The 143370-nt window shown below is 49.7% G+C and overlaps 5 protein-coding genes across 5 annotated transcripts; 1 reads left to right on the forward strand and 4 right to left on the reverse strand.

Moving 5' to 3' along the window:
• Window positions 1-8384: 8384 nt before the first annotated feature.
• LOC128272614 (elongation of very long chain fatty acids protein 7) lies at window positions 8385-29790 on the reverse strand. The gene is made up of 8 exons (XM_053010449.1): window positions 29605-29790; window positions 18779-18850; window positions 17740-17930; window positions 16395-16475; window positions 16159-16321; window positions 13930-14066; window positions 13357-13608; window positions 8385-11473 (listed from the first exon to the last, which is right to left on the reverse strand). The coding sequence occupies exons 2-8, from the start codon at window positions 18837-18839 to the stop codon at window positions 11285-11287; spliced, it is 1074 nt and encodes a 357-aa protein (XP_052866409.1). The 5' UTR covers window positions 18840-18850; window positions 29605-29790; the 3' UTR covers window positions 8385-11284.
• A 1008-nt stretch (window positions 29791-30798) lies between these two features.
• Window positions 30799-32497, reverse strand: LOC128273383 (carbohydrate sulfotransferase 11). Its single transcript, XM_053011329.1, has 4 exons — window positions 32396-32497; window positions 31805-32331; window positions 31476-31733; window positions 30799-31383 (listed from the first exon to the last, which is right to left on the reverse strand). The coding sequence occupies exons 2-4, from the start codon at window positions 32093-32095 to the stop codon at window positions 30946-30948; spliced, it is 987 nt and encodes a 328-aa protein (XP_052867289.1). The 5' UTR covers window positions 32096-32331; window positions 32396-32497; the 3' UTR covers window positions 30799-30945.
• A 497-nt stretch (window positions 32498-32994) lies between these two features.
• LOC128272597 (elongation of very long chain fatty acids protein 7) lies at window positions 32995-46693 on the reverse strand. Its single transcript, XM_053010433.1, has 8 exons — window positions 46105-46693; window positions 37457-37634; window positions 35905-36012; window positions 35718-35798; window positions 35457-35619; window positions 34542-34678; window positions 34276-34434; window positions 32995-34172 (listed from the first exon to the last, which is right to left on the reverse strand). Exons 2-8 carry the CDS (start codon window positions 37595-37597, stop codon window positions 33975-33977), a joined length of 987 nt encoding a protein of 328 aa, XP_052866393.1. The 5' UTR covers window positions 37598-37634; window positions 46105-46693; the 3' UTR covers window positions 32995-33974.
• A 6622-nt stretch (window positions 46694-53315) lies between these two features.
• Window positions 53316-56816, forward strand: LOC128270245 (integrator complex subunit 5). Its single transcript, XM_053007647.1, has 5 exons — window positions 53316-53525; window positions 53587-53633; window positions 53883-54448; window positions 54516-56347; window positions 56415-56816. Exons 1-5 carry the CDS (start codon window positions 53316-53318, stop codon window positions 56814-56816), a joined length of 3057 nt encoding a protein of 1018 aa, XP_052863607.1.
• Window positions 56817-59031: 2215 nt separating this feature from the next.
• Window positions 59032-61157, reverse strand: LOC128270246 (serine/threonine-protein kinase stk11). The gene is made up of 6 exons (XM_053007648.1): window positions 60633-61157; window positions 60205-60567; window positions 60001-60137; window positions 59746-59931; window positions 59490-59677; window positions 59032-59416 (listed from the first exon to the last, which is right to left on the reverse strand). The coding sequence occupies exons 1-6, from the start codon at window positions 61155-61157 to the stop codon at window positions 59100-59102; spliced, it is 1716 nt and encodes a 571-aa protein (XP_052863608.1). The 3' UTR covers window positions 59032-59099.
• Window positions 61158-143370: the final 82213 nt, after the last annotated feature.

Genomic DNA, 143370 nt, shown 5'->3' on the forward strand with positions numbered 1-143370 from the left:
ATAAAATAATAATTTTAAAATAAAGCTAGTCACAATGTTGCGCAGGACAATTGGTCTAATTATAGCCTGCAAGCAACATGAATTTATGATGTACAGACTTCGAACTTTCAATCACACCGAATAAGGCGAAGTATTCGGTAGTTCCTACTCTACGCAAAAAAGTCTTAGGAAACCGCTTTGTTTCGAATGAAACTTGAGAACCTGCATTCGATCATCAGCACAACAAACCAAAGACGAGCCCACAAACAAACTTAATTCAAGCGACACATTGCTCGTGGTGTTTTTCATCATGGCTTAAAATCGAACTAGAATGAAACCTGTTGCCGAAAAACAAGTCCCGGATTCATTAGACAAAAAACCAACAGTCGCACTAGGTAATCATAAAACGATTTACGATGCTCACAACGCAGGTAACACGTGTGTGTCCAACCGTCACGCAGCATGTCTAGAAACACGAACACAAAACAAAAAATTGAGGATGGCTTCTGGAAGGCGAGAAGATGTAAAACAATGTTGTCGCCGGTGTAGCTACTCGCAGCGCTTCTGATGCTACCGTTTGGTAAATGGAAACATCGGTTTCCCCTTCAATGGCTCGTAAAAAAGACCGCACCGAAAAGGGTACGCGTTCGTCACATTTTATGAACTCTTAACCGCACAGTAATTGCTTCTAAATCTTGCCCAAGTAGAACCTACTTTAAGTTTTACTAGCCATTTTTCGGTAATTAACGCACCGGAGCAAATTGCTCTATTGTTGCTGGTATCACGGTAGAAAAAATGTTGTGTTCCTTAGTTTTAAAATTACACAGCGATTGACAGCCAACAGGTGTTAAGTAAGAAAGATGTTAACATGAAACTAAACTATTATAAATTTTTCATTGTCTTAAAAAAATGTAGCTATTCCGATAGTGATACACTGCTTAATTTTATAAAATTGAGACTTGCAATCACTAACGCGGCGGTACCACCAGAAGCGCATTGAACCAAAATTCGCGTTAATCTAATTGAATGAGTTGCAAAATAACTTCCCGAAAACTTGCTTGCGTAAGTACTGCGCGCGCGGGCTTTCTCTTGACGCAGGTTTCAGCGCACGTGTACTGGACCCGGACAGGAAGCTGGAATATTTCTTGCAACTCGCGGACCGTACACGTATGATCGCATCACCGGCGAATCAATTTGTTCACTGTAATTGGTATTGGGTTTGTAGCCCGCAGCATCCCCTCGAACATCTGACGTCAAGCGCTGCGGGGTATCGTTGGTTCTGAGGGTGAAGCGTTGCCGTTGTCAAACATTCGGACACATTACTTCAAATAAACACTACATTGTAAGTGCTCACCAACGGCCACCTACTCGGCTATGGGCACCGGAACACTGGCAAAAAAGCGAAAAAAAACATCGCCATGACATCGTTTGGTCATACGTCATGGGTAGAAGATTCTGGAAGAGCACGGGGTGATGCATCTCACAAAAAGTCACAGTGGACAGAGTCCAATCAATTAACTTTGGACCACTCGAACCAGCGAGGATGTTTGCACGGAAACGAGTAGTTAGCAGCAGTAGTGGCCATTCCGCTTTTCTGGAAAGGGTTTTCACGCCACACTTTCGACGACGATGTGCACGGCGAGAAGAACTATCGAGTGGACGGTTCGAAAAGCACGGCAAGGCGTAAAGTAAATACAGGTTCCGATTTGCACAAATATTGGTATTGGTATGGCCCGCAGTAGCGGTAAACTTTGGACGCTTTTGAGACGGTGCCGTGCTCAACAAGCACCCCATCGGTAGCATGTTTGGATATACGGCTAATATTTAAATCATGTATTTCGGAAACCAGTCAAAACAGGGTTTTTTCCCCTCAACTGTGACGGTAGGAAGTAGGCAACCCTTGAGTTGTGACTTTGGTTATTACCTGCATTGAGTCGGACTTTGACTGCGGAAACTAGCATTTGAATTCTTAATCACCAGCCCGGTTTCAAATACACTGCGCAAATCAAATCAGAACTACATCGAGGATCATCGACGCTCTTTCCTTCCAGTTGTTTGTAGAACATCGAGACCATGCGCTCTTATGACGGAAACGTGAAGGAGTTGCTAGAGATGGAATATGTGAAGAATACCGCATGGCGTAGGAATATTCGTAACAAACGCACAAAAAAATACCCAAGTCCAGAGCGGCGTCGGTAACGTGTGAATGGGCAAGTTCTAATGTGCGGTTTTATTACCGATGGCCAGCAAAACCACAGAAAAAAAAAACAGGTTTCAAGGGCCAAAAAAGCGTGATCCGCTGGCCAGCAATTACATCCTAATTGTACACCGCGGGATTACCAACCGCACGGCCATCGGGGTGAAACTCATCGACGGGTCCCCCCGCGGTTCTCGATGGAGGTCTAAAGTGCGACCAAACAAATAGTCCTCATTCGCCACATGACCGAATCATTCGTGTCGTGACGTCAAACGGTCCAGCGGAGTTCGAATATAATTGGTGGACCCACTAGGAAGAAGGCACGTATTCTGCGGGTTGAAGTTGTTGTTTTTGCACTGTAAAGCGATTTCTTTTTTGCCGCGCACTACAATCGCATTTTCTTTCTTCACACGAAAAGCCCGTAATGACGAAAGCTTCAAAATAAATAGGATATGAGGCGCGGATTCTCCACACTTGGGTGAGGGCACCGAAATTTACGTCATTCGATGCCGTTTACGTAGGGAAATGTGGCGAAAGGTGAATGTATCTTCGAAGCCAAGTATGAAGCTACACACAACTTATCTTTGACCTGCACGATAACGACGAATAGGATACTCCGATTGTTGTACTGCGTATGTCTATTTTGTAGCTCCACAGCTTTCAGTTTGTGGGTTAGTGTGACGCTAATGCACCGCACAGGAACCAAAGAGAGACGAAATGCGCTATGCTATGAGGTGAAAGTAGTGTACTTATGAGCATTGACTTTCCTTTACACGTAAAACCAATTTTATCACCAAAGGGGCACTGTTCGCATTTCGGGCACAAACTAGGTTTTCGTCAAATTTAGGGCGCGACAGTTACCGATAAACTGAATAAACTTTATTGATTCCGCCTTGCTGTGTTAAGTTGAAGACAATAACAAAAACACAAATAAAAGCAAACTATTATTACACAAGTAGATTTTTATCAATAAGGTTAACAAAAAGGATGAAATTTAACTTAATGTTTAGAACATGCCCGCAACTGGTGTCAGGTCTGTAGCATTGTTTCTTTGTTTATTTGATTGAAGCGAACGGAGCCTTATTAAGCACCAACTTAAAATTTTGCAGCCAAGTTAATGGTTCAAATTTATAATTTCTAAATGGAAACCGATGACTCGGTGCAACACAGACCGCTGATCTACGGGCGATCCAGGTTGGGCGACTTCTACGCTATGAAACGTGAACAGATTATTCACAAAAATAAGATTCGAAAGAATAAAGAGTTAATATTGCAACCATTCTCTTTAGCCAATATTAAATGTGCATAGTGAAGTCCGGCTTCAGTCTACCGTTACAGACTGACGGATTCACAACAGGATACAAAAAATATGCATCTTACATGTGTGCATAACGAGTGGTTTGAAGGTAGAAAAAACTGATTTGAAATTTTAAATACATTGCATCAGTAAACACACGACCATCACTCTGTCCTGTATTATTGGAACTCCGGTGAACCAGATCAGTGGCTGCATGATTTTAGCATCCGGAAACGGCAATTTACCATGTGCCGCTCAAGCGATTTCCCATAAATGGCCATTTTGAGCCCAAACATCTGTGCTACCTGCACATCCATGCTGCTCATCAGCTGATTTGTAGCCCTACACTCAGCCCGCGATCTCTCAGCAGCCTCTAAGTCCGGCCGTGCACCGATGGTCACACATTTCAAACGACCGACGACCCGAAATCCCTCCCCGCTCGTGGTAATGTGCCGGCAAGCTTCTCCAAATCCGGCGCCAGAGGAAACATGTGTAGTGGATAATTACAGGCAATAAAGGTCATACGGCAATTGACCACCATCCGGCCTTAACATCGGCGCGCCGCTTGCCGCACCGTGCTCCGTGCTCCGGCGCACTTGACTCCGTAGCGGAAGTGACACGGAGCGGGACACTTGAACGTTGAATAACACCAAACTGTGCACCAAATTATTAGCCACTGACCTTTGCCGTGAATAACGGAGCAGCTCTACCGAAAGAAGGCCACTCGTGTGTTTACGTACGTCGCGCAGTGTCTGCCCAGCCGGATCATCTCCTTACGCGGAGGACTTCGCCCGCCAGACAGTTCCGGCGTTTGTTTTTTGTCTTCTTCGAGGCACGTTTCTTGCTTTGACGAAGGCACGGTTCGTGACGAACTTCAACGGTAGTGGTGTCGTTGACGGTTGGCCGGTGGTAATTCCATCGGAAGGAAAAAAATCCTTTAACAGGTCATAAAAAAAGACGCCTGAGGTGTGTTCCACCAAGCTTGTCTCCCCATAGGCGTCAATCCGTAAATCAGTGCTTGAGGTCGAGTGTCATTTAGAGTGAATGGTCGTAATTTATTGGCTTTCTGATTCAAAGACAATTTGTAAAAACAATGCACCTAGTGGCTCTTAATCTATTAACAGAGCTACGTGTAATTGCTTTGAAAATTGATGATAGTTGGAAAAGCGTCTCACATTATAAGCAAGAATCATAATTTCCTACTAAAGACAGACTATAATTCATGCTCTCTACACTTAAATCATTGCCAAACGCTGGATTTGCTATATATAAAACCAAATGTGCTTGTTTGCTAGTCACAGTTTCTTTATAAGTTCGGCGCACTCGCGTCCAGTTCGTAAAATCACTTAATTTTCGATTCCACAAAAGTGGATCAAGGATGATGCGTACGCTGACGGTCATCGAAAGACAGAGACAAAATGCACAACAAAAAACACCTTAATCGAAAAGTTTCCCGTGTCGTTCATTTGCATAACCACCATCGGCGGTATCATCAGCCTCTCTGCCTGGTTCGAAATGATGACCTACCACAGGCCGCCGCTATAATGGCTAGCATCAGCGTAAGGATTTATATCATGCAGTTTTGATTGCAAGGCTACCTGAAAGCTCTGAAAGTCCGCTTGGAGTGCAGCCAGCCAGCCAAAGCCTCCAAGTCCAAGTGGAGCCTCAAACGATATTTCGGACGACTGCTTCACGTTCCAATGGCGTTTGCATTTACTAACCTCTCGCGAATTAGTGACACTGCCAGTTTTTCCTCGAGGAAAATGAAACTCCATTTTATGGTACATTTGACATTGCGTGCTCATCGCGATCGCGACCATCTCGGTTCCCTTCGCTCGGCCAGGGTCAGCAAAGGTCCGGTAGCCCTTGACAGAGTCGGGCCCGTCGGCGATCGGAAAATGCCACACTTCACTTCCACGGCAATCGCCCCAAATTGGCGGCTACCAATGCTCGCGGCAGCCATGGCGTGTTGGCTTGAAGGATATCGTAATGTCCAGCGGGCCGAGGCGAGCCCGGGGGTATTTTGGGCGATGGTCGGCCAGATCCGTCCTGATGGCGTCCACATGTGGAGGTCATCCTAACCGCCATGATAGCTGCCACCATGACGAACGGGCTTGCAATTAACCTTCGCTTGCTTTAAATTTCGATGCAGTCTGAACTCCCGCTGATGGAATTGGGGCGGAAATTATGATACCGGCAAAGGCTGTAAACGGAATCGGTTTAGAAAGATTTTCCTCTCATGCGTAACACATCGGTCGAGGTCTGAAGTCTTCTAAAAGAGTTTTCCTTGACAAATCGCCCGAACACTGAATGGAACAGTTCGCCAAGCTAAATTTATGATACGTATAGGTAGATCAGTGTTTTATTAACATCCGTGTTGGTTGGCAAGGTTTTCTCAACCATTGTGCAACATACGGCACCAAGTGATAGATTTTCTAGGTCGATCGTCACTATTTTGATATCGTATCGATCGATCAGTTAGGTTATTGTCACGAAAAGTGGTAGTCTATTGATTTGCCATCATTGTTGCATGGTTCATTTGATGGCGAAAGTCGAACCCTTGTTAAATGAGCAAATCATGTACCTTGCCCATAGCCTAATAATTTTTAAATATTGATGAAAAAAGACTTTGCTTTGCTTTGCTATGAGGTTATTTTATTTCATAAATTCTGATTTGTATACAATAAACTAAAAAAAGGTATTGTTTGCAAGTTACACAAGTTATCTAGAAAAAGTAGACTTGCTCATATTTGCTTAGAACTTTCTGGAAGGAATAATAAAAATTACCTAAACGATTGTAAGTATTTTGTATACTTCGCGAAAACATTCAACGTTCTAGTCTTTCAACGTCGTCGTTCATATGAACGTTTCAAAAAGTAATCTCGTGTTATAGTTTTGAACACTTTTTGTCAGGAGTTTTTCGTTGTTGAGCCTTCGCTGCGCTTCCGATGGTTGGTTATTTCAACGCTTCGGCCGTTCCGATTCGATCCCAAGACAGTGCGTTTTTTACATCTTGCGTTGGCTTTTTGTATCACCGTTGTAGTTGGTTTTTTCCATTGTTGATGAAGTCGTTGACGGCGGTGGTTTGTGGCGGCAAGAAAGAAGACTTAAAATTAATTTAACGAGCAACGATCGACACTGCCCTCTAAACATCCTTCGCCCGTCTTGAACTTGCTGTGGCCTTTTTCCTAGTGAGTGAAAAGCAAGCAATCGGTTGAAAAGTCGAAGAGGCAAAAAACAAAAAAGAACGCCCGTTCGTTCAAGAGTGTATTTGCGACGCAATTCGCGACATGCTCATAAAAGGAAGGGACCGGCGGAAACGGCGCACATGTGCTCCGATTCTACGGCGAATTCATCAATCCAGCCGGCGTTAAAAGCATAGATTAATGGCCACGGGCGGGTTTTGTTTTGGGTTTTTTGGCACTGGTTTTTTGGTGAATAATCTTACCAAGCTTGATCACTTATCGTTTTACACGTATGGACTATGTTTTAGAGTCAAAGCGAATTTCATTTGATGTACAAAAGTTCGTGAATTTCATGGAACTTGGAGAATTTTTCATAGACAAAACTTCACATCGCATTTGTTTCGCCAGCAAAAATGGATGAAGTCGTTTTGTCTTTGATAGAATTAATGGATAGATAATGCATTTATAAGTGTTGTACTCAAGTTTTAGTGCACTGTTCCGGGTCCGGGTCCGGTTTTAGTGCACTGCACTGTTTCATAGATAAAATTTAATATCGCATTTTTTTTTAAATCTTAGAAGAACGGACTGGGCCGTATTTATTCCATATCGCATTTGTTTCGCCAGCAAAAATGGATGAAGTCGTTTTATCTTTAATGGAAATAATGTATGGATAGTGCATTTATAAGTGTTGTACTCAAGTTTTAGTACACTGCCCAGGGTCAAAGTGACGTGTTCCTCCTTACGCGTGTTGCTTAGCGATGTATCCAGCATTTTTTGGGCTATTTTGTGACAGTTACAAAATTATTTGCTCATATTATTTGTCGGGTTTTTTTACTATGTATACAGCTAATTTAAAACTAGCGTAAAACCCAAGACCCGAAACATGTTAACCGACAGTCACTGGGAAAGTTTGGGAATCGTTTTATCGCCTCTGTGACTCTCTGAGGTGGTTGCCCTCGGCGCTGGCCATTCAAGATCAATTCTGACTTATTTTCACCACAAAGTTCCCGCGGGAGAACGATGCCCCCCGATAACGATCACATTTCGCTGGCATGAGTATGTTTTGGGAATTTATTCACACGCAGGTGCGGGAAAACCGAAAAAAGCGGATTTGCCATAGAAGTTGCTGGGGCATGATTGTTGCTTAGTTGCATCTTCCTGTCACGAGAAAGTGATCGGTCGGTAACACCCGGTAATTTCCGTCGTAAATTCCCGTACCGATCGTCTTCTCGAAGCGATGTTAGCTGCTGGGGCTCAGGACGTGATCAAATTATCACTACCGGCAGCGGCTTCTAATTCGTGCAACCACAAAGCCCAGCATCAATCCTCCGGGCAGGGCAGTAGGTTCGAATACGCCCGGTACATTTTAATGAGCTCACTACGTACATGGATACGTCTCGAAGGCGGAAGAATCCGATCGGTCGACATCGCGCTGGGGAACAACGTGCACGTGAATTACCTCTATAAAACGTACTATTTTCATGCAGATCGTGTCTACGGTCCAGGGTTAAACCAGGCACAAATCTGCCGCGATCAATTCTGACAAGATTTATCCACTGTCAGAACATTTCAGCCGTCGTGAATCATCAACCACAGCAGTAGTAAGTGGAAAGCGTTTTATTGTTCCGTTACGCATGACGTAGGCAACTTCATTGAACGGAATACATCTCGCTTGAACGTATTGGGTGAGATGAGGATATAATAAAAATACAGTAAACAATTAAATTACGACTTTTCTTTATTTTTAAATCCATCCCGATGTGTGTTTTCTTCTTCAAGTACTACTACTACTTCTTTATATTTTCCATTTGTTTGTTTCCCTTTTTAGTTTCCATTTTCCTTCTTTACCTTAAACTCTGCTGTACTGTTTCTAGCGTGTACTCTCCTTTTGCTTGCTTCCAGTTCTGGTTCATATCAAAGTTCAGGTTTGTAATTTACAACAATGCACGCAACTACTCGTTACAACTAAAGTTTGTAAAGCTTCCAGCTTTCGAGAAAAAGGTTCAAAATCCATGCCTGTCCATGCATCCCGAGAGCGAAAAAACACGGAACGGAGATTGTCATATCTTGTGCAGTTTTGCTCCTATTTCATTCTTTTTATTCTGTCTCTCGTAGCAGAAACAATTAAGCAAAATAAAGCCAGGGAAGTATGCGCACGCGAAGAAACTGAACCATTCTACAAAAATGGTAGAAAACAAAAGAAACGCCATGGTACATGTTAAACGTTCTCTAAACGCTGTCAATGGACGATGAATGAAAACGAAGTTCTGAATCTTAACGCTGTAAAAGCGATCGCAAATCCGCGTTGTCTGAGAATGTGCACCGTGTGCCGGCGTAAACCGGATTCTATCGTTTATTGCAGTCCCTATTTGTTGGGTGATTCGTACACAGGTCTGTTTAGTTATTTTTGGTACGCATTGCGCCATCTCTAGTTTTCAAGAAGCACATGTACAGTACTCTTTCAAAAAAGCATGTTTCCTCTTTCTGTCCGCTGCGGAGGAACTATTACAGAAGATTCAATCTTGTCACAAATCTATCCCTCAGTCTCGCTTTGTTCCTTTCTTCGGTTAGACTATAAATGTTGGCCCTGTGCCGATCATTTGCCGCTTTTGGCAAATGCATCAAGCACTGCAGGCACGCATTCTATGCTGGCTATCACTGAAACGTGCACAACGCGGTGGTGGGAAGCAACGACATCTTTTAAAAGCTCGCTGTGTTCACTGTCGTCCTATCGTAGTGAAATAGTCAAACACGTCAAAAGGCACCAACTTTTGGGCCAAGAAGATTCAAAAGAAATGAGTGAAAAATGTCTTCTCACAGATCTTACTACTAACTCTAGCCGTGAAGTTACGTTTGCTTTTCGCTTCTTACTGATTTAAACCGCGATATGTCATAAAAACCATCACCGATGACATCTTCTTGTCACATCGTCGGGGACGTTGGCACCCACAGTTTCTTACTTAGGCCAAAGAAAGTGGAAAACATAATGGCTGTCACCCGGCTAATAAGGAGGAAGCTAACTTAAAGCACTATGAAATGTATGCACGCCCGGCCTGTGACGGTAAACCAGCTTCACATGGGTTTGATGTATGCGTTTCTTCGATTTTTGGTAGGCTTTACATAGTGCAGTACGGTTGAAATAATGTCTAAATTTGAGCAACAGATAGTGGAGGCTCCCTTTCGAGGGCATCGCACACTCTAGGGCTTGAAGCGGTGTGCGCGGCAGCATCAGCCGAACGAAACTGTTCCAAAAGTAACCACAGAAGCAGTGTTTTTGTTTGGTTTCTTGTCACTGTAAGCACATTTACACCCGGATTCGGTTCCGCTAGTGGGAGAAGCAATCTTCTTAGACACACACGCTTATTACGCTTTCGATCGTTCTGTGCTCCGCTCCGTACAAATGCTTTTCTTAAAAACGCTACCAATCTGCGAGTTCTGACTCTCGGCTCAGCCAAACCATCGCCGCTCACTTGTATATCGAAATTACAGCTGTACAAACGGTAAACTGTGGAAGGTTCCACAAACAATCACATTACATTGATAGGTTTGTTTTTGTCAGTTTCGTTTCGTGTTATAGTTCGACTTTGCAACTTTTATTACAGTATTACCTATGGTTTTTCGCTTTCAAACGTAAATAGAATTTTCCTGTTGTTCTAGTTCTAACATCTCGATTTTTGTCTTGTCGTCACCTTGATCCCTCTCGTCGCTACTACTATTTTATATCATCTTTTTTCCATTTTCAATAGCTTCACTCTACCTCATTATCTGCTCTTTGATTCACTGCCTACAAGATCTTGTTCGCTGTACAATTGTCTGCTAAAACAACATAAACAAAAGGGGGGAAAAATAAACTTAATCGAAAAACAAAAACCACACACCACATTAAGCCATCTGCTGTTCTCGCTGCCGCACTGAGCAGTAGACGGTCACATTTCAAGAACCTGCCAACGTGACGTCGTACCAACGCTGGGCGTGTGGGCAACGTGTTTCGCACCTCGGACGAACCGGAGCTTACTTCGAGCTACGTAAAAGAATGCAAAATAAAAGTAACCCATCTCAAAGCGTCCTGCACATCCGGACACGTGGACTGGGCGCGCCGATTCGTACATTCCCCCCTCAGTCCCCGACTGTGTTCCCCGCGCGTTCCGATCGCGTATACCGCCGGTACGTCAAAGCTTTCCATTGTCGCCGTCCGAAGTGGTGTCCATCTGCGGATAGGAGTGATGGCATCAACTCCACTTGTCGTCCTCGAATTACGCGCGCCGTGGCGATAAAAACTGGCACGCAGCAACAGGATGCGGCCATGCAGTCGTGGTTCGGACAGAAGAGCTTCTGCCGCATCCGGGCGGGCCGGGAAACTGAACTCATCTTTAGACAATATCGTACTAAAAATAAACAATTTCACCAACCCTGTCCACCGGAAGGCGGAAACGGTGCGTCTTGGAGCTTAAAGGTGGGGCGGCGAAGGCGGCAGCCGCGTGAGGTCCCGCGTGGCCGGTGTTGATGCTGGTGTCGATTGATCGATCACCGTTGAGTATATGATGAATGGGTGACGTTCTGGTGATGATGGTGATGATGCCGACGATGCTAACCACCATCGATGGCTGACCCCCACTGTCGCTAGGGTTATTGTATCTTCCGGACGCGCGCTCCACCGTTCTCGCCGATGCCACCGTTCGATTGCTGGATCGATTCGACAAAACCGTTCGAATTGCCATTGCTGTAGGAATTCGCCGTTTTGGCACCCCCGTTCAGATAGATTCCGTTGGCGGTCACCTTCCGCTGGTGAAGCTCGTCATCATCGTTAAAGACGGGCTGTACGGTGGGAGAGAGAGAAGGACACAAGAAATATTAGAAATGCACCACACATGTCCCGCAAAGCGCGCTCGGGATAGATTAATGGGGCTAGGAATTTAATTAATATTTAATCAATGCGACTAGTCTCTAAAGCTATCCTCTTGAACTTGTAGACCGATACTCGAATCCCTCTCTCAAGTACACACACCGCCGTGTGGTGGAATTGCAAATAAAATACTATCGCGCTCTATTGCGTCAGTCGACGCTGCATCTCAACTTTGTCGATCAAATCTGTTATTAATCTCCTGCCACTGTTTCGCGTTGGCAAGTCCGGCACCTGCCGGTACACTCATTACCCAGCCTGGTCATTATCAGCCCGGTGCGTTCGAGAATGCGAGCCAGCGAGAGAATGAGGCCAGTAGGTTCGTGGTGAAACTGGGCGCCCCCCTACGATACGCCTTCCATGGCTAGTGGCAGCCGCTAAGGTCAACAGATAAACTTGGGGAACATATAATTGGCGAACCACATCAATTATTTAGCATCATTAGTAGACGGTCTTGTGTTTGCGGTCACGTCAAACTTCGATACGCGCGATGCTCAAAATCGCAGGGACGAAACAATTGGGAGCTTGAAAAAGACCCAAAAAAAAAACCCAGTAGCGTAGTGCCGATCCCGAGAACGGATGTTGCGTAAACCCTTCCTCCGGAAAGTCGTTATTTCATCATCATCTTTCTTTGTTTGCTTGCTCGCTTCATTACCGATAATAGCTCTCTCGGGTAAGACCCAGCCCATTACACTCCACTGGCCATCGTCGCCTCTCGCCACACATCGCGTCGCGAAAAGATCGCGACAGGGTCGGGTGGTGCGAAAATTGGCACTTTTTCCTACGACACCAAAACGCTCTTCTCCCGAACGAATGTGGTAAAAACCAGTGAAACAGCCACTTCTCCAGCGGTCGTCGGTCAAGAGGAAGGATGCCGCGGGCCATGCGGTTCGCCGTGTTTTTGCCGGTCGCATGATACTTTGTAGTGTAAATATAAATTTCTTGGCCCAACAACGAGCGAATGTGCCCCCGGGAGGCCATCGGGAGAGTTCATCACTCACGGAAATGACCGATTGTTACAAAAAAAAAAAACCCTGGCACAGCAAGTTATACGAAAAATAAATATTCAAACAGAACAAACACAGATTTGTTTGCGACCGCTGTCGCTGGGTTTTTGCATATTTCTATCGTGCTGATTCTCTCCACTATTCTGTTTCTTTCCGCCACAACTTTGGTGGAGTAAGCCCCCAAACTCGCCACAGCAGGACAGCAGCATCATTAGATCCTTGCGGCCATTAGAGTGGACCTTTCAGGGGACGCATAAATGTGTTCTGCGTACTTCAGCTTCACTTCAACCGACCTTCAACAGTGACCCCTACGGGCGGCGGAAGACGTCAGAAAGTACCACTTCTGCCTACTCGCCGTGAGTGGAGTGGAGAGAAAAACGATCGATCGTAGCGATGTTCAATCGCTTCGGAAATCTCAAGATCAACCGGAAAAGCAGAACAACAAAAAACCCGACGTCTAAAAGCAAGTAATAACAAATTGCACTTGACGTGTGTCGAATGGCCGAGGAGCGGTCAGTGTTCAAATAATCGGGCAAACATAATCACCAGTCATTGTCGACAATTGTTCGACGCAATTTTGACGTCAATTTGTTTTGATAAATTGTGCGCATGGTACACGCCAGAAGCACGCCAGAGGAGCCGCCGAAGAGGATACGACGTCCGGGTGACCGTGTGACGCAAAAACCTCGGACGAAAAGTCGATTGGGAGCCGCCAGTTTTTCCTTCTTCGAGCGAGCTTTTTTTCGGGGGTCTGCTTGACTTTGGCCCTGCCCTGCCAGGCTAATACGTACCATGCAGGCACCCTGATTGTTGTTGGCCACATCGCCGTGGTGGAGCAGCTTGCCGTTGGCGTGTGCTTTCAATTCCGCTTCCCGCTTGGCGCGCCCGAGCGCCCGCTTGTTGTACGCCTGCTTGTAGAAATCGGAGAACAGGAACAGGAACATGATACCGTGGAGCCCGATCCACACCATGAAACCCTTCGGGTAGTCGCAGTCGGTGAACAGCAGCTGGAACTGGTGCGTAAAGATGGCGACGAACTGTGCCTGTTGGCGGGATGGAAGGACTCACATTACGATTCTGTCTCTGTGGCGGTGTACGATCGGAGCGATCCATGGCCATGCCGCCGGTGGGGCCGCGGTCTGTAACGCCGAGAGCGCGCGAGCCGGTTAACCTTCCGCGCGGCGCGATCGATACCGAAAGTGAATGGCGGAAGTAACGCTGTGGTCCGCCGTGTGGGCAAACAACAGGGGCACGCACGTGAGGGTGCATTATCCTGCGACGCCCTTCACTCGGAGGCGGTGGGTATCATCTCTCAATTAGGCCGACCATCACTCGGGCGCGACACACGGTCACCCGGTACTTACCATCTGGAATGCCGTGAGGTACTTCTTCCACCAGATGAACTTCTGGTACTTGGGGCCCAGGGCGGCCACCATGTAGTAGAAGTACATCACAATATGTACAAACGAGTTAAGCATAGCGAAGAACGTACTGTGCCCACCTGCAATGGACGAAAAACGGATCGCAATATTAGTTCGGACTTACGGATCGAGAGGGTTGATGCTAAGCTACAGGGGTTAGGATATCAAAGGAAGGGCGACCTTGAAAATGATGTAACTAAAACACATAAAATCGCAGACCCGGGGAAATCAAAGTCAAATCTCAACACCAGAGAACAATCAAAACAAAGGAAGGACAAATTGGCAGTTGGCGCACTAATCTCGCGATCCTCGAAGATCACGATCGCTTACTGGCGTGTGCGTAACAACTTGAAGCAGACACGTGTCTTTGCCAGCGTGATGCAATGCGTTCATAATTAAAGTGCTGTGGCTGTGCATCTGGAACACGCTCATTGTTTCCCACAAACAATTGTGCCAGGATGGTGGCAGCAGCTCAACACACACACACACTCTCTCTCTCTCTCTCAGTCTGCGCCACGGATGCGAATGGTGAAAGCAAACGCCCCACGACGTAGAACCCCGCGAAGTGGGTCCGATTTCGTAACGATGCGCGAACGATCGACAACCGGTAACCCGAATATCAGAGTTGCAGAGGCCCCGAAAAATCAGAGCAAAGAGATCCAAAAAGCCGCATTGCCGATCAGCGAGATGCAACCAAACCCATCCGGGGGCGCTCCTCGCCACGCCACGTGTATGCGGCGATAATACGTGGCCAAGTTTCACGCTTGCCACAGTAGTCGTCAGACCTCGATTCTGGAGGAGAAAAAACGGATAGCTATAATAATGAGGCAAATCTAGGACGAGCGTTCGCGCGCTCGCGCGTTCGCTCGCTGATCTCTTCATTCACCGAACGATCACGCGCGCGCGCGTGTGTGTGCACGTGTGCGCCACACACTCACGAAACCGGTGACCGCGGCCCACTGTGCCGTTAAGCAAGACATTAGAGTCACGATCATTCTGCGCCATATCGGCGCGATCACGCGGTGGGTAGCAATTTCTTAATTTTCCATCGAAGCATGATAGCAAAATAGCATTGGACTACGCGCATTAGAAACCAATTGGTTGAGGCAAAACTGTGGTCAAACGGGGTGGTCTTTCCTCGCCCTCACTGCGTTTATCGCGTTTGCATATCAAACAGGGTCGTCGTCGTCGTCGTCACGCAAGCAGGCAAGCAATTGCACGCATGAATTTCCATGTCCATGATTGATTCCAAAATGGCCAACGACGACGACGACGGGGCACGTACTCTCGGTGCGTCAACAGTTACAACATCTACATTCATTACCGATGGTGCCCCCCGATCAGACGATCATACAGACAGCATGGAAGTGGGAAAGTGTGTTAAGGGATGTGCATCGCACCGTGTGCACAACCTTTCTCCCGCGCGCTGGCCCATACTCTCTCAATTCGGCCGTGATTCGCACCACACGCACCACTTCGACCCCACATACACATAAGCAACCGCGCGTTGGGCGCACACAAAATAAGGGATCAATTCACGATCGCTAAACGGCACGAATCACCATACTAGGCGCGCGTGCGACATTTAGCAACACTTCCCTTTTTGCCATTCCCGGCGATCCCATTCGCTTCCGCCACCCAGAAAGGAAGCGGCAAAGGCAAAACGGAGCGGATTCACAATGTTACACAAACAAACACTCACGGACAACCCCACCAAACCCATTGATAGCGATAGCGGAATGTTGATCGTCCGGCGAGACGAGTGAAACCGGTTCAGAAATAGGACCTCCCCCGGGGGGTGGGCGAACGGAACGCGGTGCGGTGCGTTCGTCGCCAAGTACTCAAACATACGCCGTCGCCGCTCACTCCAGGGGCCTTTAGGGATGGCCACTGGCGACTGGGGATGGCTGTGCTGCTGATACGTAATGAGTGTAAATAATAACAAGCCATGAAAGTGAGACCCGTTTTGCGTCGGCAGCAATTGACTGTCTGCTCGTCGTCGGTGTTACACTTACAAGGACACCGGGGCAACCGGCCGGACCACCGATGGGCCGACTTTCGCTTCTCCGCAGCAGGATAACCTGGTGGCCGGTGGGTAAGCCATTTTGTTAAGATTTTTACATTCTGGGTTCGGTCTCGGTGGGTAGTGTTACGTGTGTCACAGGTACTTACCCGGTGCAAACTTCATGCCCATCCACACCGAGAACGGCATGCAGCCGTGGTGGATGACGTGCAGCGTGGAGACGTGCTGCGTTTTCTTCCGCAGGATGAAGAACAGCGTGTCGAAGAACTCGGTGAACTTCGAGATGTAGTACCACCAGCAGGTCCGGGCCATCTGCGGGCGAAAGGCGTGCGTCAGGACAGTCAGAACAGCGTCAAACAGTGGACACTGGACGCATTGTGCTTACCCGTAGCGCCATTGGGCTGTCCGAGTAGTCGACCGGTTGGCAGCGGAAGCTGTAGTGTCCTCCCCAGCCACTTTGCAAGTACTACGGAAAAAAGAGTAAATAGAAACCGAATGGAATTACCCCGAATATACTAGTGTGTTCAATAAGTTCGTATGGTCGGTAACAAAGGGGGCTGCTACAATCCTAATTTTTTTTGTCATATTGGTACACTCTTCATATGAACGTATGTGAAGTTTCATTTCAATCGGTATCGACATGTAACAGTATTTTTTACAATGGAAATAATCAAGTATCATGCAGTGATTTAATTGTTGTTTTTAAACGGTTTAAAAGCAAAGGAAAATTATGAACGAATGTTGAAAGTGTATAAGGACTCTTCGTCTTCAATTAGGGGGTTAAAAGGGGGGTTTCTGAGTTTAAACGCGGTCGTAGTAGCCTTCAAGGCGATCCATGTCAAAAACGTAAAAAAAACAGACACAACACCTGAAATTCGTAAACAAATACAGGATATCGTTGTGGAAAATCGTCGAATCACTGATCGAAATTAGGTAAAAGACCTAGCCAATTAATTGAGCAGTGTAGTCAAGATTTTGACTGAAGTGTTGGGTTTCAGAAAGCTGTGCTAAATGCTTCGAATGCTAAAAACGCATTCGAATTCATCTTTCTTGACAACATTTAAATCGTTTTCGATAGGACAAAGGGGATTTTGTGCATCGAATCATCACTATGGATGAGACTTGGGTCTATCACCATGATCTTGAATCAAAACAAGAGGCTAAGGAGTGGTCTGAACCTGGTTCTTTGGCTCCGAAACGAGTTCGTGTCCAGAAATCGCCTAAAAAGGTGTAAGCGTCAGTTTTGCGGGATGCGAATGGAATTTTGTTAGCGGATTACTTGCAAACTGGTAAATTTTGATTATTGTTGTATCCTTTTAAACCGACTGAAGGAGAAAATTTGTGAAAAAAGACCCGGTTTGAAGAAGAAAAACATCCTCTTTCATCAGGGCAATACACCGTATTACAAGAGCATTTTGAAAATGGCAAAAATCAATCAACTAAAGTTCGAATTGTTGGAGTTTCCACCGTATTCACCAGATTTGGCCCCTAGCGACTTCCATCTGTTTCCATTCCTTAAAAAAATCATGTACGGAAAGCGTTTTTCATCAAATGAATGGAATTTATAAATTGAAGTCTCCTTGAAACAAGTGCATTGATGTTCAGCGAGGCCATACTGAATAATAAAGTGAATTTCCATAAAATGTTCTAAACCATAAAAAAGTGTCCTTCTTATCGACCATACGAACTTATTGAACAGCCTAGTAGTACACAGCGGCCGTGAGACTCACCTCGTAGAATATCCAGGTGCTGAAGATGGTTTGGAAGAGATTGTAAATTACTAGCGTATTCCTAAGGTCCATTGGTTTCCGCTTCTCCATCAGCTTTGGTGCTAGCGATTTGCTAAAGTACGCATAAAATACGCAAAGGCCTAGAGTGGGAAAGGGCGAGGACATCATCGGCCAACCGGCGACCCGGGGATCTGGAAGCAAAACGAGGCGGCCAAAAGCCAAGTAAAGAAATTAGGAGAAAGTAACTACGCATCGCAGGGCGGAAACAGGGCGCACAGGCAGAAGCTCATAAATCACGACCCCATTACGAGGCGACCCGAATTCCGGTCGAGCGGGCGGGCGGACCACCGATGATCGATTTCCAAGGCCCTGCCTGCACCGGTTAATTATGCGCGAAAAGCGAAATCCGAACCCTCGGTCGCACCAATAACCTGACATCCATTTGGGCCGCCAAAGTGAAACGCATCACCATATTCCGCGCCGCCGCCGATGATGATGGGCCGATGACAATGGTGCACCGGGTGTGGTGTGGCACCGATCACCACCGAATGGAATGCATAATCATGAGCACCTCTGGGCGCACAGCTGGTCTATGCTAAAGGCGGCCACACCAGCCCCAGAAACGCAATGTGCTGCGGTGATCGTGTTGTGTGGAGGTGTGTGCGTGTCCGTATAATGCTCCGCCGCCGCCGGTCATCGTCGCGGAATGTGGTCGTCGGTAATTGATTCGATGACCAACCAATTGACACGCCGTCGGCCAGAGCCGGGTAGCCGTCCCGATGGGCCAGAGGCCACTCGCCACTACAAACCGTTCCGATTCCGAACCATTAGCGGCAGCGCACGGTGCGGAGTACACGTCTAGCAAATTCACTTCGAGCTAATTATCGTCTCCGTTGCCTTTGACCTGCGCGGCAACGCACTCTCGAAGGGACGCGCCCGGTGCCCCTCCGGACAGATAACAGGAAAGACGGCTGCAGGCCGGTACACCTCACAAGGGTCGCCGCCGTTGACCCTGACCTGGAAGGAAACCCCAACTTACCGCTCTGATTGTCCATCAGGTCTCTGTACCAGTCGTCTATGCTTGTTAAGATCTGTGCCATTTTGTGCGAATCTACAATGGAAAAGAAGAGAGAAAGAGCGCGTGATAAGAGCATCGAAAGCATAAAGCGTCGTCAGCGGATCGTCTAACGGGCGAGAAAAGCTAAAAGTCCACCATCACCGGCTGACCCAGTGCCGGGGGGCTACGTTGGGCGGAAGGGCACACCCCGCATGATGCAACACGACCGCGCCACGCCACGCCGCGGTGAGCGAAAGTGAAAATAAGGCCAAGATCGACGCCGTCAGATCGTCCGCCGCCGGACCGACGGGGGACGCGTGAGATGGAAAGCGAATCACGGCGGAAAACGAAACGGGATAATTTACATCGCTTCATGACACGATTTTCCACGACCGACTCCCGGCAACCGGCGCTTTGTGGGTCACCTGGCAGGTGCGTGGTGGCGCGGCGGTGGACACAGAATAGTCACCGACTAAATTATGCCCTCCGCCGCCGTCCCACCGATTCCTTTTCTCACGCGCGCCTCACGCAGTGTGGCAACCCTCCCCCCACCGGTGGTGGTAACTGCCGGCCACCGGACCAAGAAGGTGATTGGCCGGCGAACCTCTGGAGCGGAAGGGAGGGCACGCGGAAAGTACGGTGCGGTCGGTGAGATGGCGGCTCGTCGTCGATGTTACCGCAAGACGGGCGGTCGCGGTGTGGTGAATTGCCGTTGCGCGCGCGCGCTGCGCTGCTGCAAGACCGTCCGTCCCCAACCGGGTCCGTCTGGGGCAGGATTGCTGCAACTACTAGCGGCCAGGTAATTATGTAACGAAACGGTAAACGATAGTGAAAAAAGACCCCAAACACACGCACACACACAGACCGAGAGAGACACGCGTCCAGACGAGGCTTGGCCGCCGAGCCGGCCCGAGCAAAGAGAAGGCCACCCCCGGGGGAAGAATCGACGGGATCGATGGGTACCTCACTTTCGCCGTGCACCGGCCTCACACACACACACACGCACGCACGTGTGGAATGTGTGAGGGGCCCGCCAGAGTGAAGGCGGCAGGCAATCTTCAGGTGCGGACACGCGGCACGGTTTCTCCTCTCCGGTGGCCTTGAAGACGCGCCGCTGACGGTGGTGGTGGTGATCCTCTCGCCAGCCAGGTTTTGTGCCACTTATGGCACAACCCCCACCTGAACCCAGGGCACAGCGCGAATTGGCATGCCCTTTCGATGTTGGCCGGCGGTCACCGGGACACCCGGGTCTCGGGGGCTCGCGCTCTCTCGGTGCTGATCGCTTGCACTTTCCGCGGTGCATTTAGCGATCGTGTTGCACTTGCTGCTCGCGCCTAGCGCGGCTAAGCTCGACCCTCCCCCGTGGTCCCCAATTGGGTGATGGTGGCGAAATAATGGTGGCTCCGTCCACGGTGCACACACACCTTTGTTTCGAGATGCTTCGAAGCGGTCCGAAGTAAGTCCGCGCGCGCGCGCGCGGAAATCGACACCATTTTAAGGTCGCCGCGGACACCGCAAGTGACCAGCTGATGTGCGCCTGAGACAGCGTGTGCGATAAGGAGTGAAAGCTTGCAGTACCGAAAAGGGGTGGGTAATGGGGGAAAAAATGGCCAGGCTGGTGGACCCGAAAGATCGTGGGAGAACCGCGCGAACCTCGGGGCAAGTGTTTTTCTTTCACTTACTTTGGCAAGGCAGAATTCGCAAAACGGCAATCGATTGTTGGTCTGCGGGGCCAACGAGCCCACGGCGGGATCGAAACGAGTTCACCCAGTCCACCAGTAACCCAGCGACCGATCCGATTCAGCGTCGCTGCAAACCAATAGGTTATGTCATCATCGTCATCATCATCATCATCGTGACCGACAACACAACGCGGTCGTAGTGGTGGCCACAAATCGCACTAGGCCACCACCAATACAGCCCGAACTCGAGTGGCGGGTGACGATCACCACAACAAACGGCCCGGGCCACTTTTGGCCGGCCGAGGGGTGACCACCCAACGCTTGACTAATCATCCAACCCACCAGAGAAACAACCTCGGCTTCCTCTTATCGCGCGTCGGTACACACACGCACAAACAATTCTATTTTGATTCCGTGAGTCACGACACGTCGGTCGGAGTGCGTCCACCGTTTGATGGCCATCGCAAAAAACAGTGCTCAAGGATAATAGACACCGGAAAAGGGGCTCCTAAATCAATGCTCGCAGTAAATCAGGACAATCTGCGTGCAACATGGTTCGTCGTCGTCGTCGAACGAAAGCATTATTTATAGGGACCCCACCCGCACGCGATGCGGCGGCGGGGGGCGGCGTGGGTTCGAATTTATTGACACCGGCGTGGGGCTCCCCTCGGTGCGCAATTCCGACCCGGGGGGGGCTTGCGCCGCAATTACCACTGCGCGTTCGTTTCATGGCCGCGCGTTCAAGTCTTTCGTCAACCGGAGGCGACTTCGGCTTCGGCGTCGGCGGCAGCAGCAATTGGGCGCGCGTGAAAGTAATGTACGTGTGCACCCGTAATCGAGTATCGGCACCGGGGTACGGCGGCTATGGCGAAAGGTTAGCCAGAGCAGCACCAGAAAGCGACCAGATGTACCCTGTGCCGGGAGAATGTGTGTCACATCATTCCCTGTTGCCACTGCTTACCTGTGGAACCGAACAAGTTCTGGGCAGTATTTGGGATTCCAACATACACATTTACTCGTGCAACATTCCAAACGCAGTATTGGTGGGCTGGTTCGTCGTTCGCCATTCTCATGACATGACCTGCCCACCGGAGCCTGACGAGGCGTACGCGATTCTGCACGACAGTGAGGTCGTCGAATAGCTCGCTGTTGTAGCGGCTTCTCCATTATACCTCCACACGTACAGGGCCAAATCTTCCTCTAGGAAGCGGCTAACAGGGTTTCGGCAGGGTTGTGGACAGAGTCTATGTCTCAGATGGGTATGGGAGTGCTGGGATCACAATGGTTCAGTATAAGCCCAGCTTCGACACGAGATTCGAGCGAAATGTTAGGTGAGTGAATTAATTCGTCCGGTTTTAGAATAGATCGCATTACTCACTAAATGTCACATTTTTTTAAAAATGAAATATGTGTTTGACAGCTGCTATCATTACGCATCTAACGGGGAGTTCTGTTTCATCACTTCAATATGATGAAAACTGCTACCGAAAGTCATCAAATGGTAATGGAAGTTTATGGTAAGCTTGCTCTTACTGATAGAACGTGTCGGAAGTGGTTTGCACCGTTTAAACGTGGTGATTCTGGCTTGCAAGCTCAAGAGCTACCTGAACAGTCAAAAAAGGTTAATGATGAAGAATTGGCAGCAGTGCTTGATCAGGATGCATGTCAGATGCAAAAAGAGTTTGCAGAAATGTTCGGAGTTGACCACACGACAGTTTCCAAACGCCCGAGTGCCATGGATATGATTAGAACAATGTCTTATTGGGTTCCACATGAATTGAAAGAAGGAAAATGGCTTATTCCGAATCGTCACTGGTGATGAAAAGGGGAGTTATTACAAGAATCCTAAACCCAAAAAGGCCTGGATACAGCCTGGTGAACCAGGTCCATCGCAACCAAAGCGAAATAAAAAGTTTATGCCGCGCATATGGTGGGATATGAAAGGTGTGGTGCACTATGAGCTTTCAGAACCTAAAGAAATTATTGATGGACAATCTCATCGACAACCATTAATGCATTTGAAGCAAAGCTTTGGCCATAAAACGACGAGAATGAGATAAAAGACATGATAAGCTGATTACTCAAAATGTCGGAGTTCGGAGGAGTTCTATCGACACGAAATCGAGGAACTACCTAAAAGATGACAGAAAGCAGTAGCTAACGACGGATCATACTTTCATCAAGGTAGTCATACGTTTTGTTGTTGTAGTAAGGCCACAAATGTCGAACGAAAACCGCATAAATTAGTTTCAAAGTCCTAATAGTTTCCTCAGACTTTAGAATGATCTGTTGGCTGCTGGCTCCTTCGTGCGAATTTCCTCAGTTAAGTCATTGTTAGTGCTAACCTTTGGCCATAGACAGATGAATTTCGAACTGTCGGTCATCACTTGTAGGTCAGCGTAAATTTGCTATTGTTCTCGTCTATCTGCAGACCGAGATTGTTCGCAATCTCTATGTAAGCCTGAGCTAAATCGGAGAGCCTTCGATCTATAATGTCTATGGCATCAGCATTGGCCTGATCTGAACTTCAAGTAGCTAGCCCCTAAGATCTCCCTTCCAGAGTCCCGGATGTGTCAAAATCTATACAAAATAAACAGTTTAGACCAGATTATCTTCAAACAAACGCGTGTTTATGATCTTTCAATGCAACACAATCGAGAGCCATCGAGAGCCACCTTCCCAACATGCGCACTGCTAATGGAAACCCATTCGGCGGCAGATGCAATTAATTCGCAGCATCCTCGCGATAGTGCCACTTGACACGCCATCTCGTGCTAATTACATACTGGCCGTGTGCGCAGCAATACGTCGAGAGATCCGCTTACCCCGTTTTTATTATACGCAAAACAAATCGCTTTACAGCCCTCCAGCAGCCATCACAGATCGTACACCATTTGGCACCTCGTTTGCGACCCCCCGGTTAAAGCACATTAAGATTTCGGGGTGCGATATTGAGCGGTGATTAAATGGCCCCCAACGGGTTTTCGCACACTTCGCACCGCAAGAGGCGTCGAATTAATTTCCGTCAACCGCCAACGGTTGGCTGCCGATGTCCTTACTGCACACCGAAGGACGACTAAGTGCTGTGTGGCGTGCAAAACTGCGCAGAAGTTCTGTTCGATCAGGGGTTTTGGGTTAGGCGTACCGATCTGGCGCTCCCTCCGATCGGAAAGCGGGGGATTTTAGGCCGCACCCTGCGACACGTGTGTTTGCTAACGCCGGGTCTAGGGCACTGCACAGCTCGAAGTTTGCGATACCGACGGTAAACACCGGGACGTAGTTGTGATCACCGATCTTCTCGACTGTTAGTTAGTGACACATTAGCGAGGATCAGCCATCCGGTAGCTATCGAGATAATCGAGAGAACGGCACGGTCAAGAGCTCCGTTTTGCTCGAGAGCAATGTTTGATTATCACTTACTGTGTGCCGGGTGGCGACGGTGTGCGACTCTCCTTCCAATCCGCGCGCCCCTGAAGAACGCGCGCGGTTCAAGGTTCGGGGTTACACCCGATCGCGAGAAATGCCAACGACCGCGGGCCAATCCTGACTGTTTAGCATATAGGTAGGCCGCACGGGCATCACGCGGCGGGGGTCGAAAAGCCCTTAAGAATTTGGCCACCATCACCGCCTTGTGGGGCGGCCACGCAAGCAAAACGTGTTTCCGCGGTCCACGCCGGGCAGTGGCGGAACTGTTACCGACGGCCGACGGCCAGAATCCGGTTCTCCGTAAGGCCACCACCGCCGGAGCTGACGCGCGGCAGACTTTCAGTCGCGAACACCCGCGGGAAGATGGTTCACCGTGAGAACAGGCGAGAATTAGTTTATATCCGAACCTGGGGTGCTTGGGCTCGCGGGCGTTGCTCATTAATATTCAAACTTTCGCGTACGATTCGACGCACACAGGACATTCGATCGTCGATCGGTCTCACGTGGCGCGGTTCTTAGAACGATCACACACCGTGTGGTTGGTATGTTTAAAATTTTCCCCAAAAACCAGCCGCCACGCTGGGCCCTACGCCCAACCACACCGGTGGTTCTCCGTGAATCTCATCTGATCGTCGATCGTCGTCGATCGTCGTCGTCGTCGTCGCCGCGAAGGCTACAAATTAAATCAGTAAAACAGTTAATAAACTTCGAGCCAAACACGGATCTTGTTCGCCTGGGCGGGTCGTTCGCCACCTGCGGTGGGTTTCGGGGCGCGCACAAAAACTGCCAACCGCGCCGGGGCCACGGGTCGGGTGTTCAAATTTGACGCTCCAACCCAAAGCAAATTTGTTTGAAACAGCAAAAAACCTCGGCTCGGACAAGCACAGCACAAGCAACAAGCAGCGAGTGTGTTCTTGAAGAAGCCGATGACCAGCCCCGGACTACGACACCGACGTCAGCGGGTGCTCGGGGGGAAGGCCAAACGGTGGTGGACACTTGGGTGTGCTAGCTTCGGAGTTACTGCTTTCGATGGGCGGCCCTCTATCGATAGGAAAGTGGGACTTGAATCGGTGACGTTTTACTTTTTGCATTTTTTTCCGGGGCAACTTCGCCACTTGAGAACCGCGAATGACGCTCATTGCGCACGACGACCGACGATTAGTATTCACTCTGAAACGAATGAAAATACTCCAAAACTAAATTAATGATTCGCCGTGACGTGGACGTCGTGGACGGGAATTGGCGTTCCGTCGTCGAGTTCGCGACGCGGCAAAACTGGACGCGGTACATTTTTCCCGATTTCAGTGATCCACCAACACCGCCAACAGCACCGGGTCGTGGGCACGACAAAGTTGCAAGCCATCGCCATTGAATCGACCCACCGGCAAGCCAAGTGCGGCCACGAACGCCGTGATGTAAGTGTCATTTAGGATTCAATTATGTTGCCGACGACGTGACAAACTATGCTGGCCGGCGACAGGGCGGACTACCCAACCCAAAGCCACAGCACACCAACACACAGCCGACAAGCTGGTGTAGGCCACGGGGCGCTGTGAATGAATTTTTAATTGCATCAAATCGAAACACGGCGCCGCGCGCCTGAATTGGGCGCGCGTCAGAGCACATCAGAGGGAAAAGGCGGTGTGGAAAACCCGTGTCCGGGCGTCGTTCGATTTTCCCTCATCGTGCGGCTTTTAATTAGCCGTCGGGTCGGGGGCCACGACGGCTACCGACCTACCACAAAGGCACTCTACAACACACACACATACCCAGGATACGGGTCCCATATTCCGGTATTTCCCGGAGCGACTTTAGCGGCCTGCCGATTCTCGGGCGAGGTTTTCAAGACTTCCCAAAACGGTCTACGTCACGCGGACCTTTTGGTTCGAGGGGGTTTTCCACCGCCCATAGCACTCCGCGTTTGGCCGCCAATTTCGGTTGCGCTCATTCCGATTCCAAGGCTCCACCACACGCACCTTTTCCTTCATCGTAGTAGACGTAGTAGCTGGTTGGTTACCATCGTTACTTCCTTGTTCGTGGCCGGAAGCTTTGCTTTTCCTATGACACCGGTTCAGAACGGTCGCCGGAATTGGTCGCTGGAATTGGTCGCTGCTTGCGGAACAAAGAGATGGTGTGAGCGCGCCCGTCACGGAACATGTGTGTCGTGTCGCGGGCCCAGCCTTCTGCAGCTCCCCATAACCTCGCACCGTGCAATTAGAGGTCGTGGCACGCCACGGCAGTGGTGCGATGCCGCCGTCGCTAAACTCTGCACATGCACACGTCCTCTAGCGGGTTGGTAGTACGACGCTACTTACACGGCCGGTTGCCACTGGAAAAGCTCAACACTCCGAGAGTTCACCGCCACCACAGGTACACAACGTCAGCTCGATGGCTTGTGCATCGAGCAGGTATCTTGCAAGACTGCTGTAGCTCCGCTTGGCCGGCCGGTCGGTTGGTTGTTGATATTTCCTTCTTGTGACCGTTTTCTCGAATGTTCGCCTTGCCTCAGGAGGGGCGATGGTTACTGTCTTAAGCTACGCGCACGCTGGCGACGGTGGATTGCTTCGATCAAACGCACCTCGAGACCTTCCGTGTTCCTCTTCGGTGAAGATTATCAAACTTATCGGGGCCAGCAGCATCATTAGCACCACCACCACCACCACCACCGGGGGCCGTCCGAGGACTCTGCAGAGCGTTGGGTTTGGGTCGCGCGAATTGAAGGCCACCATGTTCGACGCGGTTTTGTGTGTTTTCGGTTTGGAAGCGTATGGTGACCGACCTGAAGGCCATCATCGGGCCGATGCGCACGCTGCCAACCGATGAAATCGAATCTCGTACCGGGGGCGGCGGCGCACACAGCTATCAAATTTATGCTCGACCGGCTCCAACCGAATATAATCCAATGCAACACCCGGCCGGATCAATCGAACAACCGATCGGTCAAGGTGATTGAGCCGCTACAAACCGCCGTTAAGATATCGGTCGCAGTGGGCCGATGCTTGCACCGACCGGAAGCAGTACGGACTCTCTCTCTCTCACACTCTGTGTCGTCAGGTACATCTAGATCGATTCTGGCTGATAAAAGCGCTATGACCTGATAAGTTAATTCCGAGCGCGGCACGCGCAGACAACCGCAGCGGATTACGGAGCATATCCGCCGTCGTTTGACAGTCTTCGACGGGCGATGCAGTAATCGGTGCAAATCGGTCCTCCCTCGTCATGGTAAGTCGTGTTTACGCGCAGAAACGTCCGCCCCGGCGGGTTCAAAGTCCACGGTGCGCTCCCCCTTGAGGACTTGAGGGGGGTGATGAGCAGCTCCCCAAGCCAGTTCGACGCAACAACATCCCGTCCGGGCGCTGGCGTGCGTGTGATGGCGCCACGGGTTGGTGGTAGTGCAGCGGGCCCTGTTGAATCACCCCGAATGCTCGGAGACGCTGGCCGGAGATCGGTCGGTTTGTTATCTTTTTCGCCAGCCAACGATCGGGGGGGGGACGATGCTTCACTTCTGCCAACAAACGGAGCGGCGTTCGGTCGGTTCGCGTGGTGCTCGCCGATTGTGCAACAAGTTTCCGTGGCGCTTCGATGGTGCTGGTGTCGCGTTGCACCCGCGCGATGTCCAGATGATCCCTCTGGCCATGACTAAGCAGTTCTGTGACACGTTCACCCGAATCTCATGCGAATTTTGCTCGTCAGTCTCGTCACGGGTGTGACTCCCTTTTTTCGCTTATCAGCTGAACGTGGGGCGACAATGTGGAGTGCGATTACTCACAATCGGTGTGTCCCATGGCGGAAAGATGGGTTGATAGCGCTAATCGATACGGATACCAGCGGGTACGGAAATGGCAGATATTTACCGGTATTAACCTCCTCGTGATTCATTCTTCACGCCTCAGCCGTGTTTTTCGTGAATCGTGTCACAGAATCGATTGTTCAAATCTTCGCTACTGCTTCGGGCGTCACGGCAACGCGACTCACGGCCGCCGTAGCTTGCTAAGACAATCACAAAACAGTGTGTGGAATGTGCGTTGACAATAAACCGTTTCGGATCGCCGGATGTGTGGGGAAAAGGATGTGGGTTAGTACACACGTTAGTTTACGAACCTCACTGGACCTCTTACTACTGCCGCTGACGGCTGACCACACCACAAACACACACACACACACACAGACACCAGGGACGTCGTGGCCGGTTATGCCGCTGCTATCAACACCGCGCTCGGATAAATGGCGTGCAATAAAGATGCGCTAATCGAAGGGCAATCGAACGATGACGCAGCGGACTCGGCGAAAGATAGGCGCGCCTCCTCATGCTTCGCAATGCGCCCCCCAAAAAAACAGTACTTCTATTCCCCGGTGCTTTGCGATGCTCGCCTCTACACACCGGCAGCGTGGCCGTCTTTCGGAGGGGGTCCGGGTCGATAGGGTGACCCCGAACAGCGTCGTGTGGCCCACTCTTGGGAATTGTTTGTTCGATTCGCCAGGCCGGAATGACGGGCCGCCACGTGACAATCACACGACGGGGACCATTTTCCCGTTTCCGGCAGTTTTTGGGGACCGATTTGCCCGATAATTACGAGGCCAGGCACCGAAAAGTGCATTTATGTTGTTCCCTCGCGCAACTGACAGCTCGCCCTGTTCGGTGTGTGTGTGTGTGTTGAATCATATGACAGCTTTCCCGAGGGCCGCTCCAATCGCCGTACTCGTCACGCACACCGGTCGTAAAGGCGGCACACGTGCTCTCTTTCTTTCTCTGTCTGCCTCTCCGTGTCACGCGTCGGACGACGTTGGCTCTGGCGCCGCTCTCCCAGCGGCAGAACGGTCCGGCACAGGTGAGTTTACGTGCCAGGCACAAACGATCGAACGACCGGGCGACAAAACCAGAAAATCCAGATTCACAGACCATCGCACGATAATGGAAAAGTGCCAAGCAAACGGTGAAGCAAGTACGCAACTCGTCCCTGTAAACCGATATCCGTACACACCCTTGCGGAACGCGCGCTTGGTGAGATAAACGCCAAAAACCGCGCTCCGTGCGTTCATCTCACTCTCACGTCTGGCACGCACCCGGGTTGCTCTCTCTCTCTGCTTCTCGCGGGACTCTCGAGTCCCACACAACTGGCTAAAATTAGCTTACGTGAAAACAAAAGGAACCAAAAAACAACACCACAAACTTGCAACCTACAAAATCCATAAACATCCAACCAACTTTCGTTCCGGGGCTGAGAATAGCGCCGGCCAAACCACCGAGCAGGGAAGGCAACTCCGGGGCAGCGAGCGAACGTCAAAACGATGGCCAACAGCAGGGCAACCGGTCGGAACCCTCCTTCTTGGAGGTTCTTGGCCAGCTGGAGGCTTTTGGCCCGGTTGCAAACGGAAAACCCAACTGACAAGGGGAGGACTACGGGACACGCATTCAACAGGATGTGTCAACACCCATAGGCCGGCCACCAGAGAGTTTTGCTGATCGACAACCCGCGATGGCACCCCAGAAAATGGGCATCCCGCCGATTAGCTTATCTTGGCAGCCGAAACACATTCCAGCGTTGCGAGCACACGGCACCACACTCTCCAGTTGGCCGAAAAGGCCACAATGAACACACATGCACGAACACTGCCAGCGGCCAGCCGGGAGCAGCGCAGATGGGCGATGAACAGGAGGAAGGCGTGGATTCGATAAACGGAAACAGTAAACTCACTCACATTCGTGTGCCTGTGGGAAACGAAACTTCTTGCGGAACAGCCTCCTCCTCAACAGCCGCAGCCGGACACCAATGCGGTTCACGGGGAAAAGGCACTGTAACTTTCGACGTCCCGGGATGCAAATTTCCCCCAACACTCTTTTCGGACTCGGACTCCGGTCACGGGAGAATTGCGAACACTGCACAACCAACCAACAAGCACGCGCACCGATAAACACGAAACGTCAAAATATTTTATGAATGTTGTTTTTATGAATCGATGAACCTAACTTTGGCACTGCGAAACTGACCAAGTGCCGAACCCTCCCGAAGTACCCACTATGGGAAGAAGGTGGTCAACGGTCATAAAACTAGTTTAAAAAGTGAGGCTTTTAGTTATATTTTCCTAAAATAGATAAGTTGTCTATGACCAATCCGGATATTTTGCCTTCCATGGGCTACCAACGCATACCAACAAACTACGATCCAGCAATAATGCCTGCCTTAATTTTGTCATTGTCTTAAAGGTGATAAGTTTGGCTTGGCTTTAAGTGGTTCCTCCATTACCTGAGGTGGATGGTTAATTTAGCGAAGTTTGCACTGGTCGACAAGATGATCTTAGCGGTTACAGACATCAGTAAAGCCGGATAATAATAACCAGAAAGACTCTTCGCATAGGTCATGGGGGGAGATCACATAGGAAAATGACTGTCAAAGTTGCTTATTTTTGTGTCGAACAAGGTCGTCCTTGTTCACTGCAGTTCTTGACATCGAAATACAAATGAATACTCCATCATTTGGAACAAAATTAAGCGATCGCGCCATAAAAAACAAGGAGCAGAATTCTAATAAGATTCTTGCACGGGTTTCGCTTCCATTAACAACTCGGTGTCAAAAATGTCGGTTGGGTTTGAAATGCTTGGTGAAATATTTCCACCGTCCACTGTTTCAAAATCACGTGGCTTGGAGTAAGCGCCTAAAATGTATGGATTTGGCCCATTTTCCCGCCGTCGGGAGAAAGAGATTTATTGTAAAAACAGCGTTCAAGGACATATTTTGGAGTTAGTTTCCTGTTCCCGGTCATTTTCGTTAGTATAAACAGCTGAAAACTTTCATTCCGATCCAGCCTTCGACGACAGGATTTAGAATTTATTGTATGAAAGAGAATTAGTTAAAACTTTTATTTTGCTATAACATATTGTTAACACTTGTCCACATTAGTAAAATAATATCACATAAATTGTCCAACAACCTGAGCACCGAATCGAGGGTGCTGTTCGCGCTATTCCTGTATCATTGCTTGTAAGTACTAGTATTGCTTAGAAAGCAGCGGACCTGTTCCGTCCCGTTAACCCCTTTATCGCTAGATAAGCTCAAAACCGAAAATTTCTTCTAAGCCGTAGTCGAAGTTTTTAAAATCACTTTCGTACAGTAAATACAAACGTTTCAACGTTTCTAAAGGAATGTCGTTAAAGTACTGTTTCAAGCGTTCTCTTGTACTGGAAGTCTTGTAGACTATTGGAAAGTTGAGTGCATTGGCCCCGGCCAAGTGGAGCGCCAGAGAAGAGTCGTCCGTCAAGGTTTCATATTTACCAATTATATTGTAGTGTACTAAGCAAGGGTGGCAAAGATTTGAAATTCCTTCCCAGTGCTCGTTGAAGGACATATTGCCACTTTTACTAAGCTCAGGCGTAAGTAAATACTGTATGAATTCATTAAAAGTAACGTCGTCCGCGTTGGTCAGCGATTCGTTTGTGGCGTGCATGCGAAAGGATTTGATTATTAGTCTTCCTATGCGTGACTGCAAACAAGAGGAATTGAGAAACAAAACGGTTTTAAATATCATTCCACACGCACACACAGCAATGTTGCATAAAACCAAGATTCACGTACCTGAAAATATTTTGCACTTCTCGAGTTTCCTTCCAGTTTGTTGCGGTAAGCAGACAATAATCGTTCCAGCGGGTGTCGCACCAAAATAAATCGATTGTACTCCGACAGCACCACAGCCTTTTCTTCGTCGTTCAGTGTTTGAAACGTTTCAAACATACCCGAAGAATGTGCCAAATCGGCGGGAATTTGCAGCGGATCCGTTCCATTCCACTTGCTTATCATTATCATCATTATACGCTTCCAGTTGGTACAGGCGACCTACGAGTGTGCAAAGCGAAAGGAAAAATCTCACTAAGGATGCAACAGGTTCCGGGTTTACTGGATCTCACCTTTGGTACGTAGCAGTAGAGAAACTTATGTTCGCGGTCTATCAACAGATGGTCGGTGGGTAACTCGTTCAGCTTCTCCACGCGCTCGGCAATATCTTCTTTGGCACCGTAAAAGCATGCTTTTTGGAGAATATCTTGGCGGTGCAGGTTATGTGCTTGAGTCAGTTCATACTCGTGCTGTTTGGTGTGTACACTTAACGCTACATTTTCATCGCCTATTTCCGCCCAATCCAGGGCTTCGAGGAATGATATTAACGTAAAGTACATAAATGCTTTCCACGTGATACACATTTCCGATCGCACTCTCGTGGCCGATGTTGTGTGAAGGCTTCAAACAGCAGCTAACGCTAAAAGCGATTGCTAGGCACGTTTTTTCAACATAGCAACGAATTCAGTGAACTAGAGAAACGATAATATTTTCACTTCTGTGCTGGAACACATGTTGTTGGCACGATTTTTTGTTTACGTTGCAGTCACAACCGCATTGTCATGATCCAAGCGACGATGACGCGAGCGATGAAGAGAGCCTGGAGAAAATCATAACAAACTAGCCAAATGATGGAAACCGAGCAGGAGATAAACAAAACATACCTGAATATGGTGGGAAGCAGAGCGATGCTGGGATAAAAAAGAAAAAAATCAGCAATGTGCTCTGTTTATGTGCTGGCCGAGTGCGACGATCTGGAACGAATCATGCTCTCGGAGAGACATTTTGACGTTTGTGCACTGGATCTGACAGCATTTAGACAGCATTTGCACCTAAACTTACAGCACAGCTCATGCGGTGAATTGAAACATAATTCGCTTCAGCAAGCTTAAAATTCACTAATAATCGGACGATCCACACACTGACCATGCTTTGCGCCCAATTTTATATAGTACACATAAGGAAAGATATTGCGCCTAAAAGTATATTGTGTATGCAGATTCAAGCATCTATTTTATTTTGAAATTAAAGGCTCCACAATTAACCGTTAACCGCTACTTTACAAAAAAGACTGTCGTCGCCGAGCAGGACCAAAATTAAGACTTGATCGGTATTTGGCGATGTAAGATACGCAGCATTAAAATGTGCGACATACAAAAATGACGTTAATAATGCGACATGGTGCTCCAATAACTCTTTAATCATTTGAATGCATGTAGCAGCAACGGCTCGAATGAGTGATACGATATTTTCATGTGCCAATAAAAGTTCTTATTATGAAATTTAAATTATTACATTTATTGCTTATTAAATTGTTACAAATTAACGCATGTAATGAAGATATGATAAATCAGCATTTTAAGCTACGCCTTCTGATCATTCATTCGCTTTTTCTACACTCATTTCGTTACTCTCATGTCTCACCTCGCATTGTTAAAAATAACGACAGTTTTCTCTTGGTTGATTCCGGATCGCTACTAAATTTGATATCGGATGCAGTAGCGTACGAAGCAGATGCTTATCGGAGATTGTGGATGGGTTTCAACTATTTATAAAAGTGACAGGCGAACTAATGTTTATCCGTTATGCATAACATTACATGAAATCTATTAATATCTATTCACCGTCGCGGTGCAAGTAAGTCACCGAACAATGCACCAATGGAGTGCAAACGCTTTTCAAGTGGTTGCCGTTATCCTTACGATGACATCGTACGTTTAATTTCACACCTCTTACGACTAGTTTAAGCTATCGTTCTATTTTCCAATGTAAAGTCTTAATAAAAATCTTAGTATTCCATATTTCCCTTTTTCACGTGGAGTATCTAACTAATATCGGTAGTGAAACGATGAAACCTCTGTCAGATGAAGGTCAAAAAGGTCAGCAAAAGTGTTAAAATGATGATGAACACAAAGCAATCGGCGTTGTTCCATCATTTGAAAGGCCTCAAATTGTTCGCTACTTCCTTCCGCAAGAAGCACGAGTCCTGCTATTCATTATCCGTATTCTCAGTACATCGACAAGCGGTCATTGGCAGCATAAGTTTGGGCGTTGGGCCAGAAGAGGGTTTGGAAGACGAAGGCGACGGAAGGGCGGAGTGATGTTGAGCAGAGTAACAGGCAACAATCACATCGGTCAGCAACCTGTTATGGGCGTATCGTCCATTCCTGCCATGATCACGCCGATCCGCAGTGTTGCCATACGTCTGGGAGGTTCCACTGTTAGGCACTGTTGCTCCGATGTCTAGTTACTACCGAAGCCAACGAACGCGCGATGTCGCGTGGATGAGTAGCTGTCTTCAACCGTCTTGTCGATGGTCTGGTAGAAGTCGGGCTTTCCGTTGCTGACGCCCGCGACCTGTCCGTTGCTGATGTTCTTGTTCGGGACGGATTCCAAGTTGCCGTTGGTCAGAGCCATCTGTTCCTCCTTTTCCTTCTTGACCTATGAAACAATACAAATGCAGAATAAAGCAACGATTGCAGGTATGTCGCGCCCTTGAAGTGAAGTCATTTGCGGTAATGAGACTGATGATTGCACTTCGTACCTGTTTCCGCACTGCGTACGCCTGTTTGTAGAAGTTAGCGAAAAGGAAGTAGAACATGAAGGCATGGGCACCAATGTAGTATGCGAAGGCGCTCGGATAGTTGCAGTCGTTCCAAATCAACAGCTGGAAAGCGTGTGCCATCACCAGAATGAACTGGACCTGCGTAAAAAGTAGAGAGCATGATTTATGACACGTAAATGTGGTCGTTTGTTCTCCGACAGGCAAAGCGATTTGCCGTGGAGTTAGGCAGCAAAAAGGGATCCTACCATCTGCAGCACGGTGAGGTACTTCTTCCACCACAGATACTTCTGTACTTTCGGTCCCATCGCCGCAAGCATGTAGTACGCATACATGATGATATGCACGAAGGTATTTAACAGACCGAAGAAAGAGCTGTGGCCACCTGGGGAAGTAAAAAAGTCATCCGACAAGAGTTTTTTTTAACTAGTATTCGCCATTAAAGCTTAAGTATTTGAAACACGGACCACTTAGTCAACGGATCAACGTCAATACTGGCAAACGACTGTTCTTAACTTCTCATCCTTGAGAGTCCAACAAGCAGTCCAACTTGAGGGCCCTCAAGTTGACACTCTGACATTGACGGGCTTAGAGTAAACTTTTGTTTTCAATGGAAATGTTTTTCCCACCACTGTTTCCACGCGATTCCACTGTCGAAAGCGTCTTTGGCATCAAATTGGCCTTGTCCCAGAAAAGATAGATAAAGCACCGACGCCATAAACGGTATACTTTGACGGATAGATAATTGGATTGAAAATTTTGGTACACTTTCGCAGAGCTGGGTGCACAAAAGACGTCACTGCCACGGTTGAAGTACTACCGGTGGGCACGTGTCGGTCGGGCACTTTCCCTGACCAATGATAGAAATTGGGGAAAAGTTATGGGCAAGCCAAATTTTTCTTCGTTTTCTCCGTGTCCAACCACTTTGGTCGGTCACGTGGATTAGATTGTATAACCTCGTTGGAGCATAAATGGATGATGGGCAGTAGCGTAAAATAAAAACCGTTGCTTAAGGCGCTGAAAATGAGAAGCATTTCCGTTGTTTTCGTCGTTTCGACCACATCGACGACGGTTTCTCGGAGAAAATTTATGCACTCCATCTGTCTAACAGTGTTCAAAGTCCGTGTCCGGTTAAATTGGGCAAGCTTCCTTCGCATACTAACCTGGCATAAATTTGACACCCCACCAGACCGACATGGGCATAATGCCGTGGTGAATGACATGCAGCGTTGACACCTGGTCGTACCGTTTTCGCATCACGAAGAAAAAGGTGTCGAAGAACTCGGTAAACTTGGAGAAGTAGTACCACCAGCACCCGGAAGCCATCTGTCGGAGCGAAGGTTGGAAAATGGAAGCAAAACAAGCAGATATGTCACTACACTGGCCGCCGGGGCAGCCGGGTTCAGTAGACAGTACACACTTACCCTCATGGCCATCGGCGACCGGGAATAGTCGACCGGTTGACAGCGTAGGCTGTAACCTGCGAGCCATCCGGCAGCGCACGCCTGCGGGAATCGAGATGATTTTGTTGGATGAAAAGTGAAAGGATTATGACCGGGGTCATTGCTTCACGGGAACCTTGTGACCACGCGGGAGACGGACTACACCTACCTCATAGAACAGCCACGTACTGAAGAGGACTTGTACGAAGTTGTACACAATGAGCACCTTCCGCAGCTCGAACGGTTTCCTGTTTTCCATCAATTTGGGACCTAAGATCTGCACGGGCCATGCGGTCGGTGCATGCAGCAAATCAATGGAGAATAGTGTTACGTTAGTAGCGATCCACTGATGCGTTCAAGGACGTGAACTTGGACAATCTGCCAGCTTGTTGCGGAAATAGTTTCGCAGCAGCTGGGCGACGACGCGACGTTTTATGAGTACCTTCAACTCAACCACCTCCACTTTTTGGTCATAACGGCTCATGTTTAGCAGTCCGCAGGGAATCGTAAACGCATTGTCATAAACAAGTCCGTGTAATGTTATTTCCCGTTTCCGTCGGTGTATCGTATGGGTTAGACTTGTATTACAACGGGCCACAGTCGCGATACAAGATACACGTCTTTGCTGAACTCACAGCTTTCGCTCTGTCTGCTCCGGGTTTGAGTACATTAAACACTCAATACAACAAATGGATGTTTCAACCATAAAGCCACCAGACAAAACCCAAAACAGACAATTGTTGGCCAATGGAGTAAGGGCAAACTGAATTTAATTGAAACAAAACGAGAAAACATTCATAACGGTTAACGAGGGTCTGTTTCAAGCCTCGGTTTATTCGCACCCAAAACACAGGGTACCCCTACTTTCACGCTTTTTCACGTGTCGTCGTTGTGAGAGGTGCTATTCCGCTGGGCTGCGCGGTCGCTGGCGGATCGGGCAGACCTTGAGTGCTATTTACCAACTCGCACTCAGGGGATAGATTGACAATGAACTTGCATGTGCCGTGAGGCGAGAAGGGACGCCCCGAGAAACTGTAGGTTAGTTATCACATTTGTCAAATATGTCATTGTCACCAGTGGACGGTCTCCGCCGTTGCGGGGAGCTCGGGAGTTCGTGATTTCTTTCACGAGTGACTTATCCCAGCGAGCGAGCACGGCGATAAGGTCATACCGAGCGGGTCCCCCTCAAGGTCGGAACCACCTCTGTAGATCGGACCAGAGCTGTCCCATTGCTGCGGCGGTGATTGGGCCGAGATTCGCTCTGCCCCACGGTGCGTTCACTTTTACCACGACACGATGCAATTGTTTCTGGCCTGTGCAAGGCCGCGGCATTGCAGCGCACCCGGAGCAATGCAATCGCTTTCTTCGTCTTGACTTTTAGTTTTCTGATCAGCCCCCGACCGGGTCCGGCTCTGACACCGGACCGGGTGGCTTACGGGCAAAAAAGTAAATGCCCGGTTGGCACTCGAGAGACGAATCCTGTTCAAGGTCTCGGACCCCTGGGCTACCACCGAGGCATGTGACGTCCTTTGTTGTAGCACGCCGCATAATTAATTTTTTCAGGGCTCGCGCTCGCAGAACTTGTGCAATTCTATGTCGAAACCCTCGGTACAAATGTCTAGAATGCCCCCGAAATTTATGCCCTTTTGTAGGTACTGACTAAAACAGCCTTTTGGTTTAGGCAGCCTCGTCTACAGCGAACCATTGGCAGCGCTACTCACCTTAACAATATACGCATAGGACAGGCTGATGGCGACGGTGGGAAATGGGGAACTCATCAGCGGCCAATCACTCGTCCGTGGATCCGACAGCTCATCCATCAGGTACCGCCAGCCACCATGTACGGTCGAGAGTAGCTCCATTTTGGCAAGTGTCCACCGATACCGCGGCGGGCCGTTTCTAAAGAGTTGCGGAAACCAAACCACGTTGTTGGCGCAGAGAAAGGAAACAAACAGAAAAGTATTAGCGAATGGAAAATCTAGAAAGATCCGCCCACTGATCGCTGCGGGAGGATTATAGGATTACGACGAGTGTTAACGAATATGCTTCGATAGCACTTCAGCCTATCGGTTCGCAGTGAGAGCTGTCCAACTGACGTCAAAGTAAACCACTCGATGCAGTTCATGCACACTTCCGGTTGGACTATTAGCTTCTCGAAGGGCGATGTGCACTCTCGGGCCACATGTCGCACTGTTTGAATGGATGAGGCTAGTTCGCGGTGTTCACTGTTTGTATTATAATTTACATTCTGAATCCAACTTGTGAAATCACTACACCGCCGACGGTGGGCCGCAGGGTCGCAAGGAAACCAAGACAGCGAAGGATTCTGGTCGGCTCGGTCTGTTTGGCAACATCGTTCCGATTACAAGATGTTTTCATTTTTTTTTAATAAACATTAGCTTCCGTCCTGTTGCTAATTTTTTCGATTCCGCTAACCGTTGTGTTCCGCTTCATCATTAGCTCGGAGCGTCTCGGGGTGTTTTATGAATGTGAAAATGACTGGCGGGCGCGGCGTCTTGCTCATCCTCCAAGGTGGCCGTATTCAGCGGCCGTAAACTCGTCTGGGCCATAAATCCGATCCGCAGAACTGGTTTTCGAAACTCCGCCGGCCGCGACTGCATCGATCGTGTCATCGGTATAAACAGGAAACGCGGAATAGATTTTTCGGTGCTTTCAGGGGAATTTCTTTGTCTACAAAAATCATCGCTCGGCATGTGTGTGAGACAAGTGTGATTTGCATTTACGAGACTCGCGCGACTGGACTGGGCGATTTTGGACGACGCACAAAGCAGCTGGAACGGAGAAAAAATCCTATTTGATCTACCGTTGATTTTGTGCACGGTGAAGAACGGATTGTCAATAACTTCGAAAATAAAGTTTTGCCGTTCGTTTCAAGTCACAAGGATACGGATTTAACTTCTTTCTAAAAGGTGTCCAAGCATTCGGGGGCCACCCCAATGCGTTAAGTGCGATCACAAATCTAGCACGGCACACATTAACAACCATTACTTTATTCGTGGCCCAGGTCGTGGCACTGTCCGCGGTAACCTCAACCTACTCTGGCGAACCGGGCACGGGCGAAAAAGGTCAGCAAATTAAACGTAAGAAGACGTTTTATCTAGCGTCGCACGCCCATTTGCCCAACACCACAGCGTCTGTGATTTCTTTCGAGTGGTTGAGACATCGCTAATGAGGTGCGCCATCGTAGTGCGTCGGCAGCCGGCGGATTGTGGCTGTTGTTTTAACCGTCCGCCAGTCTCCGTGACACGGCGACTAGTGGCCGCCGTTCAGCCGGCGACTGCGCCTCGCGGAGTGGGCCAAGTGTTTGGTCGTACTGCGGGCAGCGGATCAGAACGCGGTTGCGGCGGCCGTTGAGTTGGGTTGGGTCCGGTCGGTCGGGTCATCTCGGCCCGATTGTCATATTTTATCTTTTATCCCCGGGCCACCAGCTGCGCGATGATTTCGCGTAACGTAAAAGAAGGTCAAAGATGCAGGCACCGTCATTAGGCAGGGGCGTACCGTGGTCCGCGTGGTCGGCAGGTTCGTCGTCTGTTTGGCCGTTAGAATCTTTCGTCATGGCAGTCGCCGTCTCACCGTTACGGAACGCGCGGTACACTAACGGGTGAGTGTTTACTCGCCGTTTACCGCACGCATGCTGATCACGCTGGGTGTGGTGATTAATTTGTTTATACGACACGGTGCAGGTTGCGGCGGGCCCGGTGTCACGGTTGCGTGTCCGTGTTGGAAAATCGAATCCGTTCGGGCCGTGGCGCGGGACCAATCGTCGAAAGTCGGTGGCATCGGGCATGCAAACGAAGCATCGACGGGAGGTGGTTGCTTCGAGCATTCCTGCATGGTGGTCGCAGGAGCCGCGGGGCGCTGATGGTTATGAAAATTTTGCAATTTATATGCACCCCAGCGATCAGGGAAGTCACAAGGTCACCGCGATTAGATGCGCCTTGGCGTACGGCGCACGATCCGGCCGCAATCCACGCGACCACCGGCTGGGATTGTGGGGCCGTCCAACAGCTGGCGCCCGGGATCCTCGGGGCTGGGCAAATTGGAAAACGGAACCAAACGGAAGGCCCGGCCCGGTTTACACAATACAGTGGGAAGCAATTTTCCGCGGACGTTGCGATTGCGGTCGATTGATCGAGATGGTCGATCGACAGATATTGGACGAAGCGACCCTAAGCGGCCAAGCGCACGAAACACTGAATGTGAGGCCGCGGCGATCGGGTAAGCCACGAATCGAATTACAATCTCCCCAACACGATGCGGCCAGCGGCCTGATCGATCGAGGTGACCTTAGCGCCGTGGGCCGGCGGCAATAAAATAAGTTCCTCCCAAACGGCGCTACTTTGCGCGCTAGAATGGAGTTGTAAAACGGGCCGAAGGAAACTGCGAGTCAAGGGTTCTGCGGCAGGCCGTTGCGGTGGTTTCCTATCCACATGCCCCCCCGTACGGGTGGCCATTTTCGTGGCCAAGCAGCGAGTGGCGAGCGGTGTACGCTTCGGCGAGCTCATAAAGCCACTGCCGGTTACTGTTTTCGAGACCACGCGGTGGCAAGGGCGTAGGAAGTGACGTTGTTGAAATTGCTTCCCCTCGATGGTGCCGTGCCGTGTCTGCCTAATTTTTTGTATGATAATCCCGTGGCCAAAGGGCGTGCACGTGGACTTCTGTTGGAGACTTTTGGCAGCAAATGAAAGGGCTGGAAGGAGGTACGTTCAACGTTATGTCAGCACCACCGAAGCGTTCACTTTGAACCCCCGTTACGCCCCAGATCAACGGAGCGACCATCAATCAGTGGCCCTCATGAACCTGTCGTTTCATCGTGTGTTTGATAGCGTGGACTCACTTGAAAGTGATCACCCACAGCCCTCTGATTAATATTAATTATCATTTATTTTATTGTGACTTGACACCGGTCGGTGGATGGGCAGTCTAACGGGAAGCACTCGGTACGCCCCTGGCTGACGCACGCGCGCGCCTGCACCCTAAGTGCGGAGTGTTCTGGAAGTGGAGGAAACCCATCCATTAGTGATCGAATCGCGCCCGTGGCGCGTAGGCTTGCACCCCTGGTTTGTCAACACGTAATTAGTGGCGACCACCCGATCTCCGTTGCATAAGCCGCTCGAAAGGGCGACGGAAAATGGCGGCGGAACAACAAACCGCCCGGTGACAGATGACAGCTGATGGCAGCCGGCTTGTGCTGTGTTCCGATGACGTCCACGCCTCCGGTAAACAACAGCTCAATTACCGTTAGTAAACAAGATCAGTCCGTCGACCTACCCGAACCGGTAGCCGACGACGCAGACCTTCGCCAGAACCCGCTCTGAACTTCAACTTGATCTTGCAATCCTACGCGAACAGTGTGAGCCGCGTCCGTTAGAAGGAAAGCAGAACGCGGTGCCGCAACGAGTAAACAGTAAACAGGGAAAATTTCTATTCGAGCGTCTACTTGGAGCGTCCCTCACACGGGCTGCTACTGTGACGCACAGCGGAATGCATTATTTATTGGCTTGTCTGTGATGCATTTCATTTCCTTACAGCGGCCGTCGCAGCGACCTGGAGGCGCAGGGCTTGGGCTGTTTGTGAGAGCTTTCTGAATCGATTAACGGGCTGGCCCCAAGGTTGCCCGATGTCCAGCCGGTCGATTGGTTGTGGGCTTAGAAGCAACAACAAAACAAAACAAAACTTCCATTAAACGTAGAAACGTTCGTCTATGGCAGCCGCAGCCGAATGCTTGCAAATAGACCATCGGAAGAATATATCGGAACCGGCAAAAAGGGGGAAAACGCAAACATTGCACTGCGCGCCATCTGTCAATATTTGATGGGCAGTGCTAACACACACACACGCTGACCGGTGGCCGTCAGAAAATGTAAGGTGCGCCGCGGCGGATGTTTGGCAGCGCTACGATTGATCTGCGCATCGTTTGACCCGAATTTTGGCTTTGGACCGCCAACGGCCAACGGCCAGCGGACTCTGGCGATCGGCAAACAGAGAGGCCCGAGAGTTCCACGCCCGTGCGAACATTGGCATTCGCGCCCGCCGAACATCAAAAGGCACTTTAAGCTCACGGGCACGTACCCCAGCGAGCGAGCATGCCGGCTGCTCACCTGCTCGCCAGAGGCCGGAGCGCGCCCGCGACACACACGGGCTCAACCGTCACAACCGGTTCATCGACGGCCGCAGGTCCGGGACCGGACCGATCTCCGGGAGCGATCCAATAAGCTGCGGCACTTTGTATGCTTCGCACAGATACGGAGCCGCGATAGCGCGGGCGATTTTCGGGTGCCGCCCCACGGACCGGTATGCCGGCCGGGCACAGCACTCACTGCCACTGGGTGCCGTTGGTGCGCCCTTGCCCGTGGGGGATCAATCCAAAAGTAGCATCTTTCGGGCACCGTCTTCAAGGCTACACGGCCACCCAAAAATTGCCTCGGGATTGCGGCACCGCGGAGGTCCCTTTTTGCGCGTGCGGGTCGCTTCCTTATCGCCGCCCCTGGGTGGGCACCACACATAAACCGGCTGCTGCTGCTGTGGGTGGTAAGCACAGAGGCACGTAGGCGCCCATACGCTACCAAGGTACGCAATGTTTGCCGCAGTGCGACCTTGGCACCGAGCCGACCGGGTGCGCCGCAACCGAAACACGTGCAAACGGCCGGCGGATGCCCATTTCTCTGACGTCTTCGTACCGTGGTATGACGTACCCGTCACTTATGCGCTCGCTACTGTTTCGATCTGCGGCGTAGCACAGAGAGGATTGAGCCGTTAGTGCGTGCGCGTAACACTCAGGCTCAGCCCAATAGCTCCCTCCCCCCAGTGTTTGGGCCATCCTTGAAGGCCAGGACGTGGACATCATCGGCACGTTCCGGACCGGTTGCAGATCGGACCCCTGAAAAGGGGTCGCACACGAGGTTGCAGCATCCCGGCGTGGAGATCCGCGCTATTGAAGTTTGCGGGTAAGTTATGTGAAGATCCAAAATCAGCAACCGTGAGCCTGCCAGAGTCCGTGGCAAGCAAACCTGAAGACCACCACACTGGGGGCTGATCGAAGATACATAATTCATCACCGACCAACACCAAAGGCTTGGTGTCGTCCATTATGGCTACCTTCGCCCGTCATGCTGCTGGACCATCGTCATCAGCGGCAGGCATCCAAATCCGACGGACTGGCGGATTGAATGGAACCGAGTGTAGCGAGTGTGCAGCGAGCGAAGTGGCCCACTCGTAACAACCATACCGCGCGGGCCACACCGTACGCACCAGCCTTCACTTTCGGTTAGGTCATATCTGGGTAGGGCCTACGGATCGGAAACAAGCCGTGATAATGGACTGATTTCGGCTGAGATGCGAATGGAACGCCGGATGCGAATGGAACGCGCGGAGCAACCACTCGGGAGTTGATGGAAGGGACGACAGAGAGAGAGAGAGAGTTCACTATGGCCAGTCATATCGCGCCCGGCGAAGGTCCAATCACGTCGAACTCCTTCTCGGCTGGGCCCGCACTCGATTGGCCGCTCGATAGTCACGAAAAACGTTTCCGTGTGAAGTTTCTCCGATTAGTCCAATTTCTTTTGTTGGTTCCTCCAGCCGAAGGTACTAATCGCACGCACGCCCAAGGCCGAACGCCTCCGGGATCGTGGCGAAACGGAGAGCTCTCCGGTGGCGTCGAATCGAACACGTAAGAGCTGCGTTACGATGGCCGGCCGCATCTCATCGGATAGGTGGTGTGCCAGAAAACAAAAAAACACTAAAGCCTCACCGTCGCCGCATCGCTGCGGATGCTTTGTTTTTGCTCGGCTCGGGCAAACCGGCCTAAAATGCGATGTTTTGTGCGATGTCCCGCTCGCGTTATGGCGTAGCCAACGGGCGATCTGCGGGCCGGGCTTGACATTTGCGCACCAAAACCGCAAACCCGCCCGACGAGCGACGACGTTTAAAGCACCATCCGCTGGCATCCGAGGCTTGGAAAAGCTCTGGCGACGACCTGAAGTGCACGGCGCGTCTGTTTTGAAGCGGCAGAATCACTTAGATGTCACTAAATTACACGTTCTTTGCGGCTGTGGGACACCATTCTGGCGAACGCATGAGGAAGTGTTATTATACGCACCAGCCCTCGGGACAAGTGAGTACAAGCGGAATGGGCTCATTACAATTCTTTAGCTGGTGCCAAAGTTCCATTACAATTGCGTTCAGTTCATTTTTTCCGCCTCTTGACGTTACAAATTGCTCTCTTGAAGTCCGCATTAATCAGCGATTTTAGGGTTGGAGTGTGTGTTTGGAGAAGTTCCACACTTAGCCTGGAAGAGTTGACATGACCGGCAGTACATTACCGCCGGTTTTCAACAACGCATGTCTGGAGTCTGGATACTGTTGACGTTCTTTTGCTGTCGGCCCAACGTCGGCACTACGAGGCACACCTGACGGCTGGCTAATGGCACCTCGGATTTGCAAACGTACCGGACCAAAACAGATTGATAAAGGGTGGCTTCGGGTGCCTCAATTAACATTCATCAAGCGGTGCGAGACGATAAATTGCCGACGATTCTTCCGAGCTCCATGGACCGGATGCGCCATCATGAGCCTCGCTGGTGATACATTTGGTGCTCGTCTTGCGTTCACCCTTAGCAATCGTGGTCGTGGTTTTCCGCCCTGATCCTGATTCAGCCGGGCAATTATCTTTATAGCCGGGGCGTGACCTTGCCCAGTTTTTCATGGTTCGTTGTAATCGTACACCGTATCTATACCATTGCTTGTTTGTCCGCCAGAGTCTGCGTATGTCCATTTCTCTTTTGGCAGTGGCCGAGATGCAAGGTCGTCCCGCAATCGGCCGCCACCGGTGACGAGGCACTGTTTGCACTTTACTTTAGCGAGCGGAGCCACCGGAGCTATCGAACGGTCGCACTTGAACCCTCGCCGTGTGGACCGTGCCATTTTTGACCCAAGTCGCTTGGTGCAAATTGTTTTGCGAACCTGCGAACGAACCTGCGTTGGTGTTGGCGTACGAAACAGGCGCATCGGGCCGAAAGAAGTGCAACGATGGACTTTGAAGTTCCCATCGTGGGGAAGGAGAAAATCGCTCGCCCCGACATCGGCGGTATTTATCCTGACGAAGCACTTCCAGCGACGATAGTTGAAGTGGGGACCACCACGGCAGTTGAAGAAGCACAACGACGGACGGGGTGACAGTTTTTGACACTGTGGCTGACGCCACTGGAGACCTTCCAGTCGTCGTGCGAAGGTTTCGCCGTAGGTGCCGAAATCATGTAGGTCAACGGGGGGGCGCTGTGGCGATCTCTTACTCAGCGAGTCTCGGCCCCGAGGGAAGCACTCCCCCAGTACAGTGACCCGGAGGAGAATAGAAAACGGCACAGGGCTGATCGATGCTGGTGGTGATGCACGCCAACCATTTGGGATAAACCACGGGGTTAGTTTCAGGCACCGCTAGCGCCAAAATCGATGACCAATAAAGAAGTGGAAGGCGAAAAAACTTGATTGTGAAAATATGCGACTCATTATGCGACTCACGGTGCCCCGGTCTGGCTGTTAGCCTAGGCCCGCCCAGGCCTCCGGTACGACGGCCTCTGCCGGTGAGATGTAAATCCGTAATGTTCGTTCGGCCGAAGTCGGCCAAATTTGAGCACAGGTTACGTAAGGTGTCTGAAGACCGCGCGCGCCCGCGTTCGCTGCGAATGATCCGAAACGCACCACCCGTAGCTCTATGGCGGGCCCTCCAAGCACGGGGTCGCCAGACAGTTCGGCCTCCGTCGTCGTCGTCGTCGTCTGCGGCGGCGCCTGTTTTCACGGGGAGGAACCTCCTCCGGGGTTTAGAGTAGCGGCCTCGTTACTCTCTCTCTCTCTCTTTCTTAGGTTCGAGGTACCCGGATTTTTGGGAAGATAAAGTTTCGCGGTCCGGCCATCGCCGGTTATACACACACCCCCCGATTCCCGATACGCACACTCCCGTACCGGGCGATAGACCTTCTCTGTTGTATGTCCGTTTTTCTTATATCCAAGTCACGGTCTCTCGCCTCCCCGCGGTCCCTTTGTTTCCCGGATCACCCGCCGGGGGGGACGAGTGGACAATAACCGAGCACCACCACCATCGCCGTGCGATTGCGACATCGAGCCGATCGAGCGCACCTTGATGGCAATCTCCCAAGAGAGGCGTTGGTGCTCGATGGCGCGATCTTTTGGCGACTGGCCCGGATTGTGGCAACGGCGGCTTTAGACGCGGCTCGACCGCCAAGGCAACCGCCGAAAAACAAAACAAATCGAAACCGAAAATTGCAACGCCAAGACACTCGAGGACCAGCGCCAGCGCGAACGGCGTACGGCGTGGAAGGCAAGCGGGACTTACCTTTCCAACAATTTCTAGCGCCACTAATGGAGCCACACGGTCCCGTCGAGCTCGAGTCACTAGTGCATTCGACGACCGGGGTACGCGTGCCCGTCTCGTGTCACGTTTGACCCACGCGAGGTGGTAGTGTTGAAGCAGGTCCAGCTTCCAACACCTTTCTCAGAATTGTCCTGAGGTCACGTGCGCTCTTCAAGTCACTGGAATCGCAGCACTGGAAAGTGGACACCTTCACTCTCTACACCGGCCGAATGTGGCGGCACCGGGTATAGCAATCGCCAGTTTATTCACTACTCGAACTGACAACGCACCACAGGTGTGTCACAGGACCACAGGGGTTCCTGGAACCGTCACAGGTCGTTCGACCGAGTTGGGATTCCACTCGGGAGTGTCCCTCCAGGGCAGTTTGTTTGTCACTCAATTGATTCACGTTATGTCAGGGTTTCAGCTGCGTCAAACAAGGGGCCGACACAAGTCACACCGATGGCCTGCCAGGGAACTTGGCTTGGTTTCACTCCTCACCAGTAAGTAACTCCACTAAGGCGCAACGCGAACGTGGGCGCGACCGGAGCGTCGTGAAGTGCCGGGCGAACGATACGAGTGAAATAAGTTTTGGACGGAGGCGACACCGCGGTTTTATATGACGACCCCCCCTCCTCGGGGCACCACCGTAGACTTCGAGCGGCGCGATGCCCGGCTGAACGCGACGCGCGGCTGGACGCGGACCCCGATCGGGGGCCGGCGCGATCGCGTTTACGGTGGCTTCGGGCTCCGGGACCGAATTGGTCTCCGTTACCACCACCACCACCACCACTATCACTACTGGTAGTACTGGCGCGGCCCCTACCACTACTACCGAAGGCCGGCGAGGATGCTCCCAAGGCAGTGCCGGACCGGGATCGGGAAAAATGGCATCGCACGGCCGTGTGTCGTGATTATGTTTAGCTTTGAGAAGTCCGGAAATTCCGCGCCGTGTGGTGTGTTATTGTGTATCTTCCCACTCTAACAGCCGTTCAGCGGTACGGCCGTTTGTTTCCGTGAACCGCGGACCGAGCTCTCAGAACGTAGACATTCTATATTTGCCTCTGACATTCTGCGACCGGTTTGTGCGTCGCTGATAAAACGTCGGAACTGCACGAACTGATGAGTACGCTGGATGCTGGATGCAGTTCGCACGACGGCCATGTTACCTGCGGTGCATTGCGTAGAGTAGTAGTAATCAGTACAGTCCAGAGCAGCGAGTAATGGCGCTCCAGAGGGGTCAAGTACGTTGATGCGCGTTTCAATCGCCCGACCACAACCTGTTCGACCAGTTCGGCCCGGTGTGGTCCCGGTGGTCCGGCCGACTGCAGCGAATCCACCGATGCACCACCGACCGATGGCTATAGGGGCGAGGGCGAAAAACCTTGTGCCCGTCGTTGGGAAGGAACCTTGGCCGGCGTAAGAGTCCGTCGAAGAGGAGACGGCTGCCAACAGCCCACCATTATTCCCCACCACCGTTGGGCGCACGGTGCATTTACCTTGTTAAACTTGGCCCATTTTGCAAAACAGGATTTTTGCGCCTTTTGCACTGGCGGTCGTTGCAACCATCAGCCCGGCCGGGTCCAAGCCCCGGGTGTACCAAAAACTGCACACCGCAGCTAGATGCTAGACCTTTCAAGAAGTGCAATGGCACAATATCCGAACGTTCTGCGCGCTCTGCTGGAGGTAGCGGCGGAAAAGCTTCGACGCGATTGCTGACGATTGCGATTTGGAGCGGTGTTTGGGTTCGGACTAAGGAGGACTTCGGACTATTCCGTTGCTGGCTCGTGCCGTAGATCATTCGTCAGCGCGCTGCACAGTTGGCGGTGCATCAATTTGTGTGTTGAACTGTAGATTGATGCTTTTAAAATACAGCTCTGTCCGTTCTAACATGAAAAACCCCCATGTTTTCGCTCCGACACCACAAAGTAGTGCTTTTCGGACAACTGAATCCGAGCCCTCGTCGAAATGCCCGAACGGCATTTTTTTTTTGGTCCGTAAGGCTCTCCGTCGGTGGGTTCGGTGGGGGGTTCATTGGGTTCGGTGGCGAAGTTGCGAATGACTGTGCTGTTTTTAAATCGAATTTGTTGTGTTTGGAACAACGATTACCAATCGACGGATCACCGACCGCCATACGCCACCGGCGACCGAACGAAACTCTCACTGATTAGCGCCGATTTCGCACCACACGAAGACTAACGCCCCATCGCAACTCTTCCACGGACTAGGAAACTGGTTCTCCAGCCACAGTCGCTTGTTTCAGTCACCTGACGAAGTCGTCTCGGTCGCACTCCAAAACATCGGGGACCTAGAATGAACGGAAACAGCCGAGAAGCGACGAAATTAGCACCGGCCATCCCTTATTCTTCAAAACCGGCTGATCCGGGAAGAGATCTTTCCCACGTGCGGTCCCAGCCCTTGAAGTCAACGTACCCGTAGCGCGTGAGCCCATCCTGTCCTAAAATACTCGGAATCGAAATGAATAATTTATCGTCGAAGAGACAGTATTACGCAATCTCGTCCCGCCGAGCAACCATCTGCCGAGGGCCCAAAACTTAATGGCACCTCCACTGGACGGTTGGAATTCTCTTGTTGGCAGATAGGAGCGTTCCAGAGATTAGACCCGCACGGCACATTTCCTTTTTAGCAGATTGGCATAATTCGGGACATTCCAGCAGCGGCGATCGTTCAGAACGACACCTCGTGGCGGTTCGTTGGACTGGAGGTCCCGACTGGATTGGATTGCAATGGACGACTCTCAACTACATTTGGAAGTTCCGCGTCACAATTGCGCACCACGGAGAAAACCTGTTACGGGCAGCGGCTTATCAATGGCGGCCCGTGCCGTCCGACGAGAGAATTCTAACGTTTTGCGAGCGCCACCCAAATCGAACCGGTTTCCGCTTTCTCGGCCGGGTCATTATTGGAAACGTTTGGAAACTTGCGGTTGTTGTGTGTTGTTGTTGGGGGATTGTAAAACAAAAATGCCGCATGCTAATTGAAAGGAGAAAAACGGAACCCAAACGGTTCACTCGGTTTCCCTTCCCGTTACGGGGACACCTCCGACCGGGGTCGGACCAACCTCCGGAGGGTGGCCAACTGTGACAGTGCACAACCGAAGAGATTTCTCCGTGGAGGGCGCGCGGTCCGCGGTCCAGTGCCGATGTTGGCCTCCAGCGGTTTTGATGAGATTCTATGCGCCAGTCCGGTCCGACAAGGCCAATTGTACCGCGCGGACGACAGCGCGCTCACAATTGCAGACTGTAAACGTTCGCCGACAAGGGCAGGTGCCTCCGGATGATTTCTCCCTCTCTTTCTCTCTCTATTTCTTTCTCTATCTCAGTGGTGCGCTTGCAGTGTTTTGTAGGTCCCAGGAAACCGCCCCCAACTCAGCACCTTGGCGCGCAATCGGCAGCGAAGCGTAGGGGTTGGACTTCTCACGATTGCATCCGGCCGACCGGTGGAATTTTCACCGCACGTTTTTTTCCACCCGTGAATCATCGTGGGCTGTGGCGCCGAGGCGCAGCTGATCGTGATCAGGGTACGGTAATTGGGTCCAGCACGCTCCTCAGTCTGTGGGATCGCCGCCGTGATTCACGGACTGTGGGATGAATGAGGAAAATCCCGACCGCAAGATTCCTAGTCGCGGTGGTAGTCGGGTGAATTGATCTACACCCGTCCCAAGAGCAGCCGGGCGATAGCTCCGCTGGAAGGTCGTAACCCTGAACCTTGTTCTCACCGAGCACCGAGTTGGGTTGATGGTTTGGTTGCATCCTCGGAAGTTGCGAAGGTTCTGCGGTCGTCGTGGTTGTCGGTGTTTTTCGGCCAGAAGCTACTAATTGAAGTGAGCCATTTGTTTATGCTTGATGTTAGTGACAGCTAACAGTGATTAGCGCCCGCGTAAAGAAGTCGATGGACCGATCGCATCGATCTCCGATGGGCGGTCTGAAGTAGCGGTACCGCCAGGGTACCATTTGGCAACACCGTCGGTTTGTAGTGACCCTCACATTCGAAGGCACGATGTCCCAAAACAGACCAGTCCTTCGCGCGTGTTGCACATAACATTGTTTTATGGGTGCGGTTTATGAGAGCACCCGCCATGGACTTGAACGTGTGTTAAGGTTATGGTCTTAGGTCTGCCAGTCTTGGGACAAATTTCGAGCGCTTAGTTCCACCGTGTGATACTGCGTCACGTTTGCGCACCACGGAGAAAACCTGTTACGGGCAGCGCTGGTTGAGGCACCCATTCATCTACTAATCTTTGGTCACCGTTATGATGGGATTTCTTTATATTACAAGCGTTCCAGGATCCGTCCAAGTAACTCCGTTGCTAGGAGTAACACTGTTAATTGAGAATTTTTAGGGAAACGAAAACGTTTCTTGGTTTGCAAATATACGTTAGTTTAGTGTCCATTTTCAAAAAAATTGTGCATCAATAGCGGATCAATAGCATCAACAGCTGAGCTCAAAACCAGCATGGGCTCGCATGGGCATAACGATCGACAACGACAACTTTCACTACCACCCGGAAATCACACCGATCTAAACCAAAGTAGAAAGTGGAACTACATTTGAACGGACAAAAACTGGGTCCCGCTTTAAAATTACTATTTATATCACCTTAATTTACGTAAATTTGCTTGCTCACACTCGATAGACACACGCCAAACCAATCATCCATTTTGAGGAGTCATTTGCAACAATGACCCCGACGGAACACCTATACGTCCCGTAAACTACCCCCTACGCATCCCTATTGTCCATCAACAGCAGCACTGTGTATGTGTCTGTTGGCAAAGTTTGGCCATCGATTTCCTATTAGCATTGGTGAGTACTCAAAAATTTGACACGAATTACCATCAATCAACTAGTATTTATTATTCTTTCATCGGGCACCGATGAACCAAAATACGGTCCGAAATCTGCCGCGTCATTAGCCGGAATTGATGAGCTGGACGACCCGTCCCCAGATCGTTCTGCGGTGTGGCGAAAAAAACCTGTGTTCCACCTGAAGCGGTTGTGGTCGTGTGGTCAACCCCCTTACGGGCCATTCGAATTCAGTTCATCCTGTTTTATTAGGAACACGGCCATTCCCGGGAGGGATGGCTCTTCTGGAGCAAGTGGACGTAAAGGTGGCACGTAAAGGCGGCGTAAAAGCACTTCCCCGTTGCTGAGCAGGAATTGACCTCCCGGGTTTCGGGTTGAAATAAGTGGCACGGCCAGGCAAATTACTACTGTGATCCTTACAAGGTACAGACAATGTCTTACGTATGGCGTATCGGAATCGATCGTTACGCCGTAAGGCATTGGGATTAACACTTACAGTACACATAATTGTGACAATGGTACAAGCACAAGTGCATTGAGAGACGTAGAGTAGAAAGATAAGTCCGAGACCTCCTTTTTCTTGCTTACAAATGCCTAATAATAATGTTCAGTTAGTTGTGCATTAGTTGTGTTAGTATTCTTTGCGTCGGTACTTGAATTTAGATTCGAAACTTCCGATCGCGAGACAAATTCATAGACAAGACATTATGTTATTTGATCAACAATATAAAAGAAACTCGTTACAATTTGTAAAGGAAGATTAGTAAGAAAAGAGGATGAACTCGAGAGGATTGGATGATCATACACTTTCCACCTGCAGTACACACAAACAAAGTGACATTAAAGAGCGACCGAGCTGAAGGGCTGCGGTCGGCTCATCAAACCGCTCGAAAGGATTACGATTTACTGGACATCGAAGTACTTGTCTTGTCTTGCCGAATGATAAATTATGGCGTTTTTGTCGGTGCTCGAGTGGGAAGACCAGACGGACGAGTGCGGAATGGACTTTGCCTGACGATCGCTCGTCTACCAAAAATGTACCGCATCACGCTGTTTCTACGTCATCGAAATTCATCTGCGTCCATTGAGGCCATCGAACGTCTCCCTGCTGATGTCAACCGTGTCTTGAACTTTGCACCGACGGCACCGTACCACTGACGCCGAGACATCAAAATCGAGAGCGCAAACAACATGATCCACCATATCCAGAATATCTGGCCGGATGCAACCGGTATTTCTACATTGTGTGTGACCGGGAGATGGCCCGATATGGTCGATCACGGCTCGAGGCTATCAGATTAGAAAACAATCGGATTTCTTATGCAACGCACCACTCATACGGAAGCAGATGGTACTGGTGATTCAAATTCTCGATAGGAATAAATATTTGTTACCGTGAGCTAACTAGTACGCACTGTTGCGAAGATACTGACGAAGCGAATGTGAACCGGTTTCAGTCTTGTTGGCGGTGGCCGTCTGCTATAATCCATTTGAATGATGAACGCTGACAAAACGCACGGGGCAATTTTATAACGTACCGGGAGCAGCGATTACGGACTCCGGGCAAGGTGATATGATTTCGTAGAAGGTGCCATTTTGCTCTTGCCAACTGGTCTAGGCGACATTCCAGTGTCGATCCTATCCATCAGTGAGTTTAGTATGTTGCATCGTAATCGACGTTTAATTCAGATAGCTTTGGTTCTCTTGTAATTGTACCGCTTTAGGGACACTGCAAGACTAGCAAAATAAAAGGCGGGCGGCCCAACAGATTGACAGGGAATATGCATATATTACAATTTCACGTTCTAACTTTGGTATCTCTCAGTGACACTATTGAACAGAGTTTATTTTATAATCAGTTTCTTTTTAGTTCAAAATTCCTGTTTGTTATGTTTGTTAACATCTTAAACATTTAGAAAGTTGAATCGGTTTATTTATGTGTACACGCAATAGATAGCAATGCTCTCTTCCTTTGAATGGGCGCATGCACACAATGATCTACATTTTACATGTTCTATTTTGTTTTGAGATGGAGCTGTCTCGGTTTATTGCTTGAACAATTACAACAATCAAGAATCAAGAATCACATTCTGCACCACATCTGTTTACGTAACGGCCAGTTGTCATTCAAAACGTGGAGCACGCTCACAATGGACAGCTGGATGATGTAGGGGAAGCCGTTACCAAAGGGTCAAGGTAAACGATGAACTGTCATTTACGGCCAATCGGCGTTTCGCTCAACAACTGAACAATAAACTGACGACGGCAAAAGATAAACAACTGACCACCGATTCGCGGTAGTTTGCGAGAGTTTCATGCTACAAAAGCCCCTATGACTTTGTTAATCCGACGTCCCTCTTTTAGCCATGATCAAACAACCAGTACTGGCCGAGTTGCAGTATTTTGTCAATAGCGTTTCGCTGTTGTACAAGGGCGTACCGCCGAAAGACACGGGAGCGCTGGTTAAAAGTTCCCTACACCTGCTGGAGGATCTGCCATCGACGCGCGATGCGGTGTTCGAGTACTTTACTCTCGTATTCAATAATGCCGTAAAACATTACATGAATAATGTAGAGGTAAGTCTGGAACGTTTATTTGGTTGTTCAATACATAACCGGCCGCCGCTTTGCTTCGTAGAAAAACATCCACGACCCGTCGGCGGACGATGAAGCGGTGCAGGAGAGGTAAGTACTTTTCACTTCGGAATGACGACCTGATCCAAATTTCCTGCAGCATTCTTGCTTTTTTTAATGCACCGAAGAATGCGATTGAATCGTATCCTTCGGGAATCGGAACGATTCCGCTTCCGTTCGGAAATGACCGCTATGTCTGTTTCCAGCGGACCGCTATGTCTCTGCGACACTGATAAACCACCATTGTTTGGTGCTAAAGTTCGCTGCTGGTCTCGTTTGATGAGCGAAATCTCTCCAAAGTCTCGTTCCAGCCCTGGAGCGGTTAGTAGCGTGTGGACCACCGGCCTGGTCGCCGATGATATCGTCCTGGTGCCTGAAGCTGTTGGGTGAACTGTGCAAAAAGCACGGCCGTCGCCGGCCACCCGACATACGTTCGGCGTGTAATTTGTGGCTTGGATGCACCTCCATTCGCTACCTCGTGAGCCTTACGGCACTGTGCTTGGAGAAGCTGACGGATGCCGAGGTGGACGGGTGCATCGCCGAGTTGCTGACGATTTACGGATCGCACTCGCCGTCGTTCGATTGGGTGGTTGCCCGGCTGGGAGGATGTTTTCCGCTGAAGGCGATCTCTTGCATGGTGACCGCGGGATTGAAGCGCTTTGATGGTGATTACGATCAAGTGTCCGACTCGGAGGTGGAAATCCTTAGCTACCTTGGATTGGCGCACGACAATGACCTACGCTACGCCCTGAAGTCGTCGCTCGAGGCTGAATCGATGGCTGTTCTGACCGTTCCTTATTTGCTGCTGTTGGCGAAATCTTCCGACACCATTTCACAAGCTCTGGTGGCGGTGTTTTTAGACCTATGTGAGACTTCAATCGATCGACCCGACAAAACGAACCCGATCCTAATACTTTCTACCATTTCTTGTAGATAACGAAAAGCGGTTAGATTCGGTAAAAATCGCCCCGAAACAATGGCCACCAAGTTTCAATCTGTCGTTCGTGCTGCACATGGTGGCCGGATTGTTGCTGAAAATTAGAAAAAACTCCACATCTGTAACGCTGTTGCTAGCCAAATTGGCCACCAAACATGGCTGGTGCCAAGAGCTGCTGGAAGTACTGTTCGTGGATTTGGAAACGCTCGTGCTGGACAAACAAACTGCTCCGCTGTTGGAAGATATTTTCCACGAGGGCTCGCGAGAAGCCTTGTGGAAGAGCAGTATTTCGGACGCGCCCTACCAGCAGCAGGTGGCCGTGAGGTTAATTTTGCTCGCAAGCTTCAAGTCCAACTCAATCTTTCATCAGTCAATCGTGTACCTGTTGTCGGTGAACGACGGCGAAACGGCCAGTTTAACCGATAAACCGCACCTCAACTCACTGGCCCGACTACTCGGTGGGCCGCACGGAACATCGGAAGTGCCAAAGATACGACCCGCGTTTGAGACTGCGATCGAGAAAATACTGCTCGCTCCGAACGCACGCACGGTCGGCTGGAACATTCTGCACAACATGGTGGAGTTGCTCAAACTGGAACGTGCCGCTCCGGCGGGTAGCATGCTGAAAAAGAGCAACTGTGGCGGAACGTTGTTCGAACTGCTCGATAAGGTGCTGCAGGTGTGGGAAAAGTTTATGATCCTAGAAAGGCAAGAGCCCCGCACCGCAGAAGAGCAGGGCTCGAGGACACATGAACATGGCAGAACGGATGGGGCGAAGAGAATCAAACTGGAACCAGAGGCAGAACCGATGGAGATAGATGATCCGATGGAGGTTGGTGCGTTAATAAACGGTGCTGATGCCAGCAGTGGGACGGTCAGTGTGTCGGATTTAATCCACGAATCGGTGCGGCTGGTCGAATGTTTGGACATAGCAAGACCGACAGCGATCGGTACGGCCGAAGCGCTGAAGCTGTCACAGCTGTTGGTGAAATATTTCTTCTTCTGTCTGCAACTGTCCAACGCCGACGCCGGTGCCAGTGGTCACTGTGCCGAAACTTCCGAGGAACTGTTGCAGCGCGTGTATCTACTGCTTTCTAGACACTGTGGCAACCGGAAAGCGGCTCGTACTGCGGCACTGCGTGAGCTCCTCGAAGGTGCACTGTTTATGCACGGGGAACTGTTCGGATCGCAGTCGGAAGCGGAACCGTATAGCTTTGACAAATCGGGCGGTTTGCTGATAAAACTAAACCAAAAGCAAGGTATTGCATTGAACGCGTCGCGGGCTACGGTGCTACACGCGGGCATCATTGGACAGGGACCGAAGGTACCGAGCCAGGACGCGGCCGGGCCGGGGATGGCGATGCAAAACCGAATGCTGAATGCGATCGTAGCGTGTTGTCAGGATGTGAACGATCATCAGGCCACGATTGATGGCTTCAGCTACGTCTCGCTGCTGCTGGTCGAGCTCATATCACCGGACGTCATGTACAATGGATTACCGTGGCCGGAGGAAGAGTTCACCAAGGTGACGATGGAGCGCGATCTCCAGATACGGCGCACGTTTCGCCATTCACCAGTCCTGTGGTCGATCCTGGGGCTGATCGCGTGCTACCGGCCTTCGCTCTGCTACTGCTCGGTATTGCTGCGGGCTCTTTGCGCTTCTGCCCTGCACCAGTGGCGTTCGAAGTCGGCCGAAACACTCAACGGACAGAAGACGGATCTTATGCACGTGACGACGAAACTACTTGAACTGATGGCTCTCGCTCAACTATTGCCCCCGCCATTGAGCTACCTACACATTGTCCTCGAGTACTTCGATGGTCCAGAAGTAAGTGAGACCTGTCCCGCCGCATTGGTGATTTCCCATATTGATCGAAAAATGTTCTCGTCCATAGATCGCCTACGTGCTGAAAGAGTGCGTGTGGAACTACATGAAGGATCACGTTCCGTCGCCCGTGCTGTTTGTCTGTGATCCAACGGGCTTTCATTGGCGTGACCCGCTAACGTCGCGACCACCACTACAGTACACGAATCCGCTCCGTAACACAATGCAGAAAAAGCTCACCAAGGTTGGTCATCTTTACTATCAGATGTTTGTTGGTCCGGAGCTACGAAACCCTTCGCCCACCGTCAACCCGCCGTCACAACAAGGAGGCAGCGCTGCAACAAATGCACCTTCGAGCAGCAACGGCAGTGAACAGGGAGTTCATAAAGCAGCAGGCCCTCACCTGGGACCTGGACTTGCGCTATCGGCCGGCACTGTTCCACAGCCGGGAGCGATTATGTTGGTTGATTGAAGATTAGATATTTTATTGTAAGAAAATATTAAGAAACACACAAAACTCAGTACAACTACCAGTCACATGCGGTTAGTGTTTTATTAATTTCATGCACTGTCAATTTTACGGTTTTCCGTCATGTCACTGTCCAGTATCATCTGTAAAAGCGCAAGCGGTTTTTGATCATCATCGGGAAGATTCTTCATTTTGCTTAAATTGTGCTTCTCAGTTTCAAGATGTTGGGTCATCATTTGTAGCAACTGGTTTTGGGTGGTCCGTAGCGCGAGCAGTTTCGCTTCCAGAAACGCCACGCGTGTTTCGCGCGTGCCAAGTTCCTCGAGTAGTTTCGCCGAGCTTTGCTCCAACTGCTTGCTGTACTGCTTATAATACTCTACTTCAATCTGGGCATCGTTGGGTGTCTGCGGCAGGTCGGGTCCTTCGGCCGGGTATTTCTCAAGTTGGTTGCATTCCGTTCCTTTCAGGGCAGCATTGGGATCCTTCGTCTCGCACCACTTTTTTTGTGTCTTCAAATACTTCGGAATGCTCCCAGGTTTGTGCATCTTTGTAATTTTTTTATTTTCCGTTGGCTGCACTCGCTTGGAAATGCTGGCGACCGTCGTTGGTCGGGTTTGATTCGACTTTGCGGCGGACTTTGTACTTCTTGTGTTCTATACAGAGGCGAGAGATATAAGATTGTTTATCGGACATATTTTTTCAAACTTACCATTGTATAAGTCTTCGTTATGACACCAAGTTTGTTTCGCCGACAGCGGTAGTTGTTGATTGCTTTTGAAGGTGCATCGCTAAATCGAAGGTTACTTTGATTCACTAATCAACTGGTGGCTTTGTTTTTTAGATTCTTGCACACATTTGCTATCAGATGTAACGGAGAATTCGTATAATTTGGCCAATGTAATGGCCGGCTCATTTTTTGGTTTAAAAGTGAATTTAATTTTAACTGTACTGTGTTGATGTCTGTTTTTATAAACGAACGATTGATTTTATTATCGGCGTATTGTTTGGGTTTTTTTTATAAATTACAAAATTATATTTTTCTATGTATCTTATTCTTCTTCTCCAACTTGTTTAACTAACGAATCAATTGTCATTCACATTCGCAACTGACGCATTTGTTCATCATTATACTTCTCACGTCTTGTACATCGGTTCCTACATTGCCTGGTTACGGTATATCTTTCTTCACTTCTTTCCTAGTTTTACTGTGTTTGTCTTTTTATGTTCTGCAAGATGTGGGATTTTCAATAGCAATGGACTTTCATATACAATATTTTCTTAAAGCCTTTCACCTTTTTACATTTATCAGGTGATAAATCATTTCTGTTACTGTTTCCATATGGCAAGGAAGACTGATTGATGCAGTTTCACGGTTAGAAAAAAACGGGATGTAGCTATGACGGGGGCCTCTGGGTGCCATGGGAGCGAAACGGAGATTTTGCTTTTGCCTTTGTTTTTGTTCCATCTATGTTTAAGCGCAATAGTTCCAATTCAAACCAATGTTACCTTACTTGCTGACTAGTCTATGGCATCGTCATCCATACCGTTCCGTTCCGTTTCAGCATACCTAAAAACTCGCGGGATGCACACAAAACGCGAAATGTGTTCTACCAGACCGTGCAGAATACATGAAAACTGTTTAGTGGAATCTGACTGTATCGTTTTTACAGCTCTGTGTATATGGTTTAGTTTTTTGCGAAACAAAAAGAAATACGCGTACGAAATCTGTTGCTCCAACGCTTGATCCAGTGGCACTAACGCTCTCTGTTTCACGCATTGACAAAATAGGCGGGACATGCAGCTTGGGACCTTTCTGCAAGGCATCAAACGTTAACCTGTTAATATTTTATTTACTTTCGGCACTCCTGGCCAAGTACCGCTTTGGTTACGCTATCGAACTAGATTGAGTGGGATTTCTGCGATTGAGTTATTCATAATTTATTCTTGCTTCTGGCTTGAGATGGATAGAGCAAAAACTATAACAATCTTCTTCTGACAGCAAGGAGTCGTAAAAGTGGGGAGATTAATTGAGTCAGACGAAGGTTCGTAATATTTGTGTTTGTTGAATCAACAGTAAAAAACATTTTAAAAAAAAACAAAAAAAAAAAACATAAGTGTAGCCGAATTCGCAATCTCTCCCAAATCTCTAATCCCGAACGCGAAAAAAAACAAGCCGGAGCCGTCAGTAGGTTAGCATCAGCGGCCGTGTATTGCCGAATTTAGAAGCGCATACGAAACCTGAGTTCACAAAATGTTTGCCGACACGCGGAAAGTATTTAAAGCACTTCACGATTGCCGGCAGTGGGGCCACTTTCGCCACGATATACACGAAACCGTTTTACGCGACCGTCGTTTGCTGCTGCTCCCCGTCGTGGCGGGACAGCTGTTGACGGTGTGCCTCATGCTGGGTTTCGGCGACAGTGAGAAGCTTCGTGATGGCCTCTTTTCCGACGCACGACCAGTAATATATTGCTGCGGCTGGTAGCTATGGCCGTACCGCGAACCATCGTTATCCTCGGAGTGAAACGACAACGAGTCCATCGGGACGAGGTGGTTGGGATTGTGGAAAGCTTCTTGCTCTCCACGCTGGCGATCCATTTCTTCTGTGAATGAAGAGAGGAATATTGATACGTGTTCCCGTGGCAGTGTTGTCCGTTGTAAGCACTAATTCGTTACCGTGTATATCGTGTTCGGTGAAGTAAACGGCTGGCGTATCACGATCGCCTTCATAATGGTGAGCTATCAGGTAAGGCAACACAGTGGAACATCTAAGCCAATCAAGCTTGAACGGTTCAACGTTACCACGTTTCAACGGTGGTATCGGTACGACTGGGCTTGTAGCATCCGGTGCAAACTGGAACCATCTGTAGAAAAAATTCAGGACGTTTGGTCATCGCTTGTTGCATTTTCCCATCAATACGGAATCACATACTCATGGTGCCGTATTTCTTGGAGGGTGAAGCGCTCCATCGGATTAGCTCGAAGAATGTTAACCAGTAGATCGGCCAAACGGCGTTCCAAAAACTCGGGCGGTTTCCACTCACATTTTCCTATGTTTTCTAACAGTTTATAAATATTATCACCTTCAAACGGATACAATCCGGTAGTTATATTGTACCTGCGAAGAGCAGTGCAATTAATAAACTCGCCCCCTGGACTGGTGATTTACAGAATTTACAAAACTTACAGTGTAACGCCCGTGCTCCAGATATCAACTTTGAAGCCTGAGAATACCTCATGGCCGTTGGCGATTTCCGGTGGCTGAAAAGCAGGTGATCCTTGACCGGTCGTACATTCATCCGTAGGCGCAAAGATGTCCAGTGCCTAGCGCATCAATACAAAGAGTTAAAACCCGATCACTGTTAGGTCTTGTGCCACAATGCCTACTCACCTCTGCCACACCAAAGTCGGAAATTTTAAGCGTATGATCCAACGTCAACAGAAGGTTTCCCGGTTTGATGTCCTTGTGTATGATGCCACGGCCGTGCAGATATTCTAAGCCGTCCAGCAACTGCACGAAGTAGTCGTGCGCCTGGTGCATCGGCAGTTTCTTGTCCCGAACCGAGTCGAGCATCTCCTGCAGCCCTCCGACGCAGTACTCCATGATGAGGTACATTTTCTGTTTCTCCTCGTTGTACAGCACGTCGAGCAGTTTGATCACGTTGCCATGCTGCAGCTTGCGCAACAGCTTGATCTCTCTACGAACGTTTTGTTCGCCATTTGGAATGCGTCTTAGTTTGCGTTTGGTTAGAATCTACAATAAAACAAAACGTTCGCCTAAAATAAACGATGCCCACCGCTTGCCCACGGGTTCCGTACCTTCACGGCCAGTCGTCTAAGCGTTTCGGAATCCAGGACCTCCTTCACTTTGCCGTAGCTTCCTTCGCCAAGCACATCACCCATCACGTATTTGCCGACCAGTTTGCACTTCTTTTTCTTCTCCTGATAAATAATTTCCGAGCTGTCGACCCGGTTGAACACGGTGCTCGTGGGATCGAGCACCATCGGCAAGTCCAATCGCTCCAGCTCATCGTCGTCGTTGATCCACGCTACCACCGACTGACTATTGCACGTTTGGTAGACCTCCTCCACGTCGTCCTCCAGACTTTCGGATTCATTCGTCGGATTCGACGCTAGCGTGTCGCCGCTCGTCGGCTCATCGCTGGCGTACGCAAAGCGATCGTGCTGCTGCTGCTGGTGCTGCTCGTCGTGATCATTTCCCTGCTCGGGGATGCAGGATCCATTGTTGTTGTTCGCTGTGGTGGCCTTCGCGCGCGGGCTCGTGGTTCCTGTCGTGCTAACATCGTTTGAGTACGGTATCTCCGCCGATAGACTGGTGCTCATTGCTTCGCCCGTGGCCAGCAGCTAGGCACAAACCGATTAGCTACTAGATGGTGTGCAGATTGTTGGGATGGGCAGAGTGCGCCGTGAAAAACAGGCAGATCGGGTCGTGGTCGTGAAAGTAGTCACCACACCCAACCAAGCGGCACACCACCTTGAGAAGGGCGGTCGAGCAGCATAAAGCATAGAACGTGCGGACAGGTCATAGGGAACGGACACTACGGCGCACAGGGGACAGTACACTGAATCTATATTAGGAACCTTTGCCCCGTCGAGTGGTGTAACCCACCTTCGTGGGGAATGTCCTTCCGCTTTCGCCGTGCGGGTCACACGTCCTCTACACGCTCATGTTTGCACTTCGCCTCGGTTGCCTTGTGCAACGGACAGGGACACCTCCCGGAACAAGCACGTGGTGATGGGATGTTTGGAAAGGAACGGGAAAACAGGAAGATTACTAGCGCTACGGCGAACAGTTAAAACTTTCGAGCCTTAATCGTCTTTCGTTATTGTGTTTCTAAAAAATCACGATCTAATTGACATTTTCTTTTTTGTTGTGCTTTGGCCCTGCTTTGCTTGACGGTTTCGCAAACTCAAGCACTGACAGCACAAGCTGTCAGCGGTAGGCCGATCCCTTCGGGAACAGCACTGATACTGACAGCCAATTCAAAACCCAGTCCGACAAAATCCGAAAGGGGTCCGACAATATCTAAAGCAACGGTTACGAAATGGTATTGTTTGGTGTAACATGCGATTAAGGAAACTAAGAGTAAATGGAAGAAAAAGGAGCTACATATTTTACAAAACAAGGTAAACTGATTTTGGAACCGTTAATCGAAATAGTTAAAAAATAAAAAAAACTATCATGATTCAGTATTTCATTTCAAAGATAAGTGAAAACACGGTTTTGATGTTTCCAATATTGTGAACAATCCTTTGTACACCAAACACTAACATACTTCGTCATCGTCATTCTTTACCATCATTTTTTATACATACATTTACCTACATTAGTTACATACCTGATTGAACAACTCGGAATAGGGTTGATTGATTCAGAATCAGAGCAGTTTTTGAACAGTGAGCGGATTCATTCCGATGAGATGAGATGTACTACAAGCTGATCGCCGGCAAACGATTCCGGCAGATTCAAGATTCACAACGATGTGCAATCAATTTTCAGTGTGCATCAACTTTCCATTAAAAGTTAGGTCCTTCATCACCTGCATCACGAGCCAGCGAGAATACTTTACGTGTGCGGACGGTGTGGCCGTCTTAGACATCGCCAGTACACCGGAGCGATCGTAATTCCCTTGATAGATAATTTTAATTAAACCCTCTCGTGTAGAAGAGGTAATGGAATTATACTTGCACTGCAACTCTAGCGGAAGAGTACGATGTACTTTTTAACTGTATGCCTCTTCGCCTGTAGTGAGCTCGCCGTACGAAAATGATGATAATGAGCGAAAGATAAAGTAATTTTCTGTATTTTGATACTCCGTTTGCTGTGTTGTTGCTTTTCGACTATCATGTACGACGTTCCTTTAACATTTTTGATTCATTTTCGCGGTCTGCGGAGCGCCGAAATCTTATACGTTCTCGCGTATCTAGTTGTGGCTATCCGCTGATAGTTGTCGTTTAAAGAGCAAGTAAAGAAATATATTTAATTCATGGTTTACATACAAAAAATAGGACCGAACGTGCTCAAGCAGCGGCACAACTAATGGAGATGGAGTGCGGAGCAGAACAGAAAACACAATAAAATGGACGTCCGTGAGGGAAAGAAACTTTTCAGAGCTATTTATTTTCATTAACCATCAGCCTTCGTAGCCAGTCGAAACCTGTTAACGAACGCGAACTCGTTGCTCGTAGATTAACAGTTTTACCCCCAGTGTTGGCTGTCCGGGGCCATCATTAACGTTGGCAGCGTCCGAAAATGAATTTACTGCAATTTAAGTACTCATAACTTGACGTGAAAATTGAATTCCAGCCGTCCCTTCCTTCCTTCTGTTTCCGTTTGTCGCCCAAGTTTTTGTGTTTTGTGGTTTTTTTGTTGTTGCATTTTGCGTTCCCCGGCCCACAGGCCGGGGAGTAAATTAAATCAAATATTTTACAAACAAAATGGCTACCGTTAAGACAGGGCAGCGCGGGACCCGGATTGGGGCTAATGCACGGCAGTTGGTAAACGTTTGAAGAAGCTCGGTGGTGTGTGAAATTTTAATGGTTATTTGTTGTGCTAAAGGGATTGAAAGGCAACTTACCGACGCAACGCAGCGCACCCTGCGACATGCCGAATGTGGGTCCAGTACGCCAGCTGCGGCTCCACTTCCTCCACGTGGCCTGCGAGGCGAGCTGAAGTTTGTTTGCTGAACGTGCATTAAGGAACGTGTTTCGTTCGGCACACGTAACGCTGGTTTTCGCATGCATTAGTAATTAACATTGCGAGCATTTCGGGCTTTATGGGCTATCCGGGGCAACTGCCACTTGCAGTTTGCAGTTCGCGCACTGGCGGCCAGCTGGCTGCAACTTTTGGCGACCGGTGGAGATGGAGTAGTTTTGATTTGAATTTATTGCAGCGGTTACAATAGTTTAAGCGCCGACCGAACGGCAACCTCCAAGAACCGTCCCGCGTACGCTTCAAAGCATCAGCTGGACACCGGGGGAATGTGGACCCAGCCATTACAACGTTCCGTGGCACGTAACCGAGCCGTACAGGCAAATATTGCTCGGCAAAGTCGACAAATCTTGTCCTCTCGGAGTTGGGTGCGGTAATTTATAGTAATCGTGTCGCCGGGGTAGTTCGTGTAAAACGGTTATCGAATGGTACGCGCCACGATACGATGAGGGCGCCACGTTGTTTAAAATTTCATCGTCTTCTCTGTTGAAGGTGCTGCGTCGTTCAGCAAGTCCTCTTCGATGTGCCACTGAAGGAATCGCTCAAGAATAGAATGAAACATTCTCTACGGCCATCTTACGGGCTGTCGATCTGGTTTGAGTGGTGCCAATCTGCAAACTCATATGAAAATGAAAGGAATCGCACACCGAAGATGTAATAAATCCGGACTATGGCAGCCTAATTGCACCGCTACCACCTGCAGTTGCAATATTAGTTTGTTCAAGCCTTTGTGATACGTAATCCGACCGGATTCGGTATGCGTGCCGAGAGGGCGGCACGTTCCATAATGCCATCGTTATTATTGATGCGCACCGCGGGAGGGACCCTAACCACTGAGGACACTCACTGTGGACCACTGTAAACACACGCGGCGATTCAGACGGCGGCTGTCGCACGTGATTGTGATGGATTGATGAGGTCGGATTTGATGCGTTCCTGCAGCGGACATGAATGGGTATTTTGATTACAGTTCTGTGTAATGTAGAACTCCTGCGGGCGCTCGATAAACCTCAATATGTGGCAGAATATGGACAGTTTTTATTAATCCGCGCGCACGCAATAGTGGTTGCATGTGGCGCTGATAAGTGCTTTCCAAATGTCCACAAAAATGGGTTTGAAAATATAGATTTATTGCCAATCTTCTTTTTTCATACAAATTGGGGTGTCTACAGACTGATTAGACGCCAATGTCCTACTCTATAGCGCGTATTACAAGCATTATCCTGCAGAAACGCGTTTAACGCTGCATCTATAGCACATGGAACATCGGACCCCTTCCTCCGAACTTGTCGGACCCCTTCCTCCGTTGTCTCCTTGCCTTCAATAATTCCTACTGTTTCTTTGACTTTCACCTTCCTCTAAAGTCCTTTAGACGCGCCCTTTTACAATCCCTTTACCCCGTCTAGGTGTTTTTAATTCTGCCTCACATGGGTTCGCTCGACATTGTGGTCCGTTTTGCTCTCCCTTCCTCTCAACTCTTTCCTCTCTGCTCCTTAGTTTTTAAGCAATTCCTGTATAGCTTTAAGCAACCAGGATTAATAAATATTATTATTATTATTATTATTTTTATTATCCCATAAATGATCCTTACATTTCTAAAGATTGATTTCGGCACGTGCAAGCTTAGGTTTGTGCCAACAAACATGAAGAATACTAAGGCGACCGCGTGTACGAAATTGAAATTGGAAATTATAAACAGATAAATATCAATGCAGGCACTAGTCGATTAGGCACGATTCAGCACGAACACGCTCAATGGCAGATAGACGAGCTTACAGATAAATCTTCAACCGAAATGAATCGTTCAACTACCAACTGTAGAATGGAAGAAAGAGAACCCGGTAATCAATTTCACATAATACAAGCTTTAAGCTTCAAGAAAGGACCATGGAACTCTCGTCAGGGTCGATGCGGTTCGAGGTCTCGATGAGTTCATGGTCGATGGACTTACCACGTCTCATGTCTTAGCATGAAATCCTTGTCGAAATATTATCCCTGTGGTCTAAGATAACAGTTTGGCAGTAGTAGCGTGCATGCAATCACCGGCCACGTGTACCACTAGCACTGTAGGACTCCTCCCTGTAGGAGTGGAAACGGTGCCAAGCGAATAGCTACGCTTCGACAAGATATGAAAGACAAACATTCGACGCTTGAAATGTTCTGATTCCAATCGCTCAGATGGATTGGAATGTTCGAGAGCTCGGGCTGTTCGCCGTTCGGACCACAACCAAAGGTGGGCACCTGAACCCGGTTACGGACGCTGAGGTGGAAAACGAAAGCAAACTCGCTCACAGTGCCAGCCCCCCCAGTCGGGTCTGTGTTCGATTCAACCACGCAGTGTTCGAAGATGATGTTGATAATCTTTCTATCGAAAACGCCAAACAAGGAGCAGCCAGCTGTCGGGGCGGACTACAATTTGTTTACCACTACCGATGCTGTACAGTGGACACGGGGGTGAAAGGGTCAAAACGGTCGTGAAGTGAGGTACCGTAAGCGCACGTAACAAAGGATCAGTACGATGAATATTTTCTTCCTGAAATAGAAGGCAAAGGCATGAAATGGGGCAAAGGAATGGCGAGTTGTTGGAATAGTTTGCAAAAGGATGAATTTGGGAAAGTGGATGGAAATTCTGTTGGCTGCTTCAGTAGAAATCAGTAATCATAGTTGAACCTTGTTGCGGAATAAAAGTACAGCAACTGTAACTATAACAAAAGGTGCTATAATTGAAAGGGTATAAGATTTTTTACGTATTACTCTGCATAGGTACATGAAAAATACCTAATAGTTTGTATATTTCAAAATAATAACATTAAACTGTAGATAATTTTTCTCAATTACGGAGAACTTTGGAATATAACTTTCAAAATCCCTCTACAAATTTGCTTGTTACGACAATTGAATAATTTGATCGTTTGTCAAACTGTCGCGTGTACCTTCAGGTCGATGAAAGTGAACCATGGACTCGATGAAGTGAACCGCTGCCGAAATGTCAAATAATTTCACGATCGAACCGTTTCGGTCGTGCCAAGTGTTTATTTTTTCAGCGTCTCTGCTCGAATAACTTTCGGTGATAAGGCGACGCTATTCGCCCTGGTCAGAATTTATCGACATCCCAATAATGGTCCTCCAAAGGGCGCCACCGTTGCAGTGGACACCGGGGTCACGGCATCACGGTGCCGATGCGTTGGAAAATTAAATCCAAAACGGTTTAGTCCCCCCAGCCCCGGTGGGTTCAGGTTGAAATTAAATTATCGACAATCCTAAACCGCAAGCGGCCGGCTGTTTTGCGTTCCTGCTGCCCAGCGCCCATTTCACGGCCCGTCGACCAACGACCATCGTGCACTTTGGGAATCATTTTCCGGCCCACTGATAATACTCGCCCGGCACCGTACCGGTCGGTTCGGGGGGCTCGCCGCCCGAATCAGATTTGATTCATCGACCGTCGTCGGTGCCGTCGCCCGGATGTCCCTTTATTTCATCTGCATCCCCAAAGTGCGGTCGATTCCGGCTTACGCTGCGGTCGAAAAGGGCGCCACTGTTTCAGGGCCATGGAGTGAAAATAATATTTCGCTTCCTACGCGTGCGTATGCCCCGTCTGGAAAACGATTAAAGCCCTCGTGCGCCCGAAATCCGGTTCCGGGTGACCGTGTTACGGTCGAGCCAGGTCGGACGCCGGCTGTCGAAACCGGAAGCAAGAAAATCGTCGAAATTTAATTAAACCGTTAGCAAATGGGCGATCATCGGGCTTATATGAGGTGGGTTCGATTCTCGAATGGGGTCCCTTTACATGTGTATATAAAGATTTATTCGATTTCGCGCTCGCCATTCTAGTTTCAGTCATCGATCGAGCATGATCGGTGGCTTCTGCGTGTGTGACTGATTAATTTGAACGATCCGGATCCGAACCCGGTCAATAAAGAGCGGCAAACACGCAAACGGCCTTAACTGCTCAAAATGCTCTTCTACGTTGACTAAAAAAATAATCACGAGTGGTAATTGTGGTGGCGAGTGGCAAGATTCAGTCACTTCCTCGATGGAGGCGCCTGGTACTCGGTGAACGAGGCGGTCTAAATCATTGACCGTCGATAGGCTCTGGAAGTGTTTTCGATTTCTCAACGGCGTTGTTTTTCCTCTTTCGATCACACAAAAAAATGTATAAAAAAGCAAAGGTGCCACTAGGCATCGGGACGGAGTGTTGGGGATCGGGAACAAAACAAACCTAATTGGCACGCGGTGGCGGCAGGTGCCGGCGGACGGTAAAGCGCCCTCGAGACGATCATAAATTGTCAGCCCGGACCGGCCCGGAGTTCGCTGGGAGTGTTGGGAGCCTGATGAGCCCGAGTCCGTGGGCCCCAAAAGTAATTAAGTGAAGCGTTGCCGCTGCCATCGCTGATGGTGTTTTGATTTTGGCCACCATCCCGTATCCGGCTGGAAGCTGGTTACAACCGGATGCTGCGGCTGTCGGCCGGCCTGCGTACGGTATCGATTTCATAAAGCGTATGTGTGTGCGTGCGTGAGTGCGTTTAGTTTTTCCACCAGTTTCCGGCCGGTCGCCGGCATTCAATCAGGATAACACCATCACGATGTGGATGAGAAGCCGATTGGTCACCACCGACGGTGCCGCCGGTGTGATACACGCTGCATACGCTGCAGATGACACTCGTTACAACGCCCACCGGCCCACCGGCCCACCGGCCCACCGGCCCCCGGCCTAACTCCTTCTGCCGCAGGGGCCGAGCCGCGCACCATCCACCAGTGCCAGTGATTTATTATTATTGGTTTTCTTCTGGCTCTGGTACCGGCGTCGGCTGGCCGATCGATTCCAGCGGAAATGTAACCCCCCTCGACGGACACACACTTCCGCCGGGTCGGTAGAGCGTCGACATTCCATCTTATCGGGGCTCGATTTGTCAAAATCTTGCGTCAGCAGCATCGTTACATATTTCCTTCCGGCACAGCACACGCCTTCGCCTCACGGGGTTCATACTCGCACACACGAAGGACGAAGTTGCCCGATTCTTTTCGTCTCCCCCCACCCTCCCCACCACATTTTGGTTCGGTCGGCCATCTGTTTAGATAAAGATAATTTATCAGGTACGGATCAATAATAACGAAGCGCCTACCGCCGGTCGGCCGTCAAAAGGTCCTTACGGGGGCTCCCGGAGGTCTCCCTCGCTCATCAGGCGCTGCGCCGCTATAACAAGAGCCCATCTTCGGGTGGCCGTTACCTGACTCCGGTGGCCTCGGATCGATCATGGATTGGCGTGCAGGGCGACGTAAGAAATGGGACAAGACAGAAAACAGGAACACCAAAACAATCGCTAGATTCCCGCTTCGGATTCCTTCGCCGAACGTGACGCCGGCTGCGGACTGCGGTAGAACATCCAATAAAAGAGATAACACCCAACCCGCTTCCGTGAAGCAAAACAGGTGGGGATGGTGGCTGTCGCTCCGACGTGCCCTAACCTTCCGGAACTTGTCCCATTCCCTCGTAAGGTAGGTAAGTTGTTCTGTTTTCCGTTGGTTCAACACATTTTTCATCGCCAACCAATGGCGCGCCAACTTGTTGCCAACCCGTCCGTCCGTCCGTCCGTGTGTGTGCGTTGTGTATCACCCGGGTGGTTTGACATGATTTCATCGGGCTGTGTGGGGTCGGGAAAAAGTGAAAAATTAATTGCATCGATTGCGGAGACGTACATTAAACGGGGAGTGTGCTTTATTCACCTTGGACCCCGAATGTTTTCCGATTGATTTCCATCCATTGCCAGGGGGCTTCGGGGACTACGCCACGATTGATTCCTTTCAGCGCACAACAACCGGGGCGCGAGTTAATGCGAATGAAATGTTGGCAAATGGCCGCCCGGTGAGCATGTCATCGATTTGTGTGGCCCAGTTCGCTTTCCCAGAAATGGAACTGGGCGAGAAAAATAACATAAACTGGATCCATACGAAATTGGAACGGAAAATTTCGCAGACCTCGCCGAGCTGGGCTTTTGGTATTCAAAAAGGAAAATATTATTACCATACACACACACACACACGCGCACATCCGGTAAAGCCGGAAGCCAAACCGCGTATGGATATGTCGGGCGCGTTTAAAGCCGGTTGGGCCGATCGCTCGAGCGGGTGGGTTAATTTAAATAAACATTCATTATGATTTCATTTCTCATCGATTGGCTGCTTACGTTGGCCCCGCGGGGGGCACGGGCTGGGGAAACCCATAAGCCTCGCCATCGCTAGGGGGCCAATATTCATGCTGGGCATCAATTTATAAACACCGAGTCACCGGGGTTTTTTTTTATTTGCTGACGTTCGCCAAGGGAAATTCAACGCTCGGTGCCACTCGGTAATAACGTTGAATGTGCCGCTCCGAGTAATGAGACTGATTAGAGGAAGAGCCGGGCGCAATGCCTATATAACCGGCTTTTCATCCTATTTCCGGCTTTGAGCTTTAATGCACCCCAGTAACGGTGATTGGAATTTCCCGGAAAAGGAAATTAAAATGTTCGGCCATCCGACCGAAAAGTGAAGCGAGCGATGCGCTCCGTTTGACCGTGTGTGTGTTTCCGGGCCGCCATAGAATCAATTTCTCAAGATGGCTACCAAATCCCTACGGACCGGTCGGCTAGCGGCATGGCCGGCCCGCATTCTATCGTCAGTGATGAAGCACCAATTTTCCGGCACAATGAGCTGCTCGGGGAAAAGCGGAAAAATGAAAATAAAGCTCGGTGTAATTGATCATCTAGTGTGAGGCTAGACAGTGAGACTTTATTGCGTCGTAACGGGATCGCCCGGTAAGGACCTTGTTTTGGCGACCCTCGGTCTGGACGAACCGATGAGCCTGACGTGACGCGGCGAGGACACTCACTGATGGGTGATGGGTGCAGTAAAACTACCCTATGCACCTAATCGTTAAATGCTTTCATACTTCATGCACTAATTCCACGCCTCACGATGAACTTTCCCGGCCATATGTGCCGCCGCTGGGCCAATCCAATCCACTTTAACCAGCCTTTTCTTTGTTGCCAACTGGTTTTTCTTTGTTTCTTTCTCTTTTTGCGCCGCTTGCACGGGCGTGTGTTGGTAAAGTACGATAAACTTTTCGATGGCGCCCGCGCACGATGTACCGGTCGTTGTTTATTAAATTTTCATGCACAAAATTTGGAACCATCATTTGGCGAAACTTTTCACTTAGGCCGTAAAACGGAAACGGCGGGCTTTCGGTTGATGGGAGGGGTGCAGGGAGGGACCAAAAATGATGTCGGTGGCATAAGGCTTTGACCGGGGGTTCCTGAAGCCACCACCGGCCTCGTCGTCGTCGCTGTTGGTTTGATGAGACAAAAGCGTCGGGACGTCCGACGAGCGAGCGAAATCATTAGGAACGTGTAAAGTGCGCTGATGATCGTCATAAATCTCCATTTTATGCGACATGTTCCGCCGAAATCAACCGAATGACACCCTCCGAGGGCAGGGTTTGGCTCGAGGATCGTTAAAATTGTTGCTTGAAGCAGTGCACCCGTCGACAACGCAGGACTCGCAGCTGTCCGCAGCGCCCCAAAAGTTGAAGAATGTCAGCATGCTTAATGCTACCGCCGACGACGTGAATAATGTCGGTCGGTCTTCTAATGGATCATCGGCAGATCCCAGCGGGCGCTGGAGTCTGATTTCGATCAGCCACAGTCGGCAAATCCGCCGGCGTTGATGATGCCGGGGCTGCACTTTGCACTCCGTCCCCGCGGAAAATTACTATCCACTGGGAGGCGTCCGATTTGAGGCGTGCGTAAGGTCGGCAGGGCATGAAAGTAAACCCGCCCGGTTGCAACGGACACGTGAGCTTTTCGGATCATCGAGTCCACGCGCTGACAAGCTCGATTTTCCTCGTTTCGCACGAACGGAGCGCGAAATATGAACACAACGATGATCCATTAAATGGATATAAAATAAACGTTTTACGACCCCGTGGGCTTAAAGTGGACTCACTGGCGCCCGGGAAAGCACACACACAAGGCGCGCACACACACGACGAAGAAAGTCGGAAACGAGTGTGCCGAGTGCGGAAAAAAATCACCATTCATCGGAAAATTCGTGTAGACCAGCGGGTGGCTCTCGACGGCCGGTGATGGCACCGTATGGCGTTAACGCTGGCGAAGAATGTTGATCGGCTGCAGCTGACGTCGCTGGGAATGGAAATCAATGGAAAAACAGTACAGTTCGCGAGGTGAAAATCCGAACAGCGACCGGAGCGCCCCGTTTAATGGAGTTATTGAGGGCAAAAGGCTCGCGAAAGGGTCGATTTATGGCGCGCGACCAGTGACGCGACATTGTGACGCGATGTTTACCGTGGTTTATTGTGTAAAAAGTAGTGTAAAATCGTGCCGTGTTTCGCTGGCCGATAGCTGGGTCTGTGTTGTGGAACCATGCAACCGAGATACGATCGACAAGTGTCACCTCATTACGGGGCTTAAAAAGTGTATCCGGTAATGAGTTGTTTTTCGCGCGCGAAGCTTAATCCAATCATAATTTGTTTGCTCTGAGTGCGGTCCGGGATGGTCCCATCACGGCTTAATAGCCACCGGTGAGCCACCCGGAGTACCTTGGGTGGAATAATGAAAATAAATAAACGCCAACCGGTGCCACGTTATTGATTCAGGTGATGGGTCGGGTGATCGGGGATGGGGCATTTCGTAAGCCAAGTAATCCGTCAACATTGGGCCCGGTGTCCCCCACTTGCGTCCGCTTTTGGGGACATAAATAATCGCCATTGTTCGATCACCCTTCATGGAAGGTTTTGTGGAAAGGTCTCGCCTTTAATGGAATTTCAAATATTCGAATTTTGTATTCACATGTAAAAAAAAAAAAACACAGACTATGAAGAAGACGGGAGAAGAGTAAAGGTGCACAATCGAGATCGATAACAGCGAACATGGTTATGTGAAATGGGCATGTTAACGACGTGTAAAGAATCCGCAGAAATACCGCTCAGGTGCTTTACTCATTTAAGTAATAATTATGTTTCTTATCATGTTCCATTTAACATTTAAACCTTCCAGAAACCCTTTTAGAGGTACACATTGCAGCGCAAACTTGTTGCTCAGCGTTTACTAACATCTTCAACTTTTTAAAAGTGACCCTAAAAATGAGCTTTTGTGAAGATTGACTAATTGACAGATTGATTTGAAACTTGTCCTTTTTACATCTTAGAGTTTTACTCATTTGCTACCAACAAGAAATGTGACAAATGAGTTACGTGAATCATTTTAAATCTCTCAGCTGCCTGAAATTGAATTGACAAGGATAGAGTTCATACATACGATGGGCAGACTCTAGAGGTGGTCAATGGTTGCTGGTTTGTTTGCGTAACTATTACAACTATTAACATAACCGCCGAGGTGGAAATGAGCTTCAATGGAATGAGATTTTCATATGGCTCACCATTACCCTGTTGAAAACGGTGGTATATCTAGTGTTAAAAGAAGTACTGTGGGGTATGCGGTTTTAAGGTGGGTTAACCTTTTAAATACCATGAAGGTATGTATTTAAAAATTTATCAATGAGTGACTGATTCGCTAGTGGTGTTATCATTGGTTCAGGCGAGGCCGTAAGCTTGCGACCGCTGCATGCCGCATAAGCAATGAAAAAAGGAAAAAATAACTTTCAATTTGCTACCACTTTGTTCCTTTTTTTGACCATTTGAAGTGAGGCTACATTACATTGCCGCGTGTGTTTGTTATTGCTTCACTTCTAGTTCAACCAAAAGCAACGGTATCCGTTTTACAGCAAAGCACAGGGAGCACATTCAGCACAGTTAGGAGGAGTGCGTTTGCTGGGTTTGCATACTTGACTTCCGCTGGGTCGACCGCCCGGTCAACACGTCAAACAGTAAATTTTCGCCGACCGTTCGTCTTGCTGAACCGTCAGCCCTGGTTGATACGAAACCGAACGATGGGATCCGGCCAGGGTTGAGCCAATCGATCGTAAAGCCGCATGAGCCATCGACCCGCTTCGACCTGCATGTGGACGCAACCGATGTCGGCCCGTGGCGCAAAAATTACGCCACGCGACGAACAGCGCCATTCGAGCGTCGTGTCGACGGTGGCCGACGACACGGTGGCAACTTACGAACATACCGAGCAGACATCTGTGTCGCATTGCACTCCACATCGAACCCCCTGCTGCTACTGCCCCTGCCCGTCCGTCCGAACGCGACGCCTTCGCCTTTTCCTTAAGGCGCCCTGCTGGCAATTACCGGAGCTTTAAATTAATGGGCTAAGCCGTGGAAGACACACTGCTGTCGATGTCGTCGTGTTCCGTCGTCGTCCGGGTTTCCGGCCGTCGTCTTCGTCGGGTAGGGGAAAACATGGTTTGGGCGCGTCTGGCCGGGCCAGTTGTTTGTGCATTTGCGCTTGTAATTGCCCTCCACCGTGCGTCCGCGTTTGCCACCGGCGGAATCCCTCCAGGAATTAGAATCAATCATCTGTGAGCCTGTGCGGTGTGCTATCTGGAGCTCAGCCGGTACAACACCGGTTCATCAGGGCATCGGTGGTGTATTGCATGTTTCTGCTCCCGGTATCGGTAACCTCGGCCCTAGGACTCCGGATCCTCGTGCTTCACGGGCTTTGCATGTTGTGCACCCACCACCGGCCGAGTCAGTGCCCTTTACCCTCGACGTCCTGTCGGGCGCATCGATGGAAAATTAATTTCTTGTTTTGACAACTGAACCACCGTCCAGTGGTCCGCTGGAGAATGCCGTTTGCCGTCTTACTTTGCCTGGCCGTCCCGGCGAGCGGCGAACGAAAAAAGCACGCAATTTTATCGACGAAACGTGAGCGTCGGGTACAAAAGTTGGCTTTGTTGACACATGCACCGGCATTGTAAAACAACTTGGTTATCGTCGTGCCAGAAGCAAACGTTGGCCCGGTGCGGGCCACTGGATAAGGCGCACTCGGGATAGCGGCGGGTGCGCGGTGTCACGCGGTGAAAGGTGGAATTAATTATCATGAAAGAAAGTTTTACACCTCAAGCCGTGCCCGGAGTCGTTCGCTTTAGTGGGCTTTCGCATCCACTCACGGAAGGACACCACCGTACAGCACCGAACCGAGCGGGGAACGCACAAAATCAACAGAAGGTTTGCGTTGCGTTGGCTGGGTAAATAAAATAATTTCAATTCTAATTTCTGGTGTTTCGGAAAAATTATTTCACGCACCGCCGGGATCGGCTTCTGATTAGAGTAACGCTTTAGCGCACCACTTTACAGTAAAGCTTTTTTTCCATGAACCAAAAATTTAATAACCACTTAATAACAATGAAAGACAATGGAAGTAGTCTCTGCCTCGCATTCTGGTGGAGGCGCCTGGTACGTTGTAAAATAATGACTTATGCTACTCTTGCATGTTCCTTGGCTCTTCCGTCGTCGTTCAATCCATTTGGAGTAGGAGCTACATCTTGCATTGAGCAAGTTTGCGCACATGAAACAATGTCCCGGTAGGTTTGCTTTGGCTGAAAGTAATCACCTGAAAAGGTGCTGATGGGCGATTGAATTACCCCAAAAATATGAACTTTCTGGGCTGAAATTTTCACCCACATGAAACGTAGCTTGCGAGCGAAACGAGCCGTTCCGTCCAAGGATTTGCTTTCATACTTAATCCAGACGCACAGGGCAATACAGTTCTCGAGCATTGCAATAACGACCCCCAACGAGGTCCTTTCAAGCTCCAATGCACAGCACAGACCACACGGGCCCTGGGATGAAATTGAATTGGTCGCTTAAAATGAAGAAAGAAAAAACTTTGAAAAGAAGTTGAAACGACGAGAGGTGCAGCAACTTGGCTCGGGAATGATAAAAAAAATGTTGATGATGATGAATTCATCATAAGTTTCGTTTGCGATGCAGAAAGATAAAAGAGTCATGCCGAGAAATAAATTTGCGTCCATCCGGGGCCCAACACGGAGCCGTCGGAACGTACGCTGGGGTTGACCTTTGCGGGGCGACCGACGAACGGGGGGAGGGGGCGTCCAATATTATGCGCCGACATTCAAGTGTAGCATTATGAAGATGAGCTCCACGGGTTACAGTTGAGCCTATCTTTGCGGCCTACGATTGAGCACGGCGAGCGAAATAAGCCGGGCTGATGATTCTTGCAGGCTGTAACATTGTAACGAACTCGTTCGCAATATGGAAATGCCCCTTTTCCGAAGAAAGGTTCGCATTGCGTGGCGAGCTTTGGATTTGTTCTTAACAGGACGTCGAATTGTTGCAATGGAAGTCGATCGAGTAAGAGAACATTTTATGTAACGCCGTGTGAGAGGATGATCCTTGCGTAGGCAGCGTTGCGAAGCCACAGTGTTGCCAATTAAAAGCTAACCGCCAGATAATTTCGGCTCATTATAATTTATGCCTTGTTGCAGTTCACCTTGGCAGCAGCGATTGTCTGCGCTGAAGTACTGCTGCTGCTGCTGCTATCGGGGCCCCAGTGCGCGTCTCGACTCGGTTTAGTAAGTGAAAATGAAATTTCACTACGCTCAGCATTTTATTTTCGCTCTCTAGCCGCGCTGAGTGCGACTATGCAAACGGCGAATTCTGCATTTTTTCGTTCGCCTGGTGCGTCCAGTTTGTGCATCCTTCGTGCAGGCCCGTAAGGGCCGCCCTGGTGCCGCGACACCGCCCGTGAGATACCGCGCGTGCGATCCTTCGCGTACATTCGCAGCGATACTGTTTCTAGCGGCTCGGTCCCATCCTTTTTCGCACCATTAAAAGACCTAAAATCGGCCGGTAAACTGCAGGCTCGGCATGATTGTCGATAAAAATGCGAAACGCTTTTAACGGCGGCGCCCATTCGGGGCCGGTTGTCGGGACGGGACGGACAGTATAGTGGAGTCGGAGTCGAATCGGGTCGCGTTGGAAACCGGCTCCACTTGTTACAGTTGGCAGGGTCTAGGCTAGACCACAGAACGCGGCAAAACGCGTGACTACAAAGTACTTCGCCTTCGCGCGGGTTCCCGGTTCGGCAGCGTGCCAGACAGGACAGGACCTGGTTGACAGGACAAATTTGTAGCCCAGCAAATGGGTGCACCGCATGAGCCAGGCCAGGAAGCACGAAAGAAAAAGGGGACAAAAAAAGCCGACAGGACGAACTCGTGGTGAAATTGAGAGCGCGCAAAAAAAAACAAGAGCGGCTCGCCAGCGTTGTCCACATGCGCACGTAACGTGTAAGTGCAGTGAGTGAAATAAATTTTCATTGCGAGCATGATAAATAAGGAAAAAATTCTGTAAAGTATGCAGTTTTAATTGCAAATGCTTCTCCAGCACTTGTGCCGCCGGAGGACGGAGAAATGTGAGAAACACGATGGCACTTAGGCGCGATAAATTTGTCGCCACAATTGCTACGCCACGGTTCCCACGGGGAAACGGGTAAGTGATCTGTGGCCGGTACCGAGCACCGACGGCCCGACATTAAGACCGCTTGTTGTGTGGCCCCGTGAGGTATCTGCTGGTCGTGCAATTTCATCTCCACCGCCACTGGCAGTGCCCGTTCTCGTCCGGCCGATAGGACACGATTGAGCGGAAGGAATCAGACGGAGTGCAACCAAAAGAAAAGCGAGAAGCGTGCTACATAGTACTTGCTGCGAAACGGACGATATAGGTTCAACTACCTCGTGACATCGTCATCTACAAGTTCGTCTGTCAGGGGCTGGCTTTTAAAAAGGCACCTTCTTCTGTCGAGTGCCGGCTTGTAGTGCAGCCGGCTACGGCGAATGTCTTCGGTAGTGATTTTTCACCCAGATTACGTGCATTCCTGACCGAAGGCACCTTCAGCCTGGGCCAGAGAGTGTCGGCCGAGTGGTTGACTTCATGTTAAGCGCGCACCGTTCTTGGAAACATCATTCGGCTCATTAGTGGTCGGGTTGGGTCGGTCGGGATTGGCTTTGATTGTTGGAGCACTCCGGTAGTCGAAAGAGTTGTCTCAAGTGTGCTAATGCAAAACGAGTGCTATCTTTTGCAAACTCCATATTTTGTTAGTATGTGTTTCTGGTGAAACAGTGCCATGGGGCATTTCAGTAGTAAAAAGACATGAAAATTTTTCTATTTTATTCAATACCCTAGCTGGTGCGACCGTTGTTTCACTTCTTAACGTGTATTTTGTCTTTCAACTTCACTTGTTTTGCGGTCCTACAAGCAGTCATTAGCTACCTTTATTATTCAAGGAACTTTACATTTGAATATGGTTATGAGGGATCTGATTATTAGTAAATTGATACCGTTGATTTCAATGGCATTTACTGAAGTGTGGTTGAGTATATAATGATGATTTTTCAACTCTTAAGCAGTCCGCATTCAATTGACAATGGGAGAAGCAATCAATATTTAGGTTTAATCCATATGCTTAACCTAGTGGCCACATGGTGGCTTCAAGGATGTTGTTGGGCCACATAGTGGCTTCAAGGATGTTCAAGGATGTTTTTTAAATTTTTTTAATGTACGCCCAGTAGCATTACAAAGATTGAATGGATTGATGTTTTCTCAAAAGAATAATCATAGCTCCAACTTCAAAATATGTGGAGGCAGTCCTGGTAAATCGTCCTGGTAAAGCGAATTAACAAAATCTTTTAGACAATTTACTACTTCAAAGAGTGGAGTGGACAGACATACAAAAAACAGACATTTATTACAACACTTTGCTTCAAAATATCACACGATTGAGCGACACATTTAACATTTGAAGCCGCTTGGCTAAAGAAATCTCTTGATGGTGATCTACGTTATAGTACGCGTTTTAAAATCATTGCCTAGAGTTAAATATAAGGGTAAATGCAAAATGCAAAGCAGGTCGCTAAGAAGCTGCCGACTCTGCTTTAACCAGTTCAAGCGAACTGATAAATTTCCATTGGACACCATTAGTCCATTGAAGCCGACATGATGCGGTGCAAACATGTAATAGGAACTGGCAAGGCTCAAGCATTCCGCCATTCCGGCTTCGTGGTAAGGAAACCGCAGCAGCGATAGTATTGATTCATAATTTGCACTTCATTAGACCGAATAACTCCATTTCTCGCATGCAAATTTCATTGAACGATCATCCGGCGGCCGGGCTTCGGGATTGATTAGTGCCGTGGCCCGTCGCTCGCACCGGAAATCGAACGTCGAAACAGAAAATCAGTTCGTGCACAGATCAGCGGATAAGCCATAATTAGTTTTGCCACCATCGTGACCGACTGTCGGCATCCACCACCACCACCGGAGACACTGGTCCCGCGGCTCTAATCATCCCCGTAGACCCGTGGTTCCGTGGTGATCACTTCAACCCGCCGTAATTGAATGTCGAACACTTTACTCGACAGAGGCCGATCGCGCTGGAACGGATAACCACTAACCGGTCGGACCAATGCAACCAAGCGGTCCCACGGAAGCGAATGAACACAACCGGAAACTGGATTACGCGCGAAACCAACTAAAACTGCAGGACATTCCGAAGAGTGTCAAGTGAAGAGGATAATCGAATGTCATTTTTATTTATTCCTGGCGATTGATTCTTTATCGCCCCGTTCGTCCCGCTCGGCGCCTTGAGGTGATTACCGAGACGTAGCGTTGAGCAACGGTGAGCTACGGCCATTTACGGTTAAGCTTCCCCGGTGCTGGCGAATGGTGCCACGGTGCTTGACGCGCTTCGGATCCGGAGCGATGAGAAGAGGTTTGAGATTTGATCATTGTCGATGGGGATACCCTGGGGGATACCCGTTAGTGATAGTTTCAGACAGTAGGAAGGACTTTGCACAACTGAGCAGCCACGACGGCAGAACGACGACGGCATTTTGGCATTAGCTTAGCACATAATGTTGTTTGTTCTGGAGTTGTTGACTTGTTTTATCAATATTTTTGTTGCCATCTCTATTCGCTTCTGAGTTGGAGAGCAACTGTTCCCATCTTCTAGTAAAGTATTCTAATAGCATCACACATAAACCTTTATTTTTTCTAATAATATAACTCATGTACAGGACCCTTTCATGAGTATTTTAGATCTGAATCATTTCCAGCAACGTTTATAAATGTAAATATAAACAGTAATGATATTAATATTGGTTTCAAAGACCTATTCGCAGACACTGACAAAAAGGTAGTTGTTGGCTTAATGCATAGGCCGAAGGCCGAAAAACGAAGTTTTGGGCACGAAGGCTATACTTTACTTCGGCGGTGAAGCATAAACTTATTTTCCCACTTTCCCAGCCCAATGTCGTTTCGTTCTTGAACTCATATTCAGCTCATTCCACCGAGCGCTGAGGTGCTAGTTTTCCAATTCATCGAATTCGATTAAAAGAAAAACCTGCCACGGGTAGCCTAGGGATTAAAGAACAGCGCCCTATTTGCATTCGGAGAAAGAGGCAACGGACCTCGGCCGCCCGTTTATCGTCCGCTTCTGAGTGCTCGGGGCAGAGCATTAATTATGCCTTTCGAGAACTAGAGTATGTTTTCGCACCCAGGTTTTACGCTCTCCTTGGAGCACCCTATTCGTTTTAGCAAACCATCCCCCCCGGGTATGCTATTATGCGGATTTGAGTTTTTCCTTCTCTCTAATTTCATTCCGTTTCTTTATATGTTGCACTTTGGGGTAGGACTTTTATTCCGTTGTTTTTTCTTCGTTTGCATCCGTAATGCACCGTCAGCAGTTCCAAAGTGCTGTCGGTTCCAATAAGCTTGAGCTCAACCGAAACCGTACCGTGAAAGTTTAATGAGAATATGCTGCTGCTGCTGGCTATCGTTCATCGGCGGTTCTGGCTTTTCATTTCGTGAGTCACTTTACTCGAGTATTCGCGTATCGCCAATTATTGTGCATCTTTCATGGATGCCGATTTCTTGCATGGTAAGTATTTCTGTTTTAAGTTTCTCCAGTCGCTTCTCTTGATTTTCTGTTGTTGCGTAGAAGCTTGCCACTCGTTATAGTGGACATCCCAACATTTCTCTCTAAACCATCTCCCAACGATTCTTGAAATTTGATTTATTAACTACTTCATTAATTTACTCCCTCTCTAACGTTTCATTACGTTTTTGTAAGAGTAATTTGCAATTCGAAATGGTGCCAGAGCGGCCCCCGAAAAGTACGGCGTTGTAAGGAAATTGGAACAGTCAGTCTACCCTTATTACGCCCTGTTTAACTTTGCTGAACAAATTGCAGCGGTTCGTTAAAGAGTTGTCCTGCGCCGGGGAGTGTCGGCCACCGACAATGCCAATTGCAACGGCATGCAACCAGCAACTGTCGGCTGCCAGGCTGCAATCTAGTTTGTTAATTTCCGAAATCAGCGCCCGAGAAAGCGTGCCTTCGCTCTGTTTATCGTCGCATTAACCGAACAGCGAAACACGTCTGAAGAAAGTTTCAGGGCACATTCAAACATTACTATCACCGCCGTCAGCGGCGTCATCATCATTTGCATCGGCATGCCCGCGGCCGGTGTTTTCTGGCGAGGGTTTGGTAAGAAGGTTGATTTTCGGCCACAGTTCGGGGCACCATTTTTGCAGCCAAGCAACGCGGCCCATTTGCATACTAATTGAAATTTTTTACGACTCCGCCCGAGAGTGAAGAAATTATTTTCTGAGATGATCCTACTTCTCTCTTAACTTCTACTGCCTAATCTACTGTTTTTTATGCTTTTGGTTTTGTTTACGCACCCACCAAGGTCTTTAAGTGGCATCGTTTGGTTGAAAATTTGTGTTTAAAAAATCGATCCATCAACACGTCAAACGGCTACGCATCGTCAAGCGGAGCGATTACTTCCACTTTGGTTTCTGTCCTTTTTTGACAAACTGACGGAAACCGCAGTGATGAGTCAATTTTTCTGCCGCCTCCGCCGCCGCCAGCAAGATGCAAGGACAAGGCCGCCAACAATATTGGATCACATAAAGCTCGGTCATAAGTCTTAATAAAAGGTGCCAAACAGAATCACGGTGTCCTGGCGGGCGATATTGCTGACGCCGCCGGTCCGCTGTGGCCCGATTCCGCGGATCAGTCGTCTGCTTTGCAGATGCAGCTTTTATTTTTGCAGTTTTTTTCGGATTTTTTGTGACCTTGTTTTATCATCCGGAGCATTACAGATGAATCGAACCCCCCGGAACCAGCGCGGAGAGCAATATTCCTTGAATCGATTTTTTAAAGAATGTTTTTGGATGCGGAATGCGAGTTGCTCTTCTTGTCACGTATCAGTAAATCAATAAAGTTTTCTTTCTTCTAAGCTTTCGTTTTAAATAAAGAAAATCACGTATTTTCTCCTCTGCTTAATTTAGTAAATTTTTTTAGTAGGTTCATCAGTATTTCAAGTACGATTGTTGAAAAGTGGAACCAAGTGAAGCAAAGCGTATTCAAGAAAATTCCAATTAGCATATTCGATATTTGGAATGAAAGTTGTCGTGAGTGAATGTTTTCTTTATATTTCGCTTTCATGTTGTTTTCTGTTGCTTGTTTAGAAACTGCCTAAAGTTGATGGCGATTCAATAAAATGTTGCTTCCTTTTTTTTACTGGCAATAAATTTGGTTTGTACTTTAACTCAACATGTTTATTTAATTCAATTTTTATTGCATACTTCTAACTAATGAAAAGCTAATTAGCGGTGTGATCAATTGTCTGTAATAATAGCTAACAAAAACGATAAAAAACATACTAGTTCTAATGATGGTGCTATTTTATCCTACTTTTTTCATTTCTATTGTTTTTCATACTTAACCTGATTTTTTCCTATCAACAAAAATTTGCCCATTCCAGCAGATAAGCGTCAGAAAAATGGTATCCAGCTCCCTCTGATAACCAATTCATACTTCGTAAGATTCCATCATCTGCAATCCTCTTTTTACGCCCATGCCCCGCGGAAACTAAAAGTTAAAATACTTTCGTAAAAAGTTTACAATCAGATTGCACAAGCCTGCTCGCTCCTGCTGGTGGATTGCTTCATTTCCTTCCCCATGCAAACCAGTTTGCCTTCGCCCGACAAACCCCCAGTTGCCACTGAGCGTTAGCTCGTTAGCGCGCCAGCGAGATGAACACTGCTTCCGGTACCATGAACCCGGCACTAATGATTCAAGCGATTGGCTTTGGTGTTTCCTGTCCCGTGATGATGCTTATTTCCGCTCGGCTCTCATCATATTTGTACCACGGGCAGCATTAATGGACCAGCGTCAGTAAGTGGAAAGCGTCGGAGCTAATCGAACGAACGCAGCTCATGAAATTGAAATCGAATTCAATTTTACGCTGACCTCGTCCAGTACACGCCGGGAACCTGCGGACTGGGACAAACGTCACCATTCAGTGTCCGAGAATAAGCATAATTCGCCATTAAGCGACGCAACATCGTCTAAGGCTTTTCATGGCCGCCGACCGATGGCCGGTATTTGCATTGCAAAAATGTGCTGTTGTCAAAACGGTTCCGTAGCCACGCAGTGGATCTGCTAATGCCGGATTGACTAACGGGATCACCATTTTAATATTCCAGCCAGGCCGGGCGTTCCATTTGCCCACGACAACTCTAATCCCAAGAATAATCTGTTACAAAATTAACCGAAGAATAAACCCATTACGGAGTTGGAACTGCTACGGATCATTGGCTTTGCCGGAGTTGGCACGAGACAGACCGTTGAGCCTATAGGTCGAGCTTACAGATATGACGAAGTTCCGTACTACACGCTGGACCGTGAACTCCGTGGACTCTCGGAACAAGGCGGAGAAAAGGAAGCTTTCGGGCAGAAGAAGTAATTTTCCGACACAAAGATTTAACCTCGCCCGGCTGTAACCTACGGTGACATGTCTGGGAGCCTTGGGTCCGAAACCGGATATTTCCTTGTCCAGCGCTGCCCGGTCGAGATGAATGGATATGCGGTGCACGTTCAGTTATCATGAAACACGACATTTTACCGCCGGCTCGGACGGGGCCAGGGAAAGGTTCAGTCGAAAGGCACCGGTTTGTGGACTTTGCAGTTCGTATGATGGCGTACACATCACGACGGCACCACCGGAGCCCTGCTCCTACACATGGTGCTGCACATCGGAGAGCACATTTTCATAAAGCATACAAGCCGAAAAACCGCGCACAGCTGGTCCGCTTCGGGTCCGGGTCGGTGCGTTGTTGGGACACAGGGCGCAGCGCAGACTGTGCCGAGGAAAAACCCAACCTCCGAACATGTTTCTACGAACCGCTTGTAGTTGTAGGGGACCGGCAGAAGCCGTCGATGGCGAAGGGATATTGTCGAAGAAATTGGAACATTATTACATCGTTGTCCCGGCGCGGTCGTGAGCGGTGTCTGCGTACCGAGAAGCGCTCCGTCTCCGAGCATCGCACGGCCAGCATCTCGACTCGACTTCGAGGCCGTCCGACTTGCCACGTGTTCCGACACTGCTTCCTGCTGAGACTCCGTCTTGGACGTGTTGCTGCCAGTCCCTTCCGCTGGCAGACCGGGAGCTGAAGCCCAGCAGCGAAGCGATTGTTTGCATTACGGACAACATTGACAACATTATGGCTTGTTTTGGTTTCAGGCCACAGAGACCGACGGCGGGGGCCGGCCGACCAGTTGACCACTGGTTTGAGGGCATGTTCGAGTAGAGCTGTGGCCATGTACGCCACTCGGTTCACGGCGCATCGGGTAAGTAGAGCAGCAAACCCGGGTATTGATTTCGGTCCGGTCCACGGCTCTGTAAGACGTTGACCTACGGGCGATAAAATGCATCGCTAGTTTTCGTTCCAGAAATACGAGCGTCCCGCACCAGTTCGTCTTATCGGCAGACATATTTATCGCTTCATGCACCCGAACGATAGTAAGTGCTGTTGGTCGGAATGTGCCGCACAAACCAGTACCAGACCAAACGGCGTCCCTACATTAAAGGTCTTCAGAAGATTGTTTCTCAATTCAAATTTTCCGTGCAAAAGAGACGCTAGGCAGAACCTGCTGAGGATCTACACATTTCCCGGGACCGGTCTCTGAAAATAAATTCAACAAACCAGCATTGCAAAGAATCAGGTATTCAGCTGATATCGACAGCCACCGCCGAGGTCGTTAGAATTAAGATATCCATTCTGGATGCACTTAGAACTCATGTTTCTCACGCGACGTCCAATGTCCAACGGACTGGTCGAGCACCCTCTGTGCGGTCGTTAATACAATGTGATAGATGGACGTCTCAATTTAACATCATCGGCAGCAAACGGGCGCGTTCCTGACATCCATATTCGCACGCTCATCTCAACTTCTCCACCTTCGATCATCGATCGGTTCGTCTTAAAACAATCCTCCACAAGCGCTAGCGAGCGTTTAGGTGAACTGGCTTTGCATGCGGTGCATTGGCTGTGAGAGTTTAATGTTACACGGTCGCTCCGCTGTGACACGTCTGTCCAATCTGTCGCTGCTGAAGTGGTCTGATTGACAGCGGCCGCGAAGAAATCTTGGCACAGCACGTCTGGAGCGGGCAGCATGATTAATGGAATACGGAGACCTCCACGGTGCCACTGCGTGTATGGTGGAAGGACAGTAAATCAATCTGAGGCTCGAGGCCGACTGCTGTCAGGACGACAGGTGGCAGAGAATGAACTCATCGGAGGCCCTAGGATTTCTCGCTCCGCTCGCTAGCTTCCCTGAAGCCCCTGAACACCGTCCATTGAGCTGGTCTGGTGACCTACTTGTGCCGTGCGATAGTTTCATCGGAGCAGGGAAATCACCTGCGATGGGCACGTGTCGTGGCTCCGAAGTTTTTTTCCCCAGGAGTCGTTCGGTGGCGCTCGAAGCGTCACAAACGGCCGGAACCGGAAGTGGGCTTCGGAATGTTAAAGGCAGCAAATGAAAATAATTGGCACAATAAAAAAGTGCGTTTTGTGTCCGAGCTTGATTCTGGGATTTTAATGTTTTATCTGGTTTCTAGCTGCAACCTGTTGGATACTCTAGCTAGTGCCACTCGAAGCGTGCATCGAATCCATTCCCGGTGGACCTAGTTCGATATGTGCACCGTGGGAATAGTGTTTAATAATTTAAACAAAGTTCCCCTCTTTAAAGAGCTCAAAAAACACTTTGGTTCAGCGATCATGTGCTGATTCCATTGATGTTTTATGTTTGAAAAATACAAAACACAGAGAAAAGAAAGAAAAAAAACCTCCTTTCGCCTCGTTGTTTCATTGATAATTTTTAAAGGCACACTAAAGTCAATGATGCAAAGGACTGCACTGTGGTGCAACGATTGCACATGCATTATTATCGGTGGTCGTTTCATCTACACGGCTTTAAACTTGTTACACAACCGATTGAAACTCCCGGTTTGTTGAGGACCTGCTCCGAGCTCTAAATAAGAGCAAAGCGCAAAAGATTTGGGTCAAAGTTGGGCGTAGAAATCGAGTAGAATACTTTAATTTGCGACAGAAATTCGTTCACATAATGTTTCGACGAGCAATTTATTCGTATTGTTGCAAAGGACGTGATTGAAGAGTACTTGAAAAAGACCTAAAGTTTAAACGTGAACTGAATGCCCAAACATTGTTGTAGGTTACATAAAATCAATTTAAAATGTTCTTATACTTTTTACATTACTTTCTAAATATTATTTTAAACATGACTCCTTCAGCTTCAGACGGACAGGCTATTCCTGGCAGTTGATGCTTTTAGAGAAGATCAGCCATCTAAAAGCATTTCGTCGGGTGCTAACGGGTCAGTGGGTGCTACTGTTCCTACTGACTGATTTATTTACAGAAAAATCAGGCGTCACGCTCAACACCAACCTATCCTTGTCGCTATCCCTATCCTTCTTGCATATTCCTGGCCTTTCCTCTGGTTCGTACGAATCGCTTATGCGTCTAATGTTTATGACACTTTTCAGAGTGGTCGGTTCGTTGTACAATGTTGGTCCCAACATACTAAACATACCATACTAAACATACCATACCATACCATACCATACTAACATACTAAACATACCATATGGTACTCCGAACCATCATAATGTTGACACGATTTCACTGTGTTAGATCCTTGCCTGTGATATACTCTTATGACGCAACTTCGGCTCAAGTGGTTTCAAGAGAGGTTTAGGGTTGGTTTGTTTAGGATTTGTGGAACTATCGATCCTCGAGACGTTTCAATAGTTTTGGTTGTAGGTTGGAGTGCAGTCTGGTGAATTCTGAAAATAAGACTGTATTCTATTATTTACTCTTTACTCTTATTTTACTCTACAATGTTTCCTTACTCCTTGTTTCGTGCGATAACCTAAGGTTGCTTTCCATAACGGTAACCTATTGGTCGAGTTCTTAACAACACCAATGTTACGCAGTTAGCTCTCAAATCAATCCTATTTCATGGATACTAAACTTAATGTTTCACGCGTCATTTTAATTCACTACTCCTTATATGAATATGAACCAATGTTAGCTTAACTCTTCTTTATGCTTTTCCCGCGACCATTTACCTAATGGCAGCTGCAGAATACACGGCGGCGTCATCTTGTGGCCGGTGAAAAAGTTACAAATAATGCCACGGCGGGTTGATTTATTCGACACAATTCAAATTACACTCTCCATATGCTAACCTCAAAAACTCAATCTAACCCGTTGCTGCATCGTTGCGCATGGGTGGTGAGCGAAAAAAACCATGAAGCTAAACCAAATCATAACTCAACTAGTGACACGCGTGCACAACATCAGAGGCCACCGCCGAAAGATGAATGCTAGCTCTGGGCAAAATTGCATTCCTGTTCCGAACCGACAACGGAGATGCGGAGCAGTAAACGGGGGTTAGCTTTGGGGTGCGCGCGGCAGGCGGACGATCATCAACCGAGCACACCACAAATAACGAAATAATCGACCAACTCCCGACGGCCTCCCGGTGGAGCGTCCTTCGAACCGGTCCGATCCGGTGCGGCTGCAACGTAACGCAAAGTGGTACTATGTTGGGGTATGTATTTTTTCTTCTCTTTCTTCATATTTTGGTCTATCGACTGACGTCTCGTCGGGAGCGAAACAGCGTACGAGCTGCACCGGGCACCGGGTGCCATAGTAAAAATGCCGTTCTATTGCTCCCCGTGCGGACGTTGTCTGGAGCCGCGGTGGGTTCAGTGGCCTGGTGATCCCAGCCCGCTCGGCTCGGCAGGATCAAAACCCTGGCCGGCCGTGTAGGTGTGAAGTAGTGAGAAATTTATTAGCCCTCCGGTGCCCGGTGATGGCTCCGTTTTCAGCCTTTAACGCTATCTCCGCACGAACCTTTGGCACGACGACGACGGCGACAATCTGCCAGCACCGGGCCAGCGCTGTTACTCGCTTTTTCCTCAAAATCAGCCGACCTGATGTTGGCTGATTTTTAACACCTCACTCAGGCCCGGGGCCCGGGAATCGGTGGCCTTAAACAACGTTGACCTTTCACTTCGGCCGGTCGTACGGGCCACACTCGGCACGTTCGTAGGCGCCGGTGTCCTCCGGATATCCATTCGGGTTGTTTCTTTTTACTAACGTGTCGAGAAATATGTTGCTCCTTGTCACTTCTGATCTGATCTCCACCGGCAGCATGTTCCCACGGGCGTGTATTATGCTTTTGTTATTTCTGTGCCACACACACGAAAGAAAAACCAACCAACCGACCGGAGTGCAGTGCGCAGAGTGTCGTGTGGCAGAACGAAGATCACAGTGCAGAGCCAGCCCGTAGAGCGGGCCAAATACACGTCGAGCGGTGAAACCACCACCGGGTTACACATAATTAGATCCCGCCGAGCTCGCGGTGGCTCGTACGGGGTGTTATCCGATTTCAGTGTCGACCACGGAGCCAAGGAGCCAATCTTGTGACCGACACTAGCGAAATCTAATCCTTTCGCCAGTTAGCGCGGCTTAGCCGCGGCCCACCATCTCTCGCCAACTTTAGCGCCCTGTCGGCACGTCGCTTCGACCGATCAAGAAGCCGGCCGGGGCACCGGGGACACCGTTTTGGCAGCCGACGCCGAATTGTTGACGTTAAATTTAATTACACCACATTCGGTGGGTATGTGGATTTATGTAGCAAGCGCTCGCCCACCCGGCCCGACGGAAGCTGTTGCGTCGGATTTTCCATGTGAGCAAACTTTCTCATTATGATTTGCTCCCGTTCCTATGTTTCTGCCTCTTGACCCTGGGGTTTGTCGGTTCTCGTGTCGAAGCTACTCAGATATGTCAGCGTGATAACACTGAGTTTAACATCAACACCACATCTCTGGCACCGGTTTGCCGGTCTTCTCTACACTCGGGCTAATTTTAATGCTTCTTCCAATTTTGGCCCTCTTTTATGTACGGCTGGGCACCATAAACCATAACCCTAACTGGAACGACACTGCCGTGCGGATCTCGGAGCAGTTAAAATGATAATTAATTTTGCTGCCCCACGAGAGCCCGGAGTCCGGCTTTCCGGCCGGGACACCGCCCAAAAAACTCTAATGTGCCCCTCGGTGGCCATTGTTACGGCATAATATTTTCACCTCAGATTACGCGTTTGCACAAACTTGCCAGGCCGATCGGACTGCAAACCATGCGGACGAGAGAAGCCAGCTTTATTAAAGATCGTCCACCGGGAATGTTGCTGCTGTGACCCGGGCCATCCCTGGTACATGGCCAACCCGAGCGTGAACCATGTCAGGAGCTACAGGTTCTGGTACGCAGTCAAATCGTAGGACTCCCTGGACTGGTCCACATGAAAGCTTTCTCACACGCACACACACACACGCGCTTTGGAAGTATGAGCGCCATCAGAGAACTTTTAATGGATTTGCGTTCACCCAAGGGTGCTATTCATTGTCGATTTCGTTGGCGCCCTGCAAGCCTGTGGGCAGGCCAGAGGATACCGGCAGCCGGCAGTTTAGATTTTAATCGATTCCACAAAACTATACCACGGCACACCCGTACGAGGCTTACGGGTGTCAGGGTGTCCTGATAAATTGATTCATCGGCTTTGAGCTGGAGCCGGAGCCGGCATCGGGAGCTTAAAGTCGTTAGCCGGTTCGATGAAGTGTCTCTTTGGTTTTGAAGAAGCAAGTTCGATTGACGTACAGGCCTGCACAGAGTGAGTATAGAGTCTTCAATGAGCTAGAAAATGATCGCTCTCTTCACTACTTTGAGCCCTTCGTATTGATTGATTATTGACCGAAAGGTGCTCGGAATGCAGCTTTTAAGTTTGCGACGAGCACTTTCTGTGCACATATGGCAGTAAATTATTTCAAAGGTTGCAATTCAATGTGTTGCATAATTTCCCATCATCCCAGGCAGCGAAGTGAACAACGAAACCTTCCGCTTCACTTCGGGGCCGGTGGCCGGCCAGCGGCTAATGGCTTTGCTACGTGTGCCAACCGGACCAACGAGTGCCAACAAGGAGAGTCCGGACGTCCACACACCACAATCCCAATAATCCTGCAAATGGTACCATTTCGGGTCTAAGTGAAACATATCCTTTTAGTCTGTGTTACAAAACGCTTATCGTGCGGTCATGTCGGCCCCTGTGTCGGTTGCGATGAACCTGGTAGCTGTAGTGGTCACTTTTAGGCGTTATGCTTCAATTAACAGCGATCAGCGCTAATTGGCTTTTGCGCACGGGCGATATGTGATGCACAATAGGAATCCGACGACTGACCGTTGTGGCATATTTGAGTAGAAACAGGCGATTGATTGTTGATCTGTTCAGTTGCCATTTGAAAGCTTCCGTTTTGCCGGAGGAACCGCGGGTCCGAGTCGCGGTTAATGGACGTCCTCGATTTCCGCGACGCAGGGCGACGAAACAAGTGATCATGAAATCGAGCATGCAACTCAATATGCAGTGGCCGCCTACCCTCGCCGTCCCTATCCGTCCCGTCAGTTTTCCGGAGGGAGCATAAAAAGTACACTTTCGTTCCGCGGCGCACACGCATGTCGGTGACATGATATGCATATCATTTGAATAAATAAGTCATTAGCAGCCTGGCCCTGGGTCCGGCGCTCGGTGGCGCGTTGGCCATTGCGTCCTTATTGTCTTTGTGTCCGAGTGCGAGCCGGGGGCCTCCGTGGGAACGGACTCCGTGTCGGAGTGGAGTGGCGTAGTTCGCCTTTGATGCCTCGCCCCTTAGCGTGGCGTGGTCCTGTTCTGGGCCCGGCAGATATATGACGCTACGTGTCGGTTGTTTATCGAGCGAGTGAAATGAGGCGACAGATATGAAGCGAGACGGTCAGAGTTTGTGTTTGGTTGCGTTGACCATAGACCCCGGCCAAACACACCACGCACACAGCTTGATGAGCTTACTTTGCGAGCTTTCGTAGGAATTTCTAGTTCGATTCTGAAAGAACCTGATTAGCGACCTCAGTATGCATCATATTCGAGCTTAGAGGGCAATTCAGACGGAAAGGTCTAGAGGGTTGCGTTGTGATGCAAAACCAGACAGATTCGCAGTGGCCGGAGGCAGTATCCGGGTCTCATACATTCCAGAGCGCGCGTGTTGATGATTCGCTTCGTTCCCGCTAAAGACTGGCAGCATTCCAAGAGAACTTCTGTATCGTTACTAGTGAAGGTCCATCGTTGACCGTTGCGTCCATTAGTTCCATTACGTATCCTTCACCTGCATGCCAAGTAATGGCAATTTGGAATCTCTGAAGAGGTAAGGGAACACCGCCGTGGAACAGGACCCGATAGCAGCTTGCAATTGACAGGTGTTCTTTAGGGGTTTATGAAATATCTAAGAGTGAAATGTATTTTAGCTGACAGACCGGAAGATGCTTAGCTTTATCGCAGGGATGGTTGGACACATTGTGGCTGGAGGCTGGAGCGTCACTAGATGTACCGTGGGCCCCGTAATTAGGACGCCCAGTTCGGAGCCATGCCAGGGAGCCTTCCCTGCTATTTATCATTTTAATGGCGCTCGTGTGGAGTCTCCATACCCATCTGTGCCACTCACGTGTCCCCGAACAGGTACGTGTGTGTATGTTTATATACTTTTTGGCGCCACCGCACGATCACCGGAGGGCTAAATGCACGCAGCGCACCGCGAAGCGTCCGCTCTAAGCCGCTTTCGTCGCACCGCACCCAAAACTCCCTGATGGCAACGCCGGATGGCACCACGTAATCCGGTCTAATCGTCGGCGGGTGGTCGATACGGCCGTTACGCGACAAACCGATCGGTGAGACTGTGCTTTGCATACCCTAGCCCTGGCCGGCCGCGTCAAAGCCGTGACCATAATGGAACCATCCCGGTGGCTTTATATCGGCCGAGCTTGGGCTTGGGAGGTGTTATGTCGCGAAAGGCCAGACGTTCCGGTGACATTACGGTAAATGATTTAATGAGTGGTATCATCACGATTACGCCGATCGCTCGGCGGTACTGACGACGTGGGGCCGTCGCATCCGTTTGTTAACGGCTTCGCACGTGGAACCACCATCAGGGGGTTTCAAGTCGAAGGCCGGGCGAGGGCCGGATTAGATGACGCAACCGGTAGGTGCGTGTTTGCACAATCACCTCACGTGACGATCCGTTCCGTGAGAAATGGTTTCGAATTTAATGACTTTCACAGATTTCCTATTCATACCGTTTGTTGTTGAAATTGTGCAACTTTAGAACTAAACTGAGGAACCTGCGTTAGGTCTTGTGACACGCCGTATTATGGAAAGAGCTGAACACGTTTGAGCGATTTCGGAAGCACCTTTTGCTGAACGACTCAGGTTTACCTATGCTGACGCATATGCTACAGAATAGCTTCACAACGGATATTTATTTGAATCCAGACTTCAAACAAGGGTTTAATTTAAAATGCACATGTATACCTGTAGCTGTCACAGGTAATGGGAAAAGACATCCAATTGTTGACAATCAAATGTTTATTACATTGAAACGAAAAATTCTATTTTATTGAAAGTATATGCCATCGCTAGATATACATTTCTCCATCTTTCTGCTAAATTGTGGATTGCACATCGAAAGAATTCTTCGTCTTTTGAAGCAAACCGAATCATCCAATTTCGACTTCCTCGTAGGAAACGAAGTGCTGCTCAGCCAATACGTGTCCCATCGATGAAAATGAATGATATTCGGAAAGAGCCAAGTCTGGTGAATACAGCGGAGGGGATAGCAGCTACCAGTCAAGTGATTTAATTGTATCCTCAACCAGTTTTGCTTTTGGGCCATGGAGACGCCAGGATTCAGTGTCATTGAGCCCCACCATGGCGCACCAGAAAACATGGCATTCTGGCCATTTTTCGATCAATGCATGGTTCAAATTGATCATTTGTTGTCAGTAGCGATCGGAATTAACGGTTTACCACGTTTTAGGAGCTTGTGTGAAAAAAATAGAATGTTGCAGAAAGCCTTCGGTAAACTAGTACAAAATGTTCAAAGAAGCGTTGAAAACGAGGCACTGCCAGCACGACCAAGATCAAGAATTGGTGCTTTGTCGATTGACAGTCCGAGATCTTACTGGACTTGTTGGAATATTCAAAGGAGGAGGGAGTTATAAGGAGTCCAAAAGATCATACAGACTTACAAAATAACCGTCGGTTGAGTTAACAACGTTCAACTAATGACGGTCAACTCCATTAACGAAAGTTTGTTTCACGAAAGCCATCATCTAAAGTCATCAGAAGAACCTTATTTCAGATCGCTTGGGGATTTAACGTTGAGAAATCTAAAAACAGATTTCCAAAAGTATCTAAAGAAACTTTGAATAACTCCTATGTACCACAACAAGAGTTAGATTTGAATAAAGGAAAGGACACAATTGAAAAAGAAATAGTCAAAAAAACCAAAACATTGTTTCCGAAATGTTTGGCCTTACTATTTGACGCCCGATGCCATTTGTGTGTCGATTTTTTACACTCTTTTCTTGCGTAAACCCTCTGCTAGACGTCTTTGATGTGCCGCTTTGAACTGTCCCGTGTGGTTCCTGGGCTCCCATAGGCCAACTCCTCTTTGCCCGGCAGCATACGCTTCGTTTAATTAAAGCATAAATTAATTTCCCACCTTACCCATCAACCCGTCCCGTGGCCAGTAAGCGGATGCCGGGTCCGTTTGCCGGCACGATTGGTAACCGTGCCGTGTAATTCGGTGCCTCGGAGCAGCACGAGTGATTGAATTGCTTCAAAGTGCTGGTGCTTTGCCAAGGCTACCATCTCCGGTTCTACCTGTGTGCTTCTGCGCGTGTGTGTGTGTTGGGGGACCTGTGGTATCGTGTGACAAAATTGGCTTTGTCTAACTACCACCACACACAAACACGCACGCACGCACGTGTACAGGGCCGGTCGAGGAGCGTTCGGTTTTGGTGTCTCCCCTTTATTACCGATCACCGTCAGAGGCAGCACAATCTGATCCTTCTGGGTGTCCCCGGGTCGTGTGGACGAACCACTTTGAAGTCGCACTCCTTGAACGTTGCAATCAGCAACCAGAGTCAGGTACCGCCAGCCAGGTCTCGCACCCACCAGGCCACAGGGGCCTATCGGGCACCCCAGAGCTCGGTACAAAAACACCTGCCAATGTTACTACCGGTGCCGGTGGCCAGCCAGAATCGACAAACGAGTTGGGTCGAGGTCGAGAACCCGGCAGCCACAGGGTTCGAGGACAGAGATCAACGCGGAGCGCGGTGGGCCTTGTGTTGGCCCGGGGGCCCCATACATTCGAAACCGCCTCGCACCAGCGTCACTCGATACGCTTCTATTTGTCAGGTCACGCCACGCGGCCAGCTTTGGGTTCCCCATCGTGGTGCCGCCCGCCCCACCGCACTGTGTCATCAGCACGTAATGGGACAATTTGCTACCGTATCATTGCTTATCAGGTAACAATTTGCACCTTCCGCCGCTGTGTTTCCGATCCCACGGATCCACGGAGCACCAGGCGCCTCCATTACGGGACACCAGGCGCCTCCATCGCTCCATTCTTTGCGTTGCTATTCTGCGCGCACCACGCTAGCGCCTGCGGTGTCCCGGGCCCCGGGCTGTGTCTTCCGGGCTTCCAATTGCGCTGGCCGTCATTTTCTTTTCTATGCTGCCCTTGCCAACCTTCCGGAACTCGTCTCGGCGAACCTATGACGCGTTGGCCTTATCTCACTCGGTTAACGTTTTATTTCATTAGGGCACAATAGAATAAACGAACGAATGCCACCACACAAACCACACCGAGCGGGCGCGCCTGTGTGCCGGGGCAAATGGAAAAATGATCAAATGGCGGACAATCGGAGAGAACAAACACCGCCGCCAACGGAACTGATAAAGAAAAACGTAACACGACAAACAAACAAGAGGAAAAAAAAACCACCGCTGTAACCGCCGCTCTGAGGCCACCGAATGGCGGTAAAAACCGTACGGTTTGATATATGGCCATACCGCGCGCCACCGGGTTGGCAGCATTTCTCCCTCCTCCCCCCACCGCCGGGCCCAACCAAAGTTGGTTTCATCTCAAACCATCCCGACCGTGCGACCGGAGGTAGGTGGCAAAAAGCGCGACCCGGCCTCTCTCCGGAACTTCATTCCCGGACGTGGTGCCGAAGAATCCAAACCATTTTATGAAGCTTTGGCGTGGCCACGTTTTGTGGCGTGTATGTTGCCGCCGCCCGTTGATGGAATGAAAGAATCACACTCATAAAAATTCAGCCCAAGCACACGCGCAACCCCCTAAACATCAGCAGCAACGCCAACAAGGCTGTGGGCCAAGAGGCAAAAGAAGGAAAAAAGCGCGACAAGAAAATCCGATGCTCCGAACGGCGCAATCGGTGGCGGTGGCCTGTCATGGTGGCCACTGTTTGGCTCCACTCACGTAGCGGCCGTCAGTCAGAGTGTCGTTCGGCCGTCGGATGTTGGTTTTTCTTGGTCCCGGTTTGGTCCTTGGATTTCTTGGGCCTTGGCCTCGGTCATATTTCGCGCGCCCGTTTCGGGGGGCTCGGTGCGTTGGCGCCACGCCGCCCATTCATCTTCGCATCCGCCAGAACCAATCATTTGGTTACTTTAGGAAGGCCGCGGCTTTCGGTTTGAAGTTCATTTTTATCAAAATACAACCGCCCGGAAGGAAGGACAAACCGAAAGAAAACAACAACACAACCCCACGAGCGTGAGGGGCCTGAGCAGCTTTATGGTTGCGAGGCACTTTTTCGGGTGGTTCCTCTGGAGGCTGCGCCTTCACCCCAGGGCCATTTATTTACCCATTGCGCCGACCGTACATAAATGGACTTTACAGTGGGCCACGGCACGGTGCGGTTAGGGCGTCGTCTGTCGTCGCCAGGCGCCAGGGCTTTTGAATTTTTATGGGCATGGACGGGTCCGGACCTGCATGATCCGGGCTTCGAACACACACACACACGCGGCCCAAGCCACGGACGCTGCGGGAAGTTTAATACACGTCCGGCCCGTCTGCCCGTCGTGGGGTTCGTGATGTCAGGAACAGCTTTTCATCATTTTGCGTTCCCACCATATGAAGGGGAATCAAATTAAACCCACTATTGGACGGTTGGAGACGGAGACGGCTGGCACCGGCGAAACCCGGCATCGAACGAGGTCAGCGCGAGAGAGAGCGTGATTCGAATTAATGCAAAAAACAATAAGTGAGTGTTTGTCCCATTTTGGTTTCTTCCACCCGAAAGACTTTAACGTTTTAATTTGAGATTTTTCCAAAAATACGAGCACACTGAAACAAGGACAGCCAAAAGAGGACCGTTGTGAGTCGCTGCAGTTTCCCAGCTTTACGCTGCAGGTCCGCTCAAGATCTCAAGTAATCAATTCCTAAAAATAGGTAACTGTAATTTTAATAAAATTCACATGATGTACTCACCCGCTTTTCTGAGTAAGGATCTCAAAGCGGGTAGCCAATTAACAGGCGCTTAAAAATCACACAACATGTTGCAGATTCACAAATGAGAACGTTTGGGGTTCATTGAGGCAGATGAAAAGCAATGTTTGTGTCAGAATGTGGCCTCGAGCCTATGGCTACCAGAAAGATCATCTTCAGGGTGATGTTAGAGCCTGGAGAAATTCGTCCAAAAGGCCCAACATCGACTGGCAAGAAAAATGCAAGAAGGAGAACCCATTAGTAGCGCTCATTAGAGAGCGTTACATGAAGCATTAAAGGATTTCCAAACATCCTTTTGGGCTTATTGACTCATGTGTTACCGGATGTGCTTCTAACGAATGTTGATAAAATCACAATTTACTAGCTCATTTTAAACATCAAACTGAAGAAGGGGTTCTTATGCGATAACCAACACCAAAAATGGTCGCTTGTTTATTGCACTCTTCAGTGTTAACTCTTTAGTCGCCCGCGTTTCGTGTTTGTCGAAATTTCATTCCGATTCATACTTACGAAAACGATGTTTCTATGCTTTTACGCCTCCTTGGCTCGTTTTTGGCTTTGGAACGATGTGTTTGTGGTTTTCGCTTTTTTTCGCCCTGTGTATCAAGCGCTCAATTCGGGCCCAAAGTGTCAGTTCGGGCCCGAAAACCCATGATGAGTTCGTGGTGCTTTTTTTCGCTTCATTCCTTTCTGGCTGCTCGTCGGTGTCGGCATTCGCCACTTTCCAAACCATTACGCTTTGTGGCGGGCCCCAAAAATGCCCTGCATTAGGGGTAGCATTTTGAGTGCCGAGTTTATGACTGTCGAGAATGGGACGTTCGCTCCACTCCACATCGTGGACCACCCACCACTCGGGTTTTTAAGCGATGCCGCCACCACCACGGTCCAATCTCGCCCATGGCCCCGCGCCCGATTAATGTGGCGAGAATTTACGATGATGTGTTAAATCACGGTTCAAGTTTTGTGTTTGCTACCACACGGTGGCTGCCTCGCAACCGAGGATTGCAGTCCAATGGGCTCGGTATGGGTAGCGTTAGATGCTTGTGTAGAACATTGCAAATATTCGGCAAATATGTGACGCGATGAAGTACCCATATGTGGCGGTTTTTCCAGGTCTCTTATCGCCACGGGCTCCCCGTTCCTTCATTAGTCAAATTCCATACACTTTTTGATGAAACATATTTATGATGATTTATGACGTGAAACGCACCGGTGAACGGTACGCCCAGCGGCTTCCGGCTGGCCACGTTTTCCCCGGAGTCAGGTTCAGGCAATTTTTACTGTCGAGATTAAAAACAGATTGAACCACTTTTCCGGTGGGAACTGCCAAAGCGTGCCGGAGACCAGCGGCAGCGTACGATGCAGCGTAGCTACTTCCCTATCGTAGACATACCGGAGCCAGGCGGAGCTCGGGCAAGGATCCAGCACCGTCCTGCAGATAATTAATCTTCCATCTATTTTCTTAATGAAACTTTGCTTCGGCGCTCCAGATCCGAAGAACTTTCCTGGCACTGCGGTCATCGTAGAGTCGGTTCGGGCCAAGAGTCAGCGATCGTCTTCACACACGTTCACACAGCGCAGCGCGATACAATGATAACTCCGGAGGAAACTCCAATGATGACCGATGGAAAACTTTCCGCCATATTATCGGGCGCCACATCCGTCGCATGCCGAGTGAGAGGTATTGTCGATGGCCACCGACCGGTTGGACTGGCTGAGGATGACTGACTTTGCTGTTCGTCGTCGGCGATTGGTCGTAAGAAACTCGTTCGGAAACGTCGCACGTCCCGTTGCCTAATGTTGGTACATTATCGCGTCATAAAAACCATTAATTGCTAAGCTGGCCAAATTTGAGCGTGTGAGACGCACATTATCAGGGCACCCCGGTCGCTTGCCAAGAAAGTTTAAGAACCGTTTCGAGCTGCTGCTTCTTCTGGTGAGTCAAATTTTTGTTCTCGCTGAGTATCTGTTTCGGCGCCGCCGTATAAAAGTACTGCAAAAATAACATCATTATTTAATGATGGTACTCTGAACATTCTATTGTCCGCAATAGTCTTTTGTGGAAGGCAGCGAGTATTCCAAATACATTAACATGGTTTCTCAGTCTTTACAATGATTCAATCTATCATATTCCATTTGCTATTTCTTCATTTTTATGCCCTATGCATGATAGAACTCTGAATTCTCTTTGCTTGATAGAAAAATGGCAGCTCGGTAACTGAGTGAGATTATTTCATAATTCAAAGCGCAAGTTTTCCGAAAACCTAAAATAACATCTTCTCGTTTTGTAATATTTTATATTTGTAGTCCACTTTCTCACCAATTTATCAATCCAATGTACCTATAAACTAATTATCATAAATCAATAAAATCCAAAAATAATACTGGATATGGAAGATCTCCAACGATGTCCTTGATAGTTATGGCATTATCTGCTACGATGCAAACCTATGTAAATGCCGTCAACGGGAAGTGCCTTCCTACGCACATAGACATTCGAGCGACAGATAACGCTACCCGAAACATAGAAGCAGTTTCATCTGGAGAGTCGGATCAGCTGATAAATTGGAGCTAGCGAGCCCGAATCTGGTTTGATTGCTCAATTATTCAACGGCACAAAAGCAAGAGCTTTTAATTCCCGTGCCAAACGAAAGTGATGCAATTATGCTTAATGGGACTTATGAATCGATTTCGAGCCTAATATCGGGTCTGCCTGGTCGTTTTGTAGCGGCGAACGGTAAACGGTGGCCAGTGTCTCTCGGGCCCTGATAGCCCGAAATACGGTAGTAGGAACATCAATAAATGGGACACACCGAAATGTGTGAGGACACATTTTCTTAGAATAGATAGGGGACCGTAATTTAGTACCATTTCCAATATTGAGTACACTGGAACCCATATCAGTAGTCGATTTGAGATCAATTCTCCAAATGACAGCTAGTGCTTGAATATTTAATGTTGCTCTCGAGACAACTTTTCAGCAGATGCTCCCAGGAAGCAAATGAATGCATCAAATCAGACTGCTCGCGATGCAGTATGAATATTAATCATATGTGCCAAGGACTGCGATTGCAACGATAGTTATGCTCCACCGCGTGTGGTTCGAATTCTTCCGAAATATTCAACCCTTCGGGGGAAATTGTCGTATGGAAACGAAAAGTTAAGCCATCTAAACTTTCACCATACAGCTGTGTACAGTTGTTAGCGATACGTTCAGTTAACGATATGCACCCCGAGAACAACCCCAAGCTAATGGGGTCTGGCCCAACCGATAATGGCCGTATCGATTGATGTCACAATAGCGTAGCATAAAAGCCATTTTCCAACAATGACGTCCATGGGAGAGTGGTCGACCGTGGCCTTTTCAGGACGGTTTCACGCTACATAAAATCCCGCCGGCTCCATATCGTTTCGAAAAGCCATAATCTTTGCCGACCTCGGATTTTCGGAACGTACCCGTCGCCTCGAAACCCGGCCAAGGAAAAAGCGAAGTAAAAATGATATGTTACCAGCAACAAAATGATAACATCGGTTGGTTCGGTTCAAAAACTAATATTAAATGACCCGGCCGGCCATCGGGCGCTGGAACGAAAATGATATGCCAGTGCAATGTTCTTAAATCGAAAAAGTATTATTTTATAAGCCAAGAATCTGGTTTTGGTTCCGTTTTCCCTGTACCCATTACAAAGTAATTTTAAGGTTCAATGGGGTAAAGAACAAAAAAAGGCTTCTCGAGAGCTCTCAACTTTGTAAACATTTCGATGAAGATGAATTCAAAAATTGAAAACCGGATGTTAAAATGTTTAATGAAATGCTTACTGTATTATTTTAAGGAGACCACATTAAATATTGGATTTTATCGATAATAATAGTTAAAAAATGTGACGTTCCCAATCTTACAAGGTTTACGTGTAATTTGAAGGTTGCAAATGAAGTCGGCGAAGCAAAACGCTTAAGCTTTGGTGACCTCTTTCATTATAATGCTCGCAATCCTTTTCGTTGACCGAAATCGGAACGGTTCAAGCAAATTTGGCGCTTACTTTCTATCTTCTCACCACCACAAAATCTTCCGATTGTCGCCATTCAAATTGGGCGATGAAATTGAAACTTATTACTGTAAATAAAATAGTCTCATTAATGGCAATTGATTTCTTTGTTTTACACGGCAGACGGTCAGACCCCGTTACCCTCTGTCGCGTCACATTTCAACCATGGGCCGAGAAGCCGCCGCATGAGACCGACGACACTTGAAGAGGACACCCCGACACCAGGGACCGTCGGGTTGGCTGGTTGGGTGCGAAACGAAACTAATTTTACTTTCCGCTCGTGTTTGTCGTTCGCCCGACCCGCCGGCCGGAGCGGTTCATTGGCACCTCGGGTCCTCGGGCAGTGGATTGTCCTGTGACCGATTGATAGATGGCGCCACTGCACGAAGAAGCGACACCCACGACGGACGGCATGGTCGACGGCCGGCCGATGGAGATGTATTTGTTTTAATTAATCGTCAAAGTTTAGTGGAACTAGAATTTATGTCCCTTCGGGTGTCACTCGGTGCTACCGACGCGAAAGTACCGATCGTAATTCGGTGAAAACGGATATGGGGCTGGAGTCCAGTGACCGGCCACGGTGGAGAAAATCACGAAACTTACGCACGCCGCCTGTTGGTAAATTGATTTTGCACTTAACCAAAGGCACGCTGGACATACTTCGGTTTGCGAACTACCATTCGTCCTGGCACTATGCTTTTTCACCTTTTAACGGGCCCAATTCCGCAGGTCGGTCCCACTTTGCTAGTTTGTCGTAATGAATTGTTTCGATTTTGGCCCATACGCGACATGGCGCCGGAACCAAGGAAGTGGACCACGCATCGTGCGCGTCATCGGTTCAATTAAAAGTTTGCAGCCCGCAAGTAATGTGAAGAGTTTTTCGTTTCCTTTTTTTGCCGCTACTTCATCGGGCTAGTTGTTTCGATTCTTCATCCGGTGACCGGACACGGTGCCACGGTGCCTTCAACTTGGGTTCCGTTCAAAATGAGCAACACGTTCATAAAGCTAATCAAGTATTTTATTGAACAACTTTCCCGTTCGCCTGCTTCAATCCATAATTTTCCAATCCTCCATCTCGGAAGGCGGCTTGGAGAGAAAACTTTGGCTTCTTCCGGTGTCTTCCGGGAAGGCGCAGCTCATCGGCCGCTTGGCCGATGATCGGTGCCCCGTACGATTACGATACGGCCGCCGAGAGCAACCGATCGCTTCGACGATAGCATCTGTGATAAGATTTGCTCGGCATAGTGTGCGATGCGTGTGGCTGCGTCTTATGCTGACGTGTAATGGCAGACTTTGTTTGTTTGCCGGCGTAACGGACTGCGTTGCATTGTAAAGCGCTTCCGAAGGCAAAGTTTCTCCAATGCTTCTCAGCCTTTGCGCGGTGCGTGGAACACATTGAGATAACAAAATGCGGAAAGTCAAACCAAAGTGGTGTTTCTAAAGCACAAATTTGCTCTGCTTATACTTTACTTTACTTACAAACCCCAAGTGCCGGTGATGCGAAAATGATAACAAAAATAATCGATGCGTTGGTGGCTCCGTGGCTCTTTGGGCGGTTAAGCTACTTTTCGTGGTTGCAACATATTATCATTATCCGTTATGCGGTGTTACAGCATTCGGCAGGCAGCGGCTGCTCTTGTGGGCGAGATGAGGTTGCGGTGTGTGGGATATTATTGTTTAGAAATTTGCTCAGAAAGTTGCCTCGGAAAAGCCGGCCGGTCGCCCGGCGTCCGGCAGACTTTTGGCTCAAAGTGAAGGTACGTGTTGTGCATGTTGTTTTCGGTAACACCTGTTGCATGTTCGGCACCGGCATTTTTGTTGGCGATCGTTTAGTTAATTTGGGCTTCAGTTCAAGTCACGATGATCGGTGCTTAGTGGACTCACAGCGCTTTTAAATTACTCTTAAATTGAATGCCAAATTTTGCTTTCATTCAGCACACAAAGGTGTTAGACGTAGTATTATAAATACGAAAGTTGTTCAATAAGGCCGTTAATTTTATTGCGTTACAATCGTTGCTTTCGAGAAGTTTTATGGCTCAAGAAAGTATTAAATGGCAAATAGTTTGAATGATTTAGTAAAAGATGCGAAGTAAGGTTTAATGCAAAATGGCACAAGCGATGGTGAAATGGTAAAACACTTAAAGGTCTTTATAAAAATAAGTAAAGTTTGTTACGTTATTAGAGAAGTCATAAGTTGATAAGATAACTTACAGGTAAAACCATTATTTGATGCTTTGAAAAATTATGTTTAAAACATAATAGAATCATTTTGGCGGTAGCAACCGAAACCTCTACAGTAAGTGAAGTGATTTAATCTTTATAATGTTTAAATTCTCAAACAATGGAACAGCTTACAATAACTAATATTCAAGTTTTCGCCGTGTGGTTATTGGTATTTGAAAAATATATTGGTGTGAAATGATTGCAAAATTCCCGACTGATCATTGCTTCTACACTCATAAACATGATTGGGAAGTGGTTGCAAGAAAATGGAATGAACTTCGACAATCGCAAAAAGAAAAGGGAAAAAGAACCGACGCCTAAAGGAAACTTGGGTCGGGCAACGAAATCAAGGATGTGGAAAAATATTTTCTCTCCACGAACCTCTTTATCATGCGGCGTGCCTCGGTAATTGAGCTTTTCATCTCCGGAAAATCGCTCTTACCATCACGTTATCTGCCCGTGGAGGTAGCGCAAAGCAGGGCCAGAGGCCAACCATGGCCACTCTGAATGCCGAAAAGGATAAAACAATTTTCTTTCCCTCTCTTTCACGCTCCCTCGCTTAGCGCAGTTCGTGAGCGAATGAACCGGGAAGCGGATATAAATTTCATTTCACTTCATTTAATTGACTATAAATGTCACATACCCCCAAAAAGTAATTCATCGCTACTCGAGCTCACCGTGGCAGCGTCGGTCGCCGGGGGCACTCTTAGCCGTGCGCGGATGAAACCCCCGGTTGGCTCTCCCGATTGGCGTGGCACCCGATTTCCTGCGACACTTCCGCCACATCCGGCGATCCGGGCACGGGCAGTCAGTTCCTCGTCAATGGCAAAACCATCGATGGTGGTGGGGCGACGTCGGGCCGTGCGACTTGCGGGTGTAATTATTTCTCAGCTTCTGCCCGTTCCAACTTTGATTAAAGGAAATTTTCTCCAGTTCCGCGCACTTCCCATTGTGTATAGTTTGGTCATTTCATAGCGAAGACAGATAATCGAAACATCGCCCATGGCGGCCTAGCCTCGCCGGTCGGCCACGTGATTGGAGTGGTAATCAAACAGTGGAATTAGCTTTCGGAATCGGGACGGTTCCAGGCACTGTTTGGATAGCCGGCTTTCGCTTTGCCTTCCGTTGACTCAACGCCGGTTCCATCGGATGATTAAAAACGGCCCCTGACTCAGTTTGCTCGGAATGCGCCAAGTGAAAATGTGTAATTATGTGTCACCAGTGGTTTCCGATGGCAGGATTTTTCTACTCTTTTCAATGCCTTATGCTTCCCATAGCATCACATCAAACGCAAAGCACAACGAAACGCGAAAACGGATACCTATTTTCAACATTGTCCACCATCGACTCGGTTGCGAAATGATTACAGGCCAACTGTGCGCATTTTCTTCTGTAAAAACTTCTTTGAAGAAATTACACAACCCAAAGCAAATCGCAACAGAAAGCTGTGGCTCCAGCATCTGGCGTCCAGATCAAGCACTATTCTGTCCAGTGCAAGGACTCGAAAAAGATGTCTTACAATCTAGGAAATAAGAGGCTGCAAGTGCGACATCAGCAGGATGGTCAACAATTCGTGTTGTCTTCGATCCGGATCCGGCTCGAAGGCCAGGATTACTTGGTTGTACATCGAATTCGCCGCGAAAACTGCCAGCGGCACGGATCGCTTCCGCGCCTGTCCAAAGCCGGTCATTTTCCTTCGTTACGGAGCTGGAAAATTCCTCAAACTAACGGACCGAGCCGGTGCTGAATGGGCCGTGCTGGACCTGGATCGTGAGCAGCATGCTGCCGTTGGCATGCTGCACTCCGAAGACGTATGTTTCGGTGTCTTTTTCTTGTTTCCTGCGAAACTATGCAAAATAATTAACGCTACCACCATCGTAAGGTGACACAGCGTGCGACGACGACGACGACGAAGATGTGCCCGGAATGGAATGCCGATTTAAGTTAAACCACGGAGAAACTGGTTGGAATGTATAATTTTGTATAATCAATGCAACACTTGTTCCGTCGTTTGACCAGAAGGCATTGCGGAGTTTCGAGCACGGGAAACTCGATTGCACCGGTTGTGGATTTATGTGCCAAAGCAAACGGATTAAAGGAGGTTGTTTTAAGCTAGCAACAGTACAGGCAAAGGAGTTTATCGTTTCAGTCAGCAGACTTTATTAAATAGTGTTTTAAAAAATATATTCCGTATTTTAAAGCCTGACAAAAGAGATACGAATATTTGACAATGATTCATATTGAATAAACTTTATTTACTGGTTTAAAAGTAGACATAACTCTTGAGTGCCTGAAACTCTCAATCGTATATAAGTAATAAATCTTTAATATAAATAATTCATATTCTGTGATGATTATCGCAACTGCTAAGTACCATAATTTATTGAATTTATTATTCTTTTGTTAGTTCCAGACACTCAACTGATTTTGGTGAAAAGTATAAAACAACTATATTCAAGAAATTAAAGCTTGACAGTTGTTTTTTAAGTCCACTAGAATATGGTGTAAGATAATTAGACACAGTTGTTAAAAACAAGATAAAACCGAAAAATGTAGTAATAACGTTCGAAAGTTACTAAAGTGCCTCACAAAGCCGTGTTCAGAAATTTGCAATAATGAACTCATATTCCAGTAAAATTACCGATGAGTAGCATTCGTTCTTTGCAACATTTTGCCAATGCGGTTATTTTGTATCCCAATTTTCTTGACCTTGAGCCTGTTCCAAGTTGTGTTCTTAATGAATTCATCGCAACTGCGACGAAGTGGTCCCTTTTTCATCTGCATCCGGCGGCCGAAAAAAAATGGCGCAACGGATACACTCTGGCCCGATCTGTCCTAATTTATTCGTGCACTTTTCAGGCACAGGGCAACTGTCAACTGCAGATTAAACGGTGGCCGATCCCAGCCCAATCGTGGCCAGCCGGCCGAGTAGCTACTCATCCAAAAAAGCTCGCTGGCCAGCGAAGGCACCGGAACACTGCAGTTGCACTTCCGCTGCAAAACACCGACCGACGGTCGTGTGGGCAGCGAACCGACCATTTCGTTGGCGCTTCACACGCGAATAATTTTCGTGGCACGGCATCTTCGCGGGCGCCGTTGGCAGTTTTGCTGCACAATTAATTTAATCCCCGTCGGACTGTTGCAACTGTTGCTGATGCTGCAGCCCGCGCCATTGTTGTTTGCGCTCATTCTTCGCGATTCACTGGAGATGTGCGCGCTAAACACGGTCCGGTCGCTGCAACTGAGTTAATCGAAACGGTCCTGCGAGGATGCTCCGCGCCGCTGCCACTGCTGCGGACGTGCACAGCATAGGACAGGCTGGTTGGCTTTAAGTCCTGGTTTGGAGCTGACCAAACAATTGCCGAAGCGCGGTTCTACTTTAGTGAGCCCGGGTGTAACGTACCCCAGCGGTCAACGTCCGTTAGTCGCGCGGTTCCGCTCGCTAGCTTGCATGTGTGCGTCCGTTTCCATTGTTTCATCGCAAGTTGTTTGCTTGTTTTAATTACTCCCTTTACGCTGCACGGGTTTTGGGTTGCAACTGGGTGAATAGTGATTGCAAAATGCGAACTCCCAACTTTGGCTCGCAAGAAAGACGAAGTACGAAGAAAGTAAATTAAAGTTGTGCCATTTTGGCACGCAACCCCGTGGGGCCCCGCCCGAGTGTGTGAAACGGGCGTATGTACTGTAGGGGGGCCTATGTGGCGAGTGCACTGCTTTATGTACTGCTTGGAAACCACTCACTCACCTTGGCCAGCGCAACGCAACGGCTCATTGAGGCCGTGCTCCGGAACCGGTTCAGGATGGCATTAACAGCTGTTTATCTGCATATGAGCAAAACGGACCCGAAGGGCAATTTATGCGATCAGAATGACTCAGTGCTGCCGCAGCTCGGTTCCGTCTTGGCGCACGCGTTCCGGTCAGGGCCCTATCGCCATGAGGTTGCGACTTCCGGTGGCGTACAGGTGAAAATGCTACGCACGAAGCGATATTCCAAATGACCCCGTCGCCACGGGAGGGCTTTCCCGAACCACCCAAGGCCATTTCCGTTAGGTTCAAAGCTTTATGCTTCCCAACAGAGGGTGTGCCATGTAGTAGTTGCACCCTGCGACTGTGCCACGCAACTGCAATGTCCGGGTGTAGTAATCGTGTTCGCAGGAATGATGCACCGTTATCGCTGACTTGTAAAGCTTGTGGCCTAAAGCTGATGATGAGGTGAGATTCTTAAGCCACTGTTAATCAGGACTGAAGGACTTATTGAAGTCTATATGTCTGCACTCTACAACGTAATTCCATTTCGAGCGAAATTGGAATTTCCAATTCCATTTCTGGACGTAAAGGCATCAGATAACCTGTGGCCCGTTCGACATTGAGTCCGTTTTCCACTAACTTATCAAAGCGCTACAACAATGCTATCACAAAGTTGCTTTATGAGCCAGCCACGGGGCATCTTGCTCCGTCCGCTGGGGTCTCTTGCAAAGAAGGTGCCACCCAGAAGTTCCGGACCACGGACAATCGGACACACTGAGTGTGGTGTGGTCAGTAATATTTCCGGAACATTTTGCACCGGACGTGACGGTGCAAAACACCACTCCCGCAAGTGTCCACGCTGATGAGGATCGGCCGGCTCACGGGCGGATTCACCGGGGGTCCAGCTATTTATGCGCTCCCAGCGGATCGTTATGCCCACCGCTGAACACTCATCGTTTAATCGCACCGACAAAGGGATCGCTTCCGATGTTGCGATGCGGATGGCGCGCTAAAGCGGACGTTCCCGAGCCGGGCCTCGGAATGGCCCGAGCGGGGAACACCGTTCTAAAGCGCACATTCCGAGCGCACATTGGAATGTAAAATGGCTACACCATCCATTCGAAGCTTCTACCGGTGCCGGGAGGGTGCCACGAGAGCACGAGAATGACCCGTCGGAATTATTGGCCTTTATCGATAAGGGATTACCCGGGCCCGGTTCCAGCTTGGTGTCCATGCGCTGGGTTCGCCGGACTGCGCGAATGTTGTATTTATTAATTGAATCACATGGTGGCACCCCCATCCACTCCGTCCGGGTGTCGTGGATTTCGCATTCGGTCGGTGTTCGGGGTCCCGGTTCCCGGTTCCGGTGCCAACGAGCATGATTAGCACCCTTAACTCATTCGTTCAGCACTTTCCAGACCGTTCCGGCGCCGGTATCGCAACGAAACGATCTCTAATCGAGAAACGGGAACTCCGGAACCGGAGTGCAGGACCGGAGAGTTCGTTTTTCCATCGGCTACGTGCTCAAAAACACTCTCCACCCCACGGTCGCATATCATGCGTCCAATTAAACCTGAACGCAGATACTTGGGAAAAAGGCAATTTCCAGTGGCAAATTTCGGTGCACGAAGCGTACGGTGTACACGAGATTATTTAATTTTTGTGATTGTTTTTTCTCACATTCTTCAAGCGGTAGCGGTACTGAAAAAAGGTAAAAATGTAGGCAATCACAAAAAAGACGAAAAAGGGCGCAATGTCGACCAGCTAAAAATATGTGTTAAGCTGCTTGGTTTACTAAATTAGTTGGGTTTCGAATTACTCTTTTTCGATGTGGGATTATATTAAAGTACTATAAGTCTTGATTTTGGATGTGTGCCTATTTTGGGAACCTTTCACCAACTTCACCACAATACTGCAACTGCAAACTGCGTGAATCGACTTACAGACAAATTTATATCGAACTTTCAACCCGCCGAAAAGCTTTCCGGATTTCCATTATCTAACCTACCGAACACTGAAAGCTGTGCTCTCCAATTAGGAGCAGTCATCGGGAGGACTTCCTTAACCAGTTGTCAGATCGCTCGTGTTTTTGTACGCAACGGTCGTCACTGTGCTAAATCAGCCAGAATCATCAACGGTTGTGTGGCGTTTGGTGCGTTCATAAGCTCAATTCAGCATTTTCGACTGCCGGTCCGGCCGTGTGTTCAGTTGTGCCATGTGCCAGAGGAGAAAAGCGTTTTTCTCTCGGAAGACAACAAGAAAAACAAATGAAACCACCCCCCGGGCGGCTGGCCGCTGATCATAAATCACAAAAAAAGGAGATACTCAGCAAAACACAACGCTCAACGCATATGAGCAGATGGCCGGATGGCCGAAGACTTACTGCATGTAAACAGCCGTGTTATGTGGCTGCTTGTACCGCCTTTAGCGCCGTGGCGATGCTGGCGGGCTAACAAAAGCATAATCAAACATGGCCAACGGCTTTTGCAATAGTAATTACAAGCTAACTTCTTGCACCGGTTTTGTGGCCTTATAACACTACCAACGACCATGTTCGCCTAGTTAACACCTTTGGCGTCACCGTGGGCGGGATTATGGGACGTGGGCAAATTGCCACCATTTCTTTGGGCACAGTTTGGGAAAGGCTTTACACTGTCTTGGAAAAAGGATAATCTTATTTAATTATGCTTTTTGGTAGGGAACATTTCAATTGTTTCAAATGTTTCGATAAGAACTCATCATATTTATTTCTTCATTTTTTTTTTATTATTTAAGGTTTTCAATAATAATTTATCATATTTATTTATTTATTAATTTATCAATTTTTTTATATATGTTTCTTTTTGTTCGACGTAGTTCGACTAGCCCCAAAGGCCACCGTGTTGCACGATTCCGTTGCACACCGCGAAGCTCGGATTGAATAAATATCCTGATGAGTAAGCATTGTTAGTGGCACTGACACGGGAAATATGGACGACAAAAAACAACCCACTGCTTCAAGCGGCATCAAAGTGACAGTACTTCCCGAGTGACTGTCAGCATACCGCCGGTGGTGGGTTTAGGAAGATGCACGCTCATTAGGACCGTGGCTTCCGGTGCCATCAGGAACAGTCGGCGTCGATTGTACTGAAAAAGGCGGCTCACGCATAGCTAAACGAGGGCGGCACTAATAATAAACTGGTGTCAGCTCTAGGTGTAGTATTTCGATCCTCATCCTGGGCATCGGTGGTTCGAACGACCACAAGCGGCTAAACGAGAGCCCGTTATGGGCAAAAAAAAAACATCCGACAAATGTTCGAAATGACGCCAAAACGGAGCTGCTTGCTAATATTTCAAACTGTTACAGTGGCTGGTGGCGGTTGGGGAAAGGCCATTGTGCAGTTGCAGTGACAGCACGACGATGACACTCATCGGTAGAGCGAAAGAGAGCGAGTTAGGCAGCACCCGCGAATGTCCTGGGGCGAGCGTAAAGAATGCAAACGGCGAGCTAATTATTTTCATGCCCGCCAACCGTAGGCCGTAATGTGGTAATTGGCCCAATCGCAATCGCAAAACCCGGAGAAATCAAATCTAAGCCAAGTTGCGTCTTGAGGACAATGTTCCCTCTGCCGGTTCCGGCCGCCCCCGTGCTGTGATTGCCCAGATATTTGCCGAGCTCGATGACAGGCTGGGCGGCCACGGAACACGGAACGAAAAACATGACGTTGCGGTGCCGTTGTTGTGCTGCTGCTTGACACATCCCTTCTGGCTTCTTTGTCTCTTATTTTGTTTCGCTTTCAGCTGTGAGTGAAATAACATCCGTCACACGGAATGGCGATCCGATTTTGATGGTCGTCGATGGTGACTCGGGATAAGCGGGCAAACAGTGCGTGGTGCGGCTAGCGGTGGTAAATCAACATTTGAGTGATCGATTGGCCACCGGTCGGAGGCTGACAGCGATGGTATGTTCCCCGAGCCGATCCCCGTGCATCCCAGTCCTTCTTCACCACGCCCCCGGTTCACCGGTGCTGCGGGACCGGGACCGATATTTATGTAGCCGCCAGTTATGGATAATTGATTCGATTTTGGGGACGACCCATGAACGCAACTTCGAAGGACCGCCACCGTTGACGAATTTGGTTATTTTTGGTTGTGTTTTTTTTCGCTTGGCAAGAGATCATTTTGCTCGAATTTGCATTGTGCCCGGAATTGCTGGAGACATTTTCATGTTGGGTGAGCCTTTTTTTCGTGTTCTACGATGTGTCGGTTTGGCTAACAATTATTAGGGTAAACCAAAAGATGTGTCTTCTTTGGCGTCGAACTACTGAAAATTGTGTACTGTTAAAAAAAAGGCTAAAGTTTTTTGATGAATATTACATGGTTCTGGTTCATGCGATCATAGCATGATTTGATGATTTGAGCATTAGCTTCGATTAAGAAAGCTTCCACATCAACGGAAAGCGGCAACAGCGATCAAAAACTCTCTGATTTGGTTGGTTTCTAATTTTATACTATTTTATACATAGAACCCAACTAGTGTCAATCAATCAAATTGTACATCGAATATTTAAAAAAGCCGACAGCCGCTGACATCCGCACCGTTTTCGCAGGTGAGCCCATCAACAGGTGGAGCACCAAGCGCCATCTGTTGAATAGAAACTAGCCTGAGTTTGGATGAAAAAATGTGTCTGTGGTGAATGTCTTCTGAACCCCACGAAAACGAGAAATAACTTACCTATTTACTAAATGCTGTTATAAAGTATTTAGCTATAGGACGCAGATCTTTTCTCATCGCCGAATGTAGAGCGAAAAAGGGAACAAAATCAGGAAAGGAAAAGTTTAGTTTTATAAATCTTCCCAAATAACCTCAGAACCTAATTTTCATGCACTGAATACAAGAAAGTTACACTGCTTTCGATTTAACCTAATACTGTACATTCCAAAAACATTTTCTGCTTCTCACTCTCCCTCTCCGTCTCTTTCTTCCTGAAACACATGCAAGTGACTCTAATAAACTTGTGCTCATTAAAAATTTCCACTGACAGCATCCGAGACCTACGTCATCGTGTTGATTTCCTTTTTTAGCTCCGTTGTTCTCAACCGGACCAACTGGCCAGGGACCGAAGACCGGATGTTGCGTATGGCTGGCGCCCAAGGGCACACCTACACGGGCCACGGAGATCAAAAGACGGACCTCGGAAGTGTGGCACTGCGAACCGGAATTGCGATAACTTCGATGACAGTTTGCTGGCGTGTGCCGTGTACCCAAATCAAACGTTTTAACAACCCGTGGCAGCCGCCGCGGTGGCGCGGATTACGGACCTTAAGGTGTGCCCCGAGGGGGGTGGGATTGCTTTTAAAATGGCGTCCGGTCGCCCGAGGGGAAGACTGAAAAAGCCAATCGCGTCATGGCTTTGCTAGTTTTATTGCTAGCCACCATGAGGCCAGCGTCGCAATAAAAAATAATATAAACGAGAAATAGTAAACTGTAAACTGTTGGTTGCAGTTTAACGGAACCGGCCACATTGCCACCGGATCCGGGGCGGACCAAGGACTGCTCCGGTCTGTTAATACACACACCCACACACACACTCGTATTGCATAAGCGTTTGCAAATATTCCCGGTGCAGGGCGTCGCTCGGTCTTGCGATCATCATCATACGCCGGCTCAAGAGCTTTTCCCGCTGGTGTTCGATAAAATTCAAATTCATAACACACCACCTGCCCGCCACCCAGTGCCCCGCCACCACCAACACCGCCACCGGCCACCACATCGATTGACGGCCAACGGCTGACGAACCCCGGGTCGGACGGACGGGTTGTTCTGATTTTGCATTCCGATCAGCATTATTCCATCAACGGAACGAGTCCCATTTTGCATTTACTTTTCCATGCCATGCCCGGCCACGCCAGGCTCCGGCTGAATCCTTCGCCCCGGCTCGATGGGGCTTTTTATTCTTCGCAATTTTTTTTCTTCTTCTCTCAGACAAGCACTTTGGGCCAGGTCGGTTTTACAAGTTGGAGTCATTCGCAAATGGCAGCCCCGAAGTACGTTTGCCATAAAGCATATGCGTCTAGCAGCCACCACGCAGCAGCACAGGTGGCCGACACGTTGGTTTCGGAACGGGGTTTTCGAACGTGATCGATTTATTGTGCTGCGGCTGGGTTGGCCAAAGGGAAAGAAAAACGCAAGGTGCGTGCTTCCGGCGACTTTTGGGTGGCCGTTTTGTGCGCGAGATTCCATTATGTTGCTGTTCCGCAACATGTGCGCAATCGACCGACAATCCGACAGCACAATCGGTGCAATCGCGACAGAACAGGGTTTCCAAATTTTGTCAAACATCAACCGTGGCTGTTAGTAATAATCAAACACCACGAACGTTCCGTATCTTGAAGTCCTTTATTATCGATCACGAAAGAAGCGACTCAAAATTAGTCCGTCTGGTCCGGCGTTTCGCTTATCACTGCTGGTTCTTTCGTCATGCATAATCCTTTCTCACTCGTAAGCGGGTCGTGGCATGGCATGCAAGTGGCGGCTAGTGGCGGCATGCAAGGCATGCAAGTGGCGGCTAGCTGGCTCTACCAATAGCCGCGGCTATTGGTAACACTCCCCCCCAGTACGACGACGCGGTTGTCGGTTGACGTCTTCGTACGATAGCCTGCTAGCGGCCGCCGCGCCTGACAGTTTGTTGTTTACCTGCATCTACGTTACGTTTTCAATCAACACATTCGCTATCAACTCTCTCCCTGCTAGTGCCTTTGGTGAGGCCTGATTATTACGTATTTCGCGATTTACTAGTACCTCTCTTCTAGGGTTTTGATGAAAGGGCACTTTCGTATGGCACTTTGTGGGCCGGAATGTTCAGCATCACGACGCAGAAAGCGGCCGTATCGGCCGTAGCGGTAGTCGGCACACCGCCGCGCCCGGTACTCTTTACGTCACGCGCTATTTCTTAACTGCAACCATCTATCGGCAACTGCTCGTTCCTGACGGTAGGCCCTTTTCCGACCCTACTCTATTCATTTATATTGTGCTTTTAGGTCCGCTTCTCCAGCCCGGTATCCATGCGGCCTCGCGTGCCTATGCCCTCGCCGGGCATCCCTACTTCTATGTTCGGCCCGGATGGCATCACGTCGAGAACAGCGAGTTTCGTGACGGGTCGTACATAAGTGTTTTTTGCCGTCCTGACGCTTGCTGATCTAACCTGTCCGTCCCGCTTGCTGACGAACACTCGGTCCACCACGCCCTTCGGCCAGTAGTTTCGGGGTAGCTTGGGATCGGCTATTACTACCACGTCCCCCGCCTTGACGGGCTCGGTGTGCTGGTGCCACTTGGTTCGCCGGGTGATCTCCGGCAAGTAATCCGTCAGCCACCGCTTCCAGAAGCTGTTGGCTAACACCTGCGACGTTCTCCAATTCTGTCGCAGGAGGCTGCCGTTGTCGTCCAGCTCACCCGGTTGTTTGGTGCCGTTCGATGATCCCAGCAGGAAGTGGTTGGGGGTTAGTGCAGGGGCGTCGTCGTCGTCTACCGGCACGTGTGTGAGGGGCCGCGCGTTCATGATACCTTCTATTTCGATCAGCAGGCTGCGTAGCACCTCGTCGTTCAGTCGCTTAGCCGAGCTCGCGGCGACGATGTTGTCTTTCACCGTTCGGATCAGGCGCTCCCAGCTGCCTCCCATGTGTGCGGCTTGCGGGGGGTTGAATTCCCACCGTATTCCACGCTGGCTACCCTCCCTGACCAACCCGTCACGTTCAACTTGCTCCGGGTGTCTAAGGAGTTCTCTCTGCGCCCCAACGAAGTTGGTTCCTCGGTCGCAGTATATCGTGTGCGGGGTTCCTCTCCGTGCGATAATGTTTCGCAGGCCCATGATGCATGAGCTGGTGGTTAATGAGTGCACCAGCTCAATGTGCACGGCTCGCACCGTGAGGCATGTTGCCAGCATACCCCAACGCTTTTCCACTCTCCTTCCGACTGCTACTTCGATGGGTCCGAACAGGTCCAGACCTATGTTTGTAAACGGCTGTACGTAGGCTGCGAGACGCGCGGGTGGTAGGTCGGCCATGATCGGAGCCTGAGGTGTGGCTGCTGCGTTCTTGCACCATTGGCAGTCCCTCCGCACTCTGGCGTAACAGGCACGAAGATGGGGGACGTGGTACAGCTGCCGTACTTCGTTGATGACGGTTTCGTGGTTCCGGTGGTGAAACCTCTCGTGGATATTCCTCACGATCAGGTCGGTGACTTTGTGTCGCCGGGGTAGTATGATCGGCCTTTTCGCGCTGTCCGTTGCGTAGTGACACGCCGCAATTCTCGTTCGCATACGCAGGATTCCCCTTTCGTCCAGGAACGGACTAAGCAGGTAGATGGTGCTTCGCTTGGGGATGACAGTCGTCCGTGCCTCGGGGGTCTCGGCGCTCTTCAGCAACTCGATCTCTTCCCGAAATGCTTCCTTTTGCGCCTGGCCTACCACCGTGCACTGGGCATCACCCATCTCCTCTGTGGTTATCGGGCCAGACACCATGTTCCCCCCTGAGCGGTGAGCTTTACAGTTGCGTATAAATCGCAACACTCTGCCGACCGTCCTAAGCAGCCTCGTCCAGTCTGAGAACTGTGCCGCGTCCACCACGGGCTGCTGGGGCGATGAGGCGTCGATGGAGTGGTGGGCAGCGAATGCCGGTCTCAACTCCGCCTCCGTCTCCGGCCTCTTCTCCGGCGGCGCCGGCCAATTGTCGATGGGTTCCCGGAGGAACTGGGGGCCCCGGAACCACCTGCTTGTTTCGGTGAGATCGGGTGCTTTCGCCCATTTGGTGGCGTCGTCTGCTGGGTTCAGTTTCGTGGGTACCCAGCGCCATTCCCGGCATTTCGATATGCCCAGGATCTCTCCGACGCGGTGTCCTACGTGCTGGCTGTATCGGCGACTGTCCGAGTTTAACCAGCCTAGCACGTTCCTGGAATCGGTCCAGAAAACTCTGTTTACTATCTCGGAGTCGCGGGTCGCTTTTGCTCCGCCGTCCTCGCATGTCAGTACCCCTCCACGGAGGGGTGAGGGGGCCTCTTCTGCTCCGCCGTTCTCGTATGTCGTTGCGCCCCTGCAGAGGGCGGTCTCCACCGATCGACAGAGCCTGGCTCCCAGGACTGCCGCCTCTAGCTCCATCCGCGGGATGGATGTAAACTTTAGAGGGGCAACCCTCGTTTTTGCCGCCACCAAGCGGCTCTGTACCACACCGTTCGTGGTGTGTCGGATGTAGCAGGCCGCGGCTGCCCCGTTTTCGCTGGCATCCACGAAGGTGTGCAGCTCTGTGTCGTCCCTCATTGTCGTGGCGGATGTGCCGTACCAACGTGGGACGCGTACCTTCTCTACTTCCGGGAGCATCTTCAGCCAGAGTCTCCAGCCGACGAGGGAGTCTTGGTCGATTTGCTCGTCCCATTTCACGCCGGAGCGCCATATCTTTTGGAGCAGAATCTTCAGGTACGCCAGGAAGTGGGCTAGCAGGCCTAACGGGTCGAACACCGACATAAGTATGCTCAGGACCTCTCGTTTCGTGGGGCACCGTTTTCCCGCCAGAAGGTCGGGGGAATATTTGGTTCGTCCGATCCGGTAGGTGAAGGTGTCGCACTTGGTATCCCACCACATGCCCAGCACCTTTTCTGTGTGGGCGGTGGGCGTACACTCTATACATTTCTCGCCCGATTTGCCGTGCAGGGCACCCAGCACCTGGGGTGAGTTGCTGATCCAGCCTCGGATCTCGAATCCTCCCTCTTGGTGTACGTGTGTGACGTCCCGGGCTAGCTGTATGGCGTCCTCCTCACAGTCGACGCTCGCTAGCATGTCGTCCACGTAGTGTGCGTGGATGATGGCCTTGGCCGCTGTGGGGTGCGTCTCGGCGAACCGCTGGGCGTTGAGGTTTTTGACGTATTGGGCTGTGCTGGGCGAGCAACGGGCGCCGAAAGTCATCACCTGCATCACGTAGGTCTCAACCTCACCGCGGTCGCTTTCCCATAGGAAACACTGGCTTGGCTGATCCTCGGGCCGTATCCGCACTTGGTGGAACATCTCGCGGATGTCCCCTGTTATCCCGATCCTCCCTTCTCGGAAGCGGATCAGAATTTCAAACAAACTAGCCAGTAAGTCTGGCCCCGTTAACAGCGTGGAGTTTAAAGAGGTTCCCCTTACTTCGGCGGCTGCGTCCCACACGAGCCGAACCTTCCCTGGTTTGTTCGGATTTGTCACCACAAATATAGGTAGGTACCACCTTGTCGGTTCAGCCTGTTGCTGCTCGTTAACGCTCAACTTCCTTATGTATCGTTTTTCTACGTACTCCTTTATTTTCCCTTTCAGGGTGCATGCTAGCTCCGGGCTCCGCCTCATTCTCCTCTGTAGTTGTCGAAGACGTTGTAACGCCATGGGGCGACTATCAGGCAAGGTTGCGTCGTCGTTACGCCAGAGTAGGCCCGTTTCGTACCGGTCACCCACCAGTCTGGTCCGAGCCGTCAGCAGCTCTAAACATCTAGCGTCTTCCGAGGTCATCACCGTTGTTGCCTTCGTCACTCCGAGGCTGTCGAGGGAGAAGTACAGGTTAAGGGCTTGGTGCATGTCTTCATCGATCCTGCTGCCATCGTCTCCACCCACCTGAACTGCTACTACGTTCTGCCTCTGGTTGGTGCCTCCACTGACGGTCCATCCTAGGCGGGACTTGACCGCTACCGGTGTGTTTGCGGCGCCCTCTCGACACTTCAGTACCAGCCCTACTTGAAGGTGCCCAATTCCGATGAGGAGTCTTGGGCGAGCCTTTGAGTACGAGACCAGTGGCAGGCCTCGCAGGTGGTGGTAATGGGCTTGTAGGGCTTTGCCGTCGAGCGACTGCTCCGGCAGGTCCAGTTTCCGCACCGTCTTCACTCCGGCCAGAGTATACTGGTGCCCCTGTAGCTTGCCCGAAACCGTCAGTGTCACGCTGCGCGATGCCTTCTCCACGCGAGTGACCCCACCCGTCCATTGTAGGTGTAGGGGCTGGCTGGGCCCCTCGAGGCCGAGCTCATCAGCGAGCCCGTTCTCCACCAGCGTGAAGGACGACCCTTCGTCCACGAAGGCCACTGCTGTAACCGGTCCACTCTTACCGTGTAGTGTGACGGAATGGTACCGAAACCAGGGGCTGGCATTGCTAGCCTCGCAATCCTCACCGGTTTGCACGCAGTGCGTTGCGGGCTCTCCTGCGGCTGACGACGGCTCGCTCGCGGTGGCCACCGTAGGCGTTCCCTCGCGGTGCAGTAGGGCGTGGTGTTGGCCCGTACACCCCTGGCTGCCACATGGCCGAGCTGTGCATGGGCCCTTATGCCGACGCAGGCAAACGAAGCACAGGCGACTCGCCCTAGCGACCTTCCAACGGTCCCCTACGCTCGTATTGATGAATCGGCCGCATCTGTCTATTGCTCGGCATTCCCCCCCGCAACCAGCACACGGCGGCGTGGGCGTGCGGTTTGGTGAGGCCGTTCTGGGCCCGCATCCCTGGCGTGCGGCCTGACTCTCCGACCTCATCTCCGGCGGTGAGTCCTTGCGTTGTGTCCAGGAGAGGGGGCTGAGGGTCTCTGCCGTCGTGTACAGCCATCGGCTGAATGTGATCAGGTTCGACGCCTCTCCAGCTGACTGCATCACCCACATTTGCTGCACCGAAATGGGCAGCTTCCCCAGCAACTGATGTAATAGGGTGCTGTTGTGGCAGTGCTCCTGTGCCCCGCAAATTCCGATATTTTCTACGCAGTTCTGCACCGCTACCGCGAAGTCGATGAGCTCCTCCCATTGTCCTTCCCGGACTGGCGGCAAACGGTTCATCTTTTCGGTGAGCAGGTGCACTATCCGCAGGGGGTGACCGAAGCGCATCTTCAGCGTGGCGATCACTCTTTCCACGTTGTCGGGGTGCAGTAGGAGGCATCTCATCGTCTCGAGCGCCTTCCCGCGCAAGCTCCTCTCCAACCGCATTAGATTTTCGTCTGCGGTGAAGCCACACCTCAGTGTGCTTCGGGTGAAGGAGGCGAGGAAGGTAGGCCACTGTTCCACGTCGCCGTCGAAATCGGGTAACTCCTTCGAGGCGGCACCTTGTCTCGCGGCCACCTGTGACCGCGACAGTTGGAATTCGCCCGCTGAGTCTCCCCAGTTGTCGTAAAATTCCGGGTCGGTGGCCATCCGGATCGCGGTTGAGCTGGCTGGCGGCCGACGGGCTGGCTCAGCCGGGCTCTCTCGGGGGCTCTCTCGGGGACTCGGGCAGTAACGCACTGGGTGCCGTGGTACGCTGGCCCGGTCGCTCGTGTTCGCTCGCGATGAGCCGGGTACGGATGATTTACCCTCTAACAGTGTACGTTGTCGCTCACGGAGCTCGTCCAGCCGTCTCTGGAACTCTCTCTGCTGCAGCTGGATTTCTCTTTCTAGGAGCTCCAGCTCCAGCAGCTTCCTTTCGTTGGCCTCGCGTTGCTGAGTGCTCGTCGAGCCTCCCACGCTCAGCGCGATCTTCGGCGTGGGTGCTCTCGCGCTCAACGCTGGCCGCTGTTTCGGGGTCAGCGCCCCGAGCTGACGCTGCTCTGGGAGGACACCATCTCGCGGCGGCGTCTTAGCCTTACCCGCTTTCCTGCGGGTTCCTCTTGGCTCCTTTGGCGCCTTTGCCGGAGGTGCTGGGGCCACTGCCGAGTGCGGTGTCGTCGCGCTCGCCTTCGCACTCGTTCCACTCGCCTTTGCACTTGTTCCGGCCTTCGCCGCACTGCCCGGGAGTTCATCGCTTCCCGCCATCGCTTCCAATTTTTAACTTCGCGCGCGAATCTCACTAAGCGTACGCACTATGGTTTTCCCTTACCGGGACTTGCTTGGTTTTCCCTTGCCGGGTTTAATTTGTTTTACCTTTGAGTGTTACTAACACTCTCGGAAATAATTTTGAGTGTTATTGCAATGTCAATATCACAATAATTTTGCAGTGTTAGCAAACACTCTCGGATTGGAGCATGAAGCCTCAACGCGGTGCAGCATCCAGTGGCAGGATGACGCCAACGCAAAACGGCACAACTCCAGGAGCGATGGCGGTAGAAGGCGTCCTGAGCGTCCCGGGAACATCGACCCCTACAGCAGGGTCAGCGAAGGTCGTCGGAGTCGCGCACCAGGTAGAGGAAACGGTGGGCCGAAAGGGGAAGGAGTCGAAGGCGACACCCCAAACGGATGGTCCCCACAAGCAAGTGGGCCGAAAGGGGAAGGCGTCGGTATCGGCACCCCAGACGGATGGTCCCCACAAGGAGCAGCAGCGGGCTGCAGCAACCCGCGGCAAAAGGGTGCCTACAAGAAGCGTCGCCAGTACGGGAGCGATGGCGACGCGATGCGTCCCCGGCTACCGGGAAGCAATGGCCCCTACGACAGGGTCAGCGGCCGCGAGAGCGGCGCGCGCCGAAGACGAGATAGCGCAATACGACCACCAGAGGACCTCGAAGGCAATGCCGAAACCGACAGCGACGGAAAGTGCGTCGGCCGCGGCCTCGAGTGAAACGTTGATGCGCACGATGATGATGGAGATGAAGGACGAGATGAGAAAAGAGTTATCCGAAGCAAGCCGATCGCACCGTTTGTACGATCGAGCGGAGCAGCGTAGCGACAGATACACCGACGCAAAAAGTTATCAGGACAAATGTGGCGGACGGTACCGAACCAACTACAGAGTGATAAGCGAAACGCCGGACCAGACGGACTAATTTTGAGTGTTAGTAATAATCAAACACCACGAACGTTCCGTATCTTGAAGTCCTTTATTATCGATCACGAAAGAAGCGACTCAAAATTAGTCCGTCTGGTCCGGCGTTTCGCTTATCACTGCTGGTTCTTTCGTCATGCATAATCCTTTCTCACTCGTAAGCGGGTCGTGGCATGGCATGCAAGTGGCGGCTAGTGGCGGCATGCAAGGCATGCAAGTGGCGGCTAGCTGGCTCTACCAATAGCCGCGGCTATTGGTAACAGTGGCCATCATGCGCTTTCGTCCTGCCTTCCATCGATCGGCTCGAAGACTCAAAATACGGGAAAGTTAAATGATGTTTAAATACCACCGTTTATGGGGCATTTATTGGACAGATATCGGAATTGGATTTTGATTGGAAATATTACTGAAATATTTGCATCATTCAAATAACGATGTTGCTTAATAATGCGTCATTATGCGCATTGCCACCGGTGGTATTTATTTGTGATTGTGGACCGCGACAAGCCTTTCATTTAAATATTGTTTGGAATTCTTTCATTATTATCTCCATAATGAGAATGCAAAGTGAAAAGTTTCAATCGAAAAAAAGCTGAGTATTCCAGCAAATGTTTACAGCACATTCCGCTTGAAACACTGGCTTTAAACACAAATTGAAGTTCATATAGGCGCATAGAAAATATCATAATTTATGATTAGACTTTGAAAAGGATCACACAAAAGCAGTAAAACATCGAAAATCCATGTTAGTTCCATGTCGGTAACTTTTCCACCGTAAAAACTGTCAGTCTTCGCCAAAACGGTAAGCCATCCTTGTCCTTCCTGCTTAAGCCCGTCTCTACCTTCCGGTGGCATCGTCAATTGTTTATCCATTTTCATCGATAACCAAGAAATCTTAGGAGTGTACGGAATTCAGATTACGTTTCGTGACACTGAACAATGCGGTGCTGAGAAGTCCGGTGCTGAGCTTGGTCTTGCCACTTCAGTTGGCTCGTGGAAAACCTGCTTCGCTCTAAGACAACGTGAAGTATGGATCCGCATCCTTGTTACTTGACAGGCACCGAATTGGAGAATTTCGGTAGGGCAATCAATTTCATGATTGATTTAAAACGTGGCACGCTGTCTCCGCTGACTTTCCGGAGGATTTTCCAGTTCCGCTGGCAAATGTTTCCCGGAAACCGTGCAACATAGACAACAATGGAAGAGAAAACAATGGACCGCCTTGAAAGGTATGTTTGGAATTGAGTATCTATTGTTCTGTCACTGGTGAAGAGCTTAGTAAAAATCATGCACTGTTTTGTCAATTTTATCTGTTCCATTATGGCCGTTTTTCTAAATGGCCGATGGTTTTCCTATAAAACTAATACAACTAAATTTATCAGGTCCTTTCACATAAAATTTACAATTGCGTGGAAGGTTTAAAAGTTCATTATATCCAACAGGTATTACATTATGTTCTCTAATGAAAAATAAAACCATTCTTACTGAGCGTTAAATCCAGAGACATTCCCAAGGATGTTAGTTTTCGTTTGCCTTCCTTCCGTGACATAAACAATGCTTGGCAGCCAACGGTGGGATTTACTACCCACTGCACACACTCTTCGAGTACCTTCTGTTTTATCCTTCTTTAATTACATCAGGTCTCGCGTCTCCGGGATGTGTCCTGGCAATCAGGCGTTGGTTCGTTTTCATGCGTCCCACGGCGACCATTCGCCACAGTATCGATGGACGATTTTAATTAATTGAAGAAGCTTTTATCCACATCCGTGATGAATTAAGGAACGGATGACGAATGCCAATGTCGGATCGTGTCACTTCTATTTTGGCTGAAGCGCACCGCTGGACTTCCTTTTTGCGTTGCAACGGAATTGTGATGGACAGAACCTGGGGTTCCTAGCCTACTTGATACCGGAAGCTAACGTCGCAAATGTAATGGCGAACGGCGAGGCGGATGCGCGGAGAAAAATCATTTACTCGACCCGATTTTTTCGCCTCTATTTCTATTCTTTCCACGAAATTCTTCACTTGAAACTAATTGTAAGGGGGTGTCCCTACGCTTGTTAGGAAATCACTCGGAAGCATTCGTCAAGGCTGATGACTTTCCGCCCGCTAGATGGTTGATACGGGCTTCAACATCCACTCCAAAATGTAATTTAAGTTTCCGTTTCCGATTCGTCGTTCAAAAACCACTCTCAACTGGGCGTTGCTTTTCATTCATTTGCCAAGAAAAGCATGGCTAAAATAACGGAAATTATCTCCTCTGCCTGATTCAATTGATCTTATCTAACAAAAGGGCACTCCGGCATCTGCACCGTGTGGGTTTCCAAAACTAGAAAATTTCTTTTATCCGACAAAAAGTTCTCATTTGTTCCAATATTTTTTGTATGCTCTTTTTGTAGAGGCTTCAACGAATTATTCAGAACGATTTGTTTTTTCTATTTTGACATTCGCCGCCAAATTATTGAAATGTTTTGTGTTCTGACGTAGGAGTTCCAGCGTATCCCTTTCTACCTCGGCATCAAAGTGGATGGAAACCCCATTATAAAATTTCCTGCGATTTTCTCCTTTCCTCTGATGACAGATTTCAGACTCGGAGCCACTGCTAATTTCGAGTGAACCTACGCTGTGCCGGAATGTGTGTGCTAACGGAGAAAAAAAAACAACCCATTGATGCTGATGAGTCCAAGTTATGTTCTCTCGCAACGGATATCACTTTATATCCGAAGGCGACATGACATGACTTCTGTTCCCCGAATGAGCCGTGGAATTCCGAAAGCGGTGTTACCGACCACCAACGTAATCCGGTACAACTCGAAGGAAAAACTCGTCGAGTTTACGTGTTATTTTTGTTTTGATTTGCACATTTTATTTTCCGCCGAATATCCTTCGTGTGTTTGCTCCTGGAAGTATGCAAAACACGGTACAGCGCGCTCGACCGCGGTCGACGAAGCGTTTCCGAGCGCGAAACGCTTCCGACACGATTAGGTTGAATCGGGTCGAGTTCGGCAGGGATCGGCACTTGGTCAGGTTTATTGGTAAGGTTCGAGGGTTCAACGTTGGGTTCCAATTGGTTGGGATTCTCAAAACACAAATAGCTACCCAAAATTCCCAACTTTTGTCCGATTCGGACGCGTTTTTGTGCGCGCGTGAGATCCGTCGAATTTTACGTGTTTTCGGATAAAGTATTCGGTTCGGTGTTTTCCGGTTCCGGTTGGAAAATAGGACGGTTTGCACATTCACGGAGTTCAAATATTCAAGCGGTTCGTCGTTCGTCGCGTGTGCAGAGAGAGAGAGCGAGAGAGTTGAATTAAAGCAACATAAAAAAAGAAACAGAGAAGAAAAAAAGAGTGTGTGAAGTTACGTGAGGTGCTAGCCATGTTTGCACGGATTCCTGCTTGTGTAATGATAATGTAAATATAGTTATACGATGTAAAAATAATGTAAATATGATGTAAATATAAACCAGTAGAAGCCTCCCTGGATCTCTGCGAGATTGTGCCGGGTTAGCTGCATGTGTGCGGCGAACGAATTTGGCGAATGTAAAGAAATCAAAGCACTCTGTGCTGTCAAAACGTGCCGCAGGCAAGTTCTTGAAAGCGTACCCTTCGTCCTGCGTGTGTGTGTGTGTGTGCACAGCATCCTCTCTATCTGGCCGGCGTTTAATCTTACGAGGCAAACGAGGCTCTACCGGAATGTCCTTCTGTTGTGTGCGCCTATTTTCGGTTACATCCCCGATTATTGCCCCGGAACGTAATGTAATGTGGCGCAGTGCGTAGGCTCCATCGCCTTTCCATTGCGGGGCCAAAAGTCCCGTTGTGGGTGCCAGAGTGTGTGTGTGTGTGTATGTTTTGAGCTGGGTTTGTTTTTCGGTGTGGTCAAAAACAGGCAGCAAGTAAAGCAGTGCGCGAAAGATGTAACGAAAACCTTGGCCAAGCGACCTGAACGGACGGACGGGTTTCGAGTGGTGTTGTGCTCTCCTCTCCTGGTGGTATCACCTTTTCTCGTTCTGCTCGCGAACCAGCGACCGAAGAATAAAAAACCCAGCTCCAACCGGCTCCAGCACCGTCGACAGAGTTCACCTTCCCGCGTGCGTGTCTGTGTGCCGCGTTTGTTTGTGCGATGGATGGCGGGGGGCTGGTGGTGACGGTGGCCGCGGTTTCTTGAGTTGTTCGCTTTGTTGTGCTGCGCGCTTCGCGCAACCTAAACGTCACGCGAAGAGCGAACGCGCGAAGGTACGCACGAAGCGGACGTGGAGAGAAAATTGGAGCAACTCACTCAAACACACACAAGCGCGCGATCAGAGGTCGAAAGCGAGCGCACACACACACGCTTGCTCACGCTTCCAGCTTCAAGCGGTTCTCCAGCGCGCGGAAGGTGAAACGAAGAGAAGGTGCGCGGTCCGCTCGGTTATCTTCGTGCCCTCCCGCTGCACTTCTTCTTCTTGCTGCCGGCTTCGTGGGTGCGCTTCTTGGCCCGCGGCGCTATCTGATCGCGCTGATGCTGCTGCGCCCTCTGCTGGAGCCGTTTGCGACCGCGCGTGTGTGCCTGTGTGTGTGGATGGATGTTTACGGTGCGGAGCAGAGGGCGCGAGAAGAACACACAAAGCGAGGACCGAAAACACAAGGCACAGCATCGGAGATCGATTTTGGCTCGACTCCGGGTTTGCCCATCTTCGGCGGCGACGTAAGTGCACACACACGCAAACAACGTGATCTCGCGGCAATCTTTCCCGTTTTAGAGCCCCCGCCCGCCGCCGCGTTTCGTCCGCGTTGGAACTGGGAAGTAAACAAATCCCGGAGACTCCGGAGAGACCTGCGTGTGCGTGTGTGCACTGCGCGTGATCCGCGTTCCAGTGTGTGGCGCGTGTGTGTTCGGAAAGTGATTTGACCGTGTGCATGTGCATGTGCAGCGGTCAATTTGCGCAGCGGCTCCGCTCTCTCCGTCGTATCGTGTTGCATAAATTTATTCGCATGACTGCTGCAGTGCGGTGATTCCGCCACCCATTTCTTATGCCGAAGGCTATGCTGCTTGCTGTTGTTGTTGTTGCCGCCAGTTGATCGGCGGGTTTTTTTGTCTGCCGAGCAGTTTCGGACCCGGGTGCATAAGCTGGAACCGTGGTCAATCGCTGTCGGAAGTTTGATCGGGCGGTCCCAGTTCAGTTCAGTCGGTTAATGTTGTCTATATTTTTAGGGAATTATCCTTGAGGAAGTGCGGTGCCGCGAATCCCAGTGACCGCGTACTTGGTGCTTGTAGGCAGTGACCATCACCGAAACGAAGTGGAACCGATCGCGGTCACCGAAGTGTGCTGTAGAGTGAGTCAGAGCGTTTTGTGATCGCATTAGAAGTGCTTCGAAGTGAAGGGATCGGAGATCATCAGTCGCCGGCTTCAGTGGCAATGGAATTGATTGATGATTAAAGTTGAAGAGAAGAAAAAAAGCTTGAAAACGCGAAACTTGATGCGGCACCAGCGGACTCGGATCGGATTGCCTTGTAAGGTGCGTTCTCGCGGTTCTGCTGCTGGAAGAAAGGCCTGAAATCGCGCTGCCAACGCCGCGGCGAATCATCGCGCGGCGTTTGTGTGCGTGGCCAGCGAGCTCCCGACGCCGATCAATAGGTTAGTAGTGACCAATACAGCTTGACTGCGCCTTATGCGGCACCTTCCGAGTGAATCATCGCTCGAAATGGTCTTCGGAACTCCGCTATGCTCGATGCGAATCTTTGACGAGGAAGCAACATGGATTCCGCGAGTTTAGCTTAATCACCCTCCCCCCCGGGGGCCGAATGTTTTCAGTTAGCTGTCTCTTTAGCGAGACAGCCCTACGACCATTGTTTGCCCTACACGTGCCCATTAAATCAGCGACCAAGCGGCGATATCGCTGACTCACAGCCCTTATCACTCTGACGCCACAGTCGGATTTCAATCGGATGTATGACACTCACGCCGCCGTCTGGTGAAGGTCAGACATCGGACACCGGGTCGGGCTCAGTTCGGGTTGACAGTGGCTCAGAATTAATTATTTATCACACTTGCAGCATTCGGTTGTTCGCCGGTGCGAAGTGCTTTACCTTGGATTTTCGAGGCAGAATGAGGCTGGGGATCACGTGCCGCCTCAACCAGCGTGGGGAGTGGGCAGTGAGGCGTGCAGTGGAGCCCACGAAGAGAGAAAAACAGGTTCTAGACGGGGGTTTATCGACTGCAGCCTCCACCGGTCGGCCAGCCAGCACACCAACCGTGGTGCTGCGCGGAGCGAGGGGTTGTTGTTGCTGTGTACGTGTGGCTTTGTCTTAGCGACGATCCACCGTGTACGTGGTCTGTTCCGAAACTTTCGCGATATTTTTATTTCCGCGGGCTCCGTTTCTTCAATTTCCGATTTTAATCAAGTAATCAGTCAATTTTGACAGCTGTTTAGCTTGGACGTGTTTTGGCTCATCGATGGTTTCTGTCTTCTTCCAAATTATTTGATCACGAAGTGGTAATTTGAGTTTTGGAAACAGCAAAAAGTCACAGAAGGCCAGATCTGGGGAATACGGTAGCTTTGTAGTGTGTTTTCTCCTAAATCCGGGCGCTTGTGGCCGCTGATTGCTTCGTGCTATTTGCGCACTACTTGGAGGTATAATATACCTTATGGACCCGTTCTACCCTGTAGCTACTACTCATGATACACCACGACCCTGCAATCTAAGAAAACTGCAAGCAAAACCTTTACATTCGACCGAACTTGGCTCTTGGTCGTTCACATCATCTCGGCCCTCTCAGAACATTTTGAGCCACCGATAAACGCTGCTTTTGGCCAAAATAGCTTCAACATAAGCCACACAGTCAACATTCGGAGTGCGTCCGAGCATTTAATTTTGTTTTTGACATAGAATTTGATAAAGATTCTTTGCCATCCATTTTTTCCATTGCTGGCCAATAAAATAGGTAAAAGTATTTGAGCTGCATTATTTGATCATTTTTCAAAACCCATTGCATTCACAGGTATTACAATGATAGCACAGGATGGTAGTAGTAAAACTAAGATAAAGATAGTCTAAGTGAAAAATTCTAGAAACTCGCTTATTACAATAGAAAGCAGCTAAAAGCACATGGCCAAACAAAAAAGGTAAATTTGTGTATAGGGCAAATTTTAATGAATTTACACGGTTTACCCTTTTGCTCATATCAAAAGTCAATATTTTATTTCAAAATTAGTCAGTATCCCGTGTATCCACCGTTGTTTTGGAGCACTGAATGCACTACGAATGGTCCAAAGCGAATCGACCAAATCCTGACAAGTTTTTGCTAGAATTGAATACCATTCTTGATGCACTTTTTGCCACAATCCATCTTTATTTGAAAAATATGGTCCAGCTAACTTTTGCTTCAAGGTATTCCACATGTTTTCAATAGGGCTTAAGTCAGGAGACTGACTTGGCCAAGGCAAAACTGACACATTATTGCCATCAAACCACGATTTCATAAGCTTCAACGTATATATTTGAAATATTCATCTTAGTGGCATGTTTTCTTCGACGTAAGACAGCATAATCGTCATCGTCATCGTCATCGAACATTCTACTGAGGGCCCTGTATCGTGGAAACAACGATTTTATTCAGATTTACAATTGAAAACTGATTGCACCAAGATCAAATAAACCAACTCCTTTCAAGAAGTCGGTTAAAATCGCAGCGTATACAACAAAGTACCTATTATTTTGACCATGCCAAATGAAACTGCTGTCAAAACAGGCGGCACTTTTAAGTAAAATATCACCAACATAGCTAAACAGTGACGTAAAGTACAGTGTATCTAAGTACAGTATCAGTACGGTGATCATTGGTTTAGTAGTGGTTTGAGTAGAGTTTAAAATGTACCAGCTTTACACAATTACCTATTTTATTTGCCAGCAGTCAAATGTCGCGAAAATGTTTCAACAGACCACGTAGAGGGCATAGAGATCGCGGGGCAGCGTTCATCTTCCCCCTTCATCACTCGAGTTTGCGGGAATAGCGAAGAAAAATCGACTCGGTTTAGCAAATGACTGTGCCGGGAACAGCAAACACACAGACAGAGGCGGAGCGCAACGATGGCCATCGGACGGGTCGTGCACTAGAGCGGATCGTGACGGGGGCGTGTTGCACCACCAGTGCACCAGCTCGATGGCACCGGGTATATCGGCTTGCGCGGAATGTTTGTAAACAGTCACGGGGGCCACACCGATTACACTGCTGTGAGCATAATGCTCGGCGGAATTATGGTGCTGACTCGCCGGAAAAACAAACTCGGGGAATGGAAATGCATTCCAAGATGCGCAGGCTGGCTGGCTGGAGATTGGTTGTTATGCGGCCTGCTCGGGGCTGCCGGGAAGTTGCATCCGTGCGCTGGACGGGCGCAAACTCTTGAGCTCTGCAGCTTAAGCCGTGGACTTCGATGGCTGAGACTTTGTAATTCTCGAGCCACGCGGCAAACATCATATGAAGTACACTTTTGCTTCGCTCTGCCGCTGGCAGGAAGCTTGTTTACGCTCCAAGTTGTTGCACGCATCGTCAGCTTGTTTACGTTTACTCCGGGGCGTTTCTCGAGTTCAAGCGTTCATCGACAACCCGCTGCGTGTGTATGTGGCTGGCTTGTTTTTTTTCGTCCGCCGCGTTCTGTAAACATTCTCAACAACTCTCCCGCCCTCGGCGGTGGCTTCGTTATCGAAACGGGCCCCATAAAGCCAATTTTCGGACCCCAGAAGAAAAGAAATCTAACCTCGATCTAATAAAATGGAAATAAATGGGTGCCATTCGCGGCGCGCACCGCAATGACGATCGATTTGTTTCCTCCGCCCAATCACCCAGGACCAAGCGGCCGGGGAGTTTTTTGCCTTCCGCGGCGGTCCTAACTCAGCAAGCATAATGAACTCGCGACTCCGCTGGATTTGTCGACCCGAACAATTCGCCTTCCGGGGGACCTCCGATGGTTGAATTGGTGTTACCGAGCCGGGGAAACAACAACAACACACGCAACAACACACCACACGGCACATTCTCGTTCTCGTAGGGCCACTTGGCCGTGACTTTGGCTTCTTGCCGAGAACCGCCTTGGGCTTCCGAAGTTCTCGAAAGAGCTTCCAACGGACTTCCTTTCGATGGCCGGGTATGATTCATATTTATCCATTTGAGCGTGTTTCACGATAGCAGCACTCACCACCGGGTCACGTGGCGGACCGACCGCGACCGCAATCAATCCGCGCGCGCGCGTGCCCCGCAGCACCATGACTTCTTTTTTATGTGGGCCACGCGACCACAAGTGTGCTCCAACTGGGGTGGCCGCATTAAAGGGGGGCTCTCTCTCGTGCGACAAACGGGTCTCGTTTGGTGCGGGTCTCAGAAATGAAACTACTAAAACTACTAATGGCTGCTTCGGGGCTGCCAAAGGTTGTTGCACATACCAGGAACTGACGAAGTGAATTACTGGGCCGATGACTTCCCTTTTCCCCCTTTCCCCAAATCCCGCGGCGGAGCGGAAATTGGTTTTCGAGTGACGAGTTCGGGCGTCACAACAGGACTCATCCTTACCCCGGGGCCGGGCCGTGTCGGGTGATGTATGTATCGATATGTTGTGGGCTTGTTTTGTGGGTTGCCGCCCGTTCGACCGCACCGCCCTAACCTCACTTCATGCACCGGCACCATTAGTCACCGGCGGCGTGTCCGTGTCCGGCATCGTTTGTAGCGTTTTATTTGCCGATGCCATCGCGTTCCCCGACCCGGAAGGTCCTTCCGAATCCATGCGTGTGTGTGTGTTCGTGATCTATGGTAAAATCACGAACTATTCGAGGGTAATAAATTAAATCGAGATTCCCTCATGGTGCTCAGTGGATGGCCTTGTGCATTGGCTTGCCAGCACTCGCCCGGAACCGAAGTCGAAGAAGTTGTCTGTGTTGTGGCACGGAACGACCCGCCGGGTTGTTTGTGGACCGGACATACGTGGTCCACCCAAAATCACGGACTATTGAAATGGTGAAATAGGACCTCCCGTTGAAAAGTGAAACCTCCTCTCTCGGTGACTCTCGGTGGGGGCATCGGGTTCAGTGGCCCGGCATCATCTGTGCTCCGTACGATATCTTTCATCCGAAAATCTACCTTCCCTGGTGGTCCTGTTCCGGGACCTCCGTCTGGTGTGTGTGTGTGTGTGGGTCAGGATTATGCATCGGCGAAACGTGACCACTGGACGGAGGCGATAACTTGTAGCGCTCCGTCCCGTTCGGAAATCCTTCCGGGGTGGCCTTGATGAAGCTGGCGGAGCCGAGCGTGACCCCAATGACCCGGACGACGTCAATGGGGAGCGCCGAGTTTTCCAGCCGCGTTTTTGGGGGTTTATTTTTATGAATAAGCAATTCGTTGTTGTCATAAATAAATGTTATTTATGCTTCGATTTGCTGATTCATTTGCTCGTTGTGCTGTCATTTAGAGAGGCGGCGACGGCGGCAACCCTTCGCGCGCAGAAAGGACCCGCTCGGGCACGGGGACCCCGCTCGGCGAGTCCTGCGCACTCTACCTAGAAGGTGATGTTTTCGTCCTCATTTCTTCGACCGCAAAAGAAAAGGTGGTGCTGGCCAAGGACGTGCAAAACCGGTGCGGGACGACGTCCTTTTTCATTTCGACTCCCTGCCAAGCGTGCCGGGCTCTTTTTTGTGGTTTGGTGCCCTTTTACCGTGGGCGTGTGTGTGTGTGTGTCGTGCCCGGGGGCAACTTTATGTGAGGTAGTTAATCATTTTTATTCTCGAAAGCAATCCATTAACAAGATTCTTAATCGAGCGCAACCATTTTATGGGAACGGCTCCGGGGATCCTGTAGCCTTTCTTCGTCTTTTTTTTTTCTTGCCACTGCCCTTCTCAACCGTCAAGGCCGTCCACACGGGGTGGGTTGGTTGTGGGGTACAATACAACACTTAAATGCTAACGTACCTGGCGTTGCGTAGCGGATGGCAAAACAATTGGTCCTCGGCGAATGGCCGCCCCAGGAGTGGTGATTTCTCGCCCGTTTTTTTGTTCTTCTGAATTTTTAATACGATTCCCAAAATGGGTCCCCCGGTGCCAAGATGTTGTAGGTTCCAATCAACGAGCCTTGAAGGAGCATGAAACCGAATTTTTGAGTACCCTCTGCCCTTTCGGTCCCGATGGTCCACGATCGATAACACAGTTAAATGAAGCTTATCGGAGATGTTTCAAGCGTCAGTTTCATGTCCTTTACGGCCACTTTGGTGACCCTGCCCGGGGAACTATCCAGCCATTGCTCGCTTCGGGGCATCCAGGAAAGGTTGACCCCACAGATAGTGGCCCGGCCCGGCCGTAGTTTAATGAGGGTTGTCCCATTTGCCAGTGGGACATAAAAATCAAATCTCCTGCTCTCCACTTTCTCGGCCCATTTGTGTCGCCTTCCCGCCGCCAGCATACTGGAGGCAGCATAATGAGACGAAGTTCTGGGGTGTTGAATGTGGAACTAATCCCCAGAAGTCGTCGTCGTCGCACCGACCCCCCGCATAGTTAGTTCGTTTGAGGTGCTGAAGCAAAATCGACAGCTACTTCTCTGCCGAGGATTCGATGTATTTTGATTAGACTTATAATGGGAGGCGTCCACGTGTATGTGTTTGTGTGGCCATTGATGCCGACCTCAACAGCTATCATGATTCATAGCCGCACACTTGGCAATTCTCACGCACCACGATAAGGGCCCGTCCGTAGGGGTTGGTTCGGATCTCCCGGAAGACTCTGCGATTCTTTGTATCGGCAGCCCAAAACGGACAGAGACCCCCTGGCAGTCTGGCAGTAAGGGATAATGAATTTCATATACCACACGATGGATGGGCACACACACAGAGAGACGGGATGGATGATGAGCATATTGCGTAGCTGGCCGTTCGGATGGGATGACCGACGGTCCTCAGGTCCCCGGTAGCTGCTCTCAACCAGGGTCTCCCCTGGCTCTCCGCTCGATGCCTTTGTCCGCAACGAAATCGCCGTGCGGTGTCCGTTTGTGGATCTCGGAAACCCCCGAGGGGTTGCTCTTTGTTTGGCCACAATCAACAAAACTGCATACATGACCATCAGCACCACCACCAGGGTGAGCGATGCAGCAACAATGCAGCACCGATGGGGCGGGAGTCGTGGTCAGGCGCCTGGAACCCATTCTGGTTCTTATTCCGTTTATGCTACAAATTTGCTCCACATTCTGTAAGCAAACACACACAAAGGGTGCACCCAAGGGGTGTGCCTTTGCTGCTGAAGAGAGAGAGAGAGAGGCGGGAGCGGGTGCACCGGGGAGAACTGGGGGGGCCGGGGCCTTGTTGTGGCGCAGTGTAGTGTTTTTCTTTCTGATTTTTCCTTACTTAAGATCCCATCGTCAGAATCAGAACATCGTCCGCCGATCTGGACCTGGAGCCCCGTCGGGTTACGGACGATCGATGAGAACACACACACCAACCAAGCGATGACGCATGTTTGGGGTGCCGCACACGGCCAAGACGGAGCATAATATTACCTAGTCGTACGCTGTGTGCGAACTCCCGTCATTAGTCATCGTCTGTAGCTCGCTTTCTGTGTGCGGACCATAAGTTTTGGAGTTAAGAATTTGATGCTTTATTTCTTCGGACTTGCCCCCGGACGACGGACGACGATGGAAGCCAATGAAATGTGCAATATTGTGTCGGCTTCCGCCGCGCGGCCACAAGGAACTGAACCGGAGCCTGGTGAGCGCCAGGAGCGGGTTGAGGCAGTCCACGGAATCATTTTACGGTTTCGTCTCATTTATCACTAACCCCTGTCAGTAGCACCCACACGTTAGTCCTCTTCCGCCTCGCTCCCTCCCCCGACCTAGTTGGGAATCCGGAGTTTTAACCGCACATTTCAATGTCGCCCTCAGCGTGGTCCATTCCAAAAGAGTGCGACGCTCTTGGACCGTGGACTTCATATTTAATCCTCAAGTACGGACACAAAACATGCCCTGGTGTCTGCCCGGTTCCGGGCCTTGTTTTCGCCAGTTGTTTCCTGTTGCTTTTCAGCGTTCAGTTCGATAAGGCGTGGCATAATTAAAAATTCAGAATTCAATTCCTCGTCAGGACAACCTGCCCTGCTGCTAGTGACGTGGTTCTGCGCAACAAAGAAATGGCCACCGCTGTTCTATCCGCCTGGTGCCACCCCTTTTTCTAGGTCTAGCAAAATGACACATTCAAACAAACGAAAGAAAAGACGAAACTCGGACACGAAACTCGGAGCAGAACCGGGTCGGCAACACATCCGGTACGTCCGCCCTTTTCACCAACCAGTCGCCAACCAAGTGGACCAAGACTTGCTACTGTCAGGTCGGCTCGTGCTGAAAAGGACGTAATTTCCCTCGGAAAAATTAAAGTGCCGTCGTCGCCCACTCTACGGAGCCGAGGCCGAGGATAAAGTGGTCTCACTCAATCTTTTTTTCCTCCTCCAAAGCACAGCCGGACAGGCAGACAGACGGAGTGTTTTTGTGTGGACTCCGTAGGCCCCTGGGTTTGTTTCGTCCCCCGAGGGGGGGAACCAGTGTCCCTGGCTCGGGAACAGGGAAATGATTTTCGCAAAAGTGAAAAGGGATTCCCGGGAGGGAATCCCACGAATCTTTTATCCCGGGCCCCGCTTTGAGTTTGGTTCTGTCCGACGACTTCTTTCGGCGTTGCCGCACATCCTCTTCCCGGTGATCCTGAAGTGACGCATCCGAAGAAAGAAGTTCTCTTTGGTTCGGCTTGGGCCGAAAGGGTGGCACCAACGACGAAATCGATACGCACGGCCTCAGGGGTGGCAGAGGCTGGCTGAAGGGGGCTGGCGGAAACGGGAAACGGGAAAACTTTTCCATGTTGTCCGTTCGGTCCGTCGGGAAGATGCGATAATTTTTGCCACGCCAATCATTCCGGCGCTGGAGCGCGCGTGCGGCTCATCGTGCTGTCGGTTCCGGTTCCGGTGCTCGATTAGAGAGGCAGTAAACTCATTATCACACCCGCCGCCCTTCGAGCCCATCCTGGACCTGGCCCTGCTGCTCGGTGTGGGAGCTTTTACACCGTACATCCCTTCAGTTCTGTGCCAATTCTTCCCTGTTTGCGTTCCGGCGGTCCTCAAAAACCGCCGTGTCGAGGGTCTAAGGCAATCGCTCTCTCTCCCTAGCCGTGCGTGGCGATCCTGGCCTGGATCATCCCGGAGCGGCAGCTGTCTTTCTTTTAGTTCCTGGCGTTCGTTTGGTTGTGTGATAATTTTAGACCCCGTCCCCGGACCGACCAAACGGTCCGGGAGAACCCGGTCGAAGGACGGGGAAGCTCAGAACTAATATCCCGTCCTCTCGCTCTCTCGCTCTTCCTCGGTTAGCCGCAGCCCGTTTCTTGATCGGAGTTCGGATCGAGTGGGTAGCAGCTGTCGAGGTCTCTCTAAATGTTTGAAGTTTCGGCCCCGTTTTCGGGGTTTCAATGTCAGCGCGTGGCGGTCGGGAAAGCAGGGAAGACGAGAGAGAGAGAGATAAGCAAGCGCGTGGCGTCAGCTGTGCGCTGCGCATCGTGACCCTCACGATGCACGGCGATGCATTCGATCCGCCTGCTAGGTTGCTGGGCCCGCAATGCTATGTTTGGCCAAATTATGTTTACAGAGGAATCGCTTTTCAAACGCTTGGTTTTTCGGTTTGGGCGAAAAATCCCAGCCCAGGGGGTAGCGCATGCTGTTGCACTCCGTTGTGGCTGATAGCAGTCCAGGTTGGGCGTTATTTTTCGAAAATGGTGCCTGAGAGTTATTGGTGCACTTCCGGCCCTGCCCAACCCGGCGGTGTGTGGCTTATCTACGCGGAGTGCTCTGACGGGGACGGGTCTTTATTTGCTGTGCAGTGCGCTGTCCCGATAAGCTGGCCTCAACCCGAGTGCGGTTTATTTATCGATAGTACCCGGTGCCCGGTGTGCTGCACTCTTGGCGATAACAATCGAACAACGCGTTCGCGCACAAACAGACCAGGTTGTTCAGTAAGTTTTCAGATTCAACATTAGAGGGCCCTGTTGCTAACCTAGTTTTTGTTTGTTAAGTTTCATTTGTGAAATTTGCGAACGAATGTTGAAAGTGTATGAGGACTCTTTGTCTTCAATTAGTACATTAAAAGAAGGGTTTCTAAATTTAAACGTGGTCGTACAATCCTTCAAGACGATCCTCGTCAAGGATGTCCAAAAACAGTAACAACACCTGAAATCGTAGAAAAAATACAGGATATCGTATTGGAACATCGTCGAGTGACTGAAAAAGATTTAGCAGAAGCCCAAGGCATCTTGTTGGGCAGTGTAAGCAATATTTTTACTGAAGTGGAATGAAACAAAAACGCATTCGGATGCAACGAAAGGATAAAGTGGATTTTGTGCATTGAATCATCACCATGGATGAGACTTTGGTCTATCGCCATGATCCTGAATCAAAACCAGAGAGTAGTTTGAGCCTAATTCTTCGCCTCCGAAACGAGTTCGTGTCCAGATATCGGCCGAAAATTAGTGTTGGCATCAGTTTTTTTTGGGATGCGAAGGGAATTTTGCTGTAGGATTACTTGGAAATTGATAAAACAATACATTTTGATTATTGCTGTAACTTTTTAGACCAGCTCGAAGAGAAAATTCGTGAAAAGAGACCCGTTTTGTAGAAGAAAAAAATCATCTTTCATTAGGGCAAAGAGCATTTTGACGATGGCAAAAGTCCATGAATTAAAGTCCAAATTGTTGGAGTATCCTCCGTGTTCACCAGATTTGGCCCCTAGCGACTTCCATCTGTTTCCATCCCTTAAAAAAAACATGCACGGAAAGCGTTTCTCATCAAATGATGAGGTCATAACAGCTGTGGAAGTGCATTTTGCAGCCCTTTCAGATTCTCATTTCAGGGATGGAATTGATAAATTAGAATCTCGTCGGAACAAATGTATTGATGTTCAGGGAGACCACCCTGTATAATGAGGTGTATTTCAAACCATAAAATACTCTTTTTTCTTATTGAATCTCGAAACTTATTGAACATCCCTCGTACAACGCTTAACGCAAACGCAAATTACCTGCCGGAGCTGCGGACGCCATTTTGCAGCGCCCCGCACGCAGCTGCATAGCTGTTCGAGTCGGAAAATTCCGCAAGTTCCGGTGTCGATGAAGCCGAGAAGCTGCAGCCGGCTTTTGTGAATTATCCTTACCGTTTATGCCGACGCCGCCGACTCTGCGCCGATTACACGCTTACGCTTTCTGTGTCTTGGTCGGGTAGCGTGGCACGGTGGTGGGTAGCCCCTGCTAATGGCAATGCTTGATTGCACTTCCGGAGGGTGTCGTATTTCTTGCGAACCGCCAAGAAAACCCGGAGCCTCGGCGTAGGGCGCTTGCAAACGCAACCGAACGATAAACATTGTTGGCACGCTTTTTGCGGTATTGTTGGAGGAGACAGGGATCGCTCGGCAGAGAGGGTCAGGGGAGAAGGCAGTCGAATCGTTTACGCATTAATGTTGGCGCGAAATGAAATTGGAATTTCCGAGTGCCCTTCTCGGTTGCGCGCGCGTCGCCCTTATCGCCACTTCGTTCGGGGCCTATTTGTAATTTTTAATTAGATTATGCATGATTGATAGCCTCCACTTTTGGGATGGGTGCGGGATGGGACCTTCGTTCGAGGGTCCGCAAGATACGATATAGACCGCGCTCTCGGCAATCGGAGCTCGGAGTTATGCAAAGTGCACGCCAACGCCCCACCGTTTCGAGCCGGTCAATCAGCGCGAGGTTCGTGTTCGCGTGGTCCGCGGGGCGAGGCTTTCCGGCGATTCCGGCGGGCCCCGTGTTGCATTACTGCAAACAACCCCCCGAGACGAGTTCCGGGTTCCTGTGCCCATCCTGGGACGGGGTCTGTCCGGTCTACTGCCGGGTTTGTGAAGCGCAGTTTTTTTATGCTGCCTTTCGCCCAGCGGTTCGGCACTCGGTAGGTTGGGGTGGAACATCCGTGGCGCATGTGAATAATTTAAGGATCGAGCGCAACGCCTCCGTCATCGTCCTGCGGCACGACGAGCGGTGCTGAAACGGCTATAAATGTTAACGATGTCTCGAGGCATCTTGATTAATGTCGTAAATGGGCCGCGGGCAACGGGAACCACGCACACACAGCCCTCAACAGGCTCGCGTAGGCCGGTTTAAAGGCAACGACATGCGACTGTCAACCGCACTGTTTACCAGTTCTTTTTTCCCCAGCCCGTTAATTCGCTTGCAAGGGCGTGCCGTAGTCCTGGTTGAACTCTTTTTGCCGTAAATTACTTACTGGACTCCGGTTCGGTTGCATTACGGGGGGAACCATTACGGAAAGTAAGCGGAGGACTCTTCCGCGTTTATGTTTGCATACAACTCCCCTCGATCACGTCCTGCTCCGGTCCTGCGTTCCGGTGTCCATTGCTTCTAGCCACGCCAGCGTACTCTTGGCGAAAGTAATCTACAGCGAATGTGGAAGTAAGAAACTCGCCCGTTCCAAACAGCCCAACTAGCCTTTGGGGGAAGAATAACACTCACACACACGCACAATGGGGCAATCAACCGGGCCGGGTAGCAAGTGGATTAGGTTTTGCAAGGATTTTCCTCGCTCGTGACCTTCAAGCCGAGCGTTGGGGACCGGAAGCGTGTTCAATTCGCTGCGTATAGACTCCCTCGGCATCGTCTGCCATCGTCTTTGCTCTCCACACCTTCACCGGGCACTTTGGGCCCTTGGGCCCGCTTGACTGGCCCTTGACCGCTGTGAAGAAGGCGAACCGGAGAACGGCGGAGGACGTCCATTTGTTTTCGTCGCAGCGGCTATTGAAGCAGCGCGATGCCGGTAGCGATGAAATGACGTTCAATCAGCCGGGCAAAAGCCGGCAGTGGCCGGACGCTCGACTGGGCGAAGGAATTAAGCACCGTTCGTGCGAACCCTGAAGAACCCTTCAGCCCGGCGGCATGAAGAGATCCGGCTTGTGGCGTGCGTGTGTGTGTGCTAGGGCGCTCGACGTCAAGCATCGTTGTTCCTTCTCTCTCTGTGCCCGTTGTGTGATGAACTGTTGATCTGATGGAAGGGTTCCTCCAGTGGCACTCCTCGCTGATTCGCAATGTTGGCTGGCATTTGCATGCGGAACGGCACGACTTTCTTCTTCGGCCTGTAACGTACACTTTGTTGCCGAGTGCCGTCCTGTGTGCGCTTGAATACATCGGCCGCTCGGCGCCGACTGCGGTTAAAGTGCAGCGTCTCATCGATTATGCTCTAATCAGCGGAGCTTATTAATGATACTATTTCCAAGGAACCATTCAGCACAATCGCATTATCGCCTCAAGTTGCGTGCGGTTGCGTAGCAGTGCCCTGTGTTACGGCGTGCCTTTGTTTGACATGCTTGATTGGGAACAGATTGGAGCACAGTTCATAGATAATGTTCGGCAAATGTTGAAATAAAACGTCTCAATCAAAAAGTCAAGTAATTTGAAGAACTTTTAAATGTTCTAGAAATAATAAGAGAGTTTCATTGTTCTGCTGCTCTATGTTTTCATTTTCTCATATAGGGATGTCTTATTTAATGTTTGGATTCCGAAGTTAGAGCGCAAAGTATCATTTGTGGCTGTCGCTGTATTGGACGCAGTGCCGTCCTGCGCCGAAACCAAATGTTCAAGTTTTCGGCTTTAATTTCGCCGAAGAACCAATCAGAATGGTCCATTGAAGTAAAATGGGCCGTTGATGCTACCAAACCACAACCCGCACCAGTCACTCGTTGTGGGTTCATTCGTTTCTCTTGCACGACGTGTGAGTTTTCCGAGCCCCAAAACGACAATTCTACTTGTCAACGTAACCACCGAGGTGGAAATGAGCTTTCCAAATTTCGTACAGTTTGAGTAGTAGTAGTAATAGTATATTTATTGAATATAATTTGTCTGATCGTGGCACGGATGCCGAGTGGTACATTGTTCGCAACGGGTTCGCTTTAGCACTCCTTGTTGTTCCTATTTTCGGTCCCGTTTGCTTTGGGCGCTGTGAATTTGTACTGATTGTTGTTTGTATGCTCTATAACGTGGGGAAAAAATTACTTAAAAACCCACGAAAAAAATAAAATAACATTATAACTTACATCGCTAGTTCCTTAAGATCTAATTACATGCTAATATTTATGCCGGTAGTAGTGTTTTTGTCGACGTGATTAATAAGAAAATACATCTGCGTCCTGACGTGTAATTGCGTGATACTATACCATGGGAGTACGTTTATTATTAGTTTTGGAAGCTTGTTCTGGTGGATTTGCAGCTTCTTAATATTGGTTCTTGCGCACTTGCTCCAGATTGGTGCTGCGTAGGTTAGAGTTGGTCTGAAGCAGGTTTGGAAAATGAGCAGTATGTTTTTAATATGTAGTTTAGATTTGTGTAAGAATGTGTAAATAGATTTCAGTGATTTCTCTGACTTGAAAATTGTGCTCCCAATATGTTTTTTGAACGTTAAGTTTTTATCTATGTGTAGGCCGAGGCGACCCCCGCTGATAGAGCAGTCGGTAGTGCTCTTCGCTGTCACGCAGCTGGCCTGGGTTTCGAATCCCGGGATCGGTTGTCACTCAACCGGCCATGGTTTCGATTCCCGATACCGGCGTGACAGGGGGGTTGGCGCGGGGCTAACAATCCCGCCCGTAAAAAATTAAATGTTACAGAAGAGCATCAGAGAGATTAACATTAGTCTCTGGTGCAGGCCAAGACTGCTCAGCGGTTGTAGCGCCAAAAGAAGAAGAAGTAGGCCGAGGTATTTACGCTAGATCTCCATGGTACCGTAATTTGGTTTATGGTTGGTCCGTAGGATGGTAGTTTCTTACTGCATCTTTTACGTGTGAAGTATATTGCTTCCGTTTTCAATTCGTTAATTCTTAGTTTCCATTTACTACAAAACTTATTGTACTGACGCAGAGCTTTGTTTGTGGAAGTGGTTATTCTCCTGGGTTCGTACAGTTTGAGTTGAAGACTCATCACTTTGGAAATAAGTTTTTAATATTAGCCAAATTTCCGTGGAAAGAGAGAAATTTTAAAGTTGTTACTAAATGTTTACAATTTCCAGAATGAAGTGTGACGTTTTATAAGTCAAGTAATCGGTAGTTTAATATGGATCTATATTTGAGTTCTCGTTGGAATATTGTGTCTTTTGATTCATGATTGTTGTTCATCTTCCATCCGAAGTAGGTTTGTGGACACAGTTTCCTGCACCGAACTGTGCACACAATCAGTTAATACGCCGAAAAGTGGCGCCATCGCCGTGAACCGTGAAGGTCCTGACCGACATAATTAAGTTTCCTTCGACAAGCTGACGCTTTAGTAGAAGACCGCCAGCCAGCCACACATCATCGTCTGTGCCGTGGCAATTAAATTTCAGCAATGGCGCATGGTTTTTTAATGTCAACAGGAGAAAGACAAGTGGGTTGCCTGGCCATTGCTTCGGTCGCGTGCCGGCAACATTATCGCTTGGTTTGAAAAATTAATCTCAAACAAATTAGCCCAACCGTAACCGGAGGGAAATTGAATGGAGTGACTCAATGCAATGGCCGAGGCCGAGCGTCGGAGGCGTATGTGGGCCGCGTCGTGACACGGAAAATCAATCCGCCAAAGCATAAGTCGGTGCGCTACGACACGGGACACACAGCGCATGAAAGCGTGTGTCCGATGAGTCAGTTCCCAAGAAATTGGCATATGTCTGTCACGCGAAACCGGGTTATGATCGACAGGTCATGGCACATAATTTGCCCGAAGCCGGCACCGGCACCGGCACGACACCGGCGACCGCGGACCACGCACGCAAACGGGTCCGGAGCGCACACGGGGTGCAGTTTGCAATCGATGGCGTATTGACTGTTAGAGTTGTCCCCGGTCGGTTGGTCGGTCGTTTTCATTTCTTCGAGCGAACGTCATTTCGCTCGCTATAGCCTTCCTGGTAGCCGGAAGCGTTCCCGAAGAAGTCCCGCTGGAGCCTCCGTCATCATCGTCGTTGGTAGCCACATAACGGATCGATAGGCGTCCCGAACCGGCGATCCGCTTCTCCGAGTTGCCCCGCGGGAAGCAGTTTGATTTGGCTTCTGGTATAAGATTTTTCATTTTCTCACTCGATTGGTTTTTCTATTGCGCCCGGAAGCTCGCTACGGCTCGCTTCGCCTCGTCCGCGTGGGCTTGCGTTTGGAACTCGGGTTTCGGTGTCCGCTTTTACAATCGACCAGCCGGAGAACTATATCCGCACGGACCCCTGGTCCAAGCTGGTCCGGGAAAACTCGATTATGACACAATTGAATCAAAAAGGATGTTTAATGAATTTTGGGAGCTTTTCACTAATCCGGGCGACATGGCAAGTGGCAAGATTCCGGGGAATCCTTTTACTGTCGGGCGCCCAGCTGAAAAGCCCGTCGTTACCTGCCCAGGCACCCCATCACCCCCCAGGCCGTTCCGGGAGCGAGTTCCCTAACGAGCGTCAACCGCAATCAACGTTACGGGTCCCTATTAATATTGTGACACTTTCGTCACATCCCCCACACACACCCACACACACAAGCAGACACACTCTTTCGAATTTCGTTTTGTTTCGCCCGGAGAAGAGGACGACGACGAGGTGGCATTAGCTACGGCCGAGTTTCCGGTTGCCCGGAATATGGACGCACATAAATCAGACTTCGGTCCACAGTCGTCGGGTCTCGGGATGGTCCTTGGTCGCTGTCGCTTTGATGTCGCTCGGGCGTGTGCTAGTAAGGTGTGCCGTGCGCGCGGGACACCCGGATTACCCGGGGTGAGGGGGGGCGTGGAGATAGTTTTCCTTGGCTTTCGAATTAATTCCACGCACGATTTTCTCGCCTGTCAATTAGCGCCGCCGAGACCGACGCCTCTCGTTGGATTATGGCGAGCGGCACATTTCGGCACATCTATTACGTGTCCCCCCCGCACTCCGGGCTCTCATAATTTGCATCGGTAGCAATTTTCGGAGCCGCTGCCGCGACTCTCCGGCTTGGCTTTGATGGCGTCATCGTCGTCGTCGGCGACCGGTTTGACAATCGACGGCCAAGGCGTTTCAGAAGCGCGTGCCTCCGGCGATGATGAATGTCTCTTTCTTTTCGAAGAATGTGTTGCTTTGTGAGGACAGTATCGTACCGAAGACGGGCCGCCACTTTTTGCCGCACGTGGGTCAATAAGTCCGGAAGATTCGGCTCGCAGATCGCAGGGGTTACTTTACCAACAATTACTGGTAACTGTTTAGGATTTTCCATAAGAGCAGTTGGCCACGACTAAACAGTTTTTGAAGTAGATTCCGTGTTTGTTTCAAGAACTCGAGTTTGGTGTCGGTTTCTGACACTGGAACTTGGATACTCCAAATACAGCCCGTAGTCTGATAGCTCATCATCTTGGAATCGGTGCTAATTTTGACTGGGGCATAAAAGGACTGTGGTTCTGATGTTCTTACGCGTTGACATTTATTAGCCCACGTAGGACGCGCCGCCCTGTGCCGAACTGGCGTGGCGTGGCGTGCGTGCGCTATGCTCTCTGTGCGCTGCCGTTGTACGTTAATCAGGGGAATTTATTTTCGCTACGTGCCGCCCGCCAACCAACCGCCGGGGGCTGGAACCGGGCGGCGAGGAGACGCTGCAAAAAGTTCTTAAGACGAGCCTTTGACGAACATCACGTACGTCCGCTCTGGCCCTGGCCCTCTGAAGGCGAAGCTATTTCGCGCTGCGAATGAAGTCGTTGAATCCCATTCCGAGAAAAGCATTTCTCACTTCCGACACGCCCGGCTCCCTGCACCGCCGCTCACGCTTCTAATCGGAAAGATATGCTCCCCAAAGCGAAGAAGAAAAAAAAGGGACGAGGAAGAAGCGAAAAATAAACAGAGACCGAAGCCACCGACACCAAACACGCACGACGAGGACGACGCCGACGACGCCACACTCAAGACTAATACGGGTATCAAACATTTTAACGCCATGTTTTGCGCCTTGTAAGTGTGATTACTCATGCTCGGTTCACCCGCTCACTCCCTGTGCGTGGGTGGGCGGTTTTTTGGGGGATGATGCCAATTTGCCAGCTCTAAAGTTTTGCTTTACCGTACTTCGCCGACTCCCAAAGCGGCTCCCATCAATCCGACCAGATACCAAGAATCATCGCCACAGTCACACACACCTCACCGCTTGACTCACGGCCGCGTGCCAGTTCCGCTCAATCGCCCACCCGCCCACCGGTGGAAATGCGCTTTCCCGAGAGCGGAAGCGAAACAATTCCCCAGCGAACAGCGCACAGCTCGCGCCGGTCAGGAAACAATGGACCCGAGCGAAACAATGCCCCACCCGCCCGAAGGCGCCCTAGCATCCCGGGAATTATGGGCTGTCGGGTTTCGGGAT

Source organism: Anopheles cruzii, chromosome 3 (genome assembly GCF_943734635.1).
Source record: "Anopheles cruzii chromosome 3, idAnoCruzAS_RS32_06, whole genome shotgun sequence".
Classification (NCBI taxonomy): domain Eukaryota; kingdom Metazoa; phylum Arthropoda; class Insecta; order Diptera; family Culicidae; genus Anopheles; species Anopheles cruzii.

Bases quoted from the DNA above. Each gene is read 5' to 3' on its own strand.
- LOC128272614 (XM_053010449.1), bottom strand. From the start codon at position 18,839: ATGGCACAGATCTTAACAAGCATAGACGACTGGTACAGAGACCTGATG. The intron at 16,322-16,394 runs GTAAGCACAATG...TTTCGCCCGCAG, and splicing joins ACAGCCCAATGGCGCTACGG to ATGGCCCGGACCTGCTGGTG. The intron at 14,067-16,158 runs GTAAGTACCTGT...CGTCCATTGCAG, and splicing joins GGGCATGAAGTTTGCACCGG to GTGGGCACAGTACGTTCTTC.
- LOC128273383 (XM_053011329.1), bottom strand. From the start codon at position 32,095: ATGTGTATCACGTGGAAAGCATTTATGTACTTTACGTTAATATCATTC. The intron at 31,734-31,804 runs GTGAGATCCAGT...GCACACTCGTAG, and splicing joins TCTACTGCTACGTACCAAAG to GTCGCCTGTACCAACTGGAA. The intron at 31,384-31,475 runs GTACGTGAATCT...TCTTGTTTGCAG, and splicing joins GAAGTGCAAAATATTTTCAG to TCACGCATAGGAAGACTAAT.
- LOC128272597 (XM_053010433.1), bottom strand. From the start codon at position 37,597: ATGGAGCTACTCTCGACCGTACATGGTGGCTGGCGGTACCTGATGGAT. The intron at 36,013-37,456 runs GTGAGTAGCGCT...TGGCCCGTGCAG, and splicing joins CCTATGCGTATATTGTTAAG to ATCTTAGGTCCCAAATTGAT. The intron at 35,799-35,904 runs GTAGGTGTAGTC...CGATTCCCGCAG, and splicing joins GTACGTGGCTGTTCTATGAG to GCGTGCGCTGCCGGATGGCT.
- LOC128270245 (XM_053007647.1), top strand. From the start codon at position 53,316: ATGATCAAACAACCAGTACTGGCCGAGTTGCAGTATTTTGTCAATAGC. The intron at 53,526-53,586 runs GTAAGTCTGGAA...TTTGCTTCGTAG, and splicing joins ATTACATGAATAATGTAGAG to AAAAACATCCACGACCCGTC. The intron at 53,634-53,882 runs GTAAGTACTTTT...ATCTCTCCAAAG, and splicing joins GATGAAGCGGTGCAGGAGAG to TCTCGTTCCAGCCCTGGAGC.
- LOC128270246 (XM_053007648.1), bottom strand. From the start codon at position 61,157: ATGAGCACCAGTCTATCGGCGGAGATACCGTACTCAAACGATGTTAGC. The intron at 60,568-60,632 runs GTACGGAACCCG...GTTTTATTGTAG, and splicing joins TTAGACGACTGGCCGTGAAG to ATTCTAACCAAACGCAAACT. The intron at 59,932-60,000 runs GTAAGTTTTGTA...TGCTCTTCGCAG, and splicing joins TGGAGCACGGGCGTTACACT to GTACAATATAACTACCGGAT.